This window comes from Genypterus blacodes, unplaced genomic scaffold (assembly GCF_046128005.1).
Source record: "Genypterus blacodes isolate CSIRO-AG114 ecotype Tasmania unplaced genomic scaffold, CSIRO-AGI_Gbla_v1 ptg000076l_1, whole genome shotgun sequence".
Lineage (NCBI taxonomy): Eukaryota > Metazoa > Chordata > Actinopteri > Ophidiiformes > Ophidiidae > Genypterus > Genypterus blacodes.
In genome coordinates this window covers 2479336-2619517 of record NW_027466885.1, presented here as the reverse complement: position 1 = coordinate 2619517, position 140182 = coordinate 2479336, and the positions used below count along the sequence as shown (strand labels likewise).

At 42.1% G+C, this 140182-nt stretch overlaps 10 protein-coding genes and 1 long non-coding RNA gene across 33 annotated transcripts in view; 7 read left to right on the top strand and 4 right to left on the bottom strand.

Annotated features, from left to right (window-relative positions):
* The window catches only part of LOC143006734 (histone-lysine N-methyltransferase 2C-like), a 54686-nt gene extending 39197 nt beyond the window's left edge, over window positions 1-15489 (bottom strand). For 9 of the 10 annotated variants that reach the window (XM_076157981.1, XM_076157985.1, XM_076157982.1 and 6 more), the window contains exons 1-13: window positions 15071-15489; window positions 10134-10346; window positions 7538-7599; window positions 6262-7255; window positions 5937-6116; window positions 5637-5659; window positions 5347-5436; window positions 5051-5160; window positions 4817-4967; window positions 4530-4701; window positions 4094-4208; window positions 3826-3989; window positions 1-1951 (exon numbers count right to left, since the gene is read on the bottom strand). The exon at window positions 1-1951 is cut by the window's left edge and continues 2653 nt beyond it. In XM_076157981.1, the coding sequence (XP_076014096.1) occupies window positions 1-1951; window positions 3826-3989; window positions 4094-4208; window positions 4530-4701; window positions 4817-4967; window positions 5051-5160; window positions 5347-5436; window positions 5637-5659; window positions 5937-6116; window positions 6262-7255; window positions 7538-7599; window positions 10134-10345 (4224 nt within the window). In that variant the 5' untranslated portion in view covers window position 10346; window positions 15071-15489. The remainder of the gene's footprint in view (window positions 1952-3825; window positions 3990-4093; window positions 4209-4529; window positions 4702-4816; window positions 4968-5050; window positions 5161-5346; window positions 5437-5636; window positions 5660-5936; window positions 6117-6261; window positions 7256-7537; window positions 7600-10133; window positions 10347-15070) is intronic. The other variant, XM_076157983.1, reaches the window with a different exon arrangement.
* Window positions 15490-16250: 761 nt separating this feature from the next.
* On the bottom strand, window positions 16251-18894 carry xrcc2 (X-ray repair complementing defective repair in Chinese hamster cells 2). 2 transcript variants are annotated; one of them, XM_076158018.1, is made up of 6 exons: window positions 18633-18894; window positions 17951-18032; window positions 17802-17837; window positions 17565-17714; window positions 17050-17329; window positions 16251-16883 (listed from the first exon to the last, which is right to left on the bottom strand). In XM_076158018.1, exons 1-6 carry the CDS (start codon window positions 18651-18653, stop codon window positions 16574-16576), a joined length of 879 nt encoding a protein of 292 aa, XP_076014133.1. In that variant the 5' UTR covers window positions 18654-18894; the 3' UTR covers window positions 16251-16573. The 2 variants fall into 2 exon arrangements, with proteins under 2 accessions (XP_076014133.1, XP_076014134.1); XM_076158019.1 differs by lacking the exon at window positions 18633-18894 and adding an exon at window positions 18318-18623.
* Window positions 18895-19352: 458 nt separating this feature from the next.
* Window positions 19353-24929, bottom strand: LOC143006737 (uncharacterized). The gene is made up of 3 exons (XM_076157992.1): window positions 24737-24929; window positions 23905-24070; window positions 19353-23812 (listed from the first exon to the last, which is right to left on the bottom strand). The coding sequence occupies exons 1-3, from the start codon at window positions 24740-24742 to the stop codon at window positions 19869-19871; spliced, it is 4116 nt and encodes a 1371-aa protein (XP_076014107.1). The 5' UTR covers window positions 24743-24929; the 3' UTR covers window positions 19353-19868.
* Window positions 24930-25178: 249 nt separating this feature from the next.
* Window positions 25179-36187, bottom strand: actr3b (actin related protein 3B). The gene is made up of 12 exons (XM_076158014.1): window positions 35843-36187; window positions 34919-34974; window positions 33736-33860; window positions 33487-33597; window positions 33130-33225; window positions 32928-33035; window positions 32593-32736; window positions 31691-31864; window positions 31388-31480; window positions 31142-31267; window positions 30914-30997; window positions 25179-30699 (listed from the first exon to the last, which is right to left on the bottom strand). Exons 1-12 carry the CDS (start codon window positions 35884-35886, stop codon window positions 30604-30606), a joined length of 1257 nt encoding a protein of 418 aa, XP_076014129.1. The 5' UTR covers window positions 35887-36187; the 3' UTR covers window positions 25179-30603.
* A 345-nt stretch (window positions 36188-36532) lies between these two features.
* On the top strand, window positions 36533-41929 carry LOC143006751 (apoptosis regulator Bcl-2-like). Of its 2 annotated transcripts, XM_076158020.1 has the most exons (5): window positions 36533-36654; window positions 36810-36914; window positions 37164-37426; window positions 37731-38122; window positions 39275-41929. In XM_076158020.1, the coding sequence occupies exons 3-5, from the start codon at window positions 37204-37206 to the stop codon at window positions 39431-39433; spliced, it is 774 nt and encodes a 257-aa protein (XP_076014135.1). In that variant the 5' UTR covers window positions 36533-36654; window positions 36810-36914; window positions 37164-37203; the 3' UTR covers window positions 39434-41929. The 2 variants fall into 2 exon arrangements, with proteins under 2 accessions (XP_076014135.1, XP_076014136.1); XM_076158021.1 differs by having other exon boundaries at window positions 36533-36914; window positions 37185-37426.
* Window positions 41930-44677: 2748 nt separating this feature from the next.
* On the top strand, window positions 44678-46205 carry LOC143006980 (uncharacterized). The gene is made up of 3 exons (XM_076158359.1): window positions 44678-44715; window positions 45152-45180; window positions 45377-46205. Exons 1-3 carry the CDS (start codon window positions 44678-44680, stop codon window positions 46180-46182), a joined length of 873 nt encoding a protein of 290 aa, XP_076014474.1. The 3' UTR covers window positions 46183-46205.
* Window positions 46206-49408: 3203 nt separating this feature from the next.
* LOC143006749 (uncharacterized) lies at window positions 49409-60418 on the top strand. 3 transcript variants are annotated; one of them, XM_076158016.1, is made up of 13 exons: window positions 49409-49509; window positions 49763-49804; window positions 49891-49940; window positions 50024-50128; window positions 50357-50478; window positions 50813-50901; window positions 50973-51157; window positions 53374-53495; window positions 53613-53698; window positions 53775-54009; window positions 59917-59966; window positions 60050-60154; window positions 60383-60418. In XM_076158016.1, exons 3-12 carry the CDS (start codon window positions 49920-49922, stop codon window positions 60085-60087), a joined length of 1053 nt encoding a protein of 350 aa, XP_076014131.1. In that variant the 5' UTR covers window positions 49409-49509; window positions 49763-49804; window positions 49891-49919; the 3' UTR covers window positions 60088-60154; window positions 60383-60418. The 3 variants fall into 3 exon arrangements, with proteins under 3 accessions (XP_076014131.1, XP_076014132.1, XP_076014130.1); XM_076158017.1 differs by lacking the exons at window positions 49763-49804; window positions 53775-54009 and adding an exon at window positions 56854-57088; XM_076158015.1 differs by lacking the exon at window positions 49763-49804.
* On the top strand, window positions 60386-61259 carry LOC143006979 (apolipoprotein D-like). Its single transcript, XM_076158358.1, has 3 exons — window positions 60386-60504; window positions 60846-60934; window positions 61006-61259. Exons 1-3 carry the CDS (start codon window positions 60386-60388, stop codon window positions 61257-61259), a joined length of 462 nt encoding a protein of 153 aa, XP_076014473.1.
* A 4226-nt stretch (window positions 61260-65485) lies between these two features.
* LOC143006753 (uncharacterized) lies at window positions 65486-66625 on the top strand. The gene is made up of 3 exons (XR_012964335.1): window positions 65486-65559; window positions 66146-66235; window positions 66513-66625. It is a non-coding gene; the product is annotated as an uncharacterized LOC143006753 (long non-coding RNA).
* Window positions 66626-69269: 2644 nt separating this feature from the next.
* LOC143006738 (NLR family CARD domain-containing protein 3-like) lies at window positions 69270-78187 on the top strand. Of its 8 annotated transcripts, none has more exons than XM_076157995.1 (13): window positions 69270-70007; window positions 71076-71227; window positions 71307-73086; window positions 73308-73481; window positions 73834-74007; window positions 74317-74490; window positions 74980-75153; window positions 75406-75579; window positions 75983-76156; window positions 76745-76918; window positions 77340-77513; window positions 77658-77689; window positions 77817-78187. In XM_076157995.1, exons 1-12 carry the CDS (start codon window positions 69925-69927, stop codon window positions 77677-77679), a joined length of 3429 nt encoding a protein of 1142 aa, XP_076014110.1. In that variant the 5' UTR covers window positions 69270-69924; the 3' UTR covers window positions 77680-77689; window positions 77817-78187. The 8 variants fall into 8 exon arrangements, with proteins under 8 accessions (XP_076014110.1, XP_076014109.1, XP_076014108.1 ...); XM_076157994.1 differs by having other exon boundaries at window positions 77658-77693; XM_076157993.1 differs by having other exon boundaries at window positions 77658-77693; window positions 77813-78187.
* A 650-nt stretch (window positions 78188-78837) lies between these two features.
* Window positions 78838-119166, top strand: sugct (succinyl-CoA:glutarate-CoA transferase). 3 transcript variants are annotated; one of them, XM_076158009.1, is made up of 14 exons: window positions 78847-79025; window positions 79671-79719; window positions 79796-79869; window positions 80032-80117; window positions 80557-80607; window positions 81082-81202; window positions 82794-82885; window positions 83061-83204; window positions 87415-87510; window positions 91456-91527; window positions 92208-92305; window positions 92836-92938; window positions 112812-112875; window positions 118843-119166. In XM_076158009.1, the coding sequence occupies exons 1-14, from the start codon at window positions 78860-78862 to the stop codon at window positions 119004-119006; spliced, it is 1380 nt and encodes a 459-aa protein (XP_076014124.1). In that variant the 5' UTR covers window positions 78847-78859; the 3' UTR covers window positions 119007-119166. The 3 variants fall into 3 exon arrangements, with proteins under 3 accessions (XP_076014125.1, XP_076014124.1, XP_076014126.1); XM_076158011.1 differs by lacking the exon at window positions 78847-79025 and adding an exon at window positions 79311-79346; XM_076158010.1 differs by lacking the exon at window positions 79671-79719 and having other exon boundaries at window positions 78838-79025.
* Window positions 119167-140182: the final 21016 nt, after the last annotated feature.

Below are 140182 nucleotides of genomic sequence, written 5' to 3'. Positions count from 1 at the left end.
TGCAATGATGACAGTAGTAGGACTACATGGTCTGCTGAGCTGTGGATGTGTAGTGATATCCTGCGTAGGACTGTGTGGCGAAGAGCAGTGCTGAAGCTCTGCTGAGTCTGACTGAACTCCTGTAAGACTTTGCAGAGAATGTGTAGGGCTAAAAGTCATAGGAATATACTGTGTCGGGCTCGGATGAGACTCTGTGGGCATAACTTCATCCTCTGTAGCATTTATGATTTGGTGGGTGTTCTGACTCTCCTGTGTTGAATCATGTTGGTGAGCGCTAGGCTGGCCAAGAGACTCTGTAGAAGAAACTAGGGTAGGGCTTTGTTGGGACACTACAGAGCTTGGGTGCGATTGCGTCGGGCTGTTTTGGAGCTGTCTAGCATCAGGATGGGATGGATATTGTTGGAGCTCTGGGGAACCAGTTTGCAATGCTGTAGGGCATTGCAGGACCTCTGCAGGACCAGGTTGTAATGATGTTGCGCTTCGGTTGAGCTCTGAAGAACCTGTGTGCAATGGCATAGGGCTTTGTTTGAGCTCTGTAGCATCAGGATGAGATGATGTAGGTCTTTGTTGGAGCTCTGTTGCATCAGGTTGAGATGTTGGGGATTGTGGGAGATCCGTTGCATCAGCGCGAGATAATGTTGGACTTTGTTGGGGCACTGTTGCATCAGAATTCCCTAATGTAGGGCTTTGTTGGAGCTCTGCTGCATCAGGGTGCAATAATGTAGGGCTTTGTTGGAGCTCTGTTGCATCTGGGTACAATGACGTAGGGCTTTGCTGGAGCTCTGTTGCATTGGGGCGTGTTGATGTAGGACTTTGTTGAAACTCTGTAGGACCAGGATGTGATGTAGGGCTTTCTTCGGGCTCTGTTGGACCAGTGTGTGATGATATTGGCCTTTGGTGGAGCTCTGTTTGACCAGGGTGTAATGAAGTCAGGTTTTGCTGAAGCTCTAATGAATCATCATGGAATGATGTAGGACTTTGTCGGGGCTCTGTTGTACCAGGTTCTGATGATGAAGGGCTTTGCTGGAGTTCTGTGGGACCGGGGTGTGGTGATGTCGGGATTTGTTGAATCTCTGTTGGACCAGGGTGCGATAATGTCAGGTTTTGCTGGAGCTCTGATGGATCATCATGGAATGATGTAGGACTTTGTTGGGGCTCTGTTGCACAAGGTTGTGATGATGTTGGGCTTTGCTGGAGTTCTGTGGGACCAGGGTGTGATGATGTCTGGCTCTGTTTGATCTCTGATGGACCAGGCTGGGGCGATGTCTGGCTTTGCTGGAGCTCTGTTGGATCAGGGTGTGATGATGTTGGGTTTTGCTGGAGCTCTGTTGGACCAGGGTGTGATGATGTCTGGCTTTCTTGGAGCTCTGTTGAACCAGGCTGTGATGATGTTGGGCTTTGCTGGACCTCTGTGGGACCAGGGTGTGATGATGTCTGGCTTTCTTGGAGCTCTGTTGAATCAGGCTGTGATGATGTTGGGCTTTGCTGGCCCTCTGATGGACCAGGCTGTGATGATGTCTGGCATTCTTGGAGCTCTGTTGAACCAGGCTGTGACGATGTTGGGCTATGCTGGAGTGTTCCTGAACCAGGGTTCAATAACGTGGGGCTCTGTTGGAGCTCATTTGGATCAGGGTGAGATGGTAAAGGGCTATTCTGTGATGTTGTACAGTCGGCCTGGGTAGGACTCTTTGCTGGATCAAAGCAAATGGGCTGGACAGAGCTATTGGGAGTATGACAGGTGGGCAGAGACTCTGGGCATGCTGGCAGCAATGGTTGTACAATGCTGAGGGATTGTGTCTGTCTAGGACTGAGGGGCGGGGCCAGGATATGGTTGTGTGAGATTGGAGTGTCTTCGATTGGCTCCTCCTGAGGTCTGCATGAGGAGCAGATGTAACCTTCAGTCCCAGCCCCGCTCTCTGCAGCAAGGACAATGCACTCTGCATGGACACACCTGAAAAATACAGTGATCGTAATTAGTCATGTCAATGTAGGCCAGATTTGTCTAAACCAGTGTTTTTCAACTTTTTTAGAGCCAAGGCACATTTTTTTACATTTAAAAAAATCCTGCGTCACACCAACAACCAAAAGTGTTACAGAACGACACATTTAAAATGAGAATTAGTCAATAGTCTCAATTTATTCATACTCGCTCAGTTACCATGGCTTTGCAGGCAGGTAGTATTAATGTATCTGCCACAGCGCGTGGCTTTTTTGATTTGGTTGCGAGTTCAGCTACTAAGCAACTAGCTCTGAGAGCTATCGCAGACAACGCTGTAGTTTTCCCCATAAAAGTTGCCTGTTCCTCCGTGTTTTTTAGCAGGTGAACAAACTAGTCTGTGTTCTTGCTTTGAAGTGACGGGTGTTTTGTTTGGAGATGGCGTTTAAGCTAGCTTGGGACCATGACACTGTTGTTAAGCTTTTCCCCACACCAAGCATGACGGAGTCGGTGCATAGTAAATCCAAAAGAAAGATATAATTCGCTGTATATGCTTGAGCTCACCGTTGTTGCTTTCTTTTGACTCATATTACTCTCTTCATCTGCGTTAGAATTTTGTCCAGGGCCCAGTTGGGAGTCTTCATTTTCCTTTTTAAATACTTATCCATCGCTGTACTTCTTGTCACCGTCACCTCCCGCGAGCATCACTAATTCTATTGTCCTAAATTAACAAGGTCATTATTGCGCTACTGCCACCTACTGGGCAGGTCAGTCAGTACACATGTGAGAGGGTTGAATTATTTCGCCAGTCATTACATTGCAGGCACAGACGCACAACCATGGCAAATTGCAGTAACTAAATATATTTTTTGGACAAATTAAGTGAAGTTGGATAATTTCCCACGGCACACCTGACGATCTCTCACGGCACAGTGGTTGAAAATCACCAGTCTAAACCAATGAGTCTAAACCAAGTTCAAGTTCAATCCAAATAGCCACTGAGGCTGTTGTCAAAAAGCATTAATGATTTCAAGGAGTAATCAATCATCATTACATTGGTAGACGCAAATGCGTCATGTGTAAATGTGTTCAGTGAATTGGTTAAATCTGTGCATAAAGATGGGAGATTTTCTGACTTCAGTGGGTTTTACTCAAAAAGCCACACAAGAACTGTACTTTGAAATGATATTACCATGGCAATTTATACTCTGGTCCAAAACAGGTCTGAGCTTTTAAGCTCCATTGACAGGGCTAAGTAATGTTAAATGTTAGCCTGAGAGAGAAGAACTAAATTAAAGGCCTGTACAACAGAGGAAGCTCAACTGATTTCAGCCTAATTTGCGTAAACTGGCTTGACAAAATCGAACCCCGCAACCAGGGATAATCTGTACAAAGAAGACCATGAGCCTATAGGAACATGGTTTTATGTACTAAAATTAATTTAGTGTACTTATCCCTTCATGTCAAGTGGAAAGCCCCTAAAGACACATCAAGGGGACCATGCAGGTAAGGCAACACTAATTTTCAAGCGAGGTCAACAGCTTTACATGTCCAACGACTAAACTCTAACTAACTCTAAGTTCTGCGTTACGGTCATTGACAGGGGTAGGTTTGTTAACACGGCTTTATTACTTTAACCCCATGTTGGCAAACCTTCCTTCGTAGTATACCCCTCTTCTCTATGAATGCCTGTTTGTGGACACACACAGCAACACAAAACAGATGCCAACATTCATATCCAAACAGTTATCTATATTATGAAAGAAAAAAGGAAATTAGGGGTATGCCCAAGCCCTTTGTTAAGTTTGTTTTGATTCCAACTAATGGTTGGTTTATATTTTGAATGTGTATGTATGCGCTCAAGTGCACGTATGCGTTTGGGTGTATACCTATAGCAGCAGATACAGGTCACATAGTCCTGTGTTGAGTAGAGGTTTGGGGTGTGGCCACACAGAGGGCAAGGTACGGCTGGGTCACATGACTCGCACAGAAATGGGTGATTGGCCCACTGGCCTGATGATGTCACACCACACCTGATGCACACTCTGCAGTTCTGGAATAGAAAGATAAAACACACACGTACACACATAAGAGAGGCTGATCCAATGGGTGACTGCTTAACATGTTTGCATTTTTTGTGTGTTTTAAGGGCTTCACCTTGCAGTTCCAGCCGGTGCTGGGTATGTACTCAGGAGCCGGTATGAGACAGTGTGTGTGGTAGGCTTTATCACAGCGCTCACAAACTAACGATGCACTGTCTTCCCCTCGCAACCTGACACAACATAAACAAATACACACACACACTTAAGTTAGTAATAATATTCACAACACAGAAAACAGGGACATCTAGTGGTAAGAACAATTTACTGCAGCTTCCACTGATAAAAAAGACAACTTTACACCAAGTTTCTCCACTGTGATCAAACAAAAAGCGGGTCGACTACCACAGCAAGTTTTATGTTAAACTCGATTATTCAAGAATATTCATGAATAACCCTGAAACCCTGAGAAATATCATCCCAAAACAGCCATAGCTATATTCTATTCTGTTCATGAAGATTCAAAGCAATTTGTACTAGTGTGTTCATCTAACCTGCAGCTCTGACAAACTCGACACTGTGGGCACTGCCAGCCAGCCCGACGCAGGGGTGAGGGGGACAGAGGAGGGTCCAGACAGCTGCCATGGTAATGGTTACCACAGCAGCAACACATCAACAGACCACTGACATCACCAACACCTGAACACGACACACACTGGGAGGAAACTGGAGAGAGAGTCAGAGAGAGTTTAAGATTCGTAGGGTCAGTTTGCATGTTGTAATTTATGTGTGCGTGCGTGTGTGTGTGTATGTGTGTGTGTGTCTGTGTGCATGTGTGTACCTGTTTGTGTGTGTCTTGTACAAAATGTGTGTTGCTGGTTCCAGTCCTGGTGAGCTCCAGCAGCAGAAGCGCAGGGAAAGTGGTAGCTCCACCCACAGCCAGCCTCACGGCAACGCAGAGACGCGCCAAGCCGATGGCAGAACGCACATACCTGGGCAGGTGTGACGGGGGTGAGCTCAGAGGGAATCAATAATCATGTCACAAGGGAACATTGCCTAATATGGTCATACTGACCTGTGTACTTCCTGAGTCGATGGCTTTATCGACGTATAGCAGTGATTGGCCCTCGCCGCGGCACACTCCCTCAGACCAGGCTGCACACTGGAGGTGAGCACAGCACTGACCTACACACAGACACGCATATAGTTGCTTGGAATCACTGACCATCAAATTTAGTAAACACACACCTCACCAATTATGGTGGGTAGAGAAATGTAGGGTGGTGTGAAGGAGAGGTGTAAATTTAAGAAAAAAGGAAGCATGGAAAGAAAGACGGATGCCCAGAAGAAGAAAAATAAGATTTTGTTTACCAGTGGGGTCGAACAGTGATTGGACGTTGATGTCGTGTGGAAGGCCAATTGGTCCAAGCTGCTCCACAATCTCTGAGGAAGACTCTTCCTCTGAAACACCAAAAATACTTAAACTCTCAGCTTTTCAGCAGTATTACACAAAAATGAAAAAGCAGGAGGAAATCCACTTCACTGATGAAAAATTAATGATCGATAAATCAGAGTAATTGTGAAAACGATACGGTCTATTTTTCACTAAATATAATACAATGAGGCCAAACAATTAGTCAGTATAAAAGGAGTATACGCACCACACTGTTCTGGACTGCTGCACCTTTGAGACAAACACACACATACAGATCCATTATATATTATACAATATATCACTATACTATTAATTACTATACTTCACTTGCTCATTTTGCACCCCATTCTAACAGGGTACAAAGAATTAAATTAAGTAAATCTAATAGTAAACCTATACTAACAAGCTTTCTATTCAAAGTGAGTCACACTCACATTTAGAATTTCAGGCAATAAAGCACATTTCAACCAACAATGTCTTCAGGCAAAAAATGTACTGCTGACGAACAGGAAAAGAGGTGACTCACATGAGTGGAGCCTGGCTGCCGCGATAGCAATGGTCATGGCAGTCGTTGTCACAGTCAGAGGAGGCGCGGCGGTTTAAGATGTGGAGTGGGATGTAGCCAGGAGTTGGGCCAAACACCACCAGGTGCCCCTGGCCTAGAGGAGGCACATCACCACGGTAACAGAAGGCACACTGCTTCAGACTGGAGTGGGGGAGAAACACATGGAGACGGATAGAGGAAAGGAAAGACAACATGCAAGAGAGAGAAAGAGAGATTCTTTAATAGCTTTTTGGCTTATCTGATTTTGAGTGATGGTAAATCTGTGTGAATGCTGAGTATCTCTCACCGCTTTTTTGTGTGTCCCAGGCTGGGGGTGGGCGAGCCCCCAGAGTCCTCTGACAACGAGCGCTGGAACAGAGGGGAAAGAGACTCCTCATCCTCCCCAGGACTGAAGCTTAGCCTGGGACACGGACTGGCTAATGGACTCCGACATGGACTCAGGGCAGGGCTTTGCACAACAGGGCTGACTCTACCCTCTGACATCTCAATAGGCACAGTGACCGGACTGCTGTCCACTTCCATAGGTGTGGGGCTCTGGCTGGGATTGGTATGGTCTTCCTCCTTTGGATCAGGAGTTGGACTGGGACTGGAAACATGGCTACAAACTGGGCTATGGTCCAGGGAAGGGGGTCTGGGACTGACTCTGGATTCTTCACCAGGACTGGAAGCCAACGTGGGACTAGGAATCGGCAGAGTGTCTCCCGAAATAAGACGGGAAGCCAAGGGAGAGAGTGGGATGTCAGTATCAGAACTGGTCCTTTCTTCGTCCCTGGGTTGGGGAGCTTGTTCAGGGCAGGGTTGTGTGGCCGGGGGGTCAAGGAGACTTGGAGCAGGAGCAAGGTCAGGTTCTGGCTCAGGCTCCGGCTCCGGCTCCGGCTCCAGCTCCGGATCAGGCTCCCGTTCAGGCTCCCGTTCAGGCTCCCGTTCAGGCTCCCGTTCAGGCTCCCGTTCAGGCTCCCGTTCAGGCTCCCGTTCAGGCTCCCGTTCAGGCTCCCGTTCAGGCTCCCGTGCAGGCTCCCGTGCAGGCTCCCGTGCAGGCTCCCGTGCAGGCTCCCGTGCAGGCTCCCGTGCAGGCTCCGGTTCAGGCTCCGGCTCCGGTTCAGGCTCCGGCTCCGGCTCCGGTTCAGGCTCCGGCTCCGGTTCAGGCTCCGGATCAGGCTCCGGTTCAGGCTCTGGCCTGAGTTGTACCTGGCTCGGTTTGGGGTCCAATTCAGGGTTTATATTGGATTTTCTTCTGGAAGCAGATCGACGCCGACCAACAGTCTTCACCTCCTTCTCTTCTATGGAAGACACGCACAGTATATACACCAAAAAGGAAAATCAATAAATTACAGAAAGCGTAAAATATAGCTCTGGCATTATATATTGGACAGACGAGGTTGACACACACACACACACACACACACACACACACACACACACACACACACACACACACACACACACACACACACACACACACACACACACACACACACACACACACACACACACACACACACACACACACACACACACACACACACACACACACACACACACACACACACACACACACACACCTGTTTTCTGGGGTGTTGCATCCTCTTCATCCTCTAGCTGGGCTCGACCTCGACTCCGCCCCCTGCACGTGCACACACACACACGGTCAGTTCAACAACTTTTACCAAGCAGGTAACAATCAGCACCAGATCTTAAACATGACAACTGAAACACATTCTTCCCCAATGTTTTCTTTTGGAACCCCTCTATTGGCTGACCAAACATTCTTAAAGATTTAGCACGGTATGATTCCAAAATGCAGAAAACAGGGGATGGAGTCACAGTTTCCAGTCTTAAAAAGGGAATTAAAACTGGTAAATGTGATTTTTAAATAAATGCATCAAAACAAGCAGGGGTGCTGCGTCACGTGTGTGTGGTAGTGTGAAGCAATAACGTGGGAGGAAAAAAAAAGATCCAGTTGAGAAACAAGGATGAGGCCGACTCAGACAGAACAGTTGGCAGACCAGTATCGTAGTAAGATATCTGAGTCCAGACAGCAACTGTTCTCCAGTTACTGTCACTACTGTGTTGACTGGAATAAAAAAAATACTTGCAATCATACAATCAAAAACACATATTCAAAACAAGAACAAAATACGCACTATGGGTTTACCACTCCTAGGTGCTATAGAAAGTGGAAGCACGTAATCAGATACACGCATGGGTCTGTTGAGGACAGCTGGGTGTGCAGAGAGCCAAGCAGCCTCTATCGAACTCACTTCCCTTGTGTGTTTAAAGAACACGTGGAAGCACTCCTCCACAGGATCCTTGGCGAAAGAAACTTTTATTTGTAGTTGATGAAACAACTGATGCCGGAAATTACATGGTTCTACACAATGAATCGGAAACTATGAATTGTCAGTGGGTTTGAATGAGATGCCTCGTTCTAAGAACCTGCAGGACTTTTTTTCTAATAAAAACAGCAATGAACGATGTTGCGGTGACTATACTCAATCAATGTCCAAATAGAGATCCTCTAGTAAGCAAAGGGGGCCTCCATACACAACTTTTTCTACAAAAAAAACACAAGAAATGCATCATTCAAACTAACCTAAACTGTTTTTTATACAGAAATTGTACGGGTTATTCCTAATATAGATGTCATTGATTTCTAAAGGCAAGGATTAAGCATTAATTGATATATTTTTACTTTATATACTGCACTACTTTACTCAAATCAGCCTCCCATCTAGTAATCAGGTTAAAGATCACACTACTTTCTCTTCCCACAGCAGTGCTTCTTTCTTTGGAGCAATGCTGCCACAAATGAGGGGGCACACGCTGCAGAGTCACACTGCATTTTGAATGCTGCACACTGTTTGCCTACAGTAGTCTGTGTGTGTCTGTCTGTGTGTTTTCCCAATCTCTTCATCTCTTCTCCATCCTCCTTTCTAGTTTCTAGTGTCTCTCAGCCTAATAGTAGTACGGGGGGTTGATGTCCTTCATGTCCAATTTGTCCAGGCAACAATGATGGATGTGATAAAACTGATGGGACACATACTAACTTATTACACTCCAGTGTGTTCTACAGTATGTTCTCTCTGTGACCAGTTGACAATAGTTCCTGTCTGAAAACTCATTGGCTGCCAGCTCACCAGGTATTTACTCTGAGACTAGAATGACATCACAGCAGAACACAACATTAACAACAGCCAAGTGTGTGTGTGTGTGTGTGTGTGTGTGTGTGTGTGTGTGTGTAAAATAGATCCAGTTGTGTGTGTTAAGGAGAAGGGAAAACCTGGACAGGATTCTGTGGCTGGACTCACATATCCCCAGTGAAACTCCTCCTCTCTGCTGCTTACCCTACAGACATTTTATCCACTTCCTCTCTACTGGAATAGAGGGACCTATTTCCGCCTTTAAACTGTTTTTTCAAATAAATAGATAATAACAAACAAATGTGTTTTTTAATAATAAATGTATGCAATTTCCTCCATCAATTTATCTACCAACACCTTGTGCATATTAGGGGTCATTGTGATATTGCGATGTGTTATACGTATTACCTCACAGGCACACTTCACTCACCTGCTCGGTAAGTGCAGTCATGATTGAGCACTTTTATCTTTATAAATGGCAGAACTCCAGCATTGCCAGAACTGGGCAACACTCGTCTCTACACTAGTCTGAGCAGTGCAATTCCACACTCACTCTCTAACGTCTGAGAAAGTCTGACAGTCTGAGAAATACCCTCTGATAAAAATTTTGTGAAAAAACCCAGCGTGAGTGCAACGGCACAGGTCGGCTAACAGCTCAGGTGGCTAGCGCCCTCCAAGGGCTTCAGCTGCAATGACAACGCAGCCAGAACTCCAGACTACAAGAGCTGGACTATACCTGGAAGGGTGGAGCTCAAGGGGGGCGCCGAGGCTGGGCTCATTGCGACCCCAGTATAAGGCGCTGCAGGCTGTGTGTGAATAAGGCAAGCTTCCCTGGACGTCTGGAGCTCCAGGGGATGCATTGCATGTTTAATACAACCACCTAAACACTGATACAACTTAGCAAATCAAGGCAACAAACCAAACATCTACTTAAGCATAGTCACAGTAGGACACCACTAAAATCAACAAAAGACCACTGGAGTAAAGAAAGCTGCAAGATGAATTTCGCTGAACTTACTTCCTAGATTTAGAGGGAGGTGGCGGTGGAGGAGGCGGGGGTGAAGGAGCAGGGCGGCCAGTGCTGCCATCCTTCCGAGGCCGCCCGCGGGGCCGCTTCTCAGGGACAGGATTACTGGCAGCCGCTTTGGCAAGCAGGGCACTGCGTCCGGCCCGGGTGACAGGGGGCGGTCCTCTGTCACGAGGCTCCTGAGACTGAGCCTCAGATGGCATTCTGGGTAGAAAACAAAACAAAATACACATCAAAAACAGTCTTATTTATTAGAAAACAATTCAGATTTTAGAGTGAAAAAACATTGCTGCTTATTCAGTTGCAATTTTATTTGTTTGGCTAAATTCGATAAACATCTACAGCTTTCATTCATGCCTTCCCCATTAAGAAAGTACGCAACAGATTTCCAGGGCCGAAGATTTTACTTGCCCACTGTGTCCCCAGGATGCAATTTGAAATCATATCATTTCCCAGGGAATTCCTAACTGAACAATGATTAATGTCTCAACACAAACCTCTGATTACAAGCTGGCCAGCTAGTAGCTGTGTTTTCATACTCGATTTCTCATCAGGGTCTCTGCCTTTGTGGCCCTCATATTGATTCCACACTGCACACGAGCAAGCAAATTGACAACTGTATTGCTTTGCAGATTAATCCCCACCAGCATGTGTAAACAACAAACGACCAATGTCACTCTGTTGATCAAGCAACATGTTTCCTTCGACACCTCCATAGCACAAATCGTAACCAGGAAGTGCTTTGGCAGCTTTGTTTATATTCTGCCTTCACAGAAAGAGAAAGGAGAGAGAGACACACACAGAGAGGCACAGCAACAGAGATACTGTGGAGATACCAGGAACCACAAATAAGCCTGCATTACAGGAGCGCAATGTTCTAGTGGGGTAATAGGGTAGTGGGTACTATGAGCCCAAACACCCTGGAACCACCCTGAATAATGTCACTCGTGTCAATGACATCAGGAATGGAGATTTAAAAAATTGCATCATTGAATTAAGTTGAGGACATCATGAATGAAACCACAAAATGAACCATTTGCATCATGCTGCTTGCTCCCACATGAGACTCTGTTGATGTCATTGACTGACCAGGTAATTAGGGCAAACATATCTAGAGAGAGCTGCATCAGGCTTGTGGCTCAGCTCATGCTGCACGGTCCCTGTGCGGCAGCCGAATGCAAATGTCCCTGTATGGTCAATGGCAAGACCTTCCTTAAACACATCGTCCAGAGGCACAACCGCCTGTCAATGGTCAAAGGGTCCATGAGTACAGAAAACTGGACGATGGTCACAGCATTGAGAAGAACGGATTCATATTTGACAGTAGGTGGGTTGTGCATTACAACCCTTGGGTCCCCAAGAACAAGTGCCACATAAATGTTAAATTAGTTAGCTCCTTTTATACCATCAAGTACATCAACAAATATGTCAAGGGTGGTGTGGCTCTGGTAGGTAGTTATCGGCGCAATTGTGTAGGGTTCCTGGTTTGGGAGTGGAGGAAAAAAAGGAGTGGGGCAGCCGGAGGAAGAACAGATTCCGAAGATGATGGAAAGGATGTGCAACGTGTCAATTGTCCAGGGAGAGATTTTTCTTGAAGTTTCTACTGGCTCAAATCAGGGGCCCTCGGAGCAATGCGATGAACAGGGGCAATACGGTTTTCAAGACTTTCAAAGAGAGAGCTCAGGCCACAGGCTTGCTTGCAGACAAAGGAGAGAAGATTGCTGCTATGCATGGGTACTAAGCTACGCATCCTCAAGGAAAGTCAGGGCAACATTTGCTATTATCCTTGGTGTATGCCAAAAGAGGAAAGCACCCGAAGGGTGCTCTGCTTTAGTACTGTATAATATGTAGATGTTGAAGTTGAGTTTTATTGGTAGGTAGAGCAGTTGTCTAGGGATCTGAGCAATCGTCTAGGGATCGGAAGGTTCCTGTGTCCAATTCCTATGTAAATTGGAACAGTTTGGTTCACATTTGGTTATTGAAAAGCTGTATTAGCTGCAGTTGTTATGGCTGATTTATACTATACTACATGGAACTAAGATGCAGGTATAACTAGGTAGGCCAGTAGACACACCAATGCAGAACTGATGGTGCTACCAAGTGTTGGTAGCACGCTGAAGAATCTAGCCTTTAGCCAGGATATATACTATATATGGTTGCATGTATGTACAGCGTTGATATATATATGGATAAAGACAGACACACAACAACTATAGCCAGTAGCCAGCAAGCTATTGTAGATGGATAGATAGACAAGGGAAATGACAGCATGACTATTTATCATCAACGCTGGCATAAACAATAAATACTGATTAGATACTTGTGACAGTAAAATGCAGTAAATAAAGGTAATAAAGATTAAAAATGAATTAAGTAAAAACTGAAGAAAGTGTGAGGCTACATCCACTGTCGTCCAGATACTTTTGAAAACTCTGTTTAGGTGTGAAAACTCTCTTTGTTCACGCTTGTGTTTTTACACTGAATTCAAAATCCGTCCACACGTTTTGATCAATGAATCTATCCCCGCCTCCGGTCCAGGCTTTCTTCACCGATCACAATCAGAACTGTTTTACAGCATGGATTGCCAAAGTCAATCATCAATAGGTTATTACTTCCTGCAGTGTTGGTAAATCATATTAAATTTCTTAAGTTGGTGTTTATTGTTTTACAGTGGATGTCCACCACACAATGAATTGAAGTCGTGAGAAAAGTAGGTGGCAAAATCAACGATAATTTCATTGGTCAAAATGATAGCCTGTTCCTGTTGGTGGAGGGCTTTTGGCAGGGTTGTAACGCTGGCACACATGTTGCATGTGCCAGCAGAGGCAATCCGTGCGAGCAGACAAATCTGTTTTTGAGGTCGAGCTGAAAAAAAAATCCATACGCAAGTTCAAAAGAAATCATGCGCTCAAACTGCCACATGATGCTCTCAAATAATGTCAGGAAAATGAGGCCATGCAGGGCATTCACACCTTGCTACCTGAGCTCATTTTAAAGACGTAAACCATATAGAGTAGGGTGCAATGAAGACACCTATGGGTCTCAATGTCAACACTAGACCTACCGAGGGGATCAAATGAGGACACATAGAGCTTATTGTCAAACACAGACCATACAGACGATCAAAGGATGAAACACATAGGACTCATTTACATGTTGCATCTTGATTCTACAATCCCATTGTGATGCAAGGTGTAAATAAAACATTTTTTTTAAAAGCCCCTTCCTCGCTGACAGGACTCTTTTTCTGCTGGGGGCATTCTGGATATCTTTTGACTTGCAGTTGGATGAGGCGCATTTGGAGAAACAGAGTGGCTTTAATTTACCAACAAGACAGAACACTTATTGTCTATAAGAAATACAACAATAAAATCTAAGTAAGAACAGTACAGCCGGTGGTGCCTGTGAATTGAACTTTCACAAAAGTATCCTCATTGCGCCATCTAGCGGTCAACCTGAGGTATCATCACGACGGTCAGTGTTTTGAGTGGTATGGGTGGGAAAACCATGTCATGGTGGAAAGCCTACATCAGAAAGGGTCATAGCTCCAAGAAATCCTTCAATGAGAATTGCTTTAAAATGACCGCCACTCTCAACAACTGGGCAACAAATGCCTTTTACCTCTACTTCATCACACGGCAAACACTAGGGTCACTTATGTTTTGCTTGCACATCAGTTTTTTACATTCTTTAATACATGGCATTATTGAAGTGAATCGCTGATCTGGAGAACAAGAAGTGAGTTGCACTAACATTCACCTTAATATGACCATTAAGAACACAGTCACACTATCACAGTACATAAGAGTAACACAGATCTAATGTAATCTAGTTAGAATAGCTCCAAATCAAACAATGTGACCACCGTGGCTGTACTATAGAGACGATCTCACTGTACAAGCAGAAATGCACAAATATCACAAACATGCATGTTCTATAAACTGCATTTTGCCATTGTTGTGAATTTAAGTTTAATAATTATTTCTAAGTTTGTCTTTGTTGTAGGTAGGGGGGAGAAAATAGAAAATGTGCAGGAAAGAACATATTTACATATTCATATTAAATAAATTTAATCTAAATGAACTTGCGAATTTTACTTTTATTTATTATTTTGACAATACTGGTGTATTTACCATTGCTGTCGTCTTTTGTACAAGTATAATGGTAAAATGATCCTGTTTCAGTATAACAGCTGTCACCACTCGATTGAGAAAATTTGAGTGACAATAAAAGTTGTTAAGCTTCAAGTTTCATTATTTGAAATACTAACATTAATGGAACAAACGGCTGTCACACTTATGTTGACATCACGTGAGACTACTATGGGCAAACTGGTGAATTTCCACATGTGAGCTGTGAAATAAATTCATATCGTGAGAAGCGCCTCCGCCGTTTTCCAAACTGACATTAACTTTGTAAGCAACTGAACAATAAAACATATATTTTTAGTAAAGTCTTACAATAAACCTGAAGAAAATATAACGATGATCTGAGGCTAAACATCCCGGCTCACATGCTAATATTAATACCACCTAACACAAGGTTTATACGCCAAATTATGAGTTCTACTGACAAACACGAACTAAATACTAAATGCAGATATTTACTTACATTTAGTGTGACGCCACGTGTATTTATATTACAAAAATGTCTCGAATTGAACAAAAAACGAGTCGTTTTAAGGTCAGAAAGCTTGTTAGCTAGTTAACTCGAACCGCCCAGTTCACCGATCACTTCTGTTAGCAATAGCATTGGCTAGCAGACTAGCTCTAAGCGCGCAATAGAAACGAGTGCATCACGGCTCCGTGGCATGATAAATCCGTTATCACAAATTAAATGCCAACGGTTAGCGTCAAGCTCACGTAGAGGAGCACCAGAAACGGACAAGTCGCTGCACAAGTGTCGAGATAAGAGAAAAAGACGCTTACGGATTTGATGCAATTCTCTTTTTCCTCTCCAGCTTTCCAGCCAACTTAGAACGATTTCTTTACATCCAACAGCGAACTTCTCCACAGGATAACATCTGGTTCATACGTCTGGCATGGTCATATTTTCCCACGAAACATTCCCGTTGGTAATGGAAGGAAAACATTCGGTTTTTGCTCAGAAGATTTGCGAAAAATTAAAGTTGAAGCGGTCGCTCCGTCATGGAGGCCATGTTTGGGAGCGACCGAAGCACCACCTGTCAGCAACAGCAGGAGAAGTAGGTCCTCGGAAATATTTGATAAATCAGCGGGAGCTTTTCTGTCCCGCGTTTATTTTTACCAGAGTGTTATTAACTTTGATCCAGAACTGTGGGTTCAACCTGCGCGAATGTGCTTCTGTAAGAGGTCGGTAGTGGAGCGTTTGTTTGTGTTCGGTAAAAAGTGTCTGACCCCGCGGAGGGATCTGATGGAGGGCTGCTAGCGTGAAGCGGCGTTTCAGTCATCAGACCGTAAACTCTGGAGTGGATTAAGGAACGGAGCTACTACCGGAGCCTGCGCGTGTGTGGACTGACCCTGTACCAAAACTGGACTAATACATGAACCTGGATTGAACCGGATCGACTGATTTGAGACTTCCTCCAACACTGACCTTAAATTCAGACTAAAACATTTATGTTCGCCATTGCGTTGTGCTGAACTGCAAATCTTGCACTTTGACTTTTGCTCACCTCTAAACCTTGGACTTTGATATAATACTTTGATTTTATTCCTTTATTTATTTTTTATTTAAATGATCCAATACGTTTTTATCTTCTAATTTAAATGATCAAATACTTTATTTTATTCTCTTATTCTCTCATTTAAATTATTAAATATGTTTTTATTTTATTCTTCATTTAAATGTCTTTTTATGCATTATTTTGTTTGAAAATGTCTGTTAATATGTTGTCATGTGAAGCACACTGAGACTTTCTTGTGTATAAAATGTGCTGTATAAATAATGTTTCTTTATCTCCAACCTGGACTATGCCTATACTGAGCTGGGACTGATGAAGACAAAACCACAAATAGTTTAAATAGTTTAACTAGAACTAAATTTATATATAAATCTTGAGAGAGAAAAATCATTTGAACGACAACTTCATTCGTCAAATCGTTTAAAACTATTCCATTATGTGTTCATTCTTCTAAATCTGAAAATGTGTCCTCATGCTCGTGGTGATTACAGTACATCTAAATTCTGATTTATGGTAAACCTCTTTCTGCTGCAGAGGTTTGTTTTAAATGAGTTGCATTTCTGAGACGACACAGCAACAGGGCAATGAGAGAGCGAGAGCAAGAGAGAGACGTGCTGGTTTTTAGTTGTAGAATATCAACTGTGTCCAAAAAATATATGATAATACAATAATACAGTGAATCTCCAGACATTAAGGTTCATCCTCTAGGGACAATGCATATATTATTCAACTTTTTTCACAATCTGTACAAACATTGAAACAGTATATCTCAGACAAACTGAACACCCCCATCTGTTACACTGAAAGAGCTGCAACTGTGCGCTTTTATCTTTGACAAGGAAGAGGAGGAGGTGCAGTGAACAGTGAAGACCTGCCGATTCCTCTGCTCCTTGCTACCTCCTGCTGTGGCAGCCGTGTGGTTTGTTTCCCCCCCCTTGGAGCACAGCAGCCGGTGGGTCACAAGCCGTTGCCACGGGCGACAAAGATATGACTGATCAAATTCTGAAGAGGATGAGGAAGAGCTGCTGTAGTTCCTCCTGATGGTGTGGACAGCAGCGAACACTGTGATTCTGTAATCTCTGAAAAGACAAAGTGGAAGAGGTTGAGGCTTCTACGGACTAAAACCAGCACAGACGCCTAACAGCCACATACTCAACCATTGTAACTCCTCTCCGTAAAACTAGAATTAATTCACATCATGGATTCATTATTTTGAAACAAATTATTTGGTTAATTAGCAACTACCTGAGCAGTCGGCTCAGCAGCTCTGCACACTTGGAGAGCTTCTCTTCCTGTTTGGCGATGCTGGCTCCACCCTCACTGCGGTCCAACCAATAGAAGGCAGAGACGCTGTCGATAAGAAGCAGAGACACACTGGGCCGGGAGGAGAAGGACGTCTCCAAGAAGTGAAGGGTGAGGAGGAGCTGAGAGGAAGAGGAGCAATGAACGACTAGGAGGCGCGACAGACAGGAACGCAACTCTGCCTCCTCTGAACCTCCTGCTAAGGAGGAGCTGGCAGAGAGAGCTGCAGAGAGACAGAGAGAATAGTGTTATAATTTCGAAAACTTAAGTTCGACAGACTACAGTGTTCAATTTAATTCAGTTTTTAATTACAACCACATTCTGGGAGTTTGTCAGAAAACATATTGATGATTCAGATATTCTTCCGACTTTACCAGTAGTGGGCTAAAGATGTAATGTGGCGGTAGAGGAATGTCATGGACTCAGATGAGGGTGTGTGTTCATGTGTGCATGTATACCTGCATTCAGTCTGTTGTCCAGGATGCTGACCAGCCGTAACATGTCCAGATTGTAATCAGTGTCCACAAACACAACGTCCACCTCCAGACCGCCTGCCGTCACAGGCAACACACATCGACACAGCAGGTGGTACAAGAGCTCTGTCTTGCCTGAGACAAACAAACAGGGACGCATTGTGTGATTAAAACACTTTTTAAAACACAAACACAGTGTTTCACAGGAGTGACTGAACTCACCTGTACCCTCCATCCCATATAACTCTACCACCTCACCTGCGAAAGAGAGAGAGACAGAGAACCAGTGATGAGAAAGAAAAATTGTTCTTTTCTGACAAAGAAAAGATCCGTCAGTAGCTGGAGCACAGGAAGTGGACATGGTCAGTTACCGTGGTCGGGTCCTCCATCTTCAGGAAACAGACGAGGTTCAATGTCCTTCAGGCAGCGACGAGCTTCCAGCCTGGCAAACAACTACACACAAATACCACAGATATGTACAACTGCAGTCTATCAAAAATGTAATTCATTTAAAACCAAATAAATCCAAATCAAATTAATTCCAAAACTTTTGTGTTCATTTGTTTTGTTTATTTATTACTGTTACACTCTGTTCTTTCATGTAATTTATATTTCAAATGTAAGTCTCTTATGTACTCCTATATAAAGCATTCTCAATGGCCTTAGTGTATAAAAGTATTTTACGTCTTTATACAGTCAGCAACAAATGTCATTCAATCTTTTGAACAAAGTTTATACCTTAATAAACAACTTACACCACTTGAAAGTTGTGTAACCCAGAGCAACATGGTCTACCGACGGACAATGACATCATATAGAATTATACACATAAACCCACTGGTGGTCAGAGTGACACCTTTAGATAGGAGCTATACTCCCTAGTAATCTGTGCAGAATACGGTTTGTTTTTGTCTACGGATCTTTGTACCTGAAAGCTGAACTAAATTACTAATAACTATGTAAATCTGAACGGAAGCCACGTCAATCACACATTTCTGTCACTGTTACGCTGTTTCCCCCGGTCAAATGAAAGTAACGTGACCGTACTCTAACCTGAGCACCGGTTTCAGTCATGTCAGGTCTTCTTCGTGTTTAATCGCTACACCGCTCCTTGTTCGAACTCACTTCCTGTTTCCGCTAATTTACCGTAACACATATTGACATACGCACTTAAGGAGAATTCGGTGACAATTTCTACCGTAAAGTCTAGAGCGCACCTGGCACCAACCAAAAACAAGTCACATTTGACTGAGGCTTTCACAATAAGACAACATGTGTCGTTAGACTTTGTCAGTTTCGGTAAACAAAGACAGAGACAGGTTATCCAGCGGAATAACACAACCGATATGAGGACAGGAAACACTGAATAAAAATTTCAAAGTTTGCAAAAGTTAATGTAGTTACTTCATCCTGTGCTCGCAGCCACACAAAACAATATAGTAAAAGCTGAGCTAACACCCAGAAAAGCCATCAACATCCCAAACAATTTCAATCACTTTGAACAGAAAAACTGAAGAACCCACTTGTCAGTCAGCCCTCATATTAACATGAAACCGATATAACTTCAAACAGAACGAAAAGCCTGGCAGCCGCTGAGAAGTCAGAATGATATATATTTCACTCAAAATTCTTCAGCTGTAGTTTGAATAGAGTTCATACAAATATGGACAGATTCATTTCCATGACTAAAATCCAAGACACAAGATTTCATTTCATTCCAGAGACCACGTTTGAATAATGAAGAAGAAGAAGAAGAAGTAGAAGAAGAAATACTTTAATAAGCCCCAAGGGGGAAATTATTGACAAAACAAAATACATTCATTACATAACACAAAAGATAAATACTATTATAATTCAAAATATGAGGTTAACTGTTACAGTATATTGCATTTGGATGAGGATGTTCACTGTGAGAGCATCGTCTTCCTTCTACATTCTATAAACGACATACACGTGTTTCAATGTGTATCGATGACCTGACAACATGTTACTATAGTAACATTGATACCAAGGATTGGCCGATGTCCCTACTGTGATCAATAGGAGTCCTATTGGCAAGGAAATCAGTAACAGTTCATATCAATTCCTATTACAGTTCTTCTTATATCAGAATAAGAATGATTAAAACAATTTATTTCAAAATTTCATAACTTTTCCGAACATTTGCTAATGGCTCTCCAATAAAAGCTCATCTTAGGTTTCCGTTTCAAAAATTGGAACCAATTACATCGAAGCACATAACAATAAAGAATGTGTTTTTCACTGTGTGCTTTTAAATAAATGAACCAATCAGCAGTGAATTTGTTCCAGCCTGACAAAGCAAGAAACCAAAACAGTCTCCTGACCGCTCTCAGCGTCTTTGTAGATGAAGTAAGAGTTCTTTTTGTGCAAACCCGTCTGTCCCTCTGTGACTCGCTCACCTGTCTGTTTCTTTGTGACTGGCTCCCCTGGCTGTCTCTCTGTGACTGGCTCCCCTGTCTGTCTCTCTGTGACTGGCTCCCCTGTCTGTCTCTCTGTGACTGGCTCACCTATCTGTCTCTCTGTGACTGGCTCACCTATCTGTCTCTCTGTGACTGGCTCCCCTGGCTGTCTCTCTGTGACTGGCTCCCCTGTCTGTCTCTCTGTGACTGGCTCACCTGTCTGTCTCTCTGTGACTGGCTCACCTGTCTGTCTCTCTGTAACTGGCTCCCCTGTCTGTTTCTCTGACAATGTTTGAACTCTCTGTCTCTCTGTCAGTGTCTGATCTGTCTGCCTCTCTCTGAGTGGCAAACTTCTGTTTTTCTCTGAGAGTGATTGATCTGTCCCTCTCTCTGCAAGCAACTGACCTATCTGTCTCTGTGCCTGTCTGTCTGTCTCTCCTCTGTCCTCAGGGCCGACAGTTAAACCCTGGCCACCAGTTTTACTCTCAACAAGAAACTTTGTCGGGCTTCCTCTTCCTTCTTTTATCTTCAGCTCTCTGACTCTGTTCCGATCGGCTATTACCACACCAAGCGACTGCTCCTCAGATTCCAGGAGGTATCTGATTGGTGGACCAACCGTCCTCCTCCTTGGCCTCTGCAGCTGTGCTGTCCTGTCTTTTGACTGTAATAGTCTCTCTTGAAAGTCCTGTCCTCCTTTAAGTAACTCATTTTGCTCTCTCCACATCTTCCTGATCCCTTTCAAAGGGTCTTGGTTGACTGTTAGTGGACCATGTGGCAGCTGCCTTTCTGTCTCTCCCATATCCTGAGAACTGTCAGTCACTACTCTACCCACTGAAGCTCCACTCTCAGATTTACTGTCCATCAGCTTTCCTTTGTCTCGATTCCGATTGGCTGTAACCACACCAAGCCACTGCTCCTCAGATTCCAAGAGGTATCTGATTGGTGGGCCGATCTTCCTCCTCGGCCTCAGCAGTCTCTCCTTTCCATCCTCCGCTCTTCCTCCTTGTACATCCACTTTACAACCTCCATTTTCCTCAATTCGGAGTTGTTGTACTGCTGCATCTTCGCTTCGTCTCTCCTTTTGCTGAATCCTTCCCTTCTTGATGACCTTGATTGTCTTGAACTTCTTTTGGAAGATGAGGCAGTGGTGGCCATTTCTGCGAACACATCCAAATCGGGGCCAATTAGCAGCATTAGTGAGAGCTGGGAGGAGGGGTGTGTCCCCCTTCTCCATCTCCTCCCTACTCCTCTCTTCATTCTCTCGTCTGTTTTGATCCTCCCATCCCGATCCTCTCGTCATGTTTGTGTCAACTGAAGTTACATCTTCAACTTTACTGTTCATCACCACACCCTGTATCTTGAGCCCTCTGGTAGTGTCCTGATTGGCTGTTGTTGGACTATGTGACTGAAGACCTGTCTCTCCCTCTGCTGGCGGACCTGCCCGTCTCTCTGCCTGCTTATCTGTTTCTCCTGTGCCCTCAGGACTTTCAGTCGTCCCTCTATCCACTGAAATTCCGCCCCCAGCTTTACTCTCCATAAGAAACGTTCCTTCACTTGCTCTGTCCTCTGTTACCAGTGGTGACTGCTCCTCATATTTCAGGCAGTATCTTATTGGTGAATTGACCATCTTCCTCCTAGGCCCCTCCAGCTGTTCTGTCATTTCTTCCTCCAACTTCAATGGTGTCTCCTTGCCATCTTCCTCTCTTTTTTGTATTTCTTCTTCTCCATTCTCCTCCTTGATTCTGATTTGTATAACCACACCATCTTTGTCTCCACTCCTCTGTCTCTTCCTCTTTCCTTGTATTTGCTCACACCACCCCTTGGTCAAAGCTTGAAGGTAGGGCTTCTCTTCCTCTTCATCAACATCATTCATGATACCGGCATCACCATTAGCATCCTCTTTCTCCTCCTCTTTGCCTTCACTTGTCCCGCAGTCCTCAGCACTTTGTATATAAGCAGACACAGCCACATCGCCGTGCCGTTCGTCTACATCATGGCGGGTGTGGCTGCACCTCTTGTTGCAGAGGTCATATGTCAAACACAGTCTACTGCCGTAGTCCGTCATGTGAGTCTGGAGTGTGGAGTCACTGGTAAAGCTCGTGGCACAAACCTGAGGACAGGGAGAACAAGAGACTGCTGCTCCTCTCCTCTCCTCATCGCCATGATCCGGATCTATTCTGCTCAACTCCACCACCCACTTCTTTTCCAGCAGTCTGTTTTGATCCTCCCATCCTGATCCTCTCGTCATGTTTGTGTCAACTCCATCTTCAACTTTACAGTTCATCACCACACCCTGTATCTTGAGCCCTCTGACAGTGTCCTGATTGGCTGTTGTTGGACTATGTGACTGAAGACCTGTCTTTCCCTCTGCTGGCGGACCTGCCCGTCTCTCTGCCTGCTTGTCTGTTTCTCCTGTGCCCTCAGGACTTTCAGTCGTCCCTCTATCCACTGAAATTCCACCCCCAGTTTTACTCTCCATAAGAAACGTTCCTTTTCCTTCACTTGCTCTGTCCTCTGTTACCAGGAGTGACTGCTCCTCAGATTTCAGGCAGTATCTTATTGGTGAACTGACCATCTTCCTCCTAGGCCCCTCCAGCTGTTCTGTCATTTCTTCCTCCAACTTTAATGTTGTCTCCTTTCCATCTTCCTCTCCTTTTTGTATTTCTTCTCCATTCTCCTCCTTTATTCTGATTTGTTTTACCACACCATCTTCGTCTCCACTCCTCTGTCTCTTCCTCTTTCCTTGTATTTGCTCACACCACCCCTTGGTCAAAGCTTGAAGGTAGGGCTTCTCTTCCTCTTCATTAACATCATTCATGATACCGGCATCACCATTAGCATCCTCTTTCTCCTCCTCTTTGCCTTCACTTGTCCCGCAGTCCTCAGCACTTTGTATATAAGCAGGCACAGCCACATCGCCGTGCCGTTCGTCTACATCATGGCGGGTGTGGCTGCACCTCTTGTTGCAGAGGTCATATGTCAAACACAGTCTACTGCCGTGGTCCGTCATGTGAGTCTGGAGTGTGGAGTCACTGGTAAAGCTCGTGGCACAAAGCTGAGGACAGGGAGAACAAGAGACTGCTGCTCCTCTCCTCTCCTCATTGCGATGATCCTGATCCATCCTGCTCAACTCCACCACCCACTCTCCTTCCAGCAGCATCTTCATCTGCTTCCCTGCTCCTCCTCTGGCCTTTGCACCCCTCATGGTGGCATGTGACTGCTTCTCAGACTCTAACAAGTATCTGACTGGTGGGCTAACCTTCCTCTTAATCCTCCCTACCTGCTGCGCCTCTTGTTCTTTTTCCTCCAGCTGTTGGATTGCAGGCTCCTCCTCCTCCTCAGCAAAATGGGACCTGAGAGGTGCAATGAGTCCAAGAGAAGGAGCTGAGCTGTCTACTGGAGCCGGGGCAGGATATTCTTCACACCTAAATCCTGTATAGGACGAGTCATTGCACAGAGACATGCTGGCTACGATGGTTATCTGTTGTTGTTCAAGCTGAGTAGAAGGGGCCAGCATTGTAGGGTGGGGCAGCTCTTCATCAAGTGTGCTTGGTTGGAGTGGAGAAGGGTAAAGGGTAGAATTTATAGCAGAGGTGTGTAATACTAATGGAGGTAACTCTGCTGATTTCTCTAAAACCTCGGTGTTTGAAAGGTCCAGCTGCTGGGCAGGATTCTGCTCATCTTTATGTTGCAGTGACCTGTTGATTAGCTCTCCTGTTTCCAGTGTACAGCTTCCTGCCTGCTCTACGCTGCAGTGATGCAGCAGAGCTTGCCCTCCTGGTTCATCTGCTCTGACTGAAACAAAGTGACAACCTGCAGGGGAACCGAACAGACAGACATATAAGAGGTTAGACAGGCTTAACCACTGACGCTTTCAAAATAAAATATTCTATTCTCTATCTCACCTGTCTGTCTCCAGGTGAGCTGCTGACTCAGCAGATCCACCTGGACCCCAATGTCTCTCCTCTCTGCTGTCTCACTCTGACAGCCCACCTCCCTCGTCTCCTCTGGACTCTTCCACTGCCAGCCCACCTCCCTTCTCCTCCTCCATCTCTCCTTATCCTTCTGCCGCTGAGAATTGAAGAGTTGAAAACTTGTTAGCATTTTGATGAATTGGACTCAGTTGTCTGTGCAGATGTGCATGCTGTATGTCTTCCTGCATCCATGCTGGGTTGGACTTGTTATCAATTACCTGGTATTAGGAATTTAATTTTGTAGGGCAATCAACCTACAATGACACATTTGAATGCAGTTTTTACTGAAAAATTATAACTGCCACGGCGCTCCGCTATGAATGCTCATTCTCCTGCAGGGAAGCGAAGAAGTATCGCCTCATTCATTTACCTGAGGCAGTAATTATTCATATCGATCCCCCCCCCCCCCTTTTGGAACCACTGAATTACACAACACACAACCACTGAATTACACAACATCTCTGAGTGAATCTTGTGATAAGGTCTTGTGAATATAACACGTGTAGTTGTCCGTCAAAATATTGTATTAAATCCATCTATCCAGGGGTTTATCTTCTACTGTCTTTCGACGTTTCTCACAGTACAAACAACGCAGGCAGACGTTTTCATGGCTACATTAGCTGCATAGTTAGCCGCTATCTGTACGACTTTGGACTAGTTTTAATTTCTTCGTGCTGTATCAACTAAACGTCTGAAACTTAAAATTAAGAGGCCATGAGTTTTCGATTGAACCAAAACGTTCAGAAACTTTCTTTACACTTACCAACATCACCGTGACTAAAAAGTTGAAATAACATCGGTTTTCACAGCCAGCGAAGACGATCAGGCAGCACCCCAAAACGCAGAAACACTCAAAAGATACATGATTCGTATGTGAAGTAAGACTTTGATGGCTGTACTGTTGTTGTTTTTTTCGATCTCTTGCAGCTCACGAGCGGCTGACGTTCCTTAATGCAGTAACCACGCACTCTGCTAGGATGCTGCCCCCAGTGGAGCGGAGGGGAAACAGCAGATAGATAGATAGATAGATAAACAATTTCTAGATAGATAGATAGATAGATAGATAGATAGATAGATAGATAGATAGATAGATAGATAGATAGATAGATAGATAGATAGATCAACAGACAGACAGACAGACAGATTGATTATCCATTACGGCCTGAAAAAAAGAAAAAGAGTGCTGAAGAGTGTTGAAGGTGAAGTTTATTGACAGCAGCTCAGTGTAACTACTGTGCGGATGTCAGAAAAATAAATATCACTTTAATCTTTCATACATTCATCTCATAACTTCATAATTGACCCACAAGCACAGCCAAAACCACAAGTACAACTCTGAATACACTTAGCGGCCAATCGCTGCAGGAGTTCAATAAATACACCTCGAACCTGAAGGTTCTGTACCATAACATTGCTGCTTGTGGTTTTGCCCTGTTTCCATTCACTTACAACAAACAGTAAGTATAGGTTATGAGCTTATATTTAATTTATCATATATGTACTCTCTCCCTTATTCTCTTTGTCGTTACAAATATAAACAATCTGAGTGCAGTAGCTTCATATAGTATGGGGGATATCAACATGGTCATACACGTGCACATGCAAACGCACACGCACAGTCAAACAGTCACTTCTTTCATGATTGGAGGTTTAGATCAGTCAAATCGGTTGAAATATTTAATAAAAAAACAAATGGTACAATCTGCACTTGTTAGAATATGTTTACCACATGACTGAAGTGACTGTGAAGGAATACATAAGGCTGGTTGTATTAACTCATAGGGCAGCGCTCTCTATTGGCTCGAGCTCTCTGTAGTCACAAATAAATACATTTTCCTGCATTCTTTTCTTTCCCACCCTTATTCCAGGAGACAGGGAGTCCCAAAGTCTGCAGCCAACACAGCAGTGGGGGTTTTGGGAGTAAGGTTTGAGATATGATTATGATTAGGGTTCGGGTTATGTTACTTGAACTTAGAACTATACAGACATATTTGTGCAAAACCAAGATAAAGAACATAATTTCTGTGTCATGTGATATTAAATCCTTGTAGAAATACCTGTGGGCAAAAATAATGAAATTTTCCCGCCCTTCAGGTGATGTCTAATCAGAACTGTATGCATGTGGCAGTCAGCCTCAAGCAGAAATGAGCTCATGTACATTTACTTCAGAAAAGCCTCATATATATAAAAACACACACATATATATATAGCATTTTCTAGTTTGATTCTCTTTGACTTCTATCATTAAACAAAAGGTTAATATTTGAAAAATTATGAAAGATATGCAGACAGCAACATCCCACAATACAACAACACAAATGAGACTAAAAGGAGACATCAAGCTGAGGAACAAACAGCAATGATCATGACTGATCATGATCATAAACAAAACAAACCCACAATTTCATATATGATCTGCAGGAGCAAATAACCTTCAGTATGTGGCTTCAATCAGCATCAACAGAGGTGCTGCAGTGCATTACAAATTAGATTGTATGCAAGGCACTCTTAAAAGTCATTTTTGTAATTTGCTTTTCATTGAATTTGGCACCTAAAAAAAATAAGAAAATCTGAGCAAGACAGTTTGTCTTGTGAAAATCAAATATAATCTTTGTGTTTGTTTACAATACAATTAAGGATCATGTATTAGTGTGTAGTATCTAATGCCAAAGGCATTTGAGGTAAGAACTAGAAACTAAACTTTATTTCATAATTTAATGCGAAAAACACACACATATACACACACGTGCACGCGCACACACACACACACACACACACACACACACACACACACACACACACACACACACACACACACACATACATATGTTCATACATACACACACACATACAAATACATATATACAGTACATACTGTGTATATGTATATAGTTGTATATAACTCTGGAAAAAGAGACCACTCCAATTTTTTCTTAGATTCGCATCTCTACATGTATGGCACCCATTTGTTGAATTCCATCACAGGAATGCCTCATTGTACTTAACGAGGTACTGAATAGGTGATCACCTGAACCAAATCTTATTTAACAAGGAACAGTATAAAAGCCACCGCTGGATCATCACTATCTTCTTGCCAAATGACCAACTGGATGGTAAAACAGTGCTGCTAGTGCTGTACCTAAAATGTAATCCAAATTGAGCATGGCAAAAGAGTTGACAAAAAAATTTTGATTGAGGAAAAGAAGGGTTTAATTCTGGCTTTACTGATGGAGAGATAGAGTGAATGTCAGGTTACTTCCAGGCAGCAGGCAGTGGGAACAACAAAGCTACAGACTGGCAGAGAGTGCAAACAACTCTCCACTGACTGTGATGACCGCCAACTGATTTCATCAACGTCACTCAACAACTGTAGGATGACATCAAGTGACCTATACAAAAGGAATGGCAACTGGCAGCTGGGGTGAAGTACATAGCTCGGACGGTTCGAAATAAGCTGCTAGGGCAGGGCTGAAGTTGTGAATGCTAGAAAAATGCCAGCGGAGCCAGACTGAGGTTGTCAAAAGACTTCTAGGGTTGGACTTTAAAGGACTAGTGTAAGGTCATCTTCTCTGATCTGAGTCCAATTTTCAGCTTTCCCCAACACCTGGTCATTTTATTGCTAGACGAAGATCTGGACAGGGCCTACAAGCCACAGAGTCTCGCGCCCACTGTGAGATTTAGTGGGGGAGGATCTGGGCTGTGCTTCAGCAAGGCTGGAATCAGATTTGTCTTTGTGAAGGACTCATGAATCAAGCCATGAACAATGTTATCCTGGAAGAAGATTGCTTCCTTCTGCACTTACATTGTTCCCCAACTCTGAGAACAATGGTCCATGTCACACAGGCAGGTCAATCAAGGTGTGGATGGATGACCACCAAATAAAGACCCTGCCATGGCCAGCCCAATCTCCAGACATGGACCCCATTGGAAACCTTTGGAATGTGATCAAGAGGAAGATGGATGGTCACAAGCCATGAAATAAAGGCAGGATGTGGCATAATGTCACCCAACAGCAATATGAAAGATGATGGAGAGCATGCCACACATGAAAGCTGTGATGGAAAATCAAGGTTATTCCACCAAATATTGATTTTGATCATTTAGCTGTGGTCTCTTTTTTTCCAGAGCTGTGTAGTTTTCAATTTGGGTCCAAAAAGGAAATCTCAGAAAATAAGTGATACTGGAAAAGCCTTCAAGACTCAAATATTTGTTTGTTTACATCAAATATTTGTTTGTATACATCTTGTCTTGTCTTGTAAACAAACAAATATTCATGGAAAGGTTTTTTCACAGTGCAGCTTCTTAGGTGGTGCATAAAGGAAAATTCAATGAAAAGTACAATTACAACACGACTTCAAACTGCAGAGGGTTAATTTTCACTGAACTCACCCTCAAACTCTTACTCTAACTATCTCACCACTAACCTTTGACACCTGGCATTCACAGCATGTGGATCCAGCTGTTAATTGTTGTTAAAGGGTTTAAAGTGTTTTCACAGTCATACTGTGAATTTGTTGTGCAATGATTTGACTGCAGATGGGCTGGAGGTGAGATCCAGATCCAGATGAGAACCCTGTCTCCTATAATTTACATTTATATACTATATAACTAAAACATAGTAGCAAATACATTTCTTATAAAACAAAATTGCTCCCAGATGATATTTGAATATAACATATCGGTACCACTCAAACATATGTTTCCTAATTTCTTTGCTAAACAAAATCTGTTTTGGGAGAAGTACAACATTATATCTGAACACCTCACATTTTCTTTAAAGCTCTCCAATGTTAACCACCTAACCTACACATTCTGTCTGTGCATTGCAATTACGGCAAGAAAGACTATTTCAAATATCTTGTATAGCCAATTGGTCGGCTAGCATTAGCAACTGTGCTGCCTTTCTCCCGATATCAATGTTGTCCTTTTTAAAATGGCGTGGACGTTGGTTTGTGACATTGAAATCAGCTACAATCAGAGTATGTTTACTTTGAGTAACAGACTGAAAAGATTATGCTATTATTAATTGATTTATTTAGGCATGTAGACTAAGGATCATTTGAATACGGTCCATGGATGCTATCATGATTTGCTTTGATCACACAGAAATAACCTAGAGTATTGAGTGCATGTAAACATAGTGACTGAAATTAAAAATGGGCACTTCCTGTATAGTATGGATCATGGATCAGGAGGCTCTGAGGATTTTCAGAATATTCCACGAGTACCAGAAGAGATTCTGTAGTGGTTTGATGAAACTATAAGTCTAAAATGTGTTGTCTGTTCTTTCTTTTTTTGTTGTTGTTTAGGGTTCAGATCTCCAGGAAAGGCTAGAAGTCCCCAAGGAGGTTCTAGGAGGAGGAGATTCCTTTGGAAGTTTTAAGGGTCACTGAAAAGGTTGTAATGGTCAAAGTGGAGGATGTACAGGTTTGTCTAAGACATTCTATGGTTTTAGATTAGGTGCTGGTGGTCCCGAGGGAGTCTGAAAAGTCTTTGTCCATACAAATGATCACTATCAGGGCATTGTTACCTCCTACTTTGGTACAACCCTGACAATGAGCATGGCAATTACATTGGGAACAATTGTGTTGTCGAGGAAATGTAATTCATAGGATTACAGGGTTTCTGCATGCAGGGTTGATGTTAACTGCTAGTAGACTGTCAGCCAACAAGCTAGCTATCCTTGATTTGTGAAACTCATGGAGATCTAAAAAGCTTTCCTTTGGTGTACATTATTATAGTACATTGTTTAATTGTATTATTTGAAGAATATTATTAGATAAAGGGTATATTAGATATTCACGGACATTGGAAAGGTTGTTGGAGAAGCAAGAATATGTAAGAGTAATTGTGGTTCATAAATAAATCAGCAATGTGAGAAATAGTTGTTTGTGTGCTTATTCAGTTCATCAACTGCTTGAAACAGTTCTGACTGACAACTCCAACAACTCAAAGTGTGTATTATCGGAGCAATGGGGTTTCAGGGCAATGGGTATAGGATAGTGGGCTGTCGGACAAATGGCCTTTCGCTTCAATGGGATGTTTTTTGGATTATTGGTTTGTCAAAAAAATGAGCTGTCTGACCTACTGCAGGGCACGTACCAGACCTCCATGAGTTCTGTGGGACGAAGGTTTGCATCAATAGGCCGGCTAACAGTCAACAAGGTTATGAAAAGGCCAAAAGCAGCTAGCAGACTGTCGGGCTAACAGGAAACAACACTGTCAACAGACAAGTTAATGTCACATGGCCATTGTGTTGTCAAACTCATGAAGGTTATACAAACAGGTTGACAATTGAAGCTTGATGTAAAAATGTAACCAAGTTCATCTCTGGAAAATGAGTAAATCTTGAGTAAAATGTGATCTCTTCGGTTCATAAATATCTGGACTTTTGTGCTTCTGCTGACCTCCGTGAGATTGCTGAGACAGAGCTACCTGGCTAACAGCCTAACATGCTGGTGGGCTGAAAGAGCGGTAGGCTAATAGGCTCACTTGCTATTGACGTAGAGGTTAGCTGCTAGCAGACATCAGGTAAACAAGCCATCAATCTCCAGAGCCAACAGCTAGACAAAACACTTTTGTGCTAATAACACAGCTGGCTAGAGGGTTAGCGCTGTGCTAATGAAGTTATTAGGACATGATGCCAAACACAGGGTTGTGTCGACAGATGGTGGGGCCAATCTCATCATAGTCCTTCTTAGAGTGACACACCTGGAAAAATTCCGGCTGGAAAGACAAAGGTTCATCAATAACTACAACAACAAACATCATAATCAACCACAAGCATTAATGACAAACAAACAATGGCCGTTACAGAACATAAAGACACAAAGAACAGCTTATTTCAGGGAAAGGGTATAGTGAGCCCTGTGCATAAAACTATCAATGGAGTAGTAAAAAGTGTGGTAGTATCAATGTGTAGTTGTGTGTGTCAGGTTACCGTGGATGCCAGCATGGAGCCTCCAAACCAGACTGCATAGCGCTGCATGTGGTGTGTGACAACCTGAACCTCCATAGGCTTTGGCTGTGTGAGTATGCATGCACACACACAAACACAGATGTAACAAAAAGTTAACAGTGAAGGTATAATCTCACAATTCCATGATGCCCTCTTTGCACAGCCCCCCCTCTCTCATTCTCCGTCTGTGTCTTTCTCTCCCTGTCTTACCTTAATGCGTCCTCCGCTCAGCTCTTCACTAATTTTCAATCTGGCGTCCACAGCCCTTTTCAAGTCTCTCTGCAGCCGCCGCCCAAAATCTCTGAACATGGTGGATCCTCCAGACAGGACAACATTCTGATGCACAGACACACATATAGAACATATAACATATATACCATATATATAACATAAGTTATATGTCTTTATGTTACTCTTTATGTCTTTGTTTACTTGCTTACTGAGGGCACAGCCTACCTTGTAAAGGGGTCTTCTGACATCGATTGGACAGCTCTGAATGACTTCATCAACAACATCAGAGATTGGCTGCATGAAGTCTGGGTTAGCAAACTGGAACACAGAAGACTTTATATAAACATATTCACATTGACATGACCTATGACCTCATCTTTCGGCTAAAAGCATTTCCCAAAAATAATTTTTAGCTGTTTCTTGAATTTTACTTTTTGTAAAATGATCAGTAACATTTCCATAACCCTTTTCATAATTGTTGACTAAACCTTAATGGAAACTAGACAGGTGCAGTTCCTTCCTGTCTACCTCAGGGTGGAAGAAAATTTCAGGGCCCAGGAAGCGCTCGTAGCCAACGTCGATGTGGAAGGCGTTCTTACTGATGGCGTTGACTCCGCGGTACTGTTTGATCCATTTCCCCGGGTCTGAGTCGTACTTTGCAAACTCCTTCACAATATCTGGACAGATGTAACAGTACCGCTCCTACACACATACATACACAAAGAAATACAGGGTCATATTTTCATGTTAGGAGATGGAGACATTTGTCAGTCTCCAAGGTAGTGGTGGGCTTGTCCAAAAAAATCATATCACGATCTTTGTAACACATATTCACAATCCACAATCTAAATTGCGATCTCTCTTGAAATGCACTAATGTGAGCACTGACAGAAATAAGCCTATGGACTTATCTATTTGCACCATTTAGAACACAATCTTGCATTAAAGACAGATGTTTGCAAAATGGTCATTAAAACCTGTGCTAAACTTTATTTTAAATATTAAACAATGTTGTTAACTGCAACCAATAGATAACACAACCATTAAATAACACAGACTTTTCATAAACTCAGAAGTCAAGTAGTAATACCTGTAGTAGTAAAAAGTAAACTAAAGGAGCGTAGTAAAATGTAAAGCGGTGATATAATTTGGCCAATCAGCACAACCATCTAGTAGACAATCGCTCTGTTGGTTTGTGAACTAAGCCTGGATCCACAATTATTACTGACATTGTAGTTTTATGTTGCGTTGCGAAACATTTAGTAGAAGGACATAAAAGATTGCGACATGTACAATTCGCTTGAAAAGTAGATTGTGGGCATCTTCAAGAACACTCATGAAATAAAGTTGCCAATCACTAGTCCAAGCACTGCTCTGGAGGAGGAGCAAAGATAGAAGAGTAAAGGGGTAGAGGAGGAGGAATGTGGTACCTTGACAGCCTTGGCGGTCTCCAGGGACTGTTCTGGAGGAATGCCCACCTCTCGGTCTCGCAGCAGCTGCTGGATAAAGAAGGTGATGTCCCGCCCTGCGATAGGGATGTGCTTGATGCAGCTGCCGATCACGTAGCCCTCTGCCTAGTGACGGACAGGGACACTGGCCAATTAGAGAGCAGATTTGCACAAAACTAATTCATCGTCAATGTAGTTTATCTCTCCGTCTACTGGTCTGTCTACCTTTCTGCTGCCTGTGTTTCTATCTACCTATTTGTACATCTGTCTTTCTCTCCATTTGTTTCTTTGGCCATATATTTGTCTGTCTGCCTCACCACAGGGATGGCATGGGTGACTCCATCTCCACTGTCGATGACGATGCCAGTCAGCGTTCTCTCACCAACCTGTCGAGATGTCCAGGACGCGGCCAACGCCAACACGGCCTAAGACAGAAAGAGACAGAGAGAGAGACTCTAGACACGGTACTGTATTGTAAAGTTTCATCATGGTGCTTGTCTCTCTGTCTTGCTGTCTCACCTGTACTGCAATGTAGAGTCCAGGTATGTTGAAGGTCTCAAACATGATCTCTGCCAAGTACTCTCTGTTCTCTGGAGTGTTGAGAGGAGGTTCTGTCTGCACGTACAAATGCACCCACCCACACACATACACTGAATAGTTGTTCATGATTGGCTGGCAGTGAAACTCACCACCGTGTTCTGCTCCATAATCCTACTGGTAATTTGAGTGAAGTTTAAAAAAATGAATGATCAATAAAACATCTCGGTGGAAATGAAAGAATTCTGATGCATCCAAATATTCCCTCAATAACTGTAATCAAAGTCGATTGTGTGTTATGGCCAAAGATTTACACCAGTTTTTCCTACAGTATTGTACCATTAGGAAGCTGTGGTCTTCAGGTTCAGCTCTAAGGTATTTGAAGATGACCTGCTCCATAAACTTTTCCATCAGATCCCAGTCCTCCACCATCCCATGCCGGATAGGCCACTGCACACACACACACACACACACACACACACACACAGACACACAGAATGCCTTGAAAGAAATATCATTTTATCAATACAATACAATAACCTTGTGTCCCTCTGCCTCCTCTACCTCTTTTCTTCCTCCCCCCCTTACCTTGGTTGCATAGTTGGGTTTGTCTATGGCTTCATCTCCAATGTAGAAGTCCAGGTCATCCACACCTCGTACCAGCCTCCTCTGAGCCTGATCTCCCACACTGGCTGACTCCTTGATCGCAATGCCTGTTTCACATTCACAAAATATAAACAACACACATTTTGGACCACTTGAGTCAGAGATTCCTCATGTCATTGTGTAAAAGTCTGAGGTCAAAAGTCCCAGTGGCTCTTCTGTGGGTTAAACGCTCACTCACAGACATTGTATCTGAAACCAATACATGTCATCACTTGTGTTTTAATACATACACACCGTAAAAATCTACATCTTACCTGATTATTACTCTAAAATCTGGCTGTCTGTCCAACAAAGATCAGATTGCAATCAAGTATGAAAAATGATCTAGAATCCAATGTGATCTGATTGTATTTGTTTCCTGATCATGACTCCTTCGTACCTCCAGGCTATGGTCAAGCCCTACACCCCCGCCCAACCACTTCGCTCTGCTGCCTCCAGGTAGCTGGCTGCCCCGCGGCTCAGCGGCCCCTGCGTCTGATCGACACGTTCACGGCTTTTCACTGCTCTGGCACCTCAGTGGTGGAATGATCTCCCGACTGATGTTAGGACAGCCGAGTCGCTGCCCATCTTTCGCTGCAGGCTGAAAACCCATCTCTTCAGTAGACACTACCCGGATCCGCCCTCTTAGGACATCACCTATTTTGTCCTAGCTCGTGCTTTTCTGATGCACTAATTTGTCTTCTAAATTTGTCTTTCTCATTTGTCTAGGTACCTTACTTATTGCACTTCTACTCTAGCACTAGATATGCTCTTAGCTGTTGGTTTTTGGAAGGAAATGGACTTACGATTTCTTGTGAACTGAAGTTCTTTTGCCTACCTATGTTGAACGCACTTATAGGAAGTCGCTTTGGATAAAAGCGTCTGCTAAATGACCGTAATGTAATGTAATGTAATGTAATGTAATGACTGTCAGCTCTAGACACTTCCTGAAACAAACTGACTTTTTTTGACTGTGCAGACTCATTAACAGATAAAATTACACAATAAAAATGTTTTGCAGTGAGTATATATAGTGTGTGTGTGTGTGTGTGTGTGTGTGTGTGTGTGTCTGTGTGTCTGTGCTTGCGCATCTGCATGTGTATGTGTGTGTGTGTGTGATCCTTACAGGACGGGATGATGAACTGTGGTTCTGTGTTTCCTGCATAGCCGATCTTGGTGTATCTGCGGTCAGACAGCAAACAGGAGGTTAGTGTGTAAAGGGTTCTCAAAGTCTGAGTTTGGGCCTGAAACTGATACTACCATTGATATACAGTGTGTACAGTATATTGTGCTCCTGCATTTATTATATCAAAACAAACAAGCTAATAATAATAATAATAATAATAGTGATTATGCACATGCCTGTGTTGTTGGTAGTGAAGTATAACTTATTTGGCCCTTCTATCCAAACACACTATAGAGCTTCCAGCTGGATGCCATTTGTCCTCACATGATGGAGTCAACTGGAGGATTGTTTTGGGATAAATTCCCTCTAGCATCAATACAACGTGTTGAGTTTGAAAGAGATTATGTTGTAAATATAGAATTGACTCAGCACTGATGCTTTCTGTGATAGGCTGAATCAATTGTAACTTGTAGGCTGTAGTGCAGGTCTTTAAAGAGATGTTACAGTTTACATGTTCCACTTCTGCCAGCTGCCCTACATTCAGACCAGAATACACTCCTGCAATTATACACACATATATATATATAGTGTATATATCTTGTAACCAATTAAACAGAAATAAAGTAAAAAAAAAAAAAAAAGGAATAACAATGAAAAGCAGACTATGTGGACATGCTTTATTAAAGCAATGTAAAAAAAAAAAATAGCTTTTATAATTCTAGGAACACTTTATTATTATTTACTTTTTATTTGGTGTTTAATGTTCTGCAGTCAGAATGAGGAGAACATGTTTTTAGAGGGCAATATTTTTTTAAATAAATATACAAATTAACTGACTTCAGCGTTCAATAAAACGGCAGTGTATACGGTGTGTGTGCGTGTGCGTGTGCGCGCGCGCGCGTGCTTGTATGTGTATGTTCTCACCCGGTCCCGCAGTCTATCACACAGGGAGGAAGCTGCAGGGACATGTTGGGGTTCTGCTCCGGCCCAGTGAGGCTCTGCGCGGTTGTCGTGTTCAGTTCGGGCCGTCACAGATGTCCTGTTGACACGGAGAGGCGGACGACATTTAAAGTCCACACTGACCCGTCCTGTCTCAGTCTCGGTCTGACAGACAGAGGGAGCTCTTCCGGGGTCGAAGGGAAAGATGGCAAAAAATAGAAACACATCTGACAAGGTCCCCGGTAACCGGAGAGAGAGGGGGGAGGGGAGGGAGAGAGAGAGAGAGAGAGAGAGAGAGAGAGAGAGAGAGAGAGAGAGAGAGAGTGTGTGTGTGTGAGGGAGAGACAGAGAGAGAGAGGGGAGCTTAGCCACCTAGTGGTCCTTACATTAACAACAACAACAACATAAAAAAATAGAAATAAGACCAAATAAGACTTCCTTTAATGTCATATGCAGTCACACACAGCTCAACACATGTGAAATGTATCCTCTGCACTTAATGCCCATCATGCCTGATGCCCATGAGCATTGGACGGCGACTGTGCGGCGCCAGGGGACCAACTCCCCATTATGAGTCAGTGTCCTGTCCTCCTGTCAGGTCAAGGGACACTTTAACATGTGAGTATAGATAACGTCCAATAGGGGGCAGCAAAAACAATCAAGAAAACCCCTCCGACTATATACGAAACTACCGCACTGATACTGTTACTTCTGCTGGATAAAGAAATACTTACTACTGCTACTACTATTACTACTTTATGGATAGAGACTGACGGGAAATCCCCAAGTTACAGCGTGTGTGTGTCTGAGTGTCTGACTGATGTGTCGCTTAATTTGTCTTTGCTTTTCACACTTTCCGGTCTCGCCGCTGTGTTTTGTCACAGCAGGAAGAATTGTTCTCCTCTTCACGGCTCTATAACGTCATGTTTCCTTTTCTCTCCACTATTCACAGACATCCGGATAAGATGGCGCAGCTGCACGTTTCCTTCTCCACACAGCAGCTTCAATTGCTTTGGATTGATTGATTGATTGACCGATTGATCAGCTGAGAGGAGAGGTAAGATGAACTGTAAAGATGTATTGTATGTATAAGTGTTTAGACCGAGAGCATTGCGTGTTTTAGGTGAAAAAAAATCTCAATGACTTTAGAACTCTTTTAAAACAATGAGCAGAAGTTCTAAACGAAGAATAAAATAAAAATAATGAATATTTAATTACTGATTTTTTTCTTCAAATAACTAAAATGAACTAAAGTAGGCTTACTCAATAAATAATAGGCTAAACAGCAAATTATTTATTCGATCAGTTTTGATGCTCCCTGTGAAAGCGACGCTAAAGTGGGAGTGATGGCTGATGATGCCATCATTGCCGCCTACGACAGCCGCAACATCGTTCAGGATTTCCTCTGCTACAAGCTGCTGAGGAAAGGTGTGGCCTGGAAATTCAACACGCAGCAAAGTCACACCGAGCAACGGAACGACCCTCCGCCAGCATCCTCATCACGGAGGTGTGTGTCGCGCATAGGAGTCACTCTGCCCCCTGCTGGACAGGAATGCGATCCCCAGCAAGGTAATGACGTCAGCTGATACATGACTCCACCCACCTGTCATGAAGTTTTACTCATCAAATCTTTCTCCCTCACCTCCTCTCCTCATTTCCTCTCCTCTTTATGTAAAATCATTATGATATCAAAAAAATGATGTCACTGTGTCGCCTGGTTTTATATTACCAACATCTTAATCCCTCCTTTGATACATCTACATCATGTGATTGTCCTTGTGAACGCTCCTTATGCTATGATGTAACCCTGCCTTCTTTACCACTTCAATTGCTATGATGTCACATTTGTCTCCTCCCTTTTCTCCGATCTTAGACTCTGGATTAGATTCCCAGTTGGCTACGCACCGTCACTCCTCCCATCACCGGATTGGTGACAGCAGTTTTCGGCTGCAGGACACCTTGCGATGTGCAGGTGATGAGCTGGAGCGTCGTCACCATGGCGACCTGTCTAAGCAGACGACGGTGCTACTGATGCGTTGGAATGGCTCCGCCCACTGTGCCCTGGTGGCAGCAAAGGCAGACCTTTTCGGTGATGGAGTGGTGAACTGGGGACGGATTGTGACTTTGCTGGAGCTGGGTGGGGCCCTGTGCGCTCAGCTGGCTAACACAGATGACGCGTGGCAGGTAGATGACATCGCAGGCTGGATGGTTGACAGTCTGGATTCTCCACACCTACAAGGATGGATAGAAGGCAGCGGAGGATGGGTAAGTGTGTGGAAAGATGTCTTTTCTCTTTTAATTTCTTTCTCTCCTTTTACTATGTTTGAACTCTTACCAGAGGGAAACATCTGCATGATTCATGATAAAGTGTAGTCTGTTTTAATATAGATATGCCCAAATATTGTTTATGTGAGTCTGAATCAATGGCTCACTGATGACTGTAGACACTAAAAAGAACTGGTTGGTATTTCTACACCACTGTAAATTACATGCACAGTGCATGCAAGAGGAACTTACTTCTTACTGATCCAATATGTTGAGAAGCTGCTGCTCTCTTTTGCTGCAGTAATCAGGTAGAAGCTCTGTTAGCCCCTGGTGGCACCGACCAGACCTGGTTCAAGCCTGACCAGAGACATAATTCAGGTTGGGTCCTTGAGTTTCGGATATTCAGGCATTAAGAAAACAAGTGTGGATAATATCTAAAATACAAAATGTCATCAGATAAAAACGTTCTTTTTACATTCTCTACTGTTGCTGTGGTTTCCTTAATTCTTGGTTTGTATGTGTGTGTTTGGTGTGTGGTATTACCTAGAAATCTCCTTCGACTTACTCAGTGTGGTCGAGTTTTCGCCTGCAGGGTTCAAATTGACTGACAGACTTATTCTCTAGATGCCTATCCAACACACAAACACGCGCGCGCACACGCACACACACACACACACACGCAGTGCTACCACACGGAGACTTGAGCGGTGTGTGTGTATGCGCGTATGTCTGTGGTGAGACGAGCTGCTTCTCAGAATTCAATAGCTTCCACATCGAGTGTGTTGTTTGACTTTCTTTTCAATCATGTAGATTTAAAGTGAAAGCGCTTCAACCATCTTGGCTTAGATACAAGTGATAAATAAAATAGAATGGTGTGACACCTCTGATATCTAGTCCCCTTACAGCACTGATGAAGGTATGATTCAGGAACCAGCTCCACACATCTAAAGAGCTTCTCCTCTATTGTTTGGTCTGTTTGGCTTATTCACACACAGACACATTAAGATCAACACCTACAATCTTATCACTAACATCATCATAACTTATTTAATAACCCCTATAATCTTTGCAATGACCAGTGGAATTAAAAACACACAAAGCATCACTCCACTAACTTAACATTGCTCTCCCTATCTTTCTCATATTTCCCAGGATGCCTTTGTGGAATTATACAGCCCTTCCAGTGCTTCTGGATTCTGGTCTGTGAGGACAACGTTGGGACTAGCTGTGCTGCTGGGAGCAGCTGGGATCATCCTGGGAGCCCTGTTCACCCAGAACTATAAGCTGCCTGTCTTATACAGATGGACTTGACTTGATGTTGATAACATTGGACATATTGCGCTGTGAGATTAAATAGAAACTGAGGACAGCACCCTCTTCCTCACCCCTCCACCTTTAAATTTTTACTTACCCATGTACAAGAGCAAATCCAAGAAAAGGACTTCTAGATAACACTGCGGTAGAAAAATGGAAATACAGTTTATAGCAGAGATAGAAACTTCAGAACCTTGAATTTTGACGGTTCCATGCAATGCTCCAGGCAAAGAATCTGGGTGAAATATTGCCAGAATATGACCTTTCCTTAGCAAGGCAAGATGCTGAAACCCTTATCTGCCATGTTCTCTTCTCTGGCTTGAGCTCCTTTGCTCTTGTTGCTCTTGTTGAAAAACACTGCAGCAAGAGTTCTGACTAAAACTTATAGATTTGATCACATCACGCCAGTTCTTGGCTTCCTGTCAGTGCCAGGGCTGATTTTAAGATCTTACTTCTTACCTATAAGATAATACATGGCCTAACTCCAGTGTATCTTTCTCACCTTATTGCCCCTTACGTTCCTGCGCAAACCTTGAGATGTCAGCAGGCAGGCCTACTTGCTATCTTATAAAGGTCCACACACACTTTTGGAAATAGAGCATTTTTGTACTGCAGCAAAGGAGTCCTCCTTTGCTGCTTAATTCTGCAGTATTCTCTTAACTTTTGAGATGTGGTTGAGTCCCTTAAATTGTTGATTAAACACACCAACATTCTGGAAATCTCATCTAGGTGTTGAATTAATGATGCTTTTATTTGTGAAATACATTTGAGATTATTTATTATAAACAGAAGGGAAGATATGAAAGAAAGAAAAGGAGAATATGAATTGGGACTTAGGAAATGTGATACATATGTGGCTAAAATGCATAAGGAGACAAAGAAACGTCAGTGATGAAGGTGCTTGGTTTGAGTCAGGCTTGACCCAGATCCTTGCTCACACATCACCTCATTTCTGTTCATTTACATTGTAATAAAAATGTTTACATACAGTATGACACTTTTGTTAAAGAACATCAAATCAAATGAATAATGCACAAAAACAATAAAACAACAATGAGTCAAGTCATATAAACGAAAGAAAACCAAAAGAAATGGTCAAACATTAAGATTGTGAATAATTACTTAGTTACATTTTTTTTTTTGCATTTTAGAATTGCTTTGTCATTGAGCAGGATAATCCAGTTTGGATGAGGAACTTAAATCAAACTGTGGGGTCAGCATGTAACCAAGGGCAACCTTGAAGTCCATCAAAAGTGCAACAAATTCATTTTTAATCCAGTGTGATGTTCTGATACATTTTGATCTAGATTTTCACTTTGCAGCTGTGTTTGTGTGCTGAATGTAAGTGATAAATTCAGGCTGTAATCAAAGACCCCTCACAAGGTCTCCAGCTCTTCACAACTGCTCTACCTCCTCCTCAGTTTCATCTGTGTGAGCTGCAGGGACGGCGCACAGGACTGAGACGTCGTCCAGCTAAGGGACGAGACAACAAAGATTAGACTAGGTCTCCTTCATACCATGAGTGTCCTAACAGTTCAACAATAATTTTGTCTGATTCACACTTTTAATTTGGTCTTTAATGAGTGAATCTCTTACCTCTATGGTCTCTAGGGGGTCCTTTGATATTGTGATCCACTTCGGGATTCTCCTAGATTACATTCAACAAAGAACAGAAACGTTAACAAAGTGAAATTGGCCATGAAATAAAATGTGTGCATGCAGAACATTAATGAAAGTTCTCCAACCTGCAGGTCACTTGGACTGGACTTGATGATTCTTGAACAGTAAAGTGTGCAGCACAATGTCTGCTTAGAAAACGCTCTACTGTGAGTCGTTTTGTTTTAGAATTTGGTGGACTCAACCCAAATAGCTGGGCATTATACCTAGTGTTGTGACTGTTAACACTGTTAGACCACTAACGCAATGCTTGCTTTTTTGATTAGACAAAAATATAACATCAGTGGTTCTGGTTGCAGTGGCTATGACACATATTCATGTCACTCCAACAAACCACAGTGGTTCTCTTGTGGTTGCCACGGGACTCTAATGACCTGAACATCACGGCACAAGGACCAAGTGTGAACGACTCCCAGGGTAAACGCTGCTTATTGCCTGCTGCTGACTCATGACTAAGCAAAAAGTCCAGGTACCTTGAAGTACAACATGTTCGTACTGGAATACAGACATTAAAGAGATGATTGTTGATATTTTACCTCTTATACAGACAGAAGAGAAGTATCAGCGGAATGCTCAGGAGCAGGAACACTGCAATCGGCGTCACTGCATACATGAGCATCGTTGATTTTGATGTAGCTACAGATAGACACACAGAAATGTTAGATTACTAATCTGTCACTGATACCATTGTTGTTCACAAAGAAGTCAACTGCAATGTTGTCCATGATTCTCAAAGTACTGCGTTTCACTGTTAACTATGACATCATCTCCCACTACTGTAATTTATACTATTTACAGTATACAATGATTTGTTGATGCCGAAGAAAAGCACCCTATGAACCCTGAACAATGTTTCTGCCAAAGCGACTGGAGGAAAACACAAGACGCTGTTTCAGGGACTTTTCTGCCCTAACAAGAAGGATTTGCTTAATTTGCTGTCGAACTTTTTCCAAACCTGTGCACTGCTGATGCAACATACTGTCAGAAATAAAGTGTTCATACAAAACAATTCCTTCTAGCTTTTGTTCAGTCAATTGACGGATGTGAGAAGGTTAATGGGTATAATTGACCTGCAACAGAACTAGCTGCACAGTAATAAACCCCACCGTGGTTACCGTCAGTGATAGTGTTGTCCTGTCCTGCATCGTCCAACTCCATGTTCCAGTTGTAATCAGCTGCTGGGTTCACTATGCTGCCCTCCATTCTGTCACTACAGGAACTCACTGACACTGAGGGAAGCGTTAGACCTGGTGGAGCAAACATTGACACCTTAACATTAAAATGTATGTGTAAACTGTAAGATTGCAGAGTGACATCATGGAGAAACTATGAATAAGAAATCCTAATGATTCACCAATCTCATCCCGCAATGAAGCTGATGGACTCATAAGATGCATTATAATCACTTGTGTTCTTTTGAACATCTTACCAATCATTGCTGTGTCTGCCGTTGTCATCTGATGAAGATCTGTGTTGATTGAATGATAATGACTGAAACTTAAGAATTCTTTGCTTTTAGTGACTTATGTCTTGGAATAATGAAATCTTTCTGAAATGAAAGATGAGAACTGCTGCAGAAAAGAAAAATGCTAAAAATCAGGATATGAAACCCTGGTTTATGAAATGTAACCTCTAAATTTTCCTGCCAACTTGTCCTCCCGTGTTCTGGCATTTGTGCATATTTAACCTTTGATGTTGTCCATTAAGTCACTGAATATTAAATTAAAAGCTCTATAGAAGTGGAACACAATGAAGTCACTCACAGACACTAGCAGAGAGGAAACGCTCATGTCCTCTCAAACCACAGGAGTAGCTGTCTGCAGAAGAAGACTTCACTGTCAGAGACACTCCTGCACCAGTGTTCTCTCCATTTTTGTACCAAATGTAGTAGGGACTATCAGACCAAGTACAGCTGCTGACACATTTCAGCTCTGTCCTGCCAAAACCCAAAGGTCTGACCTCCACATGGAGATCTGTGAAGGAGCAGAAATGTAATATCAGACAAAACAATCAACATACAAAAATGCATCAGTTGGTATATTTTGATGGTGCAAATGTACATTCATCAGTTTGTGTTCATCAGTACCTGTGACAGTCAGATTTGTACCAGGTAAATCATTCTTCCATGCAAAGTTTGATGCAATGAATTTGAAGCGATACTCTGCTGAATCGCTCTCTCTCAACTCACTGATTCTCAGAGTGGAAATAGAATGCTCTTGAGTCACGTTAAGACGTCCTGTATAGTCATCACTCATGTTCAGGGAGTGAATCGACCACGGATGACTGTGTCCAGGAATGAACCATTGTTGGTCTGTTACGTAAGCACGACTGCTGAATGAAGCAGTAATGTCCACTGATGAGCCTTTGGGGGCACAGATGTTTGTGCTGGTGTAAATCACGCTGTTACAGAAAAACACACCAGTGCCACCTGGAAGATGAAAAAGGACTTAAAATACCACCAAGAGAAAGAAATATTTCCGTATGTGTGTACCTTTGATTTGTCTTTATTTTGCCATGTCTTTATGTTGACATGTCTGTGATATACTACATGATAAAAGCTTAATGTTGGCTGACAAATTATGAAATCAATATGAAGCATGGTAAATTTCCAGTCATGATGTAATCTGATGGACAGACTCTGACTGTCATTCTGATCCAAACATTTATTATTTGTGGTATTTTGAGCATGACAAATATCTGACCAATCATTGCTCTTTCAGCCAAATTTCTGATGAGTTTGTAGGGATTGGACAAACATTTACTCACAGACAGGAGGCGATGGGAAACCCTTGTAACCTTTCACAGCACAGGAGTAGCCGTCGGGCATTTGAGCGTCTATTACAAGAGACTCAGCCTCATCAAAACACTGTCCATTCTTGTACCAAACATAAGAGATTGGGCCACAGTTTTCACAGCTGCTGACACACTTCAGCCTTGCCATTTCATTAGACATGTATTTGACCTCCACACGGACATCTGTGAAGGAGCAGAAACGTAATATCAGACAATCAACACACAAACACGAAATTTCAGTGATGTTTTCTTGGATGTTTTAAAGTTGTTGAAACATAAATATAATCAAAACTAGTGAATTAGATGAAAGTGTTACCTGTGACACACAATTTGACCAATGCTTCATGACGGTTTGGTGTGAACGTGAACCTGTATACAGCTGCGTCGCTCATTCTCAAGTCTGCGATTGTCAGAGTGCAGCTGTTTGTGTCACAGTCCTGCTGCACACGACCTAAGTCTCCTTCCACATCCACAAAGTTGTGACCCTGTGCCTTCGTGATCTGAAACGACTCATTCACTGTCAAGCTGGAGGAGAGTTTGTATTCGCACCTCATGGTCACCCTTGATCCTTTTAGGGCACAGATGTTACGAGTGCATTTCACTGCCCCGTCATCCTGACCCTGCACCACTATAACACAAAGCACACCAGAAACCACAATCAGATTAAACATGAGAGGATAGATAAAGGATGGAGGATAGATAATTAAATATGAGTGAAGAAGTCTTTGCTAAAGGACTAACTAACAAACCAGTTCAAACTCAAGACTAACAATGTCCTGCACTCAAGTCCTCCTGGTACAGGGAGAAAGGCTTATAATAAAGAGTTTGATAAGGGTATTAATAATAACCCACGTCATCAACACGTCTCTGGCTTCAAGACTGCTAGAGTCACTCCGCTTCTAAAGAAACCAACTCTTGACCCTTCAGACATCAAGAACTACAGACCGGTATCCCTTCTACCCTTCCTATCTAAAACTCTTGAACGTGCTGTCTTCAATCAACTGTCCCTGTACCTCCACCAGAACGACCTTTTGGACCCCCACCAGTCCGGCTTCAAGGTGGGCCACTCGACCGAGACGGCCCTCCTGGCAGTGACCGAGTCACTCCAAACTGCTAGAGCGAACTCTCTCTCCTCTGTCCTGATTCTCCTGGACCTGTCTGCAGCATTCGACATGGTGAACCACCAGATCCTTCTCTCTACCCTTGAGGGAATGGGTGTCTCTGGCTCTGCGCTCTCCATGTTAGCGTCCTACCTGACAGGTCGCTCCTACCAGGTAACACTGAGAGGTTCTGTTTCGAAGCCACGTAGGCTCACCACTGGGGTTCCGCAAGGTTCGGTCTTGGGCCCTCTTCTTTTCTCCCTCTACACAACATCTCTTGGTTCGGTTATCCACTCCCATAACTTCTCCTACCACTGCTATGCTGATGACACCCAGCTGATTCTGTCGTTTCTTCCTTCTGACACCGAAGTGGAGACGCGCATCGCTGCTTGCCTGGCAGACATCTCGGGGTGGATGTCGAAGCACCACCTGAAGCTCAACCTGGACAAGACTGAGATGGTGTTTCTCCCGGGGAAGGGCTGCCCGCACCGAGACCTGGCCATCACCATAGATGACTCCGTGGTGACGTCTACTCGGACCGTGAGGAATCTGGGTGTGACCCTGGACGACCAACTGTCGCTCTCGGCAAACATCGCTTCGGTGACGCGTTCCTGCAGATTCCTCCTCTACAACATCCGGAGGATTCGTCCCTTCCTCACCGACAAGGCAGCGCAGGTGCTGATCCAGGCTCTTGTCATCTCCCGCCTGGACTACTGCAACTCCCTCCTTGCTGGCGCCCCGGCTTCCGCCATCAGACCTCTGGAGCTCGTCCAGAAAGCTGCTGCTCGTCTGGTGTTCAACCTTCCCAAGTTCTCCCACACAACTTGCCTTCTCCGTTCTCTACACTGGCTCCCCGTAGCTGCTCGCATCCAGTTTAAGACTCTGGTGCTAGCCTACAGGGCAGTGAGAGGAACAGCTCCTTCATACCTCCAGGCTATGGTCAAGCCCTACACCCCCGGCCGACCACTTCGCTCTGCTGCCTCCAGGCGACTGGCTGCCCCAGCGCTCAGCGGCCCCTGCTTGCGATCGATGCGGTCACGGCTTTTCTCTGTTCTGGCACCTAAGTGGTGGAATGATCTCCCGACTGATGTCAGGACAGCGGAGTCGCTGCCCATCTTTCGCCGCAGGCTGAAGACCCATCTCTTCAAGAAACACTACCCGGATCCTCCCTCTTAGGACATCACCTACTCTGTCCTAGCTCTTCTCATGCTCTTGTTTTCTAATCTTTCATTTCTAATTTGTCCTTTTTTCTTTCATTTCTAATTTGTCCTTTTTTCTCATTCATCATAGTACCTAACTTATTGCACTTCTACTCCAGCTCTAGTTATGCTCTTAGCTGTTGGTTTAGGAAGGAAATGCGCTTACGATTTCTTGTGACCTGAAGTTCTTTTATCTACCTTTGTTGAACACACTTATTGTAAGTCGCTTTGGATAAAAGCGTCTGCTAAATGATCGTAATGTAATGTAATGTAATGTAAAAGTCACCAAAGTTTAAACAATGGGCCGGACCGGATAGTTCATGTGGAATTTGATCATGTTGTCTGACAACTAATTAAATGGAATTTTAACAATTACATAACCAAATCTTGTATGGTATCATTTTATGAGCAGCTGCTGAATTGTCCTTTCATGTGTAGCTTTAAGTGGGAATGACCACTCTAGCAATTCTAGTCTACTTATCCTCCCACTTCACTTAAATGTTCTCGTGATAATAACCAAAATCAAGATAAAAATCAATGTCATGGTTTGTAGGTGAGTTTTGATATAATTTCAAATAACCTTTATTTATTTTTAAAAAGAATGTGAGTGAGCAGTGTTTCTGTCCATTTGTGAACTAAAAGTCAGTATAAATGTATATTGACATTACCTGGTAGCAAGAAGACGACGCAAAGAAATGCTGCTGCTGTTAAATTCATGGTTGTTGTAGCTCCGCTGTACTGAGGTTTAGCCCTAGAGCCATTTAAATGCACAATTATTATGTCATCAAAATAATTCAATGATGTCATGTTTATGCACTAGAACTGCTGCACGCCGAGCTGACTGCTGCTGGTGTGACACAGAGACCACACTGGCTGTGATGGAATCAAACTGCAGTAGGTTCCACCTGCATCCTAGCACAGTATGTTTAGATGAATGCAACTAATAAATAGAAAAAATGAATGCAACAAAGATATCATAAAATCATAAATTATCTTTATTCGTTCTTTCCTGCTCGACAATTTCATTCTTTCCTTTTCACAGGTTTCATGCAATGATTGATTCCAAACCTATTATCTGTTACACTCCAGAGACTCCAGACAACAGATTTGTGCCAAAACAACTCAATATAGACCACAATCAACACAGGTCATCCACAAGCATGAAAATATGACAAAGACACAAACATTTCTACTCCACAGCCACAGCCACAGATACTGTATGTTGCAGTGCTGATATACATCTGTCCATATGATTGGCCGAAATGTACACAGACGTAGAGGACAAATGTAATAGATGTTCAAAGCCTCACTGTAATCTAAGCCACATGTTTTTTCTCTGCCCCAGGCTCCACAACTGCTGCTGTGCTGTTACCCCAACACATTGTCTACCATATTGGGAATGCAAGTTCAACCCTCCCCTCACATTGCCATCTTCGGCACCCCACATGACTGATGCCAATTTGACGCCCCACATAAGGAATGGTCATGTTCTCCTCGCTGCTTGCTAAACGCCGCCTGCTCCTGCATTGGAGATCCCTCACTCCTCCCTTCGCAATGGCTGAAGGATACGATGTATTTTCCTAAACTCGAGAAAATCAAGTGCACTATGAGGGGCCAGACTGATAAGTTCTATCAGAGATGGCAACCATTTCTCTCTTACTTCACAGATCTACAGGCTATGCCAGACCAGTGACTGAAAACCTGAACACCAAACAGTTCCTTTTTATTTTTTCATTTTATTTTACATCCAAGGCGGGCCAGGGCGGGGTTGTATGGATGCGGGGTTGTGTGACTGCGGGGTTGGGTTGGGTCTCAGCCTGGGATGTCCTCTCTTTGTTTTTTTCTTGTTTCTCTCTTCTCTCCTTCTCTTTACCACAGCCTATGCTGCGATTTGTAGTAGCCTACTTTGCTGTTTGACATCATCCTGTATGAACTGTATTTACCCTATGAGATCATCGCGATTTCAATCTACTTTTATTCTACCTCAGGGTCTACGTATAACATTTAACAACAACAATAGTAATAATAATTCAGCCTTCCTTCTTCCCCCCCAAAAAAATATCCTATAATTGTATGCGCAATGTCATGTAAAATGTTTGCTTGAATAATAACAACTAGTAAAAAAAAAAGTGAGAGTGTGTATGAGAGTGTGTGTGTGAGAGAAAGTGTGTGTATTAGAGTGTATATGCAAGTGTGTGTGAGAGAGAGAGATTGAATGGGAGTTTGGTCCAACATGGAGCAGAAAGGAGCACAAATATCCTCCAGGAAACAGAAACGTCTCAGTGATGTTTGCATCACAACTTCTTTAGCAGGAACATTTAAATGGTCACTGACACAAAGAGCAGAGTCCATCACATCTGCCGGTCTGTCTGATCGGCTTGCGGACTAATTAAGTGAAGTGCTGAGATCTAGGCGAATCCAGACTGCTTCTTTATTTGAATGGAGAATAATAATATATATTAAACTAGAATAAGTATAAGACAATCCATAAAATCAAAGAATTTAACTCAGGCTGCGTCATGTCTTCCTCTGCTGCTCCTCATCGGATCAAGTTTCAATTTTGATTTTGACAGTACATCCGTGTGTGTGTGTGTGTGTGTGTGTGTGTGTGTGTGTGTGTGTGTGTGTGTGTCATCCTCTCCCACGAGGCAAGTTGCTTTTATTTGGGCCCCAAGACGTCTGACTTAAAACATGATTGTGTGGATTTTTGCAGTGGTGCAGCATCTTTATCAGATTTGATCTGATACATTGTTCATGAGAACTCCAGCGTCTGTGTTTCAGCATCGTCTGTCTCCATCAGGGCCAGTCTGACTGTCAAAGCTGGAGCTCTGCTTTAGAATGAGAATATACACCAAAAGAAACTTATAAAGAACACTTAGTCTATCAATATCAGTGAGAGAGTAACAACAAAGTTATCCTCAATGGAGAAAATAAAATAACAGATATATAGAAATAATCCCATTCCAAATGTAACCAGGAAAGGAAATGGAGAACTAGAAATAAATCAAACTCAAAGCTCTGGACTATCTCAGACTAAACAACGACCCTGACCATAGCTTTAGTTCTGAATCTGTATGTAGTTAATGGCGCCATCTAGTGTACAAATTTAGATACTGTTCTTGGGTTTAGCTCCGCCTACTCCTGCCCTCAGCTAAGCAACGCCTGGATCTATTTTAGCTCTCGGGAGTTGAGCGATGACATCATCAGCAAGCTGCACGCCGTGCTGACTGCTGCTGCCTGCTGGGGTGAACACACATAGACGAGCAGTCATCGACCAGACTGGCTGTGATAGAATCAAACCACAGTAGGTTCCACCTGCACCCTAGCACAGTATGTTTAGATAAATGCAACTAATGCAAATGTGTCTTTGTTGACTCCAACTAATTTCTTTCTCGCAACATCCCACAAATGATCCAAGTTAACAGGGATTTGTGACTTTTCAAAGGATTCGAGAAGCTCACGTTTCAGGCAGCGTCCTTTCATTGTGCTCTGTGGCTCCTCCCACTACAGCTCGTGGAGCAAACATTCACGTTGTATTCTATTCTTAATTGGTCTGGCTCTGAAAGTGAAGCATGCAGGTCATCTTCCACTGAGCCTCAGTAAGCTGCTTCATTCCACTGCATACTTGCATCATCGATGTCATGTGCTCTTCTTTAACTTTTTGACTCCTCTATTCTATGGCAAGATTTTTTTGTGAGGGTATTTGCTGGCGACATGGATATGAAGACGTTCCAGGTACCGTTTGTCTGTGTCATTCAGTAATACAACATGCAGCACATAAAACAAGATTTTCCCTCAAACGTGCATTTGGTGTGAAGGTCCTGCTCGCGCTTCTCCTGGCTGCTGCAGCTGCTGATGGTCAGTCTGTCCACCTCGGGAAGTGTCCTTGTCCGTCTGTTCAGAAGGACTTTAACATCACACAGGTAAAGGAAAATTATGCGTTTTTTCATCTGTAAGGTGCAGAGGTAAACGGAGGAGGAGTTTCTTTGATGCTGTACTTTTCTGGTACTTCCTTGAAAATGTTCCAGTTTGGGAGAAATTCCACTTTTTCTCCGTCACGTTGGAGAAGCAAATGTTGTTTTATTATTCACTGGGTGGATTAATCAATGATTTCCAAAGGCTCATCTATAACTTGTGATTTCCATCTCTAGTACATGGGGACCTGGTATGAAATTCAGAAACTTCCTGCTGTATTTGAAAAAGGAAAGTGTGTTCAGGCCACATACACGCTTCTCTCCGACGGGACCGTCAAAGTTTGCAACGCAGAGCTGCTGTAAGATTCTTTGTGTCCCTCTCCCTTCTGTTTCTCTTTCTTCCTTCATCCAAATATTACCGTGTCATGTTTGATACCAACAAATTGTGGGTAACAATCAGATATTTTCTGAATTAGGTAGAGCACAATTTTGACATCAACTCAGACTGGAGGACCCTGGGTGAAGAGGACAAATGTTTTCTCTTTTGGGGCTGGAATAGTGCTGCAAGCTGTTGGGTCGGAGTCAGAGTGACAAGTTGTGGCCTGGTCATTTATCTGCTTGTACCTTGATCTCTGCATGTTTGGATGAACTCCAGTCACCTGCAGATTTACTTCTGTTCTTCTCTCTGTGCAGGTCTAATGGGAAGATCAATTCAATAGAGGGTGTAGCCAAAGTGAAAGATCCATCTCAACCTGCTATTCTGGAAGTCGGATTCTTCAAAGGTAATACTGTGGATATCAAAATGTTAAATCCTCTCATAGTTACTCCACCATCATCTTCTGTCTGTCTCCAGGAGTTCCAGATGCTCCTTACTGGATCATCTCCACTGACTACCAATCATACGCCTTAGTGTACTCCTGCTCTGACTACCTTGGCCTCTTCCATATTGACTTTGCCTGGATCTTGTCTCGCGCTCGGGTGCTGACTGATGACATCATTAGCCAGCAGCGTGATAAGCTGACTGCTGCTGGTGTAAAGGTAGAACGCCTAATGGCCACCGACCAGCACGGCTGTGATCCTATGACCTTAGGCCCAGTCAGCAAGTGATGATTTCCTGTTGTTGTGAATGACTGAACTAGGCTCCAACCGTCTGTATCCTGGCGTGGTGTGTTCAGGTTCCTGCAGGAAATATGGAAATGTGTCTATTGGATTATTATCACTAGCACCAATCATCATAAACACATCACCCCGATAAGCCTTTCAATAAAACAACAGATTGACATCAAAACGGTCCTTTGAAGTACTTTATGGGTGATATGATATATAGTAAACTGATCTAGCTCAGTAAAATACCCAAGTGTCTAATGTGGTCTTTAAAAAAAGAAAGAGAATGTGTATATACAGTATATTCGTAGTATTGCATTATGTTACTTGGTATGAGTAGTTTGTAGTACAGTAAATGTAGTGTAAACAATGTGCTTTTATTGTGAAGTAACCCAGCGGAAGTGCTGCACCTGCTCTCGGAGCTGCTCACAGGAAACGTCACCATGAAGCAGCTGTCACAAATAAATCACAAACTAAACGTGACTTTGCCAGCTTGAAACTGAGGCCACAGACTGCAGCTTTCTGTAGAATGAGCTTGGAAGTTCAGTCTGTTGTTCCCCCATCTACTTCATTTCCCAGTTCATAGTTAATGTTTGGAGGTGCAGTGTGTGTGTGACTCATCCCGAGGTCATGTCTCTGCACTGTGCATGTGTATTTAAGGGAGGATCACTCAAATAACTTGCAGGGATATTCTAAGTGCGGTTCATGATGTATTCCCTTGAATTTGTGAAAGTCTGAGGTCAATTCAGGTGAAACGTCTCCATCTCTGAAGACCAGACAACAAACATCTGTCAAAGTGGTTGTTCGTTCAGTGTAAATTGACTTTCTCTTGAGTCACTTTGATAATCCAAATTCCACAGAACCAAATGTTCTTGCATGATCTACAGAGTGTAGTTGCTGTATGCCTTAAAGCGCTAAAATAATCCTGTACTCAAACAATCCCTCATTATCATCATCCCTGTTCAATATGCTGATCTGACTGTATATAAGTGTACAGCCTCAGCACTCATCTGTCACTGAGCTTAAGGTGAGCTGCTCTGCTTCATTGCTTTTCTGTTTTGATCCACAGAGTTTGGATAGGTGTGTATTCACGTCATTTGTTCTGGTTGAACTTTTCAACAGGAATCTTTCCTTATTTGAGAAGATTGTTCTTTGAAGGTCTTTCCTGGCGTCGTGGATATGAAGACATTCCAGGTACTGTGTGTCTCTTTCATTCAGTGATGCAGCATCGCTAACGGATTTGAAAGGATATTTAACATGTTCAGAGAACTCCAGCGTCTGTGTTTCAGTATTGTCTGTCTCCATCAGGGCCAGTCTGACTGTCACAGCTGGAGCTCTGCTTTAGAACGAGAATTTACACCAAAAGAATCGCATAAAGAACACTTAGTCCATCAATATCAGTGAGACAGTGACAATAAAGTTATCCACAATGGAGAAAGCCTAGAAAAGAACAGATATACACACGTCAATGACACAATGTCCAGAGTGTAGAGTTAGTTATCTATATGTGTATAAGCAGTAAAGACATATAATAGTGTGTGTGTGTTGTATAAATGAAGTTGCCTTGTTTGCCTTGTTTTATTGGTCTCTCACTGAAGTCACATGACTCATTATAAATGCAGAGCTCTGTGTGTGAAAGACACTCAGACTCTCCTTGATGAAGGCAGGCGACCACAAAACATATTGAAGGAGTTTTAACTGGAGTTTCCCTGAAGCCATGAGGTCATAAAGGCTTTGTGTTGTTTATATATTTCCCATGTTTCGTACATTTGGCGTGAAGGTCCTGTTTGTGCTTCTCCTGGCTGCTGCAGCCGTTGACGTCATCACCACATGTCCTCCTCCATATGTTGAGGACTTTGACATCAGAAAGGTAAAGGAGTGTTTGTGTCCGCTCATGGCTCAGCTGCTGAGGTTATAAGTGGACTCTACTTAGGTGCTACTATACTTTCCTGTAGTTTTTCAAGTTTGTGTTCCGGTTGCATTGGTGGTTACCTCAGAGCTTAACGGGTCCAATAAGACTTCCATATGATGTCAAATCTGTACATTAAAAAGCATAATGGCACATGCACAGAACATCTAATCGACTCAGCATCACAAATGCACTGCTAGCCACGAGAGAAGATGCACAACTCCTGTTTTTCACTTTGTAGACAGAGGGAACCTGGTATTTGATCCAGACCATCCCAAATGTGATGAATGAGGGGAAATGTGATCGGCTCACATGCATAATTCTTGACGACAACACGGCCAAAATGAACTTTGTGAACATCAGGTCAGCTTCTTTCCATCTTCCCTCGTTTCTTTTTTTGTCTCTTCTTCGATACCTGGAAATGCTGTGAATGCTCCTCACCCAGCTGCTTGGACCTGTGTCCTCTCTTTCTCTCTGCAGGCCTGATGGGAAGCAATTTTCAATGGATTTTGTCACCAAAGTTTACAATCATGATCCTTCTGGTAGGATACATGTTAAATACCCTGGTAAGACTGTGAGCATTATCAAAATCCTCAAAGGCTACAATATTCTGCACCACCATCATCTGCTGTTTGTTTGTAGGAGTTGTTCGAGCTGTTCATTACCACGTTCTCTCCGTCGACTACAACTCGTACGTCGTGTTCTTCTACTGCTCTGAGGAAAGCAAAGGTTCTATTTCAAACGCCTGGATCTATTCTCGCTCTCCGGTACTGAGCGATGACATCATTAGCAAGCTACTCGCCAAGCTGACTGCTGTTGGTCTGAAACAGAAACTCACAGTCATCGACCAGACTGGCTGCGATGGAATCAAACCACAGTAGCTGCATACTAGCACAGTATGTTTAGATGAATGCAACAAATGCAAACGTGCCTCATTTCTTTCTAACAACATCCCACAAATGATCCCACTTAACAGGGATTTGTGAGTCAAACTTGATAAAACAAATGTAACCTTATAGCAGCAGTATGTTATATACAGGGAGACGTAATAAAGGACTTTCATCAGAATGTAGTTATTTTATTAAAGTTAATTTAGTTTTTGTAGACAATAAAGGAAATAGCTCTCTCTCTCTCTCTCTCTCTCTCTCTCTCTCTCTCTCTCTCGCAGGTTTATGAAATTATTATTAACGCTGGTTATTTAAATACTAAATTCTTGTTTGTGTGTATCTTTGCTCTTCACTGCCAATGGGGTCTGGTGTCTGAAGGGTAGGTTGTGTGTCTTGGATGGGCTTTTTTTCTGACGCAAACCTGAAACCAAGTACTTCGTGGTCGATATGATATACTATATAGCAAACTGATCTAGCTCAGCTCTAAAATAAACAAGTGTCTTATGTGGTCTTTAGAAAAAGAAAGAGAATGTATAGATATTTGTAGTATTGTATCATTTAACTTGGTAAGAGTAGTTTGTAGTACAGTAAATGTAGTTTAAACAATGTGCTTTTATTTTGAAGTAACCCGGCGGAAGTGCAGCACCTGTTCTTGCTGGCTGAGAAGCTACTCCAGTCGAGCCATAGAGCTGCTCACAGGAAACGTCACCATGAAGCAGCTGTTACAAATAAACCACAAACTAAACGTGACTTTGCCAGCTTGAAACTGAGGCCACAGACTGCAGCTTTCTGTAGAATAATCTTGGAAGTTCAGTCTGTTGTTTCTCCCATTTACTTCATTTCCCAGTTCATTGTTAATGTTTGGAGGTGCAGTGTGTGTGTGACTCATCCCGAGGTCATGTCTCTGCACTGTGCATGTGTATTTAAGGGAGGATCACTCAAATAACTTGCAGGGATATTCTAAGTGCGGTTCATGACGTATTCCCTTGAATTTGTGAAAGTCTGAGGTCAATTCAGGTGAAACGTCTCCATCTCTGAAGACCAGACAACAAACATCTGTCAAAGTGGTCGCCTGAGTTCGTTGAGTGTAAGTTGACTTTCTCTTGAGTCACTTCTTTAAAAATCACATATTCCACAGAACCAAATGTTCTTGCATGATCTACAGAGTGTAGTTGCTGTATGCCTTAAAGCGCTAAAATAATCCTGTTCTCAAACAATCCCTCATTATCATCATTCCTGTTCAATATGCTGATCTGACTGTTAATAAGTGTACAGCCTCAGTACTCATCTATCACTGAGCTTAAGGTGAGCTGCTCTGCTTCATTGCTTTTCTGTTTTGATCCACAGAGTTTGGATAGGTGTGTATTCACGTCATTTGTTCTGGTTGAACTTTTCTACAGGAATCTTCCCTTATTTGAGAAGATAGTTCTTTGAAGGTCTTTGCTGGCGTTGTGGATATGAAGACATTCCAGGTACTGTGTGTCTCTTTCATTCAGTGGTGCAGCATCTCTAACAGATTTGAAATGATATTTAACATGTTCAGAGAACTCCAACGTCTGTGTTTCAGTATCGTCTGTCTCCATCAGGGCCAGTCTGACTGTCACAGCTGGAGCTCTGCTTAAGAATGAGAATTTACACCAAAAGAACCGCATAAAGAACACTTAGTCCATCAATGTCAGTGAGACAGTGACAAAAAAGTTATCCACAATGGAGAAAGCCTAGAAAAGAACAGATATACACACATCAATGACACAATGTCCAGAGTGTAGAGTTAGTTATCTATATGTGTATAAGCAGTAAAGACATATAATAGTGTGTGTGTTGTATAAATGAAGTTGCCTTGTTTTCATTTCACTTTGGATGTTTGTATTTGGTCTCTCACTAAAGTCCCATCACTCATAAGTGCAGAGCTCTGTGTGTGAAAGACACTCAGACTCTCCCTGAAGAAGGCAGGCGACCACAAAACACATTGAAGGAGTTTTAACTGGAGTTTCCCTGAAGCCATGAGGTCATAAAGGCTTTGTGTTGTTTATATATTTCCCATGTTTCGTACATTTGGTGTGAAGGTCCTGTTTGTGCTTCTCCTGGCTGCTGCAGCCGTTGACGTCATCACCACATGTCCTCCTCCATATGTTCAGGACTATGACATCAGAAAGGTAAAGGAGTGTTTGTGTCCGCTCATGGCTCAGCTGCTGAGGTTTAAAGTGGACTCTACTTAGGTGCTACTATACTTTCCTGTAGTTTTTCAAGTTTTTGTTCCGGTTGCATTGGTGGTTACCTCAGAGCTCAACGGGTCTAATAAGATTTCAATATGATGTCAAAACTGAACAATAAAAATGATGGCACATGCAGGGAACATTTAATCGACGCGGCATCACAAATTCACTGGTAGCCACGAGAGAAGATGCACAACTCCTGTTTTTCTCTTTGTAGACAGGGGGAACCTGGTATATGATCCAGACCATCCCAAATGTGTACGATGAGGGGAAATGTGATCGGCTCACATCCATAATTCTTGACGACAACACAGCCAAAGTCAACTTTGCAAACATCAGGTCAGCTTCTTTCGATCTTCCTTCGTTTCTTTTTTTTGTCTCTTCTTCATTACTTGGAAATGCTGTGAATGCTCCTCACCCAGCTGCTTGGACCTGTGTCCTCTCTTTCTCTCTGCAGGCCTGATGGGAAGTCATTTTCAGTGGATTTTGTCACCAAAGTTTACAATCATGATCCTTCTGGTGTTTTGCATGTTAAATTCACTGGTAAGACTGTGAGTAATATCAAATCCTCAAATGCTACAATATTCTGCACCACCATCATCTGCTGTTTGTTTGTAGGAGTTGCTCGAGCTGTTCATTACCACGTTCTCTCCGTCGACTACAACTCGTACCTCGTGTTCTTCTACTGCTCTGAGGAAAGCGATGGTTCTGTTTCAAACGCCTGGATCTATTCTCGCTCTCGGGAACTGAGTGATGACATCATCAGCAAGCTGCACGCCAAGCTGACTGCTGCTGGTGTGACACAGAAACTCGCAGTCATAGACCAGACTGGCTGCGATGGAATCAAACCACAGTAGCTGCATACTAGCACAGTATGTTTAGATGAACGCAAAAAATGCAAACGTGCCTCATTTCTTTCTAACAACATCCCACAAATGATCCCACTTAATAGGGATTTGTGTGTCGAACATGATAAAACAAATGTAACCTTATAGCAGTAGTATGTTGTTATATACAGGAAGACGTAATAAAGGACTTTCATCAGAATCTACTTTTATTAAAGTTAATTTAGTTTTTGTAGACAATAAAGGAAACATCTCTCTCTCTCTCTCTCTCTCTCTCTCTGCCCCCTCCCCCCTTTTTTTTCTGACTCCAACCTGAAACCTGACTCAATCTGAAATGGTAAATTATGTCATCTAGCAAACTAATAGCAATGATGTCATTTAAAGTAACAGGATCACATTGACGTCATTATAACTGGCTGAGTTTTCACTCTGTTGCTTTGTTTCCTTTTTCACACATTTTCATGTGTCTTACTGCATAGTACTTATCATCTATCACAGGGGTCTTCAACGTTATTCAGGCCAAGGACCCACAAACTGATGGAGCGATTGAGCGGGGACCCCCTACTATCTATATTGTATAAAATTGTGTTTTATATCAAACTAGGCCTAGTGCCATGTATAAACATAGACTTTCTCATCAATGTCTGTTGACCTTCAAGGGATTTGAGACTAGTTTGGAAGTATTCAAAAGGTTTGTTTTTTAAGTGGCTGTGGGTTGTCTCCAAGTGATGCTGCAGCTTTGATGGCTTCATGGATTCATTTGACAGCACAGTAGATCAAATGACACACATTGGTAATAGATGAAAGATAACATCTTCTGCCTCCATTTATCCGTTCACTACAATATGTTGGATTCATGTTATTGTGTATTTAAAGCAGGGGTCTCCAACCTTTTTGCCCCTGAGAGCTACTTTCACAAAATAAAAGTGTCTGAGAGCTACTCATGTTTAACATTATTAGTAACATTTGTCCAAATGGACAACATTTTGCTATCCAACACTCACATTTTGTATCAAAATGCACTTTAATTCAGCAACATGAGCTTTTTTTATTTATACATTTTCAGTGTCAAACTCACACTAATGAATTCACATCATATTAATCTAAAAAAAAAAACAATGTTATTACTGATTTTACCAATACTAAACCTTTCATATTGTACATTTGTCTGTCTACATATCACTGTCACAATTTCCCTTCACATTCCCTGTAATTCAGGGAATTCCCTGTTCCCTCATCTGTACTTCACATGCATTCAGTCTGTACTGATGTTAGTGAGATGACAGTGAGTGTGGTACTGTTTTCATGAGGAATTCAAATAGTGTAGGAATGTTCTTGCAGTGAAGCACGTTCTCTGTCGTACAGTTTTGGAATGTTTTTCTGTTTGGAAGAACATACACTGGATTGAGTGGACATGACGGCTTTATTCTGCAAATTCTGCATTTTGCCTTTAAGTTGTCACAATTGTTAAAATGCATCCAAATGCTGCTTTTTTCCAGCTGTCACTCATCACTGCTTCTCTCTGTCCTGATCTGCACCTGTAGTAGACCGTCAGTACGCCCCTCCCCTCCCTGCTTGATGTTCCTCGTCTGTTTTCATGTGAATTGGTCGAACGGCACAACATCAGCACAAACGTTCTGTTTTCTCCGTGTTCATGGCACGGAGAAGATCAACCTATCATTTTGTCTTGTATTAACTTGCAGAAAAAATAAAAACGGCTTTTTGAGCCGGTGCGTTCACTGACGACACATCACGCCCTGCTGGCAGTCGGAAAGTCCCGGGAAAAGTTGCTGTGGACTTTGGCGAAGTGGCGCTCCGCATACGCGTTCGCAAACGAGACACGCACACACACGTATCATTCACATTTGTAAATGTTAGCCGAATGTTACGGTATCAGGTAACCAAACATGACAGCAGTGCCATTTGTTGGACTGACAGCTGATTGGCTTATAATCGTTTTGTGAGAAAAGAGGGCGGGATGTCTGTGAATTTGGTTGGATAGAAATTTGAACAGCTTACCAAGTCACGGGTTATTAAATGTACGTATTCTTTGAACCTTTCGCGAGCTACTCAGAAACGGCCGGCGAGCCACTGTTGGAGACCACTGATTTAAAGACATTTATATTTGTAGGGAAAAAAATCGGTTTGAAAAAAATAATTAAAAAAATATAGACAATTGTCTACTCAACCACAAATTTCGCGACCCCCATGCAGCACTTCCGCGGACCCCCTGGGGGTCGCGGACCCCCAGGGGGTCGCGGACCCCCTGTTGAAGTGTCCTGATCTATCATATCTATCATTATTGTTTTTCCCTCTCTATGTAAAACGAATGTCTTCAGATGCTATCTATTGAAAGTTTTGTCAACATCACACATTATTGTGTGGCACTTACACTGCTGGTGTGAACACACATAGACTCGCAGTCATCGACCAGACTGGCTGTAATAGAATCAAAGTAGGTTCCACCTGCACCCTAGCACATTATGTTTAGATAAATGCAACAAATGCAAATGTGTCTTTGATGACTCCAACTCATTTCTTTCTCGCAACATCCCACAAATGATCCAAGTTAACAGGGATTTGTGACTTTTCAAAGGATTCCTGAAGCTCACGTGTCAGGCAGCGTCCTATCATTGTACTCTGTGGCTCCTCCCACTACAGCTCGTGGAGCAAACATTCACGTTGTATTCTATTCTTAATTGGTCTGGCTCTGAAAGTGAAGCATGCAGGTCATCTTCCACTGAGCCTCAGTAAGCTGCTTCATTCCACTGCATACTTGCATCATCGATGTCATGTGCTCTTCTTTAACTTTTTGACTCCTCTATTCTATGGCAAGATTTTTTTGTGAGGGTATTTGCTGGCGACATGGATATGAAGACGTTCCAGGTACCGTTTGTCTGTGTCATTCAGTAATACAACATGCAGCACATAAAACAAGATTTTCCCTCAAACGTGCATTTGGTGTGAAGGTCCTGCTCGTGCTTCTCCTGGCTGCTGCAGCTGCTGATGGTCAGTCTGTCCACCTCGGGAAGTGTCCTTGTCCGTCTGTTCAGAAGGACTTTAACATCACACAGGTAAAGGAAAATTATGCGTTTTTTCATCTGTAAGGTGCAGAGGTAAACGGAGGAGGAGTTTCTTTGATGCTGTACTTTTCTGGTACTTCCTTGAAAATGTTCCAGTTTGGGAGAAATTCCACTTTTTCTCCGTCACGTTGGAGAAGCAAATGTTGTTTTATTATTCACTGGGTGGATTAATCAATGATTTCCAAAGGCTCATCTATAACTTGTGATTTCCATCTCTAGTACATGGGGACCTGGTATGAAATTCAGAAACTTCCTGCTGTATTTGAAAAAGGAAAGTGTGTTCAGGCCACATACACGCTTCTCTCCGACGGGACCGTCAAAGTTTGCAACGCAGAGCTGCTGTAAGATTCTTTGTGTCCCTCTCCCTTCTGTTTCTCTTTCTTCCTTCATCCAAATATTACCGTGTCATGTTTGATACCAACAAATTGTGGGTAACAATCAGATATTTTCTGAATTAGGAAGAGCACAATTTTGACATCAACTCAGACTGGAGGACCCTCGGTGAAGAGGACAAATGTTTTCTCTTTTGGGGCTGGAATAGTGCTGCAAGCTGTTGGGTCGGAGTCAGAGTGACAAGTTGTGGCCTGGTCATTTATCTGCTTGTACCTTGATCTCTGCATGTTTGGATGAACTCCAGTCACCTGCAGATTTACTTTCATCTTCTGTTCTTCTCTCTGTGCAGGTCTAATGGGAAGATCAATTCAATAGAGGGTGTAGCCAAAGTGAAAGATCCATCTCAACCTGCTATTCTGGAAGTCGGATTCTTCAAAGGTAATACTGTGGATATCAAAATGTTAAATCCTCTCATAGTTACTCCACCATCATCTTCTGTCTGTCTCCAGGAGTTCCAGATGCTCCTTACTGGATCATCTCCACTGACTACCAATCATACGCCTTAGTGTACTCCTGCTCTGACTACCTTGGCCTCTTCCATATTGACTTTGCCTGGATCTTGTCTCGCGCTCGGGTGCTGACTGATGACATCATTGGCCAGCAGCGTGATAAGCTGACTGCTGCTGGTGTAAAGGTAGAACGCCTAATGGCCACCGACCAGCACGGCTGTGATCCTATGACCTTAGGCCCAGTCAGCAAGTGATGATTTCCTGTTGTTGTGAATGACTGAACTAGGCTCCAACCGTCTGTATCCTGGCGTGGTGTGTTCAGGTTCCTGCAGGAAATATGGAAATGTGTCTATTGGATTATTATCACTAGCACCAATCATCATAAACACATCACCCCGATAAGCCTTTCAATAAAACAACAGATTGACATCAAAACGGTCCTTTGAAGTACTTTATGGGTGATATGATATATAGTAAACTGATCTAGCTCAGTAAAATACCCAAGTGTCTAATGTGGTCTTTAAAAAAAGAAAGAGAATGTGTATATACAGTATATTCGTAGTATTGCATTATGTAACTTGGTATGAGTAGTTTGTAGGACAGTAAATGTAGTGTAAACAATGTGCTTTTATTGTGAAGTAACCCAGCGGAAGTGCTGCACCTGCTCTCGGAGCTGCTCACAGGAAACGTCACCATGAAGCAGCTGTCACAAATAAATCACAAACTAAACGTGACTTTGCCAGCTTGAAACTGAGGCCACAGACTGCAGCTTTCTGTAGAATGAGCTTGGAAGTTCAGTCTGTTGTTCCCCCATTTACTTCATTTCCCAGTTCATAGTTAATGTTTGGAGGTGCAGTGTGTGTGTGACTCATCCCGAGGTCATGTCTCTGCACTGTGCATGTGTATTTAAGGGAGGATCACTCAAATAACTTGCAGGGATATTCTAAGTGCGGTTCATGACGTATTCCCTTGAATTTGTGAAAGTCTGAGGTCAATTCAGGTGAAACGTCTCCATCTCTGAAGACCAGACAACAAACATCTGTCAAAGTGGTTGTTCGTTGAGTGTAAATTGACTTTCTCTTGAGTCACTTTGATAATCCAAATTCCACAGAACCAAATATTCTTGCATGATCTACAGAGTGTAGTTGCTGTATGCCTTAAAGCGCTAAAATAATCCTGTACTCAAACAATCCCTCATTATCATCATTCCTGTTCAATATGCTGATCTGACTGTATATAAGTGTACAGCCTCAGCACTCATCTATCACTGAGCTTAAGGTGAGCTGCTCTGCTTCACTGCTTTTCTGTTTTGATCCACAGAGTTTGGATAGGTGTGTATTCACGTCATTTGTTCTGGTTGAACTTTTCAACAGGAATCTTTCCTTATTTGAGAAGATTGTTCTTTGAAGGTCTTTCCTGGCGTCATGGATATGAAGACATTCCAGGTACTGTGTGTCTCTTTCATTCAGTGATGCAGCATCGCTAACCGATTTGAAATGATATTTAACATGTTCAGAGAACTCCAGCGTCTGTGTTTCAGTATCGTCTGTCTCCATCAGGGCCAGTCTGACTGTCACAGCTGGAGCTCTGCTTAAGAATGAGAATTTACACCAAAAGAACCGCATAAAGAACACTTAGTCCATCAATATCAGTGAGACAGTGACAATAAAGTTATCCACAATGGAGAAAGCCTAGAAAAGAACAGATATACACACATCAATGACACAATGTCCAGAGTGTAGAGTTAGTTATCTATATGTGTATAAGCAGTAAAGACATATAATAGTGTGTGTGTGTTGTATAAATGAAGTTGCCTTGTTTGCCTTGTTTTATTGGTCTCTCACTGAAGTCACATGACTCATTATAAATGCAGAGCTCTGTGTGTGAAAGACACTAAGACTCTCCTTGATGAAGGCAGGCGACCACAAAACACATTGAAGGAGTTTTAACTGGAGTTTCCCTGAAGCCATGAGGTCATAAAGGCTTTGTGTTGTTTATATATTTCCCATGTTTCGTACATTTGGTGTGAAGGTCCTGTTTGTGCTTCTCCTGGCTGCTGCAGCCGTTGACGTCATCACCACATGTCCTCCTCCATATGTTGAGGACTTTGACATCAGAAAGGTAAATGAGTGTTTGTGTCCGCTCATGGCTCAGCTGCTGAGGTTTAAAGTGGATTCTACTTAGGTGCTACTATACTTTCCTGTAGTTTTTCAAGTTTGTGTTCCGGTTGCATTGGTGGTTACCTCAGAGCTTAACGGGTCCAATAAGACTTCCATATGATGTCAAATCTGTACATTAAAAAGCATAATGGCACATGCACAGAACATCTAATCGACTCAGCATCACAAATGCACTGCTAGCCACGAGAGAAGATGCACAACTCCTGTTTTTCACTTTGTAGACAGAGGGAACCTGGTATTTGATCCAGGCCATCCCAAATGTGATGAGTGAGGGGAAATGTGATCGGCTCACATGCATAATTCTTGACGACAAAACGGCCAAAATGAACTATGTGAACATCAGGTCAGCTTCTTTCCATCTTCCCTCGTTTCTTTTTTTGTCTCTTCTTCGATACCTGGAAATGCTGTGAATGCTCCTCACCCAGCTGCTTGGACCTGTGTCCTCTCTTTCTCTCTGCAGGCCTGATGGGAAGCAATTTTCAATGGATTTTGTCACCAAAGTTTACAATCATGATCCTTCTGGTAGGATGCATGTTAAATACCCTGGTAAGACTGTGAGTAATATCAAAATCCTCAAATGCAACAATATTCTGCACCACCATCATCTGCTGTTTTGTTTGTAGGAGTTGCTCGAGCTGTTCATTACCACGTTCTCTCCGTCGACTACAACTCGTACGTCGTGTTCTTCTACTGCTCAGAGGAAAGCAAAGGTTCTATTTCACACGCCTGGATCTATTCTCGCTCTCGGGAACTGAGTGATGACATCATCAGCAAGCTGCTCGCCAAGTTGACTGCTGCTGGTGTGACACAGAAACTCACGGTCATCGACCAGACTGGCTGCGATGGAATCAAACCACAGTAGCTGCATACTAGCACAGTATGTTTAGATGAATGCAACAAATGCAAATGTCTCATTTCTTTCTAACAACATCCCACAAATGATCCCACTTAACAGGGATTTGTGAGTCAAACTTGATAAAACAAATGTAACCTTATAGCAGCAGTATGTTATATACAGGGAGACGTAATAAAGGACTTTCATCAGAATGTAGTTATTTTATTAAAGTTAATTTAGAGTTTTTGTAGACGATAAAGGAAACCTCTCTCTCTCTCTCTCTCTCTCTCTCTCTCTCTCTCTCTCTCTCTCTCTCTCTCTCTCTCTCTCTCTCTCTCTCTCTCGCAGGTTTATGAAATTATTATTAACGCTGGTTATTTAAATACTAAATTCTTGTTTGTGTGTATCTTTGCTCCCCACTGCCAATGGGATCTGGTGTCTGAAGGGTAGGTTGTGTGTCTTGGATGGGCTTTTTTTTTGACGCAAACCTGAAACCAAGTACTTCGTGGTCGATATGATATACTATATAGCAAACTGATCTAGCTCAGCTCTAAAATAAACAAGTGTCTTATGTGGTCTTTAGAAAAAGAAAGAGAATGTATAAATATTTGTAGTATTGTATCATTTAACTTGGTAAGAGTAGTTTGTAGTACAGTAAATGTAGTTTAAACAATGTGCTTTTATTTTGAAGTAACCCGGCGGAAGTGCAGCACCTGTTCTTGCTGGCTGAGAAGCTACTCCAGTCGAGCCATAGAGCTGCTCACAGGAAACGTCACCATGAAGCAGCTGTTACAAATAAACCACAAACTAAACGTGACTTTGCCAGCTTGAAACTGAGGCCACAGACTGCAGCTTTCTGTAGAATAATCTTGGAAGTTCAGTCTGTTGTTTCTCCCATTTACTTCATTTCCCAGTTCATAGTTAATGTAAGGAGGTGCAGTGTGTGTGTGACTCATCCCGAGGTCATGTCTCTGCACTGTGCATGTGTATTTAAGGGAGGATCACTCAAATAACTTGCAGGGATATTCTAAGTGCGGTTCATGATGTATTCCCTTGAATTTGTGAAAGTCTGAGGTCAATTCAGGTGAAACGTCTCCATCTCTGAAGACCAGACAACAAACATCTGTCAAAGTGGTCGCCTGAGTTCGTTGAGTATAAATTGACTTTCTCTTGAGTCACTTCTTTAAAAATCACATATTTCACAGAACCAAATGTTCTTGCATGATCTACAGAGTGTAGTTGCTGTATGCCTTAAAGCGCTAAAATAATCCTGTTCTCAAACAATCCCTCATTATCATCATCCCTGTTCAATATGCTGATCTGACTGTTTATAAGTGTACAGCTTTAGCACTCATCTGTCACTGAGCTTAAGGTGAGCTGCTCTGCTTCATTGCTTTTCTGTTTTGATCCACAGAGTTTGGATAGGTGTGTATTCACGTCATTTGTTCTGGTTGAACTTTTCTACAGGAATCTTTCCTTATTTGAGAAGATAGTTCTTTGAAGGTCTTTGCTGGCATCGTGGATATGAAGACATTCCAGGTACTGTGTGTCTCTTTCATTCAGTGGTGCAGCATCTCTAACAGATTTGAAATGATATTTAACATGTTCAGAGAACTGCAGCGTCTGTGTTTCAGTATCGTCTGTCTCCATCAGGGCCAGTCTGACTGTCACAGCTGGAGCTCTGCTTTAGAACGAGAATTTACACCAAAAGAACCGCATAAAGAACACTTAGTCCATCAATGTCAGTGAGACAGTGACAATAAAGTTATCCACAATGGAGAAAGCCTAGAAAAGAACAGATATACACACATCAATGACACAATGTCCAGAGTGTAGAGTTAGTTATCTATATGTGTATAAGCAGTAAAGACATATAATAGTGTGTGTGTGTTGTATAAATGAAGTTGCCTTGTTTGCCTTGTTTTATTGGTCTCTCACTGAAGTCACATGACTCATTATAAATGCAGAGCTCTGTGTGTGAAAGACACTCAGACTCTCCCTGATGAAGGCAGGCGACCACAAAACACATTGAAGGAGTTTTAACTGGAGTTTCCCTGAAGCCATGAGGTCATAAAGGCTTTGTGTTGTTTATATATTTCCCATGTTTCGTACATTTGGTGTGAAGGTCCTGTTTGTGCTTCTCCTGGCTGCTGCAGCCGTTGACGTCATCACCACATGTCCTCCTCCATATGTTGAGGACTTTGACATCAGAAAGGTAAATGAGTGTTTGTGTCCGCTCATGGCTCAGCTGCTGAGGTTCAAACTGGATTCTACTTAGGTGCTACTATACTTTCCTGTAGTTTTTCAAGTTTGTGTTCCGGTTGCATTGGTGGTTACCTCAGAGCTCAACGGGTCTCATAAGATTTCCATATGATGTCAAAACTGAACAATAAAAATGATGGCACATGCAGGGAACATTTAATCGACGCGGCATCACAAATTCACTGGTAGCCACGAGAGAAGATGCACAACTCCTGTTTTTCTCTTTGTAGACAGAGGGAACCTGGTATTTGATCCAGACCATCCCAAATGTGTTGGATGAGGGGAAATGTAATCGGATCACATCCATAATTCTTGACGACAACACAGCCAAAATGAACTTTGTGAAAATCAGGTCAGCTTCTTTCTATCTTCCTTCGTGTCTTTTTTTTGTCTCTTCTTCGATACCTGGAAATGCTGTGAATGCTCCTCACCCAGCTGCTTGGACCTGTGTCCTCTCTTTCTCTCTGCAGGCCTGATGGGAAGCAATTTTCAATGGGTTTTGTCCTCAAAAGTTACAGTCATGACCCTACTGGTGTTCTGCATGTTAAATACACTGGTAAGACTGTGAGCATTATCAAAATCCTCAAATGCAACAATATTCTGCACCACCATCATCTGCTGTTTTGTTTGTAGGAGTTGCTCGAGCTGTTCATTACCACGTTCTCTCCGTCGACTACAACTCGTACGTCGTGTTCTTCTACTGCTCAGAGGAAAGCAAAGGTTCTATTTCAAACGCCTGGATCTATTCTCGCTCTCGGGAACTGAGTGATGACATCATCAGCAAGCTGCTCGCCAAGTTGACTGTTGCTGGTGTGACACAGAAACTCACGGTCATCGACCAGAGTGGCTGCGATGGAATCAAACCACAGTAGCTGCATACTAGCACAGTATGTTTAGATGAATGCAACAAATGCAAATGTCTCATTTCTTTCTAACAACATCCCACAAATGATCCCACTTAACAGGGATTTGTGAGTCAAACTTGATAAAACAAATGTAACCTTATAGCAGCAGTATGTTATATACAGGAAGACGTAATAAAGGACTTTCATCAGAATCTACTTGTTATTTTATTAAAGTTAATTTAGAGTTTTTGTAGACGATAAAGGAAACATCTCTCTCTCTCTCTCTCTCTCTCTCTCTCTCTCTCTCTCTCTCTCTCTCTCTCTCTCTCTCTCTCTCTCTCTCTCTCTCTCTCTCTCTCTCTCACCACCCCCCCTTTTTTTTCTGACTCAAACCTGAAACCTGACTCAATCTGAAATGGTAAATAATGTCATCTAGCAAACTAACAGCAGCCATGTCATTTAAAGTAACAGGATCACATTGACGTCATTATAACTGGCTGAGTTTTCCCTCTGTTGCTTTGTTTCCCTTTTCAGACATTTTCATGTGTCTGACTACATATTACTTATCTATTATATCTATCATTATTGTTTATCCCTAAGAGTAATCTGAAGTAGTAGTACTGGCAAGAACTTTAATCTACATTCACCACTGCGTTACGTACGCTCCAAAATCCTGCTGCAGAATCAGTTTAAGTGCAATATTAATAATGTTTATAGTAGTACAAGCAAAAACGACAGGGTTCCAGTACTTTATGTTTGATTAGATGCATCTAGAAACCACTAAGAAGTCAAAGCAACTCCCTAGCAACAACAGTCAGGCAACCAAATACCGCCAGCGAGCCACTGCCTAATGCTTTTATATAGAATCAATTTAGGTATGCCTTAACAACCACACTGAACAACCATGATTCAATAGAGAGGCAATATGTGAAAGCTGAAATAAACAATTGTGTTCACCTTTACAGTGTTGATTCTATGTGTAGGTGTTTTCTAGGTTCAAGTTTTCCATCATCCTCATTTTCTTCACCTGATGGTGTAATCAAGGGTTAAACAGATGCCAACAGAGATGAAGTCCCTCCCCTCCCTGGAATGAAGCAAACCCTGATCAACCTGTCCTCTTCTCTCTGACCTCAAAAACAACCAGACCAACTCTGTTCAAACCTTTCCTGCTTCTCACTGCTTCCTCACATCTTCAGCTTCATAGACGTCTGGATACAAACTTCTGTGAAGTGTTGGAGCTGACAAACCACATCCATTGTTTGGATCAGAGAAGAGGAAAATGGCCGGGCGAGGAATGAAGCTGGACATGGAGAATCTCCGCTGTGCAATCTGTCTCAACATCCTGAAGGATCCAGTAACTATTCCGTGTGGACACAGCTACTGCATGAACTGTATTCAAAGCTTTTGGGGTCAAGAGGGCCAGAAGAACATCCACAGCTGTCCTCAGTGTTTCCAGAGCTCGATAACGATGCCTCCTTTGGTGAAAAACACTGTGTTAGCAGATTTAGTTGAACATCTGAAGAAGACAGAACCCAGATCAGCTCAGCAGAAAATCCAGTACACAGAGAACGGGGGAGTTTCACCCCCACAACCAAAGCCGCGGACCAGAGCTGAGATCTTACCGTATTCACGACAGATCTCACTGGATCCAAACACAGCAAACACGAAGCTGGCACTATCTGAAGGGAATAGAAGAATCAAGTTTACGGAACAAAAACAATTATATTGTCATCACCCAGACAGATTCATCACCAATTGTCAAGTCCTGGGCACAGTGGGTCTGACTGGACGTTGTTACTGGGAGGTGGAGTGGAGCGGGATACGAGTTTCAGTCGCAGTCGCATACAAGAATATCAGCAGAGCAGGAGAGGAAAGTTGTTTTGGATACAATAATAAGTCTTGGGCACTAGACTGTCACATCGATGGTTATACTTTCAGGCACAACAGTGTCCAAAAATCCATCTCGGGCCCTCGCTACTCCAGAGTGGGCGTGCACCTGGATCACAGTGCAGGTGTTCTTTCCTTCTACTCCGTCTCACAAACCAGGATTCTACTCCGCAGAGTCCAGACTACATTCACTGAGCCTGTATATGCTGGACTTGGGATCGGACTTGAAACCACTGCTGAGTTTTGTCTGTTCAAGTAACCTGGGATCATGAAAGCATTTAAGTGTTTAATCTCTAAATTTACAGTTGATTTGCATATGGTCAGGGCTTCCTGCGGATGAAGTTTGTTGTTTTCCATAACAAAGTGCATAAATTGAAACTTGTGTGGTTTATGTTGTTCTGAATGAAGAATTAGAGGTTTAAAATGTTTTATCAGGGCTGAATATTGGAAAAACAGTTGATTGTGTAAATTTGTAATGATGTAAAACCCATTGTTATTTATAATGATGTAATGATGATAGTGGTCTGGGCTTCCACACACAGTGATGACCTACAGCTTTAACACACTGACCCTGAAAATGGAGAACATACGATTTGATGGTTTATATTTTCCCCTGTTTTTACTCTTTATTATTATTCCAGGAACTATATCAAAGCTGCTTGATTAAAACAAACTGATATGAAATAATAACTGAGTACATTTTAATGACCCATTCATATGTTTCAACCTTCCTTAATTCTCATGATGAGTTAGTTTATTTTACATGTTACACATACAAGACATACATACAATGTTCTTTTCTTAAAAAACACAGCTACAAACGATCTGACGATCTTGGTGAGTACAAGCTCTCTCTCTCTCTCTCTCTCTCTCTCTCTGTGGGAGGAGCTCAGTGTGGGAGGAGCTCATTATGGGCGGAGCTCTTTACAGTTTCGGTTCTCTCACCAGCCCAAGGCAAACAAGCGCAGTAAAGAAAAGAGGCGCAGCTGCAGGGTGAGCGACGCCACAGTATTCACATTATTACTCTCAGCCTGTGTGTGACAGTAATAATGACTGTATCTGTTTTCCAGTGAACGTATTGAACTAAAGATTGACTTGCGCTGCGCGGTTAAGATGGCTGTGTTGATGTGTTTTGTCCATTTCTGTTGTTGCTGCTCTGAGTCATTTTCTCATTAGTAATGTTGACGTAGTGATAACAAGTGGGAGTGCTGCGGACAGGGACAAGGTGCATACACAGCCCAACACTCCTGCTTCCTTTGCTTTAGTGGTCATGTATGGATGCATAATGTGTGTATGCAAGTGCAAGATGTGTGTACTTTTCATTTTCATGAAATGACTCGAAAGTAAAAAGATTTTAAAAAAGAGGGAAGGAGATACAGATTAATGTAACTGCCGAGCATGCTACTCTTTGGTCATTGTACTGTGTGTGTGTGCATTTCCTCAATATAGCACATCATATAATTTTCATTGAACTTCTGCAGACATAAGCAATATGATTTTTTCAATTTCATTTCGATTAATTAAATACATTTTTATTCACGATGTTGATATCAATAATAAATAAAGGTGGGTTAAATATAGATCCTTGTGTCACTCCACATGGTAATTGTAATCTTTTGGCGTTGAAGCCATTTAAGTGTTACCATGAAAACCTTATTTCCAAGTATTAGTATCTATAGTATTAGTATTATTATTGTGATTAATAGTGTCAACGGCTTAACTGTCTTAGAATAAACCAGTTTCAAACCTCTTTTCATCCCAGACAGACACAATTCTATTAACTTATTGTAACACTGCCAAATTAGTTGAGTTAATTTTAAACTCTCCCCTTAGTCCTTGGTTTAATATTTACTTATTGTCCGTTTAACGTTACTGTACTCTAACTGTTCATTTACCTTTTTTCTACCGCTACATTTTTCCGCATTTTAATGACAATTCAAACAGAAATTAAGACATAACAGTTATACTATAAATACAAATCACACTGCCATCACGTAGAGATGATTTTAGTATTCTTAGAATGTTTTGAATCAGTTCCATTGATTGCCTTCATCTTTACAGTAATTGGAAGAGGAGCACTGATGATGTGGAGAATCAGCTTTCCTGTTGTGGATTGTGTCAAGACGTCCTAACGGATCCAGTCTCTACCAGTTCATACTCAAAGAACCAGAACATAACCAAGGCTGAATACAGTCAGTCCAGAACAGTACAGAGTAAGGCTGTTGATCTGTCTAACGATGTCAATATCATAAGCTATAATTCTGATTCAACTATCTTTTTTATCTCTTCCAGTGGATGACACTCTCCATGAACTTTTAGACAAACATAAGCTCAGTCTGAGGAGGAGATGTGAACATGTGACTGAAGGAACTGCTGAAGAAGGAAATGGAACCCCCCTCATCAGGATATACACTGAGCTCTACATCACAGAGGGACAGAGTGAAGGGGTCAATACTCAACATGAGGTGGTTCAGCTGGACACAGCATCGAAGATGCAGACACTCCATGAAGGTTCAATAAAATGCCAGGATATCTTTAAAGTCTTACCTGACCAACAGAAACACATTAGAGTCGTTCTGACAAACGGCATCGCTGGTGTTGGAAAAACCTTCTCAGTGCAAAAGTTTGCTCTGGACTGGGCTGAGGGTTTGGAGAACCAAGATGTCAGTCTGCTGATTCTGCTTTCGTTCAGGGAGCTGAACCTGATCCAGGATGAGCAGTACAGTCTTCTCATGCTGCTCCATGTTTTCCATCCAACATTACAGACGCTCACAGCGGAGAAGCTTGCTTTCTGTAAAGTCTTGTTCATCTTTGATGGTCTGGATGAATTCAGACTGTCATTGGATTTCCACAATAACAAGATTCTGTCTGATGTCACAAAGAAGGCATCAGTCAATGAGCTGGTAACAAACCTTATCCAGGGGAATCTTCTTCCATCAGCCCTCCTCTGGATAACTTCTAGACCTGCAGCAGCCAATGAGATCCCTCCTACATGTGTTGACAGGCTAACAGAAGCACGAGGCTTCACTAATGCCCAGAAGGAGGAGTACTTCAGGAGGAGGTTTAGTGATGAAGAGCTGTCCATCAGAATCATCTCACACATCAAAGTATCCAGGAGCCTCCACATCATGTGTCAAGTTCCAGTCTTCTGCTGGATCACTGCTACAGTTCTGGGGCACATGTTGACTACAGATCAGAGAGGAGAGCTGCCCGAGACCCTGACTGACATGTACTCACATTTCATGATGGTCCAGACAAAAGAGCACAAGTATCATGAGGGAAATGAGCAGAGTCAGGAGATGGAAAGGAAGCTCCTACTAAAGCTGGGGAGGCTTGCATTTGAGCATCTAGAGACAGGAAACACAATATTCTACCAAGAAGACCTGGAACAATGTGGACTTGTCCCAGAGGCATCAATGTTTTCAGGGGTTTGTACAGAGATCTTGCAACAGGAGTTTTTGATCCTCCAGAGGACAGTGTACTGCTTTGTTCATCTGACCATTCAAGAGTTCCTGGCTGCGGTCTACATGTACCACTGTTACACAAACAGGAACACCAAGGTCCTGGAGCATTTCCTGGGAGAAGACTGGGAATATAGCAGGAACTCATCACTGGATGTCTTCCTGAGCAGGGCCATGAACAAAGCCCTGAAGAGTAGAAATGGGCACCTGGACCTGTTTGTCCGCTTCCTTCATGGTCTGCAGCTGGAGTCCTATCAGAGTCATGTAGGAGGTCTGCTGGGTCAAACAGGGAACGGACCAGAGGGCATCCAGAGAATCGTCAGCAACCTGAAAGACATGACAGATTATGATATCTCTCCTGACAGAAGTATCAACATCTTCCACTGTTTGATGGAGATGAAGGACCACTCAGTACATAAGGAGATGCAAGAGTTCCTAAAGTCAGAGAAGAGATCAGAGCAGACTCTCTCAGACATCCACTGCTCAGCTCTGGCCTACATGCTGCAGATGTCTGAAGAGGTTCTGGATGAGTTGAATGTGGAAAAGTACAATGCAACGGACACAGGACGGCAGAGACTGATCCCAGCTATGAGGAACTGCAGGAAAGCTCGGTTCGTCCAGATGTTTAATAATATCAACATACAGATTATCCTGTCCTATCTACTATCTATCACCTAAGAGTATACCTCAGTTATAAGTAAAGGTGTTTGCGCAGTGTCCATTATGATTAATGTTTAGTTTATTAATATCTTAACTCTTGGGTAAAAGCAGTAACTTAGTGATAGTGTGTGTTCTGGTTTAATAATGGATTCTAAGTTAAATCTGTTAACAGGTTTAATAGGTGTGGACTCTCAGTGAACCACTGTGATGTTGTTGCCTCAGCTCTGAAGTCCAACCCCTCCCACCTGAGAGAGCTGGAGCTGAGTTATAACAACCTGTGGGATCCAGGAGCGAAGCGGCTGTCTGCTGGACTGGAGAGTTCAAAATGTAAACTGCAGACTCTGAGGTCAGACACATTGACTCTATGTAATAATCTACTACAGTAGCTCTGGTGAGATAACAATTGCCACTGAAATGGAACAAACTTTTTATACAAATAATATACTCTGAACAGTATTTGGTCTCATTGCTCAAGCTTCAGCTACAGCTTCAGCTACAAAGTCATTGAAGAGATCTGGTTAGCCCTGTGAAAACAATGCGAAGTCCCATTTTCTATCAGTACCTCCTCATTAAGTCTGTGCTCAGACATTTTAACAGTCTATGCTATAATAGACAAACACAAACAAACAAAAATGAACACACAGACCTTCCTTTTACATGATAAACAGAAGTGTTTTGTTGAAATACTCTCTCTGCAGGCTGACACAGTGTGAGATCTCAGATGAAGGCTGTGCGTCTCTGGCCTCAGCTCTGAAGTCCAATCCCTCCCATCTAAGAGAGCTGGAGCTGAGTGAAAACGAGCTGCAGGATTTAGGAGTGAAGCTGCTGTCTGAGTTTGTGGAGAGTCCAAACTGTAAACTGGAGACTCTGGGGTCAGTTCAATCACCATAAATCCTCAAATATTGTATGTGGTCTTTATGTCTCTTAGATGAAGAGTCTTTCTCAGGGGTTTCCAACCTTTTTCATACCAGGACCTACTCAAAAACCTTATTGTCCATGACCTACCCATGCGGATTATTTTATATTAGAAATTGTTGTCTGAATTTTATTTGAATAAGTATTCCTTCAACCTCGACCAGGACTGTTTTGTGCACCTTAAAAATTAAACCAAGCACAAACCATCTTCCTCCCTTTCACTTGTCCTTTAGCAGTGTTTTGTTGAAATCCTTGTCTCTCTGCAGGCTGTCACTCTGTCTGATCTCGGATGAAGGCTTTGCATCTCTGGCCTCAGCTCTGAAGTCCAACCCCTCCCATCTGAGAGAGCTGGAGCTGAGTTTTAACCTCCTACAGGATTCAGGGATGAAGTGGCTGTCTGAATTTGTGGAGAGTCCAAACTGTAAACTGGAGATTCTGAGGTTAGACACATTTGTAGACAGGAATGTAGGTATTGGGATTGTCATTAACTTCAATTCGTTCAGTGTGTGTGTAATACTATCCAGTGCAGGTGGTGCAAAATAAAGCTAACATCGGAACAAACAAGCTTAGGCCACGTAAGCCAAGTCAGTGTAGAGGTAGCCCCGCTAAAACAATGTGCAGGTTTCAAATGAATATCTCCTCATTGAGTTTGAGTTTGTGCTCAGACATGTTTACAATCTATGCTATAACAGAAACACACCTCCCCTTCATTAGCTTTAAAAAGCTTCCCCTCCTATATCACCGCTGATCATCACATCACAGTGGGCCAGAAATTAAAATCCAAAATCCAAATTCAAGACAAATCAGCCAAAGATAAAGCAGGTTAAGATTTTTTTATTTTTTTGTTTTACAAATTATCATAACATCCACCTTCTTCCTTTCACATGACCAACAGCAGTGTTTTGTTAAAAATCCCCGTCTCTCTGCAGGCTGACAGGCTGCGAGTTCTCAGATGAAGGCTGTGCTTCTCTGGCCTCAGCTCTGAAGTCCAACCCCTCCCATCTGAGAGAGCTGGAGCTGAGTTATAACAAGCTGCAGGATTCAGGAGTGAAACGACTGTCTGAGTTTGTGGAGAGTCTAAACTGTAAACTGGAGACTCTGGGGTCAGTTCACTCACCATAACTTCTTAATGTCCCACAGGTAAAGAGCCTCTTCCAGGGGTCTCCAACCTTTTTCAAACCAGGAGCAACTTTTCAAAAATCTAATTGGCCACAAGCTACTCAGAAACATATAAACCAACATGTTTTCCTTTAGCTGCTCATTAAAAACAGTTTTGACAAAAAACTCACACACACACGCACGCATGCATGCCATACCATCATCAGTGTTTTGTGTAACTCCCCCTCTCTCTGCAGGCTGACATACTGTCAGGTCTCAGATGAAGGCTTTGCATCTCTGGCCTCAGCTCTGAGGTCCAACCCTTCCCATCTGAGAGAGCTGGAGCTGAGTGTAAACAAGCTGCAGGATTCAGGAGTGAAGCTGCTGTCTGAGTTTGTGGGGAGTCCGAACTGTAAATTGGAGACTCTGAGGTCAGTCCTCAAATGTTGTCTGTAGCCTATTCCCCTCATATGAAGAGTCTTTTTCAGGGGTCTTTATTAATTCAAAGACAGATATCTGTGATTCAGATTTGGGACTTTGGGTCATTTTTTAGTACTGCTCTTTTTGCGTCTGCACAAAAAAGCATCCTTTTCCCTCAAGCACAAAGGTGAAGAAGGGGTGTGTAAAAGTGTTTATTTCTTCTATTGCAATAAACTACAAAGTTTGTGCAGCAAATTTTGAAATCAAATTTATACTTAGAGTTTTTCTTTATTAATGTTCAATGATTTTGGATGAGCTTGTTGAAGGCACTTATACACCCTGACATGAAGAACTACCTTCTCCCTTTCACCCGACTATTAGCAGTGTTTTGTTGAAATCCTCGTCTTTCTGCAGGCTGACACATTGCCACATCACAGATGAAGGCTGTGCTTCTCTGGCCTCAGCTCTGAGGTCCAACCCCTCCCATCTGAGAGAGCTGGAGCTGAGTTATAACAAGCTGCAGGATTCAGGAGTGAAGCTGCTGTCTGAGTTTGTGGAGAGTCCAAACTGTCAACTGGAGAATCTGAGGTGAGATCACTCACCATAAATCCTCAAATGTTATCTGTGGTCTTTATTCCCCTCAGATGAAGCCTTATTCAGGGGTCTTTAAGATAACATACAAAACAGAAAAGCTTTTTGAGTTGTGGAGATTTTCCAATTGCACACCAGGCTATTATTATAGGCCTGTATTATATAAAGGACAGCAGCGGATACCCTTTTGCGTTTAGAGCTTCACATTTAATACACTTGTTAATCTTTTCCTATATGTATGTCTTCAGCAGCCAATTTGAGTTGTGATCTATTCAGCTAAAACAGCACAATTTGCCATCCGTAGTTCAATATCAGGTTTATTTTTTAACCAGTTTATATTAATCTTCCAAGAAAGCCATGGGAAGGGTCACAGTTGCTAGTTAACCATGCAAAGCACTATATATTTATTAGTGATTTTTCCTATGTCATTGTTATTTTTGTCATCTTTTTTTGTATTTCTATTTATTTGTATTTGATATTTAAAAAAAATCGGATTTTCACTTGTTTCTGAGGGGAAACGCACACACCTTCTTCCTTGCAGTTGATCATCAGCAGCGTTTTGTTGAAATCCTGGTCTCTCTGCAGTCTGTCTGGCTGTCAGATGTCAGAGGAAGGCTGTGCTTCTTTGGTCTCAGCGCTGAGGTCCAACCCCTCCCATCTGAGAAGGCTGAAGCTGGGCGATAACCAGCTGCAGGATTCAGGAGTGAAGCTGCTGTCCAAGTTTGTGGAGAGTCCAAACTGTAAACTGGAGACTCTTGGGTCAGTTCATTCACCATAGATCCTTAAATGTTGTGTGTGGCTTTTATTTCCAGGAGTCTCCAACCTTTTTCAAACCAGGAGCTACTTTTCACCACAAGCTACTCATGCAGTTTTCCTTGATTTACAAACTTTTATGTGACAATTCTAGCATATCCAGTCATTGACGTGCTCAATGCACTGGCACAGCAAATGTATAGGACACAGCACACTTTTGCAGCCATTTTCAATTAAGTTTAATAATACCTTAAAAAGTTGTTCTATGCCCTCAAAGATTTTATTTGTCTCAAATTTTGCCCACAAATTTGAAATGAAAATCAATCAGTTAAAAGTAAAGCTGGTATAATTAACATGTTGATCTCAATGTATCAAATGTATAGTTGACCATCACTATTGTTTTGTTGAAATCCTGGTCTCTCTGCAGGCTGGCAGGCTGTGAGTTCTCAGATGAAGGCTGTGCTTCTCTGGCCTCAGCTCTGAAGTCCAACCCCTCCCACCTGAGAGAGCTGGATCTTAGAAATAACAAACTGCAGGATTCAGGAGTGAAGCTGCTGTCTGATCTTCAGAAGAATCCAAAATATAGACTGGAGAATCTGAGGTCAGTAGTATTGCAGTCAGTTGATTGCGTCTCAGCAGTTTAGTGTTAAGTATCAAAGTAAAGGTCCAGTACTTCCTGTTAAAGCTCTGTCATCAGCAGTGTGGTTGAACTGACATGAAGACGACTTGTTGTTTATCTTTATAGCACAAACATTGAAAAAAGCTGACAGCCTGACAGTACGTAAGTATTCAGATGAGGATCATCATTTATCAATTTTGTTTTGTTTTTTAGACAAACATGTTTTAACATCCTTCTGTCATTGATTTTATCCAATGTGTGTTCTGTGTGATATTTGAAAGGCAGACATATCATCACTCAACCCACATTCAATAACATGCACAATGTTAACTGGATGGTGGATAAAGGGGTCAAACAGGCTCTGGATAGTAGACTGGTCATCTTGGAATGGGAAATTTGCTGGTTTAATTCTGTGCTCTTCCTTCCCTGTCAATGTGTTGTTGAGCAAGACACTGAACCCCTAACTGCTGATGTGCAAGTTGACTCCTTGCATAGTTTGCCCGTGCCATCAGTTTATTTTTATAAACACATTTTTACATGCCATCAGTGTATGAACAGTAAATGTGAGATCATTGTAAAATGCTTTTGAGAAAAGCTTTATGAGAACATTTATTTACGTATTTGTTCATTGACATATAAATCTTGTTGGGTAATAAAATGGGTATAATCCTATATAATCCTATTTGTTGTGTCTTGCTGTGTCTTCTTCTTCTTATCAAAGTGGGTCAGAACTTTCCCGTACTGTCCACTTGGTTTGAACTTTATTAAAATGCAGGATTACTGTTGGGAGAGGCCAGTCAGGCATTTCCTGTTTTTCATGGTACTGGTGTTGTCATGGTCGACATTGGTCCAAACCAATGGGAGGGGTTTTCTTTTCTGTGTGAATCTTTCTTTTTTGTTTGATGCTGTCATGGGGGGAAAAAAATCACATTTCTCTACTGGCCTTTTCTCTGAAGGCCTCTGACTTTGCTGTGACTGTTTTGTGACCATTTGATAGCTGTATCAGGTAACCGTGTGATACTGACCGCTCACCAGGTTCTTACACAATCTTTAAGGGTGTCAGCAGAGCATTGTGTCACTGTAACCTGACTGAATATTCATCATGTCCAATATCACCACTCTTAACATCACCGTTTTTTCTACATTTGTTGCGTGTTATTTTGAGAGAATCAAGCAACTCGACCTACTTCTCAATTGCCACTGGACGGACGTGAAATTACTACTGCACTTATTTTGGAAAACAGGAAATTCGGTTAAACGGATGAACACGAATTACAGCAATTGTAGGACATTTACATTGAAAACTAGTAACCGGAAGTCATGTTGTAATGTTGTTGAACTTGGCGCTAGCAGACGGGAGCCTGTCTGCTGTGTTTAGCATGTTCAAAATCCATTTTTACGCTCGATATGCGCTCATTTTCGCCCCATGTCGGCGGCGGAACGCGCCGTTCCGGTGTTTCGCCGGTACGCGGTGTCTGTCCGAAGTCCAAACAGGTATCTCTTTGACCCTAGTATTAGCCGAACTTTCGTTGTAGCGTCTGCTTAATTTGTCTTGAAAACAAGTTCCTAACAGAATGAGATAATGTTTTATTTTTACAAAAATAACTTCACATTTATATATTCAGTGTGTATTGTCTGACCCGCTTGAAGGAAACAATATTTAATGATCAAAGTCTAATAAACAATCGTGAAGTTAACACTTGTCTTGATCATTCATCACTTCCGCGTATGTGGTCACGTGACCAGGGTTGAAATTGAGGCGGTTTCATGGCAGATAACAAACAGTGCAGGGTGTCAATCGACGCCTTTAATCTGGTATTTGTTCAGATTTCTGATTCATTTGTAGTCCCAGGCTCTTCGAAATGAATTTTTTAATAATGGACTCGATGCTGAGAATTTCAAGTTCGAGTCTAGGACTCCAGACCTAATAAGAATGCATCAACCAAACAAATCAGGAGTAATTTGATTGATTTTGAATGAATATCATTAATTACACGTGTGTTGCTAAGCAGTGACATTGTTTAATTACCTAGTAACATTTTCTGGATGATTGGGTAATGGATTCATGTGTTCTGTTGCAGTACATCCAAACTAAATACGTCGTAATGTCAAAATGACCTGTCTGCCTCTGTTTGACAGGACACAACATGCAGCCACTAGAGGGCGTCAGAGTACTTGATTTAACCAGGTGGGCATTTCAATGGACTAAAGCTTCAATATGAAGCACTTTGCATGGTTTGCCTGTAATCGGATTCTGTTTGCAGAGTTCTGGCTGGACCCTTTGCCACCATGATCCTGGGAGATCTAGGAGCAGAGGTGATCAAGGTGGAGAGACCAGGTGAGTCTTTGTGTGTCTCATCTTTCTTTTCTGTCTGCTTCTTTTTTCTCTGCCTAACTTTTGTGTTAATCCGAAAAGTTTTTCAGCAGCTTCCACTCCCATATTGTATTTCAGTTTTCATACTGTGTGTGTGTGTGTGTGTGTGTGTGTGTGTGTGTACAGGAGCAGGTGATGACACCAGGGCTTGGGGTCCTCCATTCATTGGAAAAGAAAGCGCCTACTTCCTCAGTGTGAACCGAAACAAAAAAGTGTGTGTATTCCTATTAGCGCAAAACATCTTGTAAAGTGACTTTTCGTTTGCATGGATGCTAAGATTTTATGTGAAAAAGCTTTGATTCATGAAAACTGTGAGAGCCACTTTAGAGGGGGATTTTCACTGAAACGAAAATCTGTGGGAAATCTTGATCTAAACAACAATACAATACAATTGATGAACTCCTAACTCTTAATATTCAACTTCTGTCTTCACTGTCTATGAGAATCTCTAAGTGAAGTGACAACAGCTTTATGGTGCACCGGGAATTCAAATTGGGGTTGTTATCGTTTATATTTGTTTGTTCTGTGGTGTAGAGCACATTGAAAATTTATTTCCAATGAGCTGCAGAATGTCATGTGGGAGCTCAGACTGGGATCCTTAAGGGGAATGATTTCTCAGTGCTTCCTGTGTGTACTTTTGTCTGCTTTCAGAGTATTGCTGTGGACCTGAAGCACCGCAGAGGAGCACAGGTCATCATGGAGGTAGGATGTGCCAGAATCTGATTTGACATGCTGTCTTATGTGTGGAGAATATTTGCCAAAACTAATGCAAGAGTATAAATTCACAGAGGGACTGACAAGAATCTGTTTCCGTTGGGAATTGATTGCACAAAATGCGTCCGGAGCAAAACACACACATCTACAGTATATAACATTACATCACAGTGAATAATAATTCTCCCTTATCATTTGTCTTTTATACAAATGCCAATATATATATATGTGTTTAGCTTTTAACTTTAATACTTTTTCTGAACAGAACACTTGACCAAATGTATCAAACGCACAGTGGGTGAACAAAGTCCTACTAAAACAACATTAGAAGTAAAACCATATTCTTTTTGTGTGTGTGTGTGTGTGTGTGTGTGTGTGTGTGTGTGTGTGTGTGTGTGTGTGTGTGTGTGTGTGTGTGTGTGTGTGTGTGTGTGTGTGTGTGTGTGTGTGTGTGTGTGTCAGCTTGCAGCATTGTGTGACGTGTTGGTAGAGAACTACCTCCCAGGTAAACTGCAGCAGATGGGTTTAGGATACAAGCAGCTCAGCACAGTGAACCCACAGCTCATCTACTGCTCCATATCAGGTAACACACCGTTTACTGACTGAAAGAGGGTTTATTGGCTTTTTACTGACTCAACTGAGCCTTTGTGCGTTAGTTTACTGACTGACCAAGGGTTTACTGAAAGTTTGTTTGTCTGTTAACTGTCTGTTTGTTATCATCTACTCAGTAATTGTACAATGACTTGCTGCCAGTTAGACTCCCTGACTGACGGAGTGACTGCAGAGTACTGAGTTAAGACTTTAAGAGAGACTTCAAGAAACTTTATTGGGTCTCTTAAAGTCTCATATTCATGGTGTCTTTGTGTATCTATGAGTTATAGCTTGTTTGTCATGTAATGTGTCACAGGTTTCGGTGATTGTCGATTGACAGAAAAAAACGTTCTGTCGTTTTCTGTTATGCAGTACAGAGATTCAGCCACAAGATGGCAGTGGACTCCACAGTAATACCTTTTTTTGAGCTTTTGTCCGTGTTGTGTGTGAAGTTTTCTCTGGCAGGTTTAAAGGATGTTTTCACTTTGACCTTTCAGAGTTTTCTTCTTTAGTTGTTGTGACTGACTTCAAAGAGACACAAAGCGTATTCAAAGTATTCAACTTCACACCGATTCTTGCAGGATGTATGAAAGTTTGGAGGGCAGGAGATACCACACACACACACACACACACACACACACACACACACACACACACACACACACACACTGACTGTAGCAGACAGCCTTCATTTCTTGCCAACTACACACAAAATCCCAAACCTCAAACGTCTCCTCCTCTTCTTCCTCCCTGTTTTCGTCTCCTTTTTAAATTCTTAGTAAATCCAAATACGGGGGGAAAATGTAAAGAAAATTAAATGGTACGCATTAGAATTAGATAGGCATTAGCACTACAATGTACTTTGGCTTTAAGGTCAAACTTTTATGGAGGAACATGGAGGAGTTGTATCTGTCTGTTGGTACTTCTGTAGTTGGTTCTGTGGTTGGTTTTGTCGGACGTGAAAGTTTTTGTACTCTACCAGAACGTTCCCTCAGCATGGCACACAAGTCAGGGGCTGTTTGACATTCGTTTTTTTTTTTTTATTAATTTTTCATTTTTGTCAATGTGAATCGAAGATGTGGCGAACGCGGCCTGTGGAAATCAGCCGGAATGTTTTGTCGCAATGACTGACGCAGCTGGAATGTGTTTTTCCTGGAAGAGGAGATGCTAAAAGGACACTGTTGTGATTCCCTCCTCAGCCATTTCCACCAGGGCTGAGTTCTGATCCATTTTTGTTGACGTAAGAAGGATGAGAGGCCAGTGGTGTGTTTGGTCAAAGGTCCGGCCATGGGGGCCAAAAGGACATTAAGCAGCCAAACATTAGAAACTGGCAGTTTAATGGTGGTAAAGTTGAGGGGGGAGACAGAGCCAGAGCAAGTGAGAGTCTGCGAGACAGTGACAAAGAGTGAGACAAAGACAGCCATGTAGTGTGAGAGAGAGAAAGAGAGAGAGAGATTTTAAAGAGTTATGATTCCGCAAGCAGCATCAATACTGTATTCAGTTTTTAATAAAATTCTATTGAACCAAAGTGTGTGTGTGGGTGTGGGTGTGTGTGTGTGTGTGTGTGTGTGTGTGTTGTGTAGGTTACGGGCAGACGGGTCCTCAGTCTCAGAGTCCAGGCTACGACTCCATCGCCTCTGCTGTGTCTGGGATGATGCACATCACTGGACCAGAGGTTTGTGTGTGTGGGTGGATTTTGGGTGACGATGAACATTTTTGATTGTTACGGCCCTTCATTAAGTGTCCGCTTAAAGCCAACTCACATTTGGTTCACAAATAAAACTTTAATTTCCTGTTCTTAACCTCCATCTTTCTCCCTTGATACATCTCACCTTGTGTTCTGCCGGCAGGATGGCGAGCCAGTCCGGCCTGGTGTTGCTATGACGGACCTGGCAACGGGGCTTTACGCACACGGAGCCATCATGGCCGCCCTGCTGCAACGACACAAGAACGGGAGGGGAGTTCACATCGACTGTAACCTGCTGTCAACACAGGTAATGCGCGTGTGTGTGTGTGTGTGTGTGTGTGTGTGTGTGTGTGTGTGTGTGTGTGTGTGTGTGTGTGTGTGTGTGTGTGTGTGTGTGTGTGTGTGTGTGTGTGTGTGTGTGTGTGTGTGTGTGTGTGTGTGTGTGTGTGTGTGTGTGTGTGTATTGAGGAGCTGAAATGAAATGACGGATTAGTAGTGATCTTATCATGGAAAGGTCTAACCACAGGGAATATTAAGATATTAAGACTTAACCCCATGTTGTGTTCGTGTTCTGCTGGTAAACTGCAGACACCTCCTTTATGTCTTCTTTCAGGTCAATTGAGTGTTTTGGAAGAGACAGATTAGGTGAAGTTCTTTAGTGACTCTGTGTGTGTGTGTGTGTTTGACTTCTGTATTTCAACCTGAACTCATAACGAATCCCTAAAACTCTCCGGTATTTAAACAAGTGGGCAATTTATCTCGAAAAGTCTGAACAGTCCAAACAAACGAATGAATATTTCCCTGAATGTTTGCGCCATTTAAACAAATCACCTGGTACGTCACCCATAAAATGTCGGGGACACGGAGACGAATGGGATCTTTCATCCTTCTGGACTCTTAAAATAGTTGAGACACCCAAAGTGCCTTTCATTTGTCGGGTCAGGGCGCACTGCTCGGCCGACAGTGTTGCTCTTATGGCCATACTTTATGTTTTAAGTGTTCTCATTTTTCACTGTGTCGCGCCGGGAACGAAGCCGCGGTGCTGCCGGCTTCAATTTACTTCAGCCTTTATTGTCCTCTAGAGGGACATTTGGTTTGCAGACACAGTTCAGAATGTTGCCCATTTCCTGTAGAAACTGTGGGTTGAAGGCACCTCGAAGTGTTTTCAGCTTTCTGCTTTAAATGTTAAATATTAGATCAATTCAAGTTTAGTACAGTGTTCATAAGAGTGGTAGTGGACAGTTTTGGGGGGCTTGAGTAAGATGTCCATTGTGGAGACGAGAGATTTCCTGTTGTCTTCGCCAGCCCTCATGATGTCTGCATGGTAGGTGGATTTGGCACAACAGAGAGCAAACAGCAAGCAACAACAACAATAATTGAACAAAACTAAACAGGCTGGCATATAAACTGTACTATACTATATACTGAGAGAGCTATTGGGAATATGGGACTTGGGTGAGGCGCAGGGGAGTCAACTGATTGGCTGATGAGTGGCATGTGACTGACAAGAGAGGGAAACATAGGAAAACACACACAAGGAGAACCGTGAAGATCGGAGGTATTAACAAATGAACGCTCCCTATGAATTCTTCCAACCTTCACGGAATATTAGATACTGGAAAAGATGGACAGTTGCGTTGTTTCCAGTGATCAAGACATGATTTTGGTCTCTTCAACCCATGGGCATCATCATCCAATCAGCATAATCGTCTGTCCCATTGTGGATTATAATGCAGATTTCCTTCCTACACATTTTGTACTGTTACAACAACAAATTCAGGGATTGTGCAGCCTTGTACGTAATCCCATTTTTCCAAATTGGATGCATTATCAATTAACTTAAACATTCAAACCTGTTTTCTTCATTGTTAACCCACGAATGGAAGCTGTGTAAAAATCAGAGTTAATTATGGGATGGCACAGGATCAGGAAATGTTTAAGATCAAGCAGATTCTCTCTATCCCTCCTTAAACATGCTCACGTCATGCCAACCATTTAAAGACAATTACTGTCAGAAGTATGTGGGTAGATGTTGTGGAGCACAGCTACACAGTAGTGTGATTGATGTTTTTTTATCCTGTCAGCAGATGTGGCTATTCTCTATTCTAGGTGTGCTCTCTTACTTAAATATGAAGTCAATTCAAAGTCATCTAGACTACCTAAGGGACAATGAAACAGTGAATAATGTAAATAAAAGCATTTGTTCAGCTCAGCCAAAGACCCATAGCTGCTCCTCCATCCTGCTTCCTGTCATTCAGTCTGACCTCCTCTTGTTCTTGCTTCCTGGAGTCCATGTTGTCTCATGCTTTCTTTAAAAACGTTCTTCTTGTTTGTGTCCTCTGTCTAAATCCCTTTTTTTTATCAAGATCTTTCCATAAATAAACTAAATTTCAACAAAAAAAATGCTAAATCAAAGCCATGATCGCCGTGCAAGGAAATGGAGGTCAAAATCTCTGCGGTTTAATTCTTAGGGCTGTGTCACATAAAATACCCACAATCCACCTCTTCCCCCTTCCTCGTGTCCCATGGTAAATTCCTGTATGAAGTGCTGCAACCACAGGCATGCTGACCACAGCGAAGGGGATGAACCAGGGGAGCACCCAGCCACAGCTGACTCGAATCACACGGACGACTTTAAGATGACTTTGGTTTGGTTGTCGGGGAGGAAATTCAGTCATTACAAACCAATCAGTGTTTAGGGTCTTATCTCTACCAGCTGTCTGCAGGTTCCCCCCGAAAACCCTACAATTATCACGGATGTCATGAACTACTGCACACTCAACACTCAGAAGTCTTATTCATGATATACATTAAGTTTGAAGTTTGCTTCGGACTGGCGACGAGGAAGAAGAACCTCTTTTTTCATTCCTCAAAAGTTTGAGGAAGTTATTTTAAGAATTCCTAGTCCCAAACTGTTTACCCTACTTACAACAATTACAAATTTCCTTCTGCAAATAACAATAGGGACATTTGAGAATCTCACACAATCTACTGAGCGGCTCCCTAGCCTTATACTTTAGCCGTGTCTAACCACGTGTATATGTGAAAATAAATCAAACCAGTTCAATTCAAATGTTTCATATGTAAAGTAAAGAACCTATGTCAATGAAGTCTTCCCGGTTGCATTTCTCTTGGCATCGACCTGAAGTTAACAGTTGCAACATGAGGGAACAAATGATTTATAGAGTCAGTTGCATAATCAGACCTGGAATCGGAGCTGAAATCAGAATTGTTTAAATCCAAACATTGCCCAACCTCACGAGTGCCTCAATTCAACAAATGTCACTAGAACCTCCATGAGTTTTTTGTCAATGCTCAATTCTTGCTACAGTTAAAGTATTTCTAGCACATTGACAGAGTCTCTTGTAATTTGTCCATTTTAGTGCCATATTGCATTAAAAACCGGTTAAGGATTAAAAGGGAGATGCATCAGCTCGATATTGTCGTGTCTCACTGTTGCTGATTCAGTCGCTTCACAGTCGGAGTTGTCTTACTTGTGGTGTTTGTGTTCTTCGGTGCAGCCAGTGTGTCTGTCAGTTGGCCTCATGTGTCTGGTACGCTCTAGAGTTGGAATAAGAAGGACAGCTTGTTGTGGCTTTCAGAACAAGAGATAATTTCAGTTTCTAAATAGAGTTGTGATTGACAGCGCCACCCAGCTTAGTCTTCAGTCGATGTCTCTATTAACTGTCCATCTTGTTGGCATCCTTTAAAGTGTTCTGACCAATGCTGAGTTTCCCTTCTATGACACATTTCCCTTTTTGGCCTCTTCTGTTGCTCTCTTTTTCCCAACTACAAAGTCCGTTCTTCCATCAAGTGCTGCACAGTCTTCCAAGTCTGTTTTGAAAAGTGGTTATTGTGAGTTGTGGACATATAATGCATTGTGCTACTGTAGCGCCACCTATTGGACAAATTACATCACATTTTATAGAATAATCCAAAGAGCATCTCCGTAGACAAGGTGGCAATAATGGGCCAGAGCCAGTACTGAGCCACCGCTAACCAAGACCAGTTCTACAGCCTAGTGCCTTGGTCAAGGGTAAGTGCAGGAGCTATTAACCTGGAGTTCCAATCATCATTTAGCATTTAGCATTGTGCCCAGTGTGGAATTGGTGTTTTGCCTGACAATGGACTGTACAAATATAAGTGGCTTTAAATGAATGAGATGGTTGTCCCAACTGGTGTAGTTGGAGGACTGTAGGCTGAAACAGAGCCTTGCAAAAGTCTCTGGATATCCCTTCCTCTGGAACTCCTCTGTGACTCGAGTCCAATCCGTCATAGAAATCCATATGTAGGTTTTCACCTCCTTTTTAAATTCCGGAAAGCTTCTGGGTTATTTTCCACTTATTTTGCAGCAGTAGAGTTAGGTAGGAAGAGAGGAGCGTTGTGGTTTTGTCCCCTCAGGAAGGAGTGAGGAATGATTGCTGACCTCCAGCAGCAGCAGGGCGTAACAAGACTGATAACAGCTCTTATTTAACACTCCTATTTAACGTTGCACCACATGTCTGTCTCTTTTTCAGGTTTCCTGTCTCAGCCATATAGCTGCTAACTATCTGAATGCAGGCAAGGAGGCAAGGAGGTGGGGGACGGCCCATGAGAGCATTGTACCATACCAAGTAAGACACTAACACTCTAACAAAACATTAACCTGTCTCTGCCTCTGTAAACCAGATTACTTTACGGCTTAATATTACACACACATGCAAAAAAGCTGTCTTGTAGTCATGGGACGTTTCTGGAAAAGTTCTGCATTTGACATCAGCTCTCAGGGATGCGATGCTGTAATTCATCCACAGTTATAGAATAATTATAAACATGATTATACAACAGCTGACAGTTAGTTTAATTGTTTTCATCTTGGTGATTTTCCTAGCTGTAAGTGATTTCCTGTTTCTTCTCCCCCATCATCTCCTCATTTATCCCGCTGCACCTCCTGCCTCTTTCTAAACCACATAGTAATGACTTATCATATACATCTATGTCTTTTGCTTTTAACTTAATTTAAAGATCACATTGGCATTTGAATACACATTGTTTCTATAATACCATGCATTTCAAACCAGAGCTCTGCCATTGATTACCTGCTGCTTTTATTGTGAAATGTCTGAGTGAATTCAGCCGACACCCCTGTGTGCAGAGTTTATGAGCAGGAATAACCTAGATAATTGACATTTTAACGACACCGCAAAGAGGCAGAGGGAAAATACAAATGCTTTTCTCGTCATCCTGTTTTTAATAAAAATTAAAAGAGCGAGAAGACAACAGGGCTGTCAGCGTTATTGTCCTGTTTACATTTGTGTCAGAACTTTCCTAAAACGAAACAAGCAAAAGAACATAAGCCAAATTCTTTGCTGTATCCAGCGTGAATGATATCAGTTAAAATGATGATGATGATGATGACCAAGCAGGAGATGGAGGAAGGATTTTGATTATATTTAGGGATTTGGGTCAGAGAAGAGTTGATTATATTTCAAAGACGGGAATTTGTTTTCAGCATTCCACCAACATTTTGCTTATTTCTGGAAACCTGAGACACCACAAAAAACTCAAGACACATGTATCCGGTATGTAACCAGGTGCGGGTAACTCCAGATGAAGATTTTGATCCAGATGTGGTAGATTAAATTATACACTTGCATAGAGGACAGCTGGCCCTTGTTTCCTCCAGTTTGACTCCTGGTGACATCCATGATGTTAAGGATTGCATGTTTTTCAAAATGCTCAGCTTCCTTCCTTTGTACAACACTTTTTCACATGTGTTGTATTGATAGAAATGTAATAAAAACTGCATATGAATATTTTAAAAAAAGTTAATCACATAAGTTATGGTGAAAACTACATTTGCCTTTGGGGATAACAAGAGCTGAACTAAACTGAGATGTTCCTCTTTGGCAAAACACAAGCTAGTTATAGTGCAGCTTTTACTAATAATGTATTAAAGGGGCTGGCCTCACTACAGTCAAAGGAGCTGTGAAGGATCAAGTGAAAGAGGGTGGATTTACAATAAAATCCATATTTTGTGTTGAGTCAACAGCTAAGCCAATAAATGCTCCAAACTCTGTTTCATATTACGGTCACTGAGCCTGAGAGAAGAGAAATGATGCCATGTTGTTATGGACTTTCTCACGGACACACACATTAAAGCATCACACACACACACACTTCTCTTATTCATGGGTGTTACACTTCGATAAATGTGGTTGTCTCTCAGCAGCTACAGCTTTCCTGTCAGACTCTCATCTAATCGTTGTGAATACTGTATTTACCCACAATGCCATGCTCTCCTCCAAGCAGAGATGGAAGCAGTGCTAGCGGCAGATCTTGTTTGATAAAATAAACAACTTTGTGAGGATGAGCTGTTTCTTTATCCGATCTGACTCTGTACACTTCATATCTGAGGAGTTTCATCCAAAAGTTAGACATCCATTGTGTCAAACACTCATGTGCACTGAAAGTTCGCCATCTTTTGATAAGTTCACAGAGAGATTAACAAATATATTGTGATAGATGGACCGTGAGAGCGAGCAGGGTAGATGAACATGCTTCGGATTCTCTGAAAAATTGTGTAACTGGTGTTTCAGCTGTAGCCAGCAGGGGGCAGAAGTCCCTCTGCTGTATCCTGACCCTCCCTTAGCACTTCTCGTGCACTCCTTACTGAACATCCTGTCGTACTCCCTGTGTGGACTACGTTACCCACAAATCCCAGGGGAGGGATGCATGGATGAAAGGATGGCGGTGGTCAGAGCTGAGTACTATGTACAGTGTGACTAAAGGGTTAGCAAGCTAACCACAAGTCTGTGTCTGTGTGCGTGTGTGTAATGTTGTGATGTGTGACAGCAGTTCTTATCCTTTCATGTGGTCAAGAGTTTTTTATTTTAACCAACAGTGTGTGAGAGAGAGGATGTGGACGAGGAAAAAGTAAAGAAAGGAAGAAGAGGAGGTCAGGAGGAGGGAACATAGATAAGACCGCACCAGTCGCCTCAAATGGCCTCTAGATGGCATTGTTTCTGACTTATTATTCCAGAATAGCAGCGACATCAATAGTAAATGAGACAAATGTTTTACTTATTCAAGATAAACTTAATGTTAAAGGCCCAAAAAAGCCCAAAAGCTCGCAGCTGATACTGAAGCTCAGAGCTGATCCAAAAGCTGGGGTGGGGTTATTAAAATATGTCAGCTGACCTACCTGTGAGATAATGCGCTGGAATGTGAATATGGGGGAGGAAGTGTCGGGAGGTGCGGGGGGATAGATAGACAAGAGGAGTCAGGAAGGCCTGTAAGACCTGAACTTTTTGTCTTTGATATAACAATAATTAAATGGCTAACTGTGGAAATAGCCGAACGCCACACCTTCCGTAGGAAAGGACCGAGCACAGAAGATCTACGGACCTGTTTCAGAAAGCCGGGGAGATCGCCTTGTTTCCTTGTTTTTGGCTCCTTGTTTGGGAATCATTTTTTGCTATTTGTGTTGGATTTGTAAGTCTGTTGTGGATTTTTTCGTTCCCCTTTTCCAAGGTGTGTTTGGATGGCTTTTTGTTTTGACTACTGATGGGTGTGAGCGTGAGTTGCACAAGTTATCAAGGAGTGAAACAAAGGTGGCTGTGGGGATATGAACTGGGGATGGGAATTACAAGAAAGGTTTGGGAGATTGTGAGTGGTTATAAAGTGTGTAAATATACTTGGAAAACGCCTTCATTTTTTTTTCATTGTCTATTTCTATATTGTCTTAAAGATAAAATCAAAATGTTTCCTTATTCATTTGGTAACAGATGCTATTTATTTGTCTGATTGTTATAAATTGCCGCCTCTTAACCAATCACCATATTTGGAAAATAGCAACACCATTCCTGCAGGATCCCCTTGACATACAGTGTCTTTAGGGGGTTTCCCCATATAAATTAAGACGAGCAGATTTAGATGGCAGCAGAATCTGCTTGGCTTCCTCAAGGATATTCTTTACCAATGCTACAGATTCTTGGCGTAAGGCGGACAGTATTTATGAACGCTTCTTACTTGCTTTGCCATGCGTTTCACACTACTGGGATTGCAGCTAAAACAGTAAGGATGAGAATAATGCATAGTCTAATCCAATCGCGTAGCTGCATATGACAGTTCCATCTTATTCCTATAGGCTCGTCTTTGCAGACACGCCCCCTTTTTCCGGTAGCGTGCATATCTCCCCATTAGGGCCATAATTGTACTTTACTGTTGTACTTTACTTCCGCAAACAAGCTCAGAGGTAAAGCCTAAATGGATAAAACTGCAGGTATTATATTGCTTGACTGAAATAGTCTCATCTGCTCAGTTTATTATGGTTTCAGCTTCAGAAGTAATCAACTCTTGTATTTGCAATCGCAAACAACCCCTATTCTATTTTGTGCACTTTGTTAGTCTTCCTCTCGCTCTGCCTGCATTCTCTTTCCTCTCAACAACAATGGAAAAATTGCTCCAAACACATCTAACTTTTGTCCTGGAGGAATTTAAAAAGTGCCACACATAGTTAAGCAGTCCGACATCACGATTGCTGAGCTGAACTGGTGACCGCTCTCTGCTCCTCACAGGGCTTCACCACCAAAGACGGACACATTGTTGTGGCAGCAGGCAACGACAAGCAGTTTGTCAAAGTGTGTCAAGTAAGTAACCCTGCTCGAGCACACACACGCACACATTCTATCTCACTCTCTCTTTCTCTGTCTGACTTTCCTTTCTGTGGCTTCATTGACACGAAGCAGAGATGCTCTCCACTGCAGTTCAAATCCTTCATGTCAGAACTATGGAAAACACCCTCTTTCTTTCTTTCTTTCTGCCTGTCTGTCTACTTTTATTTTTGCTGAAAAAAAAACTGGACTTCCTTAACCTTACTGATACTGCGATTCCACAGAAAATGTGAAAGTTTGAATTGTTGTGTTGCCAAACTGATTTCCCGTATCCACAAGGTTTTGTTTTAAGTTGGGATTTTGACTGATTCCAATGAACTTTGGATAGCTGCTGAGCTTTTGCTGCAGGTAGCACTATCATCTTTTTGAAAGACATTGACTCAGAGGTACTACATTATGATACATCAGGCATAATTGTTTTTTTTTATACATTACAAATCAGTTGTTCACCACTGCTCCATAACGTTTATCTGATATCACCAACATGTTTGAAATACACAGTCCTTGTATTCCCGACAGGAATTCAAAAAATTCCTAAATTCTTTGTTATTAGATCGAGATTCAAAATAGTTTTGAATTTAAATAATTTTCTGGATTGTGCAGCCTCAGTCAGAGTACAGGGACTTTATTTGTTTTTCTTAAATTTGTGTTTGCAGGTTATGGAGCTGATGGAGCTCACAGATGAGCCAAAATACAAAACTAACAAGCTGAGAGTCCAAAACCGCAAAGAACTGCTACACACACTGTCCCAGAGGTACGCAAACTAACACACACACACTGCCATAACAAAGAGGTGAAATGGAGGTTTGTCACGCTAGGCAGGGAAACGCTAAACTAACAGTGTGTTAAAATCCATCACACAATTGCACTCACATACGTCACTGCTACGTATAGTTTACAGTTGTATTTGTGTGTGTACATAAACACAGATTCACACGATCTTCAAAATGACAGTAAGATTGCAAAACGATTCCATATTTTAGCAGTGGTAACGCTCAGAAGAATGTTATAACTGGTGGAGGTGGATAGTTACATTAACTGAAAATCACCGTCGACGGGCATTTTATGTGTGTTTCTTACATGGTGCTGGTCATTTTGCGGTCCCAGTTTTGAATGGTTATATTACTTAATTGATTAGATGGTCGGGACAGTACTGTCTCACCAGGGTGAAGTTTTGCTCACAGCATGAGGAGAGTCTCTCATTTAAACATATTATTTCCTGGCATTTTTCAGGGTGTCCCGACGATCAAGTGACTTGTCAAACCAAATATTTTTTTATTGCAGGTTTCTGGAGAGGAGGACAGCTGATTGGCTGAGGCAGTTTGAGGGGTCGGGTGTTCCTGTAGGACCAATTAACAGCATCCAGGAAGTCTTTGCTGACCCTCAGGTCAGACAACCAACACACACACACACACACACACATACACACACACACACACACACACACACCATGGTCGCAGTGGGTTGTGGGATATTGAAGACCAGTGGTTACCGCGGTTAATTTTTATGAAGCCTGTTGGTTAGTTACTGTATTTCTTTGAGCCTTTGGAAAGTGTGGTGGCAGTTTGTCATTAAATGCACTCGGGAAAAGCACAAGCTTGTTATTTTCAAGGTTTAATCCAGCGCATCATGAAGGGGGCTCCAAGTTTGGTAAGATTCACTTAGAGCGTTTCCCAGACTGAGACGTGTTTCGTGCAGCTTCCTCTCTCATCTCTACTGAAATGATGTGGTTCGAATCAATCACATCTGCATTTATGACACAGACCTTCACTCTGCACATCACTCAGTTGGAGCTTGACACGCTACTGGTGGAAGAGGGAGCTACTTTACCCCTTCCTCTTACTTTGCGGCTTTGGAATTTTCCTTGCAGCGGCTGGCATGGATCCAGGTGGCTTTCCCTTTAACCTAAACTGCTGTTATCTGTGGTCAGTAGTACTTATAATGACCCCGTGTATTGCCTCTGCTTCCACGAACGTCCTCTGACAGACAAACAGCCGTCATTGCTTCGCTCATATCTGATCTGAGTGCTCTTTGGGATGTTTCATGTCAAAACGCTTTTCACCTGTGTGTATGTCAATGAGCACAGAGAACCGGTTTGCATAATAAAATAACATTTCATTATCTTTTATTATTTTTTCCTTCCCCACTGCTCCACCACCAGAGAAGTTAAGAGAATCCCTTTGTAACCCAGTCCCTCTTCAATGAGGAGTTGAAATAACAAAACATGAGCTGTTTTCTTGTGTTTTGCTATTTCTAACTCCTAAAAAAATTGGTGGCCGAATGAGAAATATTTCCATTGAAAAATCTTTCTAGTATCAAGGAAGAATTTAAATCCTGTTTTAACAGTTATTGTTTTTTGTGAAATGTATCAATTTACACTCCTTTCTTTATTTACTTTCTGGAATAAATTCAACAGTTCTGCCTGTATTTAATTTTTTACAGTGCATCTTTTAAAGCCCTGGGGTGAAAATTAGTGTTAGGATCAGATTTCTTCCTCTCTTCATAACTTGTTTTTGTCCGAAGTCCCAGCTCCTGCCACCTTATTTTATTTCGACTTACTGTATCATTTGTTTTTCAAAACAATGGCACACACAGTTTAAGACTCTGATGATATCAGCGCCTGCTCTTGTGGTGTGTGTTTCACTCTCCTGTATGAGAACAGAGCTGATGCTAGAATTTTGAATTTCCCACTGGTATACATAAATTAAATCTGCTTTGTCATATTCAGCAAACAGGATTGTTTCGGGGACTCTAGCAACAAAACAATACCCCACAAAGCAAATAGCCTTCCATTCCGATATATTGGACACTGTGCTGACTGCAAAAACGAGTGTTTGAAATTCCCCCCACCTCATCAAGACATTACAAAAGTGTGTATCTTTCTATTATTAAGGTGCGGCTCTACCAAAAGAAAATTATGTTTCGTTTTTTTACCCCATTTTATGTTTTGGCATCTGTTTGTATTCTTCGTGAGAATATTCAATGACTTTTCTCTGCCAGTTTTATGTGCAGACTCGACATTTATTATTATTATTATTTATTGTGTGTGTGTGTGTGTGTGTGTGTGTTTGTGACATTTGTTTGTGCGATGTGTGTGTTTCGCTGTTCTCATGTGTTTGAAGTGTAGGTTGACCTCTCTTCTCTCTCTCTGCGTCAAAACCAGAACCAGATCCCTTTACTGTTCTCGGCTCCTGCGCTAAATCAATCAGCTTGTGGGGTTCCACTCTCAGTGCACAATCTCTTGCCCAATGTCCCATTTTGCAGCACTTGAAGTCTCTGACCTCCGCGTCACAACCAGTCAGTTGTCTGTGCACATCTCCTCCTTTTCTTGTCATTCAGATAAACACAAATGGTAACACACTCTCAATGTTTTCACAGTCCCATGTGACACAGTCAGATTTCTCCATGACACCGCTTTCTGGTCTGAGGCCGATGATGCCTCAGCATTGTAGACACGGCCCGTGCGGGTCTGATGTGAGCTTTGGACGGAGTATGGTGGAGGTTCGGTTGCTGAGCTCAATCCAGCCGCACTGGATTCTCCCATGGTTTCGTGAGATCTGCATAGAATTGCTGTTGTGCGTCTGGAGCGCTCGGGTGTGCTGGTGCTGCCTGTCTACTTGATTCTTGATTGAGCCGAATCCAGATAAGATAAGGCTCTAGTTTGAGGCACTGAGACATAGAAGTTAGTTTACTTGTGTGTTTGCCTTTCGTAATACCAGCGTAAAATTACTAACAAGTCTTCACTGTTTTGCAAACTATAAAACATTGGGCATTAGACGACAGATTGCGGATATCTGGCTCAAATAAGTTTTAAAGCAACATATGAACAGATTGATCCTGCTAACCTGTTCAACAACAGAATTGGGTCAGGAGTACCAGGATGTGTAAACGTTGCAGTAGCTTGTAACATCAGGTAAACATGTGTACATCATTCTGTGTTTCTTAATGTTCTTGCATGGAAGTTTGATGTTAATGAATGTGTTTTGAGGACAACGGCTCTCATCACCACCTGGCATGGCACTGTCATATAAAAGCTATGACTCAGTGTGTGCGTGTGTGTGTGTGTGTGTGTATGTGTGTGTGTGTGAGAGAGAGAGACCCATCTGCCTCTATAAACCTGCTCTACCAACTTGTTTACAACTTCAGTCTGTATGCAACACTTCACTTATGATCATGTCTGTTTGTTTTAGATAAATAAATTCTTTGTTCATTCTGTATTTTCTTTTCTCCCTTCCTTCTCTCCGTCAGCCAAACATCTTTGTATTCCTCCTTTATTCCACCCTTTCATTCATCTCTTTTCACATCTCATTGATCCACTCGTATTTACCTGTATTAACATTCCCAGTTGTTTTACTTTTTAAGTTTATCCTTTCGCATCCACCGCTTCTTCTTTTTACCTCCCACCATCCCCCACCCCTCTCTCTCCTTGCTCTCTCTCTATCTCGCATACGGTATACACACATACACGGCTGTCCTAAATCTGGCTTTAATATCCTGACTACTGGAGGTGCACCTGATTTATCAGCAGCTGAAACCTAAACAGCCTGAAGTGCAGACCTATCATGAAGGATTAAGATAAATCAAACAGTGCCATACTTCATTCTCACTGTGGATACTTACAGTATTTATGAATCTATGCTCTCACTTTTCTTCATCTGTAACCACAAGTGGAATTTAAACTCAATACTTTTACTGTCGAGTGCAGTTTGAATTTCTGTCACTTCCGATTCAAATCTATTTTCTTCTTTTACATTTCATTTTTTGTTTAACCCTTTCATTCCTGCTCTCCATCCATCTTTCCTTCTGTCTTCCATCTCGCCGTCCTTATGTAGCTATTCAGCCCCTTAATTGTTTTTTACCTCCTTTCTGTAATTTCCCCATTGCGTGCATACTTTCCATCTTTCATTCTGTGTTCCTTCCTGATTTTCCCTTAGTGTTTCTTCCGTATTTCTTTTTTCTCTATTTCCTTGTACTTAATTCATTTTTCATTCTTCCAGTCTGCTGATTTTTCTCCTTCCTTCTCCTTTCCTTCTTTTCTTCCTTATCTCATGAAATTAAATGTTTTTTTCATCTTTCTCACTGTCAAATTAGACGAAAAACCTTGTTAAATAGATGAAGATGGCTCACAGGTCATCAGTACCCCACAGCATCTCTCTGAATTCTCTCTGTTACATTCTGGGAAACCTCATTTCAAATGGAGGTATTGAAGGTGTGTGGATTGACAAAGTTTCCTCTGAGGTTCATCAGGGTCACTCCTCCTTAGGTTGACCTCCAAACAGCTGCTCTCAACCTCAGGGGCCCTTTTAACATCCTGATGGCTGAACTGGTATGATCCAGTTTTGGCGAGCCAAGCTAGAATCTTTCTTTACTGAGATGATGAATGGATGCATGGAAGAATAAATACATGAAGAAAGGAGGGAGGAAGATTTGCATTGATGCATAAATGGATGGATAGCATTTGTTTGTTTATTAGTTGTATTTGTTTGGTGGTAGAAATTTGTCTAAGCTTTAGATTGAAGTAGTTTTTTCTTTCCAAACTGGATTTATAGCTTGTTGGAAGTAAAGGTGTGTAGACAGACTGCAGGCTTCCTTTAGGTCATGAAGACCTGATCCTGTCTGAAAAAAAGGACAAACCACAAGCTGACTGTAATACAGTTCAGGAGAAATATATCTGTCTTGGATGAACATGGAATTATCATGGAAGACGATAATGATTACTTTATTTCCTCTATTGCAAAACAGACTCTCAGGGAAATGACCTTGGTCTATGATCTGATCTTGTTTTCATTGGTGCAGAGTGCAAAGATGCTGGAATAAATTTGGAATGAAAAAATCATCAAAGTGACAGCGTGAGGAAAGATGGTGTTCTTGTGTCTGGTTGTTTTGGCGTACGCTGCTCTGTAGCGCTTACCGGACGGGAGGAGTTGGAAAAGGTTTTGTCCAGGATGTGATGTGAGTCTGCAATCGTGCTTTCTGTACGTTTCCTGACTCTGGACAGGTACAAGTCGTGAATGGAGGTCAGGTTAGCACCGATGATGTTTTCTGCAGTCCTGACTGTCTGCTCCTGTCCTGATTGGTGGCTGAACCAAACCAGACAGGGATGAATGTGCAGAGGACAGACTAGATGATTGCAGTGTAGAACTATTTTCTTTTTCTTTATTTGATTATTTAAATACAATAAAAACAAAGACCGTATGTCCATACAAATGTCTTCTTAGCTATTACAGATAGCTGAACCGGGGATTCTCTGGAAAACGAAACAAATAAAGATTTTAGTTTTGTACAAAAAGTGTAACCTATTGTCTCCTGGTGATGCAGGAGACGCAGCCTTTTTCTATTTTTTCTTACATATAATGGTTTATATTGCATTTTATTAGACACCAACAAATTTGTACATTCAGAAGGCGAACACACAACACTAATTCAGGAACTTGCAATGTATCTGCTGACTCCTCCATGACACTTCCTCAGGGTGACATGTTGAGTCATCATGCACATTCGTCGAGGTCCCATCTCCAAGGTCCTCCTCATGAGAATCAACCTCCACACAAATCCAGCTTGTACGCTCTCATGTTAACAGGAGCCATGTTTATTTAGAATTGTTGCCGAGTAACACATGTAGCTGAAATAGCCATTTGTTCAGTTGTGTTCTGTTTGGGACCTGGAAGATATAGGGAACATTTATTTTCTAGGGTCATTTCTTCTCTGTTAATGAATAAATGCCCATTATCCTATGAACTACCACTTTTAAGGTAATTCATTGAAGAGAGTTGTGCATTTGTGGTGGACAGATGTGTTTTGTGGAGAGTTAGACAGCTAGAGCAGACAGTAAGAGGATCAGAGTTGGATGGAAAGATGGTGGGAGGTATGAAGAGGTGCATCAACAGTAACAAAGTTTTGGAGGTCACAGAGACCGACTTGTCATTCAGGTTCTCCCAGATTTCCAAGCCGATGTCCCAGCAGCCAGTGACCTTTCAGCATGTTGTCAGCAGAAAGTGACAGGTGTTCTTTTTGAGCTTGTTCTTTCCTTTTAGTGTTAGAGCTGAATTGGAAGGCGCTCATAGAAACATTTTTCTCCGGGGCAGTTTCTCTGTCTGTTATCAGAAGCAGTAGGGAGAGGGGATCGTAACTCATAACCCAGTGTTGTTTGGCACAGCAGAAGAGTTTCTCGTAATGCGTCAAACGAAAATACGCTTAAGTTCTGGGCCTACTTCTTGGCGTCAGTGTAGTATGTGATATATCTGATTTTTTTTTTTGTGGTGCTTCCTGTTTAACTGACTCTTCAAATAAACTGCAGCTGAATTTGAAGGATACTATCAGTGTGCTCCTAAGTGAGATATCCATCAGTAGGAATAGAAATTGCAGATGCAGACTCAAGCGAATGACTGCTACTTAGAAAATACAACAAACGGTTTAATTTACTTTCAGTGTTTCTCAGCAGATCTCATATTGCGTATTGAAAAGGTCTCATACATGTTTCTTCCATTTACTAACCAAGAAACTCCATGTTTTCATCTGCATGTTGTTTTTCTCCTGCATTACTGCCACAAAATAAACTCCTAAACTTCAATCTCCCAACTGTGCTTGTTTCATCATCCGTAAAACCTTTAGTCTTCTTGAAATGACTTGATGATCTTTGTCTGAGTAAATTTTGTTTGAATTCGACCAAGCCTGACATGAACAGCAGATATGTGGTGTGGGCAGTTATGTCAACCTGTAATGTCTCCCAGACCCATATATAGTGGTGTGTATCAGTAGTGTGCATGAGTGGAATCCTTGGAAGTGGACACATAGCGAACAGGAATTTGAAATATGGGATCTATCTGAGAGCAGCAGATAAAGAGCTCGGTGAACTTTGTGCTTTGGGGTTGCGTCAATGGAATCAAAATTTGAAGCAGGAGGTTAGCAGTGATAAAAGATGCTTTGTTTGCCTGCCAGTGGCAATAGAGAAGTGTTTTGGTATGGTGTCCTTCAAATCCAACAGTCTTCTGGATCTGAGTGCCGGACGAGTCAGACAGAGCGGGTCAGGTGGCGGAATGGACAGAGTGGTGGATATTGTACAGTTAAACATAAAGTCTCAAAGAATTGCTTACTTTGAAACAGTTTGCCTGCGACCAGCCCACAATAGTTTTGGCCAATCATCAAACCGTTCTTTACTCCATACACTTGGCTTTTGATTTTTGATGTAACATATTATTTTAGATTAAAAAAAACAAAAATTGCCTGCACAAAATTGTTAATAACCCTTAAAATGTCTCTACAATCCAATTATTTCTCAACATTTCCACCTTTTTTCTTTAATTTGTATCACAGTTGTCTTCAATCATCTTTATCTTTCAGCCTATTGAAATGGGGAAAAGTTCCCCAGTTACTAAACAGATACAATCCCCAGTTCCAAAACTGTTGTGACGGTGTGTAAAATGCTAATGAAAACTGATGCAGTGATTTCAAAATTCTCTAATACCTTAACTGAACACAGTACATATACAAGATAATTAATGTTTTAACTGATTAACTTTTACATCAAAACAACACTCTGCTGTCATTTGGGAAGTGAGGAGAGAAATTGTTGTGGTCTGGACTGCAGGCAGGCCAGAGGCCACACTGATGTTACACATGCATCATGTGGCTTGGCATTGTCTTGCTGACATAAACAGGGACGTCCCTGAAATAGTTGGCAGTATATGTTGCTCCAAAATGCATATGTGCTCTTCAGCATTAATGGTGCTTTCACAGATGTTCAAGTTACCCAAACCATTGGCACTAACACACATGGTAACAAGCAGGATGGTCTTTTTCCTCTCTACGACGTCCATTATTTCCACAAACAATCCGAAAGGTTGACTTGTCAGACCACAATACATGTTTCCACTGTGCATAAGTCCATCTCAGATGCACTGGAGCTCAGAGAAGCTGTGTGTTGTACAGTATTAACGTGCATTTGTATATGCAGCAATGAGCGGCGTTGACTGACAACTGTTCTGGAGCCTATGTGGTGACATCATCACAGAAGCATGCCAATTTTTAGTGCAGTGCCCTCTGAGGCCTGGAAGATCACAAGCATTCAGTAGTGGTTTTTGGCCTTGACCTTTACGCTTGTAATAGCATTATGTACTGTAAATTGTGACATCCCTACATTTCTTTCAAGCATTCATTCAGAAATGCTGTTTATAACCTCAAACCATCCTCGCTCTTAAACAACCAAGCCCTTCGTACTTACTATGTTACCTATTCATTTCTTAAATATCTTGTCTTTGTACTGTTTTCAATAAGTATAGGTGAAACACAATTTTCACTGCACACTGTTAAGCATTTTACACACAGATCCAACTTTTTTTGGAATAGGGGTTTCTACAGGTTGACCTCGAAGATGTGATCAATAAGATCAAAATGTCAGACTCTGTTTGTTACCCACTCATCAATTATTGCTCCACAGCAACCCTAGTGGTCATCAAATCAACAGGGGAGCTTTAAAGAATTTTGGAAAGTCCTGAACATCTTCCAAATCAAACATGCATTGTGTTGCTCCAGCAAGGAGGGAATGATTGGCAGTGTTGGGATTTCTCTTCAAGCTGTGATGGGAGTTCTGCCCGTTGAAAGAATGGTGACATACGTCTTTCTCTCCGTCCATGAAGAGTCTTGAAAATGAATTAGCGGCAGATGACAGATTTATTCGTCCTTAGTTGTATGAAGATCATGTTTTTGTCTGCATAAGGTTCTTCGTCACTCTGGGTGTGTGCACCTAATGCCTCTTGGTGACCTGGTCAGAGGGCAGAGGTCACATTGTAAGTGCACTTGCTGCTTGCCAGTAACAGCTTGTTACAGGAGTGTGGGGAGATTATAAGGTGTTCACACAGAGTTGTTAAACTGGAGGTACAGCTGTTCACCTCGGCCAGCACTGTACTGTGTTGGTTATTTATCAGAGGAAACTGGACAAAACTGTGTTTCTCCATCTGCAGGGAAACATTCCTGTGTCTCATGGTTCGTCACACTTACGGTAATATTTTGACCTTTTTTCAAATAATATTGTTTTGATTCTAATTCTCCATCCCTGGTTCATCTCATTTCCTTTGATTATTTATTATTATTAGGATTATTAATCCTCCTCTCTTACTGCCTATACTCTTATCAAGTAGTTTGGAGTGACATGGTTCCAACTAGCATTTTTTTCTCTTATTTTATAAAATTCTTTGAAATCAGACCACAGAACCTTCTCAAGAACTCTCAAAACGCCTCAGTGAGCCCTCAAACATTTCTTATTGGCTACCGGATTTCCATTAGGGACCACTTGTATATTTGTATTTTGTATATAGTTTTGGGGAGGCAGTAGCTCAGTGGGTAGTGCTTCCGCTTGGGAACTGGAGGGCCGCCGGTTCGAGTCCCTGCCAAGGTGCCCCTGAGCAAGGCACCGAACCCTCAATTGCTCCCCCCTCTGCGTAGGGTGGTAATGTAATGTAAGTCGCTTTGGATAAAAGCGTCTGCCAAATGCTCGTAATGTAATGTAATGTAATGTTGTAGATATTTTCATTGGTGTTTCTTGCAATGTTGAAGAAAGTGCAAAAGGAAATTTCTGCATCCAGATCACCGGCAATTTTCAATGCATTCTTCCCCATCATATCATGCCCAACCTGCCAAGGTTCATGAAAATAGGTTCGTAGATTTGCTAGTAATCCTACTTACAAACGAACAAACCAACCAATACGAATGAAACCCTTAGCTGAGGTAATGATAACCTCACAACTTTTCAAAGGGCTATCTTTAACGCAGACATCTGAAAAACCCTTTTTGGAACCAGATTACAAGCAGCTGGTGCGTGTGCTTACTGAGTGGGTTAAACGAGTCAATGTGTCACCTGTTTGTCCACACAGATGAGTTGAAGGTGGTCCACCTCTGCCTCACTGTCACATCATCTGTCACAAATTTGCTCCACGAGCTTCCCAGACTTTTCTAATGTGCCTGGATATGATCACACCAGCTGCCACACTTTCCCAGATGTTACAGACATGATATTTTCCAAATGATCATTTCCGTACGCTACCGGCTCTCAGGCGAATTTGATCCGTCCCTTCCATTTTCTCTCACTGCGTCAGTAAACCTCTGGACGTCTCTGCAGGACTCGGGATCTCTGCAACTACTCATCCAGCTCAAGTCTTGGTTATTTTACTTAGAGTACAACTTTGGTACAAGGACGGAGTAGAAGATAACAATAGAATAAAACATTTAACTGAAATTATAAATAAGGATATAATTAAATACAATTACATATACATGCAATTGTAATATAAATAATTAATGCAGTAAAAAAAAAAAAAGTTTAATGCATATGTAATTCTCAAATAATATATTCAAAATAAAAGAAGAATACACAAACTAAAATAAAGTAAGATAAGTAGACATTAAAATAGAAATAAATATGATCTTCCTCTGATTTGAGGAAAAGTAGAAAATCCAAAATAGCAGAACTTCAAACTAACTGAACAGTACAGTACACACTCGGTTAGGTTTTACCTCTGGCTCTTATATACACTAAACACCATATACACACACGTATATACACTTATATTGGACTGTATGAGGTTGTGCAGGTGTTCATTTTATGATTAGTGAAATCCACACATCGTAAGACCCAGATTACAGCTGTGTGTTTGTGTGTGTGAGAGTTTGGAGCAGATGTTTGTCGTCACGTGCAAATGTCTCCCAGGTGTCTCACTCTTTTCTGTCTATCTGTCGTAAACACACACGCTCAGACACACACTTTCCCACAGAACATCTGCAGGTCAAGTAGGGACATACACACGTTTGGATACTGTATGTGACGTTTAGTTCATTCCTGTGATCCCCATCTGTTTGTGTTGGAGAGACACAGAGATATGACTTCCATCACTTCCTGATGAGTCAGATTCTCCTCTTCCTCTTCTATATATTTCCTCCTCTACTCAACCTTTTCTTCTTCCTCTCTTTTCCCTTTTTTCTCTTGTTCCACATACTTACCCCTGCTGCTTGTATTCTCTTTCCTTTGCTTCTCTTCTCAGTCCTGTAGTTGTCTTTTCCTTCATGCATTGTCCTTCCTCCTCCTGCTCATCTGTGTCATTTTCTTCCTCAGTGTCCTCCTCCACACTCCCTTTCACTGTCTCTCTCATTCCTCCTATTATCTCCTCTCATTTCTCAATTTGATTGTCTTTTCCTCTGCTGGTCAAGTTGTTCCGGAACCAATTTCCTTCTCTGCTTTTCCTCATCCTCTCTTTTTGTTGTCCCTCTTCATCCTCTGTTCTTCCTAGTGGTTGCGGCTCAATGAAGTCAGGATATGTTTTCCTCTCATCTGTCATCAGTTTGGCATTTTCATTTTTTACCATTTTCCCTCTCACTTCTTTTTCTCCCTTTTCCTTTAAATTTTCCAGTTCCTCTTCTTTTTCCTTTTCATTCTCTTTCTTCCCTTCCCTTCTTTTCTAGTTTCTTTTGCCCCATCTGTACTTTTGTGATAATTTTTCTAATTTTCATACATTTTGCTTGATGGTTCTTTTTTTGTTGTTGTTTCTTCCGTCCTTTCCTCCCCTTTTTCCCTTTTTTTAATCTTTGTACTCCCTGCTATGCTCTCCCTGACTCTCCTCTGTCTGCTGGCTCGGACAGTTTTTATTTCCTGTCTGGTTTTCCGCCACACTGGGATCATGCGACAAACCTTCACAGTCTCAACTGAGGCATTTGGAAGCCATTGTTGTGATGCATGAGGGGAACCAGTTTACATAAACCACATGAAGGGATGAACCAGAGTGCTTGTCATGACAACTTGAGGTCACGGTGACGGTCCAGACAAAGAGTCTGAACTCAGCAAAACTTTTCATTTTGCACTTCAGTGACGAGAAGAAAAAAATCCCAATATAAAATAAAGTCCAACTGCTTTCAGATTACTACTTGTGATTGACATCACTGTGACATAATAGTCAATATATTTACGATTAAGACATTAATTTAGACTTTATTATTGTCAATTTTTTGGCTTTTCTGTACCAATTATTTGATTCTATTCGTGTCAGACAGAAAGAGATGACTCCCATCATTTCCCGATGAGTCAGATTCTTCACTTCCATGCATGTATTTCTTCCTCTACTCCTTTTCCTTCAGTTCTTACTTTCGTACTTATTTTTCGACTCACTAAAAACTTAACACCAAAGTTTTTTATGTTGAATGTAGCCGGAGCTTCTACAAATATCAGGACACAATGTCGTCATATTTACCTGTGATATACATTTTACTGCTAAGAAATTCTGCTGAGGCAATCTTCAGTTTCACCTTGTTGCACTGAGACCTTCGGTCTGTAGGGGGCGCCTGTCCACCACCTCACTTACTGAGGGGAGAGAGAGAGAGAGAGAGAGAGAGAGAGAGAGAGAGAGAGAGAGAGAGAGAGAGAGAGAGAGAGAGAGAGAGAGAGAGAGAGAGAGAGAGAGAGAGAGAGAGAGAGAGAGAGAGAGAGAGAGAGAGAGAGAGAGAGAGAGAGAGAGAGAGAGAGAGAGAGAGATTCTTCTATTGTAGTTTTCATCTTAGAGGAGAGAAGATGTGACAATGAAAAGATAAAGTGAAGTTGTTAGAAAAGAGATGAAAGAGGAAAGAAACAGAAATGATGACAGAAAAAGTAAAGTTACTAAGAAACTAAAGAAGGGCAGAAAGAAGCAACAGATGGAAATGAGTAAGTACTGGAGGAAGGAAAGAATAGTGGGATGAGGAAACAAAGTAAGTAAGACAGTAATAGGAACACAGGAATTCAGTAAAGAATGAAATAAACAATTACTTAGAACCAAAAAGTATATTTACTTTCACATGGGGGACAGGACCAATACAAAATAACATTTAGAGAGAGACAGTGGGAGGCAGAGACCCACTTAGGCTTAGAACTTTTCAATCACTCATCACCTATTTAAACTGACTCTCAGTACTCCTACTCAGTGAGCATGGATGTGGTGATTTGCATGTTGAAGAACTATCTGGATTGGTTTAGTATTGAGCCTATCACAGAGACCGTTAATCAGAGGTTAACACATTTGTCCATAATTCGAAGACAAATGTTCTTCCAGTTAAAGGCTTTTTCTTGTTTGGGAAAAGGTGAAACACATGTAAAGCCACAATCATTGAAAGCAGCCATCGAGCACATTGTCCTTGTTTGTTTATTCTGTCCATCTCACAGAACTTGTGAGTTTATAAGTTCCAGGAATTCAGCACCTCATAGCACAAGCCTGCTTACTGCATTATAGACCAGGCTCATAGCTCATCAGTCAGCCCTCATGTTAACAGGCGGAATCACCTTCTTCATGCTGTCGTCGGTTTTTATGACAGTGTTGCGCTCGTCTGTCCAGCACAGTAGGAACCTGAACTCAACTTGCACCTTATTTCTTCCAAACTGGATTTTGGCTCAAAAAAGAGCTGAACCTGTTCAGACCGAGGTCACTTCCCTTCCTGCAACCCACAGACTGTTACCTGAGAACAGACACACATGCACACACCTGCGCAAACTGGAACATACCGGCTCAGGTTGAAACAACTGGAGCACAGCAGGGATTTGCCTGCTTTCCGGTTACCTTTGCAGTCCAGGGAACGGGGCCAAGCTGTGTGTGTGTGTGTGTGTGTGTGTGTGTGTGTGTGTGTGTGTGTGTGTGCGTGCGCGTGTATGTATGTGCGTGTGTGTGTGTGTGTGTGTGTGTGTGTGTGTGTGTGTCCATGTGCATATGTCTTGCTCAGTTAGCACAGGAAGCATCAAGATGACAGGTTTTTGCCCACAATGAAATGAGTAAAGAGGAATGTGTTACAAAGATGTGTGTGTGAGAGTGTGTGTGTGTGTAACTGTAACATATGGAAAACCTGCACACAGTGATTTTCTGGTGTAATAAACTTTTATAGCTTTGATTCTCATTCATAAAAATCTCTTTGGCAGCAGCCCCCCTCTACTGTTTCTACTTTCCTCTCTTCTGTTTCTCCTCTCTGCGTTCATTTCTTTTTCGGAAACTTTGAATTTACCAGCCCTGTGATTGCAGCAGGTTGGTGATTGAGGTGTGGAACGTCTGTGTTTAAGCAGTTTGACCTTTGACCACCTGTGAAAACCAACTTTACCCTAGATCAGACTCATAATCCCTCTCTTTACCTCGTCTTTCCTCCATCCTTTCATCTTCAAGCCTTTACATCTTTTATTTCTTTCAGTAAATGCATAAATTAATGTAGAAAGTTGATTTTGTTTTTTGGGGGGTATAATTTTAAAGGATTGTTTTTCTAGATTCAGGAAAAATATTTAAAAAAAAAAAAAAATTGTGGAGAAATAAAATCTTATAACATTCAATAGCGTGAAAAATCTAGAAGTAAAATTAATTTCCAAATTTTAAGGAAGCCTCTCACACAGGCTCAGCATTGTGAACTCCAGTCAGCATGCTGAACACCTGTAACACAGCTGACACGCATGCACGCATGCTCAGACACACACACACACACACACACACACACACACACACGCACACACACACACACAGTGTTAATTTATTCTCCCATTTGTCTCCATATGGGCAACTCTTCCATCCAAATCAAACACATTCCACAGGCCAGTTTCCACTTCACACACGTCCTCACACACACACACACACACACACACACACACACACACACACACACACACACACACACACACACACACACACTCAGATACGCACACACACTGAGAAAGTTAATGTTTTTTTAATCAGAAGCATCCTTGTTTTTTCTGGCTTTTGCTGCTGATCTGGAAACAGATCGTTTCTTCCCTAAAACAAAATAATTCCTGAAATACGTTGATAATATTGAAAGCAGGTTGAAACTAGACACGCATTCATTAGAGCCAATACCGCCACCATTGCTGAGGCTGAATTAGTTTTGTTCTAATAAGTTTGGATTAATCGGAAATTAATTCCAATGTTATGGATTCATTTTTTTTTTTAAATGCTGCAATGAGATTTTTATTTCTTTGGAGAAAACAAGACTTTGGGGACTCAAAAGCAAACAAGATAGAGATTTTGGCAAAAACATTTTTATTTTTCATATGTTGTAGATCACCATGTAGAAAGCTCATCTCATAGGATCTTCAGCATCTAGGCTGCACATTATGCAATGCATCAGAAAAGCCTATTAACTCTTCATACATGGTAAGAAGCGTCAACTTTACTGCAGTGACACTTCACAGGAATGAAAACGCTGCCATATTCAGAAGCTGCTTTGATTCTCGGGGTCAAACTGGGAGCAGCTGGTTCAGGAAACTTCACATGTGAAGAAACGCAGATCATGTACACACGTTTTCACCCACGTACATGCAAACTTCATACAAACATGCTTAGACATACACATAAACCCTGCCCCGCTCGCCTTGATGTTGTGGAAACGTGATGTAACAGCGGCCCGTATAGCTCCCAGGGGTGCTGGTTAGCGGACTTAATGGACTGCCACAGATACTTCAAAGGGCCAGAAAGTGACAGAGGAGGAAAATGTTAAGGGTGATGAGGAAGAACAGAAAGGAGGCATGAAAATAAGAGAGAGAGGGAGAGAGAGAGAAGTGAAGAAGTCACTAGGAGGAGTAAGATGGCGAGATGGGGGATGGTGGGAGGTAAAAAGAAGAAGTGCTGGATATGAAACCTCTAGAGTCACGTGCTCATTTCTTTGCATTTAATCAACTGAAACTGAGCTGTAAAATGTTTCCTGTTTCCACTACATATCAACTGGTTTCAGGAAGTTTCTGGGGAAGAGCTTCAAGATCTGGGAATAAGATTACTTATTACATTTACATGCAGTCAGTACTCAAGAGTGTGTGTCCATACTGCCATTAAAGGCAAAGTGCAATACATGCTCTGAATTCACAGGACTCCACTCTTCTGAGTAAACGTGAGGGTTTGGCTCCATTAAGGAAATAGACATGTATTTACCCGAAATACATCAATTCAAATCACACAAGCTAGGTCTGTCACTCAGTTGGTATACTTCTGTGTGACAATTTTAATGGCGAAAAAGGATGTATGCATGATGTATAAATGAAGTTTTAAACTGGAGTACTACTGAGATGGCTCACTGCAAAACACACTGGAATCTCATAAATCCTTTATCTCTTAATCCTAACCCTAAAAGAACTATTGACTATAATATTTGGTTCTAGGTCAATTTTTACAGAGCAAAAAGTTCCGACGTTGGCAGAAGAGAGTGTAGTGTCGCTGTGTGGTCATTTATCTGCTGATCTCCATCATATCAAAGAATACAGAGAAGGGGCAAACACAATGAGAGACAGTAGATGGAGGAGGAGTTCATGGAAGGATGGACGCGGAAAACAGGAGGCACGCGGCCCACATCGGCCCAAAAACCACAAAACCAAACTGGTGTGTGTGTGTGTGTGTGTGTTTGTGTTTCTTTTGATCAGGCCTGTTAACTGCCTACAGATTTTACAGCAGTCTCTCTCTCTCTCTCTCTCTCTCTCTCTCTCTCTCTCTCTCTCTCTCTCTCTCTCTCTCTCTCTCTCTCCCTCCCTTTTTTTCTTTCTCCTTCTCTTTCTCTATGTCTCTCTTTCCCTCTCTTTTTCTCTTGCTCCCCCTCTCCCTCACACACCTCTCTCTCCTTCTCTTTCCCTCCCTCTTCTTCCCTCTCTTTCTCTCTTACTCATTCTCTCTCCCCCTCTCCTTCTCTTTCTCTCTCTCTCCCTCTCTTTCTCGCTCTCATTCTCTCTCTCTCTCACTCACTCACTCACTCACTCACTCACTCACTCACTCACTCCCTCTCCCTCTCCCTCTCCCTACAGTATTGCCAAAGCTCAGTGTACAATAAAACAAATAGAAAATGTTAAAAAAAGAGAAAAAAATCACTCAATAAAGTATTATAGTATAAAAGTACATTACAATGACTTATATGAAGACAGGACACCTCCCTCTCTGTGTGTTGTGTGTTGTCACTCATCTGGTTTCTCATCTGGTGGCACTCAGACATATTATCTGCCAGGATGCTGCTTTGTTGACAGTGCATTGTGTCTTTTATTGTTTCGGTGAAGTCTGGATTTATTTGTTGGAGATATTTTTTGCTTGACTTGGAACATTCCAGTAAATGTCAATCCTGTCTCGGCAGCTGTGACGCAGCATCACTGGCAGAATCTCTCCTCCTCTCGCCATTTTGGGCATGATTGGTCATGATTCCTTGTATCTGCTGGTTTCTATTGCCAGGCTGTGCGTGCAGAGTCTGTAATTTGTCTTGTCTTGTGCAATTTTTTATACAATACAATTCCACAGAACAGAAAATTATTCAAAACAAGTGTGTGTGTGTAATAGGATTACTCTAATACTGAATGTTGCCACTAGACCAAAATAGACCAATTTTCTGTACAGATGATGTTGTTTTACCTGGGGAAACATTGCAGCGTTTAGCCCTTTAGTATTAGCAGGCACTCTGTGTTAACTTTGATCTCAGAGTACATCTCACACACTTTTACTGTATTGTTATGACATTGAAGAGTCAGTGGATTAGGATTCATCCTCTTGGGACCATAAATGCCTGAGCCACGTTTGATGACAATCCATGAAGTTTCTTGGCGTTTTTTATTTTCATATTCTATTGTAAAAAATAGTGTTAAATAGTTTACGCTTTTAGACGGTAGGGGGTGAGCCTACATTTCACCCAAGAGGAAGATGTTTTCATTTCTTTAGTCAAAAACCAAGAGTCCTTCTCAGTCCTTTTATGAAAACTTCTTAAAACTCAGTAAATGTGCTCTCGTAAAGTACAAACACTGTCCTTCTGCTCTAAAAACATAATAATGGATCAATTCGGAGCAATGAAGTTTATGTTGGACGTACAGTATGTGGTGTGTGTTTCCACCCACAGTGTGTTTCAGCACAACCAACCTCTGCCTACTCTGACATGCAGTGTGTGTGTGTTTGTCTGTGTGTGTGTGTGTGTGTGTGTGTGTGTGTGTGTGTGTGTGTGTGTGTGTGTGTGTGTGTGTGTGTGTGTGTGTGTGTGTGTGTGTGTGTGTGTGTGTGTGTGTGTGTGTGTGTGTGTGTTTGATGGGTGCCTCTATATTTGTGCATGCGTGCATAAGGGTGTAACAGCATGATTGCAGGCATGTGTGTATGTGTAATCCTATCTGCTTGTTATGCAGGGTATCATTACATCCATATGGTCATCAACACACACCCGCACACACACACACACTGCATTGTTTAAATGATAAATCTGATTTTGTACAGTAATCCTGAAAAGCCAGCAGTAGTTGTCAGTAATAGTCCTGAAACTCAGCACTGGGGCTGAAAAGTCTGGAATGACCCTGAAAATGTGGGATTTCTGTCTGATGCTTCAGGATTTAAATAAGATTTACTGAAACAACCTCGTGAATTGGTCTATTGATCGTTCTGGAACCACAGAGGGTTTGCATGTGAAGAGAAGAAGTCCACCTTTTGGTTATCCTGAAAGTGGTCGTAACTACAGTGTGTCCTGACAAACCTTTGTAAAATCACACACATTGCATTGTGTTGTTAGAATTTACTCGTTCAAAGAAATTTCTACAGCTCAAAATTTCTACAGTACAACAATTTCTGACAGAGAAAATGACTCTGTGTTTAACTTAGTGACGTGAAACAAGAGATTACAGAAATAAAAATGTACAGAAATTATTTTTCAGTTGAAATGTTCCTAAATAAAAGCACAGTATAGTAGTTTAGTATCAATAAAAGTTTGAGTGTGTGTCTGAATGCACATACTTCATATAGGCACACTAACAGAGTCTGTGCAGGATCACACACACACACACGCTGACGGTGTAATTCATTTAGCACTGGAGGTCCTGCACAGTGTGCCTGGTTTGATGTTTAAATTAAAGCCATCAATCAGAGAGGAGACTTATTAAAGTGTCCCCCCTGGAGAGAGGGTGAGAAGGGGGGCACACAGAGAGATTGAGAGACTAGTGACTGAAACCACTTGGACAGAGATCATATAATGTTGCCAGTACTCCATACTATAAATACAACCTTATGAATCCAAGTACAGCTAAGCCCGACAACTTGAGACTGAGACGTCCTAAAATGGCCTCCATAGGAAGATTTAGAGAACAACGTGCTTTTAGCCCAGGGTACTCCATCTCGGATAAACTGATATTTCCTGCTCCAATAGTAGTAGGAATTGAAGAAAAGCAAACTCCTGTCTCTCCTCTTATTACTGTATCGTTGTGACTTGTTTTGCCTTGCAGCCTTCTAATCTCATGGGGATGCTAGACTGTATATAGGTTTATATTCTGGATTAAATTTTGTTTAAACATGAGTACAATCAAAACTGTGTTCTTATATTTTATACCAGATAGAGATGGAAATAAATGGCAGCAAATGTTAAGGAGCCTGGAAACTAAAGTTTTGGTCCAGAACTGCGAAAGACAAAGTTAAGGACAGACACAAACTAAACTATTATCAAAGGTCAATGGACAAGCTCTTTGGGCACAGGCTTCCCTGTGGTACGAAGTGAGAGACAGAGGGACGTGGATAACGTCAGTAGTGCTTCCATATCCATAGAAGAAGTCGAGCGTACAGGGCGAGAGAGACAAACAGAGAGAGGAAACCACTTTATTCATTATAACCCGTGACTGCACATGTCCCCATGGAGGGACAGAGACGGAGCATGTGTGGCATATGTCTGCTAGTCTACATGTGTTCTTATATAACTGTCTGCTGTGAAATGAAAACTTAATGTTTCCACAAGTTTTATGTCCACTCACCCACTCACTCAATTATTTAAAGGGTCACTTCATGCAAATCTCAAAAACAACATACTTCCCCTTTACCATTAGTGTAACCGCATACACACTAGCGTTGTTTCTGATGTGTTGTAGAAATGTTGTATGTAGAAACTTTGATTACACTTGGATTAAGACAAAATCAGTGTAAATCAATATACGCTTACTTCAATGGCTTCAGTACTTCGTGGATTATGAGATTTCACATCAATGACCTCCTCAAACATGTAAACGTTATCAGTGTAAACCACCTGCAAATCAATTTCCTCACCTACTGAACTCTCCTCATACTACACGTTGTGTAATGTATGTAACACAGACAGAGACAGACATTTTGCAGTCTACCTTCTAACTTTACAACAACCGATTTGGCAAATAAAATGTTTGTATTGTTTCCATCCATATTCAGAGACACATGCACATATCAACTCTGTGTGATCCTGTTGTGATGTCTAAGCTGTTCTAAAGGCTACATCCTCTAATTTATTGTTCTGTGTTTGTTGGTCTGCAGGTGAAACACAATGGTCTCATACAGGAGGTGAACCATCCAACAGCAGGACACATCGCTGTTCCAGGTCAACACACACAGATACACAAAGCTGTCCTCTCTGTAGCACTTCACTCTTTCTGACAACAACTTCTAAAATGACCTTTTCCAAGATGTGTTTTATTGTCTGTTGGGACACTGTTATGGATATCCTGCTGACACATACACACACGCTGTCCAGTGGGATAGTTTGGTTATGATTTCTCCTGCAGATAGACAAACAAATACTCCTCATAAAAACCACAAGATCCTGTTTAGCAGCCAAACGTGCTTACACACACACACACACACACACACACACACACACACACACACACACATACACATGCACACGAGCACATACACACACTCACACGCCCATTGGGACACTCACTGCACTGCCTGTTTGATGGATCTCAGTGTGTTTCCACAAAGCGGAAGCTGTTTGTCCACCACTGTGTATTTATAATGCAATCTGTCTTCCTACCTGTATGTATGTGCATGTGTGTGTCTGTGTGTGTGTGTATATGTGAGTGTGTGAGAGAGATGGGCGACAAAGAGAAAAAGAGACCCCGCAGGAAGACATTCATAATGAGCAGCAGTAGTGTGTGTTGCATTTGGTTTTGATCCAATAGTCCCAGTGTGACTGTGAAAAACATTTTACCACAGCAATGCAGAAAGCTCAAACATGAAAAACAAAAATGACAAGGTATTCAGGTGAGCCGGTCATCCTGGACTCATGTAAGCTTAATTTGAATCTGAACAGGGAGGTTAGTTGCATGTTGTATCTTTTGTTGTATCTTTGTGCAAAAACACATCCCAGTAGAAGCAGCAGTGAAGCTAGCATGATGGACCAGGGACCCTTAGAACTTTCTCATTGTCCTCCACAATGATTCCCAGATCCTTCTCTGTTATTACTTGGACCTCCTCAAGGGCCACCAGAACCCAAGTGTCACTAGGGCATTATCATTGACCAACAGGCCCTTAGTCACTAGTAAAATCAGTGTGTGTACCTCTAGAACCTTATGAATAACTCTTTGTCCATGGACCTACAGAACATCATCAGTGATTTTGGCCCCTTTAGTGTCATCAAGGACCCCAAGGACCTGAAAGAACCTCAATCTCCTTTACAATATTCGCATGGACTACTGGATACTTCGTTCAAATAAATGCTATCGCTATGGGTGAAAATATCACAATGGGCCGGAACGGAAATTCCCCTTTCTAGAACCTTCTCAAAGACTTCCAGAACCTCCTCAGAAAAGAAAATGTCATGATGGACCAGTTACAGGAGGAAAACAAAAAGCACTAGAAGGATGCTGATTTACATTTTTTTCAGGAGACTGTTGGATATTTGCAATATTTGGATGGATAGAATCAAAGACAACAGAAAGGGGGTAGAGAGAGAGAGAAAGTGACAGGGAGAGGAAGAGGGAAAGACAGTGAGTGGCAGCATGGTGAGGACAGCTTGATCGTTCCCATCTGATGGTTACTATTGTCAGTCTGTGTGTGTGTGTCATAGTACACCACGTCTCTTGTGGTTTGTCTGTGGAGTCACTCCTCGCAATTCATCCTCAGCGCGCACACACAGACACAAACACACACACACACACACTCAATTCTGGTAACATAAAACGTGACATCCCACGATACTCCCATTTGTCCTACAATCATCGTCTTTCTTATGATTTTCTCAAAACCATAATGTCGTGTGCGTTCAGCTGTGTGCGTGTGTGTGTGTGTGTGTTTGTTAGAGAGAGAGAGAGAGAGCACATATGGTCCAACTCTATTCATCGTCTTAACAATATTCTTTTCTTTTCTCTCCATTTCCCATTCACCCAAACACTGTTTAGTAAACAACACCAAATAGTGTGTGTGTGTGTGTGTGTGTGTGTGTGTGTGTGTGTGTGTGTTGTCTGCAACTAGAAAGTTAACCGACCATGAAAACGTGCAGTTTTAGAACATTCATTGGCTGGCCTGTCCATGACATTCCAGTCTTTGTGTGAGTGTGTGTGTGTGTGTGTGTGTGTGTGTGTGTGTGTGCGTTTGTGCGCGAGAGAAAGAGAGAGAGAGAGGGAGAGAGTGTGAGTGAAGAACAACACCAGAACAAACATCAAAACAAGATGATGTCCATTAATAGAGGTGAGAGAGGAGAGCACTTTATGTAATCAGAGCAAATAGTATGAGATGTGATGGATAGATAGTATTGTATTCTATCCTATTGTACTGTTCTATCATATTCTATTGTATTGTGTCTAGGGGTGTTACTGATTAGTTTTTAATATTTAACTGATAGCGGGATTATGTAATTGTAGTTAAAGTTATAAATAATTATTTTCCACACTGTCTGTTTCTCTGCCATGGTTCCCAGCACACACTCACAGGGATGAGGAGGGCTGCTGTGAGTTGTGTGAAGTCTCACAAACTGCTGACTTGGCAGCTCACTATGTTTGGCTATGACCACTGTGATCTTGCCTCTGATTGGTTAAAGTATGGTTCAATCAAACTGATGTACATTATCTCACATGTCTTACGTTGTTTACACCGTTTTGTGCCGAATGTACTAGTAGTGGAATTTGCCATATGGGATTAATTCTTTGGACTATCTGCTTTGAAACATGGCCGGGCGTCAGTGTATGACTCCCCTGAGCTATATCAAACTTCTATAACTTTGTTACAGAAGTTATTGTAAAAACCATTTATTGGAAAAATAGTATACTTTCAGGACGGCAGTTGAGGTTACTTTCTTAGTCCATTTCAAAACAACTGATCCTAGGGTTCATTCAAGGGTTTGATTGGTACCAGTACAAGACAAGCTATTTGTAAGTCAATGTAATTTTTTATTACAAACCAATCATATTTGCCAATCTTGAGTTATGGCTGCCAATGTATGTATAAGCAGGCTCAGTGTTAAGTTACACATGCTAATATTTGGTATATTTTGGTATATGCAACATATCTATGAGGCTATAAAGAGCTGAAGGGATAACAAGGGAGGAAGTTGGGGATGAGGGACAGAAGTTCATTTCAACCAGATGGGATTGCATGCTCAAAAGAGACACTCACTGTTCAAGTACCAAAAAATATGGCTTGTGGACAGAGAAACTTAAAAGTGTAAGAGCCACAACAGGACTCACCCACATTTGCTACAGAGTCTCTTCGGCTACTCGTGGCAGCGATTTGTCATAAAATCTGCATTTTTATACGGAATGGAACTACCACGTAACATTTACATGCCAAGCCCCCTCCTGAGGCTGAGAGAGAAGGAACGTTGTGGAAGCTTAAAAAGTGTGTGTAGGGTCTGGCAGATGCTACTCTGTACTGGTACAACAGAGTGAAGGAAATATCTCAAGTTGATCCAGCTAATACCACAGCTCAGATCTGCATTCCATGTTGGAGTAAACATGAAAACCTTCTGTTATGTTGGAATAGACTTGATTACTGTTTACAGAAATGTTGTTGACTTGGACCCAAAAGAAGATACTCGGAGATTGGTTGAAGATTAAAGGGCTAAAAACACAAAAAGGTTTGCCAAGCAGACAAATGTGCTGAGCAGGTGCTGAGTTTAACCTCTCCTCAGGGCCATAACACTCCAAGTCGACCATGTACTCTATGCTTCTAATCCGCCAACAAGACCTCAACAGTCATCTGATCATGTGCACAGGGCCCCCATCAATGGATAGGCAATTGTTCCCAGAATACAAGCATCCCCCCTCCTTGTACAGCTTATACTTCCCTGGACTAGTTACACAGTTTCTGACCAATTGCGTGAAGGATGTGAAATTCAGTTAAATGGTCGAGCAGTAAGTGTGTAGGTACACCATAAACAAGAAGTTAGGTCTAGTGGCAGTTTGGACTAATGTGTATGTATTTCTTTAACCTCACTAATTATGAGCTCTACAAATCTACAAAAACAACCCAAAAACAACTAAATCTCCACTAAAACGATATCATGAAAAGAGATTACTTTACTGGCCCATCCGTTGCTCACGTGCTGTTCTGCATTAGGTTTGGATTTAGAACATGGGATACACATGGGCTGAAATGGTGCCATGGAACCAATTAAGTCCATGCCAGGCTTTACATACAGTGTCATACTGTTACATTCCGATTCCATATCGTATCAAACTGTAGCCTACCCTACAGTATCATATTGTATCATGCTCTACTACTGCACAATACCATTCTTTACAATACAGGACTATACATACCAAACATACTAGGCCAGATTGGACCATCTTTTTTCCTTCGGTTATTCCTTTTTTGTTTCTTTCTTTTTCTTCCACACAAATTGACAGTGAATGATTGAGGACAAAAAATAGAACAGCATTATATAAACACACACACACAGAGCCGAACACTTGTTGAGTGTTACTGAAGGGGAAAAACGTTTCTAATGGGTTGAAAATAGAATCATTGTCCAGACACACATACAAATAGACACACTCAAGCAGACAAACACTAACAGACACAGTCATGCATGAAACCATGCAAGCCGACACTCACATACGCCTGTGAAGCCATGCACGTGTGGGCTCGTGCACCCACACGCACATTAGCGCTGCCTTTTAAAACAGCTGATTGTTATGAGTTTCCAAAAATAAACTCTATTCACTCATGAATATCTGTCTCCCTTTCTGTCTTTCCTTTTCAGTCTTTCCTTACTGTGCCTCTTACTTCCCTTTACTATGTATTTTTGTTTTTTCTGCTTCCACCGGTCTTTCTGCACAACTGGTTTGATAGTTTAAAAGAAAATCCCAATTTGTTGAATCAGTCTGCATACGTGTGTGTGTGTGTTATTAGTGAACTACTCTCAATTACACCATTGCGCTGTGAGTATGAGTATGTGACCAAGTAGGTCAAACAGTGTGAGTTCAGGGATCTAGTCTGACATGACAGGTACACAATCGCACATACACAATTCTTCATCACTGATTCACATTTGTTTGCCAACAATCTGGAAATTACTTTTAACTTATTAATTTTATTAATACATTTTTGGATGATAACAAACCTAGTATCATTATTAGGAGTAAATAAATAATTAAATAATGTATCTACCTTTAAATTCACAATTGCTTATATGTTCTATTATGTTTCATGTATTTTCAAATACAAATTAATATGTTAATTAAGATTGCCTACATATATATTAGATTTTTTAGTTTTTCTCATGTTCTATCCTCACTCTCAAATGAGGAACAGAGAGAAACTGAATGAGAGAAAACTGAAAATGAGCAAGGACAGATGGAAAGAATGACAGAAATAAAACAAAAAGAGAAGAAATGAAAAGGAGAGAACGTAGATCAGAGTGAGAGGTCAGAGCTGTCAACAGTGACGACTTCATCTCTCCATCCTTTCATCATCATCATCCTTTCTGCCTCACTGTGTGTTTTTAATGAGTCCCATCGGCACACACACACATACTGGCACACATGCACACATCTCGGTCACTGACATGGAGTTGCAGTTGCTCTGAAGCTCTCTCACTCAATAGAGGTTGAAAGAGGATGGAGGGAGGAAGGAAATGCCAGAAGGAAAGAAAGAACAAACATAGGGAAAAGAAAGAAGAACACTGTAAACCACACACACACAGACGCACGCACACACACAGCGTGAAAGAGGCTGGTTTTGATGAAGTTGAGAAGGAGGAGTATGAAGGATGAGAGAACATGATAGTATGCACACGCCTGTGGTTTGTTCTCTCTGTGTAGTTGCGTGTGTATGTGTGTTTGTGTGTCACTATGGAGATGGGATGGGAGGCAGTAGCGGTAGAGTCGGTAGAGCTTCCGCTTGGGAACTGGAGGGTCGCCGGTTCGAGTCCCTGCCGAGGTGCCCCTGAGCAAGGCACCGAACCCTCTATTGCTCCCCCCTCTGCGAAGGGTGGTAGTGTAATGCAATGTAAGTCGCTTTGGATAAAAGCGTCTGCCAAATGATCGTAATGTTATGTCGTAATGAGATGTGCAGAGCAAACAACATATAGCATGATTATGTTTGTCTGTTTATTTGTTTTCAGGTCCAGCGGTTCGTTTCAGCAGCTTCTCCGCCAGTGGGCCGACCCCTCCTCCTGTGATTGGCCAGCACACTGTGCAGGTGCTGCAGGACACCTTGTCTTACAGTGATGATGTCATCAAAGCACTGTTGGAGACAGGGGCAGTGTCCCAGAATGAAATGTCCTGATTGGCTGAGAAACCAAACCAAAAATAAATACATAGATTGCAAAAAAATTTGCAGATCACATTGACGGATTTTGATTTTGATCATATTTGTACTGGAGATTTTTTTTAAATTGTTGTTTGAAAAATTCTGAAAAACAAAACATGTTGAATCATGATTTTGAGATGCTGCTGAAAAAATAAGATGGATCAATGTTTTTCTCACTTTAAAAACTGATTAGTCAGTTCTTTGAATTTTCATTTTATTTTATTAGAGTGATTGTCGTGTTGTTTAGTATGTATTGTGAAGTTCACTGTAGAACTGACTTTTACTGTCTTAGTAGGTCTTGCACAGCAGAAAAATAGTTATTTTCTAGAAAAGTTACTTTCAAACACCCATCCATCCATTTTCCATATCCGGGCGACTCCCACCAGTCTCTCTCTCTCTCTCTCTCTCTCTCTCTCTCTCTCTCTCTCTCTCTCTCTCTCTCTCTCTCTCTCTCTCTCTCTCTCTGGGAGTGACAGATGATGTGTAATGTGTTGCGATGTTGACTGACTGATTCCTGCAGATAGTTTTCTAATGAAAAATGCACTTCTGTTGTTTTACTTGTTTGTGATATTAAATACTCTTTTGCGAAAATGGATAGACAGATCATAAATAAGCGTCTGTGATCTCCGAATATAACAGTTTGAGGAGGAGAAGCTGGTTGTCAGGTTGATGAATTGTTCAGACATCCGGCTGGGAAAACAGATGAAATTAAACAACGTGACGCATTTTGTACGCAGCAAAACCGTCAGGGGAGACACAGATTGACGTGCTTGCTGGAATTTGAGGAGGGGAGCTCAGGTGTGATTCATCACAAACCCAGAGCATTCTGCTCCCTTGGTTTGCTGTGCTCTGCTCCGATTCTTCTTCATTATTACATTGTTAGACACTGAAGTTTGTAGTGGTTGCTAGGTGTTTGGGTGTTCCAGGAAGTCAGTTTGAAAGGAATAGATAGTTGCTATTTTGTTCTCAGTGGTTAAGAATGTGGTTGCTAAGTGGTTGCTATGGTCATACTAGGTTGTTGTCACATTTTGCTGTGGTGATCTGGGTGGTTGGAATGTTGTTTTTAGGTAGTAGGTACTGCTTTGTACTTCAGTGCTTAGAGTGTTTCCAGTAAAACCCTCCTTAATTGATTTCAAGGTGGTGCCACATTAATTAAGCTTAATTATAATAAATACTTCCGTTTTTAAAAATGAATTTGTTAAGGATTACGGTTGTTTTGTTCAAACAGTGGTCCTCTGAAAGTGAACACCATGTTCTCACTCAGCGATTCATTACAAGTGGAAGTCTCGCCTCACTTGGCTCAAGGTCTGTGTGTTCGTTTTGGAGGTGGCAGGGTGTAACTTCCTGCTCTGTGTTATCTCTCTAGAGGTGGTGATGGGGAAATGGAATATTCCTCACACCTAATAGCAAAAAGACAAAAGGCAAACAGACACAAAGCCCAACTAAACTCTATATTCTCTTTGAGCCAGCTGATTGGTCAAAGAGGACTTCAAATAATAAGAAGTTCAAAGTGAAAACAACCTTTCAAGCTGCATTTTTGGAAAGCAATATGCTATATTAATGAAAGAGTAACCCTCACTGTTTTTAAGATGTACATAAGCAAACGTGAACAAGGCTGTGACATGAAGCTGAAGAGAAGGCCACAGGAGAGGATTGCGGGCCAAAGAATGGAACAAACAGACTACTTTTTATTTGTAATCACTTTGGAAGGCATTGGTAAGTTTGTGTTCTCAATTATATGCACATTGTCTTTGCAAATGTTGATGGATAAGTTACGACTCAGACACAAAGAGGTGATCGCTCACAGGTATGTGTGTATGAGCAAGGTTAATTGTTAAAATTGTATTTTCAAAGGTTGATCAATTCTGAGGGCAACAAACTCAGATGAGGAAGAAATGCACGTGGGTGAGTAAGCAGTAGACAGTAAGTTTGGTGTTCCAAAATGTTTCTTTATCAAGCTTCATCCATACATTTGTTCACTTCATCCTTGCACACACACACACACACACACACACACACACACACCATTCCCACACAGGTTTAATGGATTATTCAACAAACAGCCTATCAGTGTGATTGTCTGCCATTGTGTTGATTATGACTCTGATTACTAATTTCGGATTTTCCGAACTTTCTGATTGCATATCAGTGTCCTTATTGAGACAGTGGAAGATTGGTAGAGGTTTGGTTTCAGACTCTTAAGTTACAATTGAAAAGAGAAAGTAAAAAGCTGCAACTGTAATCCTGCTCTCTCTCTCTCTCTCTCGCTCTCTCTCTCTCTCTCTGTATGCTCGCCCAACCAGTTGGCTGCCTCTGTGTTGAACTTGGTGTGTGAGAAAGAAATTCGGATGTACGTAACTCACCAGCTCTTTAAATGTCCCTTATTCCCAGACATCTGGTGTGTGTGCGTGTGCATGTGTGCAAAAGAAGAGGTTTTGCAGCCTAATGTTGTACACAGACCCATTTATGAGGAAAAGGAGGAAAGAGAAATATTAGGTTTGGTCAAAGGGACGAGGTCACAGTCTGATGTTACATCAGAGGATATAAATGTTACTGTAAAAGCCCAAAGGCATATCATTCAACCAAGACCTGTCCTTCAGCAACCATATTAACAATATTACTAAAGTTGCTTATTTTCATCTCTGCAAAATCTCCCAGCATCTCCTCCTTCCTTTATTTTTGTGCGCATGCTTGAAGATCTCAGGAGGCCGGCCTGCTCACTATCCCAACAACCAAGACAAAATCCACGCGCCTTTTCCATAGACTCAACCTTTTTTTACTACACAAATGTAACTTAACTGCGGATACACTGGATGTAAACAAAGTCTCTATTTGCAAAAGAGCGATGAGCTGGCCTAAGCTTAGGTTAGGTTTAGGTTAAGATTGGGTTAGTTAGACCCTATAATCGTCAGTGGTAGTAGTGTAAGTATAGTCAGAGGATGAGGCTTAAAGCAGCTGACTTTCTCTTACTATTCTCTCCTTCTCCACTGTCCTCTATTATCTGGTGTTCAGGCCCTCTGCTGTGCTCCTACTAACCATCTCTCCTGTATGCAGGGCCCCCGCATCCCGAGTGTTGTTTTCCACTTCTGTTTTCCACTTCTCCTGGCTGCCTTGCTATCTCCATGTCAGAATTGAGGTCCCCATGGCATCAGGTCCACACACACAAACACACGCACCCCATCCCTAACTACCTATCGGGTCTGCTGATCTGGCCTCAGTACTCTCTCTCTCTCTCTGGACTCTTATTATTATTCTTATTATTATTATGTATACTATATTGTGTTTTTTGCTATATTACTGTATTTCCATTCACAAAATTTGAGGAATCTCTTGCATTGACTCTCATTACCTTCCCTTTCCTTATACATGAAGGTTTTGGGGAGTCTTTCCTTGTCTTTCTCTGGATCCATCTGTGACTGTGGGCCTGTAACGCCCTTTGAAACATTGTACATGATATTGGGCTATAAAGATCATTTTTATTTGATTTGATTGAAGTGCTAAAAGGCTGTACACTCTGCATCATTAGAATGCAGAATGCATGTGTTTTGATGGTGTTGTCATTGATGTGCCATTCCAGCTCTTCAGCGACTCGTAAATCCTGGTCAGGTTGTGTTTAGTGTTTGTCTTCCAGATGGTGGCACTGTAAGCTCAAAATAACCATGAGTTGGGTTTTTCTTTTTTTCCACAGCGCCACCATCTGGACGGACAGTTCAAACAATGAGTTTGAGAATTTGTCCGTTTAGAAACATTCTGAGCCGCGTATAGAATGTGTTGATTAACATGTAATGTTCAGGGACAATGGCACTAAAATGACCATGCTGCTTGACTTATCTGAACACGCACACGCGCACACACACACACACACACACACACACGCCCACACACACACACACACACACACACACATTCATACAAACAGTGCAAGAGATAAAGTAGGGGTGATAAACAGAGTGACGGTGTAAATTGAAGGTGACATGGATGAGTTGCAGGGTTCAGCTGCAACTCCGGGGAGTATGTGAGGTGTTTATGACGGAAATGCGTGCGCACACACACACACACACACACACACACACACACACACACACACACACACACTCACACACTGTCTGTCAGGGCTCAGGAGTCCCTCAAATGACATCCATCGGGAGTTCCTCTTGGAAACCATTTCCTGTTTCAGGCTTGATGCGCAGATGGGAGAGACAGATAGACAGACAGAGACAGAAAGAGTGAGTTATTGTAAATTCTTCTGTAACTAAAATTTTATATTTATAATTAGGATTAATATTATATAAATTAAATAGAAATTAATTAGCAGTAAACAAAGAAGAGAGTACAGTAGGTGAGTAAATATACTTGGTTACATTCTGGTGGGGGGGGGGCTATAGCTGCAGCAGCTGGATTAGACATTAATGTAGCCGTGACCAATAGTACATTGCTCTACACCCCAGTAGCCAATGGGAAGACAGTCTTGGCACTGTCTAAAAAAATTGACAAACACATATATATACACACACACACACACACACACACACACACACACACACACACACACCTGTGGCCTCCAGTCTATGCAGGATGTGTATTCTTCGTTGCCATAGCAGCAATCATTCACTTATGTTTCTCCTCTTCCTGCTTTTCTATTGTTCTTTTGTCAGAAGCAGTGACCAAGAGATGGATTCAGCACAAAGAGAGAGAGAGAGAGAGGGACCTTTGTCATGGATGGCATTAATATCGGTAATGTTCCTATTTTAGGAAATTATTATTTTCACTTCCACTGCAAAAAACGACAACAGGTCCTTAGCCCGCAGTAAACAGTGGTCAAACATAGGTGCCAGTCTCAATGCCCAAACAGAGTGAGGCAGTTCACTTAATTCCCCTCTGATCCCCAAACCAAACACCAAAAACAACCTGCATTTATGAGGATGGCAGGCTTTCTCTGACAACTGCACTCTTGCTCATTACAGCTCCAACTATACAGTACGTAAATGAGGAAGTACACATCAACTGAAAAAGATGATGCTTGTCCATTCTGAGGTTCTGAGGTATGCTTTTTACATTAAGTCAAGAATATAATGTGATGCACTCTGACTCTGTGCTGGTTTTACCATTAAGGACCCACTATTGCCTGATTCAGGCATTTTAGGCTGACATATATTCCTTAATTAACATCAAGTAGTTAGTCAGACTTAGACTTTGGTAAAAAAGTAATTCCATCTTTAGACTTGGGCTGCTTTCACGTAACATTCTGTGAGCCTTGTGCTGAGCTCGTTGTTCCATTGTTGGATTGTGCAGAGCTGATCAGTGACACACAACCTTGTGGTGTGAGTCACTGCATGGAATCTCCCCTCTCCCACTGCACTCAAAGTTTAACCAAATTCAAATGAATCAAAATAAATCAAATCTGCTTGTGATATTCCAAATGTGCAACCAATGACAGACTAGCTGTGTGTGACTTAGCCAGCTCCCTGTGGCGAGAGTCCACATGTGACTGATAACAATAAGCATATTCTTAATGTTTCCTTCCACTTTCACAAGCTGCAAACTGTCTTATCAACCATGTGACCCAACTAATCTTGATTGATAGCTGAAACAAGTTCTCCTATGTTTCTTCTGGCAAAGATGCTTCTGAACGCCACAGCAGATACACTTATTTTTGTTTTACCTCCATTTGACAAACTTAATCCTTCTTTGCTTCTGTGAATTGTATCAGATCTAAATGATGTGAACACAGATAGCAGATATGCAAGACTTAATAAGGTCACCGGCCGTGTGTGGAGTCCATCAGGCCTGACAGCAGGAAGGAAGATGTTAAAACAGAGGAAGAGAAAGGGAATATGGGTGAGGCTGAAGCAGAGGAATGACTAATCCACCTGTAAACACACTGTAGCACGCAGTAGTTAGTTCTGTGTGGGGCGACTGAGTGCCGCACTATCCAGCTGCTAAAATAAAGCAGCTCCTCTTCTGAAAACTGCTCAGCTTTGGTTTCATATCCAGAATCTGTCAATGCACAGAGTGATGGATAGTGTGCAGAAAAAACACATGGGTGGTTGGATGGTTGGACGTAAAAATATAACATTATAGCATTATAAAAGCTCCATATTATACTGTATCTTTGTCAGATATACACTGACAGCGTTTTATGTTCACCCAATTTTTAATAAAGGGTTAACAGAAACAGAACAGAAAAAGCAACACAGTTTTTAAAAGACATATGCTAACACACATACAAACATACTGTTCAGTTAAATACTGTGCTCAATGTAAAAAAAGTGATGAAAGCTAGCAATACTTTTAAATATGGAAGAGGAGAGCTGAGGTCAAGATGAGATGACTTATAGCGGGAGGGAACAAGTTAGTGATCTTGTGGCCTTGAAAATGACAGTAATATAATTATAGTAATATATGTAATTAAGTTGGGCATTGCAGACATCTGCACTTGATCCTGTGTTCAGAAGTCATATTACTTGTGCTGCTGCAGGAGCCACAGCCAATTCCTCAAAATTCCACGTCATTCCAAGTTGAAAATGTATTGAAAACAGCCTCTTTAATTGCTATGATGTCCTGATGATCTTGTCCCCTTGCATTCTAAGATAATATCAGAATGTTTTGAGATAATTATCTTGTTCCCATTCTTCAACAAGTTAAGTAAGATTCACCCTTTCTATCATCTTGCATTACAGCTTGTTGTCACTCTGCCTTCGAGTCCACCAGCTAAACCCATCACCGTACAATCTGGCCACTATGGACTCTGCAGAGCAGGACGTGCCTAAACAAGCCCCAGCCCTTCAAGGTCAGTGTTTGGTTCACCACTATCAGACCCTTTGGGATGTAGTGGACAAGTTGCTGGAACTCCCTGCCGCTCACAGCTGATCAGTCCCCGCCCCTTTCTGTCTCTATCCATGAATCTTCCATTCCACATCCAGCAAAATTCACTGGGGACAAACACCAGTGAAGCAGCCACGATCACTTACCTGGCTAACCTGTTGGAGGGTCCCCCGTTCAGTTATTTCAATGCTGTCCTCAAGCAAGGCTCCCTGTTCGCCATGTCTTTTGATGCCGAGCTCAAACCAGTTTATGACCACCCAGTATGAGACGGGAAGCCGGTCAGCATCTTATGAAGCTCCGTTAAGGGAAACTCTCAGCCCGTGTGTTTATTAGCCAGTTCGTGGCTTGGCGGTGGAATCTGGTTGGAATGATGGCGCCCTTATCACAGCTTTCCGGAGTGGTTTGAACAGGGAGATCACGGAAGGAAATGGCTCTCCATGGAGACTTAACTTCATTGGATGAGGCAATTAAATTAGCCAATAAAATTGCTGATCACATCAGTCTGTGGCGTGCCGAATCTGCTCCACCTGTGTTCCACTCTGCTCTTCGTTCAGCCCCTCACGGGCCCCTGGAGCCCCATCAGGAAGTGCCGAGTAGTTCTGAGACCAAGCCTATGCAAGTAAACTGAGTTCGTCTGACCCCCAAGGACAGGGTCCACGGAGTGAACTCACAATACTGTTTGTATTGTGGCCAAGCCGGCCATTTATTTTTTTGCCTACTGCCCCGTTCATCCAGCAAAAGGCAGTAGTGGGAGAAATACTGTCAAGCCGTGTAGTCAGCTCTTATCCTCAACTCCGCTTTCAGCTCGACGCCGACCGCGTGTGGCGCGATCAGTCCATTCCTCTTACTGCTTTCATTAACTAAGGGGCAGATGAGAGTTTTAATGACAGTGTGATTTGTCAGCAGTTGGAGACTGAGCCCCTCAGAGTCCCCATTGATACTTGGGCCCTCAATGGAATGCTGTTGTCCAGGGTGGGCTGAAGGACTGTTCCTGTTTCTCTTCATCTGTTGGGAAATCACCAAGAGTTAATTGTTTTTTACATAACTGACTCCATAGTCCCATAATCCCCAGATTGACTGGAATACTGGCAAGATTGTTTCCCGGGGTTCCTATTGTCATACTGACGGCCTTCAGTCTGCCCTAATCCTCCCTTACGAGCCTCTACCAGTGTGTGAGCCTCCAGAGCTGCCCTTAGTTCCCAAGGAGTATCACGAGCAACATGCTATGTCACTCTCCCTGCCCGGTTGTATGATTGTTCCATTGAACTCTTCCTGGAACTTCTGGAACTTTTCTCTCCAGCAGAGGCTTTCTGCCCAGTGCTTTCCAGCTAAAACTCCTTCAGATCCACCCCACCTTTCATGTTTCCCAGCTGAAATGTGTCTGGTCTATCCCTCCCCAGCTGGATGGTGGTCCTGAGGAGTTTTCCTGAGTGGAACATCTTGGACCCCTCACTGATCAGAGACTTTCACCTTCAGCAGATCCCTTAGTAGAGTGTCCTGGACCTACCCTAGTCAGTGGTCAATTGTATTCCAAGATCTCTTCCCCATCCACACTAAAATGGCGTCAGATTAAATCCTTTAGGAGAGATTTTTGGAAAAGTTAGGAAATTGGAAATGCTTTTATTGTGGATGGAATGCCTGAATTGATTTAAAAAAAAAAGATGTGCATTCAAATGTATTTGTGTTAGTGTGAATGGGGCATGAGACTGGTGCAGGAAGAGATGTAGACTTACCTAAGAATAATACAAACTCTGTGATTTGGAAGCGACGATTATGGAATCAGATTCCATCTCAACCCTTACCCTCTGTCTCACAATGGCTGAAGGACACTATGTTTTTTTCTAAAACGCAAGAAAATCAAATACACTTTGAAGGGACACGCCGATAAGTTCTATCACAGATTGCAACCATTTATTTTTTTACTTAACAGATCTACAGGCTATGCCAGTTTATTGACTGGAAACTTGACGTGAAAAAGTTCAACATGTATAGCCAGTGACTGACATTATGAATACACGTCTATTGAGGATTCATTAAATTGAGGAGTACTTTAATTGCACAAGTTATACTTTTGTTCTTATCTACTGTCTGTGCATCCCCTCAAAAATTGTATATTCAGAATATTCCCTTTGGTAATATATTAACATACAACTGAAAACAGTGGGAGTTCTGAAGAAACACAAATTTAATAACTAACAGATGTGGTAAGTAAAAGTAAAGCTCATAGAAATTGGGGCAGTAAAGTCTCTTCTCTTGCCACCTATCATCTCCACTAAGCCTGGAATTACTGTATAGTCACACATGTAAGTGTCAGAAGAAATTATAGAAATGTTTATCTAAATAATGAAAATTGTCAGAATTTCGCAGAAAACATCAACAATTAATATGTAGGGCAAACTGCAAGGATGTCAGAAGTTACAGTACATTACACTGGACACTAATGTAAGATTATTGAGGAAATAAAATCCTCCAACCTTGAAATAATAGATGACATGTAACCAAAACTGAACCAAAAGTAGAGAATAAAGCACAGAGACAAATGAATGAAACAAACGGGTGCAGTGAGAAAAGGGACAACGGGTCACCCCGGGTAACGTTGGCCTCACACCACCCAGTCTGTTAGAGAAAAGAATAGAGAGACATCAGAGGAGGCACAGACAGTCACACACAGGGACAGAAAATGGATCTAGCTAAACCCAGTGAGGCCGACTATTTGTGGGCAGTGGTTTCTGCTTTTGTCTCGAATCAGAAATATGAAACTAATAAATGTAAGTGTCCCAGCATATGCAAAGCATCAATGAGCACTAGGACCTTGAGGGTGAAAAGAGGACAGTTTGACATTTGTTTGACACTTTGGTCACAAATCAGAAATATGAAGAAATATCTGAGGAAACTTCTTAAAAAAATTCACCAGCTGGTTGCTAATACCTTACAGGATGTTTGCTATATTGCTACCATCAAGTTTCTGACATGGTTTCCAAGGTATTCCCTGTGGTTGTTTAGTTCCTGCTAGGTGGTTGTCACATTGTTTGAGGGGTTGCCAGCAGCTGCAGTAGTAGGCATAATAATCAGAGATTGGCTACTCTATGGCCATGCAAACCAAATATGCACGTAGATTGTGCAAAAGGAAATGTCATCTGATCTACAGATGTTTCAAAGGAAAACACTGACATTTCAGATAATCATTTTGTTCTTCATCTCCCCCAGAGTCAGATGAAAATGAGGATATCAGTTTATCCCATTCAGAGGTAGGACCATAATGTGTATAGTTTAGCACAAAGTCAAGCAGCTGGCCTGTTTGGCATCAACTAAACATTTCTGAATGTTATTTCAAAATTGTGCAGCATCTGAACTCACTTTGGTTTCTAAATTTACAGTAGTCTGTTGTTTGAGGGCACTAATCATTTGCAAGTACCTTGAAAAGTGGAGGATTTTATGGAGTTTGGTTAATACTAAAGACATTACCCGGTGTTCCTTGTACTTAATGTCTGAATTGCTTCCCAGTAAATGAGATGCTTAATCATGTGACTTTGCTTCCAAACCCTGGATATTTTATCACCGGGGTGAACCCGAAAAACAAAAAACGAATACAAAAATAAAACAAAGTCTCTAATTCAGACTACAAAAACATCTGTTCTGGTTTTCACCCCAAGATGTTCCACTCCATCTGTTTCTCTGGGTTACGATGGGGCAGCGACTCAACGAGACAATGGGAACAAGATGGTGGAAAAGAGGTGACAGCGGTCAACATCTCTCCAGCCATCAGAAATGAATGGACTTTGGGAAAAAGCACTGAAGGATTGTATTATTGGCTTTAAATGAGATCTATTGTGCGAGAAAATACACAACACATTGGAATAATGGAACGCAGAAACGGGTGGTTTTATCTGATAGCAGTAGCATGCTAGCCTGGAAAGACTTAGATCTCTGTCTGGGATCCAGTCTGCTGCTGTTTTCCGGAGGGACCAACACGAAGGGCTTTCCCACCATCAAACACCTCTGAATCAATTCAAGACTGAAATCTGGTAAACAGAGAAAGTCCAAATGGTCTTGGAGGAAGAGTTTGGCTTTGGGGTAACATATTGGACTCAATTGATGAGGTCTGAGCCTGACACCAGACACTTTGAATCAGTTCACCAGACACCCTAGACACCTGATTTGGCCCCTCTTTCCAAACACGAAGAATGTTTTAGCTGCATACTGTTATATCAGCACACCAAATGTGAACAGTCACTCACATTGAAAAAAGTTGAGGACTTTTTTCTATCTTTTTGTTGGTTTTCCCCCTGCACATATGAAATCATCATACAAGCAACACTAAGGTCATTTGACTCACCACAGTTACATTGTCATTTCAACATATTTTTGCTGGCTGTGATTGGTTGCTGTCACTGTGTTTGTTATTCCTTTGCCCTAATGCACCCGTACATCACACATCCTTGCTGTCTTCTTTCTTTTCCTTTGTGGCTTGTATTCCTTTCTTCCCTTCTTCATGTATGAAATAATCTCAAAACTTCTCCCATAACTGGAGGCTCATTGTAATGCCAGATGCTTTCTTCAGTATAAATATTCAGCAACAAAAATGAAGTGTGTTCAGTTGTTAGAAGAAGATTATGTTGGGAAGTAAAGAATAGAAACTTTTGACTATTCTATATCTATATCTCTATCTATGCAGTCCAATGATTCTGGTGAACACTTGCATACAATAGGACCTCAGTGTTGTCTGACAGGTTCGTCAGTCTGATATAAAACAGGACAGTCACAGATGGGACACACACACAGCTGCTAAATATTAAATATTAAACCCTCTATTGTTTCATATTCAAACTGTCTTTTGTGTTGTATGGCTGTTTGAGTCTTATGTTGTCCTCTCCTGTTCCGACACAGCAGAGAACTCTTATGTGTGGATGTCAAACAGCTACACACCCTTTCATGGTTTACAGCTTTTTGCTACCTCCAGGTCAGCGGCAAAGAAACTATTTCTTTCTCAGCCCATCTGTTCATCCAACTCTGTGGTCCACAGAAAGAGATCAGTCAGAGTAAACAAATTCAGTCCAATTTTCCGTCAATACTCCAGAGTCTCCAGAGCAAGAACTGCTGCAATGATTTTCAGTACCTTTTGACCTTTCCTCTGAAGAATGGACAGTGTTTTTTGTTTCAGTGGCTCTGTGGCTAGAACAACAGCAAGATGGTTACGGGTTCGATTCCCGGCCAGGTCCTTTCTGTTGTGGAGTTTGATGTATTTCTGTGCATTTGCTCCCCGTATTTCCTCCCTCCCCCAAAGGACATGCATCTTAGGTGAATCGGAAACTCTAAATTGCCCTTAGGTATGAATGGGAGTGTGGCTGAGTCGTCTTTCTGTGTGTGTGTTTGTGCTACTATAGGCCGATGACCTATCCGGGCTGTTCCCTGCCTCTCGCCCAATGCCTGCTGGGATAAGCACCAGAACCTAGAACCTCCAGCACCTAAGAGGATAAGTGGCTATGGAGAATGAATGAATAACATGATTGAGGCAAGTATAGTATATAATTTCCCCTCAGGGATCAAAATAAATTACCTTTATAGTTTAAGACATCACTCACATGTCATACCGCTGAAACTTAGCAGCACAAACTGAAACAAGTCTTTGATTGTTGTGTGACGTGCAATAAGGAAATACTAGCAAATGCTAAAAAGAGCCGTTAACAGGTGTTGATTAATGAAGTTGCATGATGCAGTTTGCCTCAAACGACATGTCAAATCTGGAGCTCCACGTTATGAATTAGTTTTCACAGTGTTTTGTTTCTGATTTTGTACGGTAAATTTTGGATGTGTCATTTTTGGTAACAGATGTTGTGTTTTAGACCGTGCATGTGTTTAAGAGGATAGATTACAGAGTTTCATGGGCTTTTGCAAAGCGTGTGTGTTTTGGATGCAGTGTTTTCTTGTGGCTTCAGCTGGAACCTAAAACACAGATCAATTGTCTGATTACATTTAGTTCAGGACACACTCCTGTTCTTCTGCAAATAAAGATGCACGCACGCACGCACGCACGCACACATATAAACATACAAGAGGACAAACGGTTTGAAAGCATGAAGTCACTGATCTGGGCGTGTGTGTGTGTGTGTGTGTGTGTGTGTGTGTGTGTGTGTGTGTGTGTGTGTGTGTGTGTGTGTGTGTGTGTGTGTGTGTGTGTGTGTGTGTGTGTGTGTGTGTGTGTGTGTGTGTGTGTGTGTGTGTGTGTTATATAATGGTAATATGATCAAGGTATTTACAATATCAGTTACAGTGTGTGTAAAGGTCCCCCATGTGCCCTGATTGACCGTGTGTGTTTCTAAATGTGCTCCATGTGTGTGGGGTGTGAGCTCTGCAGCTGGAGGAGACACTAACCAATAAACACACACACACACACACACACACACACACACACCCAGCTGTGAGGTCAAAGGTCAGGCATTGGTCGGATGGAAACTGTCTTGGTCCATTTCCACTCCTGTAATAGATGAATACATTTGTCTTCGTCTGTGTGTGTGTGTTGGGGGGGGATGTAACGTGGCAAACCTAACTTTCTGAAACAGTCAACCTTTCACAATAAAATCCCTCCTCTAATTCAGTTTTATTAAAATTACTTTCTATAACCAAGCAGGATTACTATTATATGTGTGTGTGTTGAAAGTTGGAGTCTGTTGTCGGTGTTCTCCAGAGAAATAAAGTTTAAAGCAGAACTGGGGCCATATTTTTATTTTACCGCCTGCTTTTCCTTTCCTGCCTGCTTTTCATTTCCCTTCCGCGTGTGAAATCATTTTCCTTAAGTGATCCCCCCCCCCCTCCTCCCTGTCTGTCTCTTTGTGCGACTCTCACTCTGTCTGTCCCCCCTTTTTAAGCCTCTGTCTGTCTCTCTCTGTTTTTGTCTCTCTGTCTCTCTGTGTCTGTCTGTCTGTCTGTCTGTCTGTGTAAAATATTGACATACAGCATTTTTTGTTTCTCACTGATTGAAAGGACACCTGTGATGAATCAGTGTGTGTCTGTGTGTGTGTGTGTGTGTGTGTGTGTGTGTGTGTGTGCTGGAGGTGTTGTAGGTGCTTTCCCCTCTTTTCAGTTGAGCTGCGGTGAACCGACCTCAACCTCCTCCTCTGTCATTAAGATGGAAAACAAGAGGATTTACCTAAATGTCCTGGCTGCCCCTTTAAGGTCAGTCCCAGTCAGACCCTGTGGGTCATAAAGCCGCGTCTGGGTGAGTAATAGTCAGGTGTATGTGTTTGTGTGTGTTGTCTGAAGTGCTGCCACAGGCGGACGGGTGTGTTCTGTTTACAAAGCACCATGGGAAATTTGGGGTGTGATGGTTTCTAAAAGCTGTGTGAGTGTATGTGTGTGTGTGTGTCTCAGATTGTCGTCTTCAGCCAAACTGCAGCAGCTGTGTCTGTCTAGAAATGTCAGGCCAGGGGTGTGGACGGATGAGAGAATCCCTCGTTTTGTTTTCATCTCTTCTCCCTTTGTTTTATTTCAGTTTGTTTTCATTTGCAGCCTGACACGCAAGCTATTTAATGAACCGAACCAGCATTTGGACATTTGACACAATGTCTGTCTTGTTCTAGATGCTCATCTTTGTCCTCAGTGTCCCATTGGTTAGCTCAGATGTCCCTCTGCTTGTTCCAAATGACTCTCCTCAGTTTAAATGCCCCTCTGGCTGACCCAAATCTCTGTTTGACCTGGGGGCCCATCTCTCTGTCTCTCTGTCTTTTCAGCTCAAAAGCCCCTGTGGTATTCTCAAAGCCCCTCTCTTTGTCCAATTACCACTCAAGTTGAACCAAATGCCTCTCCAGTCAGGTCAAGTACCCTCCTCACTATCACAGAGGTCCCTGCTTTCACCCAAATACCTGCCCGTTGCCTCAAATGCCTCTCTGGTTTGCTCAAGAGCCCCTATGGTAACATCAAGTGCCCCTCTTTACATCCAGATGCCCCCTGATTATCCCAAACGCCCCTATGGTTTTCCACAAACAGCTCTTCTTTGTCCAGATGCCCCTCTGGTTGAACCAAATACCTCTCTATTCATTCCAAGTGTCCCTCTTTGTCCTCAAAATCCCTATCTCTGTGTAGAAATGTGCCCCTCTAGTTGTCCTCAGTTGTGACCCTATGGTACCACCACGCATGACCTCATCTGAAATTCATGTCACAGTCTTGTGTGCTGTGTTATATTCCAACGCAGGTATATGAGTGTGTATGATGTCATTGAGTTCAGAACCTCATAGAGCTGACAGAGCGTGAGCAGAGGAGGACTGGATGTACCGACAATGACATTCAATCGATCTACCTGCCTGTGTGTGTGTGTGTGTGTGTGTGTGTGTGTGTGTGTGTGTGTGTGTGTGTGTATGTGTGCGCGTGCGTGTGTGTCTGGTATTAATGAAGATGTGAGATGAAGTGTGAGTTGAATTTTGAAGCAGGAAAGCACTAAATGCACGATGACCACTGTGTGTGTGTCTGTGTGTGTGTGTGTGTGTGTGTGTGTGTGTGTTTTGTGTTCAGGAACATGCAGTTCTCCCTATAGCACACTTGTCATCTCCTTGTCTACACTCGACCTGCCAACACACACAATAACATGCTTCCAGTTCACACTTTGTGCTACCAACCTAAACACATTATTTAATCATTAAATGTCTGAATATGATCTCATCAAATATCCATGAGAGAAAGTGTTGGGCCTAGTAGTGCACCAAGAAATGGCAGTGAAACAATGAAGGAGAAATTGATAGAAAGAAAGGAAATATTGAAAGAGGAGATGAGAGAGAAGGAAATAAATTAAGAAGAAAACAAGGATGAGCAGACCAAGAGAATGAAAAAGCGTAGCAGTCAGCTTTCTGATAAATGCAATGCAAGTGTGTGTGTGTGTGTGTGTGTGTGTGTGTGTGTGTGTGTGTGTGTGTGTGTGTGCACCCTCACACATTTGCTTTACCCTCATAACTGTACCTGTGGGCACACACACACACACACACACACACACACACACACACACACACACACACACACACACACACACACACACACACACTCACTCTTCCCCTCGGCACACATGCTGAAAATGAATCATCCTTTACACCCACATAAACACAAATATTTGTTCCTGACACACAGAAACAAACACACAGATGTGAAGGTGTTAACGTCCTATGCGGAGCTTACGCGGCGAAAACGACCCAGCGCAAGCAGAGAGGGACGACAGCTGTCATCAAAGTAATTTAAAGTCACTAAATGCAGTTTAGCTGTTGTCAGTGCAGGAGCTGCAGTCCTCTGTGAGCAGATGATTGTGTTTATGTCGGCCTCAGCACAATCCAGCCTGCTGTTTGTTTTAGTGCAGAGACCAGGATGTGTTTAAGCTGGCTGAGGGCCCGTGGAACTGTGGTGCTTTGGTACCTCAGAGGAAGTTTACCTTCTGCACAGATATAAAGTTTCCTCTTGTCCAGTCTTCCTTTTAAATTCATTTTATAATAATATCTGGCTGGTAAAAGTCAATATAAACACTTTTTTTCTTGATTTTCTGCTCTGGGGTTTTTTAGACCTGCAGTCTGTTTGTTCTGCTCTGAATCCGTCGGTGAGGTTTTACTTTTGGTTCAGGTTGATTTCACACAGAAAACGTTGAAACACTCAGGCTGCTCATCGGTCAGATATGTGTGAGTGCTGGAGCGAGTTTATTATGCCGAGATAACGAAATAACACGGAACAAAGATGGAATGGATGGAATGTGGTCCATAAAGTTGAGGCTGGTTTTGACTTGAAGATGTGAAGAAGATGTGCTGCCTTCAGAAAGCTCAACATATTCAGCAAACACAGGCTTTGCTACAGATAATCAAAGTGGAGTCACGTCACATTAATGAGACACAAACTAGTTCAGATAGTCCACATGACATAATTATATTTGGCCAAGGCTGAACTCACATAGGTGAGAAAAATTACAAGTCAAGATCAACGTTTTGTCTTTACATCTCTAAATAAGGCCGTTAAACTATGCTGTGTGTGTGTGTGTGTGTGTGTGTGTGTGTGTGTGTGTGTGTGTGTGTGTGTGTGGTTTATGTATACTGTGACTCAGCCCGGGGAGTGCTGAAGTGTGTTGAAGAGCCTTACATAAACATAAGGGTGCTAATATTTGTTTACGTAATATTTGACATTATTTAACACGTGAAACAACCACTCATATTTTCTATACATTCTGCATACAGATGGGATTGTATAGCAGGTGTGCGTGTATGTGTGTGTAAGAGAGAGAGAGAGAGTGATATATAGAGAGAGAAGGCGTGCAGTATGATGCGCCATTTAGGACAAACTCCATGTTACATTAATACACACACTAGTGAAACCACACATAAATGCAGCTCTCAAACACACAAAAGAGAAACCTCCCACATATACACTCTTGAAATTGCACACACATTCTGGTAAAAGAGCACACACACACACACACACACACACACACACACAAGTAAAAGCGTACAAGTATCACTATGTACATGTATGATTATACTTGTGTGAATGTGAGGTGGTAGTAGTGTGTGTCTGTGTGTGATAATACCTGTACATGTGTGCGACTATACTTGTCTGAATGTGAGGTAGTAGTAGCAGTGGGTTTGTGTGTGTGTGTGTTAATCCCTGTCTCACGTGAGGCTGTTGACGTCAGAAGTGCATTTCTCTGGGTTGGGCAACAAGCAATTCAGTTCTTCTGTTGTTTCCTAATCACCAATGACACCGTTGACATTTCTATGCATTTCATTTAAAGGCTGGATCTGGCATGATGCTGAGATCAAACGATACTTATTCTAATGTTGTATGTTCCAACTCTCCAGAAACTGGGGCTGGGAAAGTAGCTTACACTTTGAATTTTATTTCCAGAAAATTGGCAAAGACCAAAAGTCCATCCTGCACTTAGATCAGTGTCACATAATAAAGATTATGTTAATTAAACATTACAAAACGTCTCTTTTGTTATGAAGTGACTTGTTGTATGTATAGGATGTATATGTCTCTGCAAACACAAGCCTATAGGAAGAAGATTGAGCAGTCACATGCAGATAAGTAATCAGATGAGCTGTCCTATTTTTTATGATTTTATCTATCCGTCTTGTTGATTGAATATCACCTGTGATCCAGTCAAAACCTTAGATTGTATTATAAATAAGTATTATTCTTATCATTAATGTCTTAGTTGCAGCTCTCCTAACTCTATTTGCTTTCTTTCAATGTTTTGTCTTTTTTTTTCACCCTCTCTCTGTCTCTCTCTCTGACACCACTTCCCAATAGCAGTGCCACTGGTGCTCTCTCTCTCTCTCTGTGTGTGTGTGTGTGTCTGTGTGTGTGTGTTTGATCTGGATGAGACCTTTTGTCTGTGTCGGCTGTCAGTTCCGATGTGTTTCCCAGACCTCACACACATACACACATGCAAGCACATACACACAAAGGTCAGCCAAACAGAGAAGTGACTCAGCTTTCCCAGTGGACACACACTTCCATTACTGGCATGTTCCTCCATTTTTTTCCCTTTTTCATTCATAACACACCGTATTTGAGTCCGGACCAGTTTGACCGGTTTTTGCTCCCCTCAAAGATAAAGGAGTTTCTGTAAACCATCTTATTGCAGACCAGCTTCATCCACAGCATTGTAGGAATATGTTACATACACATAAAACATATAGAGAATAAATGCATACATGCATAAAGACTGAGCTCTGAAACACTCTGAAGGAAGTCTGGAATGGTCTTAGACAAGTTTTGGAACGTCTCAGAAACAGTCTTAAAAAATTTGGAATAGTCCAGAGAGGCCTGGAAAATATTTTCATGAGTTTCAGAGAAATGTTTTAAGGACCATGAGGGTTTATATCTTCACGTTCTTTTTTTTTAAATGAGGTCAATAAAAACACAAACATTGCAGACTGCGGAGTTGTTATTTTTTAGGAAGGTGCTGGATTTTGAGATTTGCTTTTTGTAGAGGTTGTGTGAGCTTCGGGAGGTGTGAGCTCGCTGACAATGTCCACATGTCCTCGTTATTAAGTGCAGGATTAAGGCAAAGCTCTGTTTGTCCTCTCCAGGCTCCCATCATGTAAATACAACTGGATTAGTTTACATATCCTTTACTTTCACTGGCTCTATTCCTCCGTCCACAACATCAATCTATACTTCTTTCTTTCTTTCTTTCTTTCTTTCTTAGATTACATCTTTCTTTCACACATAAGGTCGTCATATGTGTTTTGTCTCCGTCTTTGTTTGTGTGCATGCAGGTGGTACGTCTCTCTTACTTTCTGTCCCTCCATCACCATTTCTGTGTGTGTTCATTGTGTGCGAATTGGAAACCATCTGTTTCTGTTCACACAGAGATGGATTGGAGATCACAGAGTGGGACTTTGGCAGCCATTCTCTTCTTCTTCTGTTTATAATAATAGCTGGTCTCATAGGACCCCCCCAACACACACACACTACCCGTCTGTCCTGCCCTGTAGAAGCAAACAGCAGCAGCTACCTTTTACAGTTTGGAGGGTCAAAGGTCAGGTTGTTGTTAAATTTTTTCCGATCCTGTTTGGAGCGATCGATCATCCTCTTCTTCACTTTCAGCACATTTCTATCTGTAAAGATGTTCAAACATACATTTTTACAACGAATTATTGACTTTGATGCTGTGAACATTTTATTTTTATTTTTGTAATTTCACATTTCATTGCATTCAGTATTTATTCAGCACCTTAAAGGCTCAATTGTAAATTGATCCTTTTCTATGCAGGATGATAAAATGTAGCCTGGGAAAGCCTTCTGTTCTGTAGTTTGTGGCGATTTGAGTAATTTCTGTCACAAAGGTTTACAGTGGATATGAACTAGGCTTTAGAATGGAGGACATGCAAGTTTACCTGCAAAGTGACACGATGGTGTCCACCAAACTAGTTACATGCTTACTGACTCAATCTCTGTCTCTCTGTCTCTCTGTGCCTCTCTCTCTCTCTCTATCTCTATCTCTCTCTGCCTCTCGCTGTCTCTCCCTGTCTTTCTCCCTCATGTTCTTGTATGATGTTGATATTGAGAGACAAAGGTGTGTGATGTCTTTTGTTTGATGGCATGAGATGATAGGTGTATGGAAGGAAAAAGTTAAAAGGTGTGAAACTCCTGCCGGATAGTCAGTTCAGACTTTAGTCTCTTCCTGTCCTGTGAATGTTGAGTGATTTGATTATTTGTGAATGGGTTTTGGCCGGACTCGAGTGGGAGTTGTCTTCTTTCAGACAGTCAGATGTGATTTTGGAAACAAACTGTGGTTTTTGTTTCCATCGTGTGTAGGAAGGAAGGAATCCCCAAAACAAGTAGCCTGGAAACTTTTTGCAGCTGGAAACTTTCCCACCAGGAAACGCAACAACAGCCTGCAGAGACATCAGCCTTGTGTGTGTGTGTGTGTGTGTGTATATCCTATATGTTACTCACCATATGCACTACAGTTAATTGTGTAGAAGAGGTCAGGCAGGACATTTCACACATTACAACACACACACACACACATTTCTTAGGACTAAAAAATAAAATAAGCGCAGTTGGTGCAATCACATCAGCATGTTCAATTACATCACTCCACTAAATCCGCTGAAACACAGGAGGATTATGTGGCTGATTTGTACCAGATTTTTTGTCTTCATGATTGTGCCAAAATCCATTTGGCATTTAAAGGAACAAACTGTCACTTTGATCCAGTGAACTTTCCATCAGTGGTGGAAGAAACACTATAATAGGAAAATGCGAATATTCTTTGATCAACATGTAAACTATTCAGTTAGTTTGTCATGTGACAGACAAATCCAGCTAAAATGGCTTTCAATTCAACTTCAGCTATATAGTGCCAAATCACAACAGAGTTTATCTCAAGGCACATTCCCCATGAGCAAGCACTTGGCAACAGCGGTAAGGAAACTCCCCTATAATGGGAAGAAACCTCAGGCAGAACTGAGCCCTAGGTGGGCGGATATCCGCCTTGACCGGTGGGGTTTAGTGAGAAGGAGAGAGAGAGACACAGAGAGTCACAGCAACAATATGGATAGTACTAATGTAAATATGACAAATGATATTAATCCAAATAGAATGCATGGGTTTCAGGCAGGACAGGGTCTTCATCTCTACAGGACAGACTTCCACAAGAACCTGTGAGATGAGAGAGCACAGAAAACTCCAGGGAAGAAGTCAAGTTAGTGAAATGCAGTAATGATACATGGATATGCACAGACAGAGAGGGGAAGAGGAGAGAGGAGCTCAGTCCATCATTAAGTCCCCCAGAAGTCTGGGCCTAAAGCAGCATAACTAGGGACTGGTTCCAAGCCAAGCCTGGACGGTCCTAA

What these genes read in the sequence shown, in the direction of transcription:
- LOC143006749 (XM_076158017.1), top strand. Translation starts at nt 49,920, where the DNA reads ATGGATATGAAGACGTTCCAG. An exon ending in GTTTGCAACGCAGAGCTGCT is followed by an intron (nt 50,479 to 50,812) that starts GTAAGATTCTTT and finishes CTCTCTGTGCAG; the next exon opens with GTCTAATGGGAAGATCAATT. An exon ending in ATGAACTTTGTGAACATCAG is followed by an intron (nt 53,496 to 53,612) that starts GTCAGCTTCTTT and finishes TTCTCTCTGCAG; the next exon opens with GCCTGATGGGAAGCAATTTT.
- LOC143006751 (XM_076158020.1), top strand. Translation starts at nt 37,204, where the DNA reads ATGGCTGATGATGCCATCATTGCCGCCTACGACAGCCGCAACATCGTT. An exon ending in GGAATGCGATCCCCAGCAAG is followed by an intron (nt 37,427 to 37,730) that starts GTAATGACGTCA and finishes CTCCGATCTTAG; the next exon opens with ACTCTGGATTAGATTCCCAG. An exon ending in TAGAAGGCAGCGGAGGATGG is followed by an intron (nt 38,123 to 39,274) that starts GTAAGTGTGTGG and finishes CATATTTCCCAG; the next exon opens with GATGCCTTTGTGGAATTATA.
- LOC143006738 (XM_076157995.1), top strand. Translation starts at nt 69,925, where the DNA reads ATGGGCGGAGCTCTTTACAGTTTCGGTTCTCTCACCAGCCCAAGGCAA. An exon ending in TGTAAACTGCAGACTCTGAG is followed by an intron (nt 73,482 to 73,833) that starts GTCAGACACATT and finishes CTCTCTCTGCAG; the next exon opens with GCTGACACAGTGTGAGATCT. An exon ending in TGTAAATTGGAGACTCTGAG is followed by an intron (nt 75,580 to 75,982) that starts GTCAGTCCTCAA and finishes GTCTTTCTGCAG; the next exon opens with GCTGACACATTGCCACATCA.
- LOC143006980 (XM_076158359.1), top strand. Translation starts at nt 44,678, where the DNA reads ATGTCCTGCACTCAAGTCCTCCTGGTACAGGGAGAAAG. An exon ending in CTCCTGGTACAGGGAGAAAG is followed by an intron (nt 44,716 to 45,151) that starts GCTTATAATAAA and finishes TCTCCATGTTAG; the next exon opens with CGTCCTACCTGACAGGTCGC. An exon ending in TGACAGGTCGCTCCTACCAG is followed by an intron (nt 45,181 to 45,376) that starts GTAACACTGAGA and finishes CTGACACCGAAG; the next exon opens with TGGAGACGCGCATCGCTGCT.
- LOC143006737 (XM_076157992.1), bottom strand. An exon ending in GCTCACCTGGAGACAGACAG is followed by an intron (nt 23,813 to 23,904) that starts GTGAGATAGAGA and finishes GTTCCCCTGCAG; the next exon opens with GTTGTCACTTTGTTTCAGTC.
- actr3b (XM_076158014.1), bottom strand. Translation starts at nt 35,886, where the DNA reads ATGTCCCTGCAGCTTCCTCCCTGTGTGATAGACTGCGGGACCGG. An exon ending in GTGATAGACTGCGGGACCGG is followed by an intron (nt 34,975 to 35,842) that starts GTGAGAACATAC and finishes GTCTGACCGCAG; the next exon opens with ATACACCAAGATCGGCTATG. An exon ending in AAATTTTCTTCCACCCTGAG is followed by an intron (nt 31,481 to 31,690) that starts GTAGACAGGAAG and finishes TCTGTGTTCCAG; the next exon opens with TTTGCTAACCCAGACTTCAT.
- LOC143006979 (XM_076158358.1), top strand. Translation starts at nt 60,386, where the DNA reads ATGGGGACCTGGTATGAAATTCAGAAACTTCCTGCTGTATTTGAAAAA. An exon ending in GTTTGCAACGCAGAGCTGCT is followed by an intron (nt 60,505 to 60,845) that starts GTAAGATTCTTT and finishes CTCTCTGTGCAG; the next exon opens with GTCTAATGGGAAGATCAATT. An exon ending in GGAAGTCGGATTCTTCAAAG is followed by an intron (nt 60,935 to 61,005) that starts GTAATACTGTGG and finishes GTCTGTCTCCAG; the next exon opens with GAGTTCCAGATGCTCCTTAC.
- xrcc2 (XM_076158018.1), bottom strand. Translation starts at nt 18,653, where the DNA reads ATGACTGAAACCGGTGCTCAG. An exon ending in AGATGGAGGACCCGACCACG is followed by an intron (nt 17,838 to 17,950) that starts GTAACTGACCAT and finishes TCTCTTTCGCAG; the next exon opens with GTGAGGTGGTAGAGTTATAT. An exon ending in GGACAACAGACTGAATGCAG is followed by an intron (nt 17,330 to 17,564) that starts GTATACATGCAC and finishes GTCTCTCTGCAG; the next exon opens with CTCTCTCTGCCAGCTCCTCC.
- sugct (XM_076158009.1), top strand. Translation starts at nt 78,860, where the DNA reads ATGTTGTTGAACTTGGCGCTAGCAGACGGGAGCCTGTCTGCTGTGTTT. An exon ending in CTACACACACTGTCCCAGAG is followed by an intron (nt 92,306 to 92,835) that starts GTACGCAAACTA and finishes TTTTTATTGCAG; the next exon opens with GTTTCTGGAGAGGAGGACAG. An exon ending in AGGACACATCGCTGTTCCAG is followed by an intron (nt 112,876 to 118,842) that starts GTCAACACACAC and finishes ATTTGTTTTCAG; the next exon opens with GTCCAGCGGTTCGTTTCAGC.